At 48.9% G+C, this 109704-nt stretch overlaps 3 protein-coding genes across 15 annotated transcripts; 1 reads left to right on the forward strand and 2 right to left on the reverse strand.

Moving 5' to 3' along the window:
* Nucleotides 1-517: 517 nt before the first annotated feature.
* On the reverse strand, nt 518-4722 carry LOC109865901 (uncharacterized). The gene is made up of 5 exons (XM_020454401.2): nt 4563-4722; nt 2831-3362; nt 2045-2245; nt 1717-1846; nt 518-1623 (listed from the first exon to the last, which is right to left on the reverse strand). Exons 2-5 carry the CDS (start codon nt 3210-3212, stop codon nt 1131-1133), a joined length of 1206 nt encoding a protein of 401 aa, XP_020309990.1. The 5' UTR covers nt 3213-3362; nt 4563-4722; the 3' UTR covers nt 518-1130.
* Nucleotides 4723-12450: 7728 nt separating this feature from the next.
* LOC109865578 (neurotrypsin) lies at nt 12451-49287 on the forward strand. Its single transcript, XM_020453868.2, has 14 exons — nt 12451-13261; nt 15662-15704; nt 31690-31932; nt 32104-32242; nt 32371-32549; nt 32638-32785; nt 32892-33070; nt 33167-33308; nt 45028-45251; nt 45327-45468; nt 45656-45937; nt 46057-46179; nt 46342-46613; nt 46726-49287. The coding sequence occupies exons 1-14, from the start codon at nt 13190-13192 to the stop codon at nt 47061-47063; spliced, it is 2526 nt and encodes an 841-aa protein (XP_020309457.1). The 5' UTR covers nt 12451-13189; the 3' UTR covers nt 47064-49287.
* Nucleotides 49288-52532: 3245 nt separating this feature from the next.
* On the reverse strand, nt 52533-96723 carry LOC109865346 (calcium/calmodulin-dependent protein kinase type II subunit gamma). 13 transcript variants are annotated; one of them, XM_031799745.1, is made up of 23 exons: nt 96226-96719; nt 93863-93957; nt 81675-81734; nt 80656-80710; nt 80447-80512; nt 79175-79247; nt 74627-74729; nt 73434-73517; nt 73115-73209; nt 72643-72765; nt 71285-71368; nt 63249-63291; nt 61976-62035; nt 58603-58643; nt 58317-58400; nt 57589-57627; nt 57437-57482; nt 57197-57277; nt 55980-56129; nt 55737-55812; nt 55556-55650; nt 55236-55472; nt 52533-54841 (listed from the first exon to the last, which is right to left on the reverse strand). In XM_031799745.1, exons 1-22 carry the CDS (start codon nt 96291-96293, stop codon nt 55240-55242), a joined length of 1854 nt encoding a protein of 617 aa, XP_031655605.1. In that variant the 5' UTR covers nt 96294-96719; the 3' UTR covers nt 52533-54841; nt 55236-55239. The 13 variants fall into 13 exon arrangements, with proteins under 13 accessions (XP_031655605.1, XP_031655604.1, XP_031655607.1 ...); XM_031799744.1 differs by having other exon boundaries at nt 57197-57280; nt 96226-96714; XM_031799747.1 differs by lacking the exon at nt 57589-57627 and having other exon boundaries at nt 96226-96723.
* Nucleotides 96724-109704: the final 12981 nt, after the last annotated feature.

Consider the following 109704-nt stretch of genomic DNA (forward strand, 5'->3'; position numbering starts at 1 on the left):
TTTATTCAATTCCAGCCATTAATGAGCCCGTCCTTCTACAGCTCCTCCCACCAGGCTCCACTGACTTACATTGCAGGTTAGGAGAATGAGATTAAGGTTAGGAAAAAGGTTAGAGTTAGCTAAAATGCTACAGTTGTTAATAACTGTTATCCCAGACAACTAGATGGAGCAGTACTGGTAGCCACAACCGTACAATCCACCAGTATCATAACACCGGCTGGCCCGTATGTCAAGCACGTGCAGTTATGACTTAAGGTTCCAAGGTATCATGTGAAAAACATTTTTGCTCTCGTGATAAAACACAATGTACTTTATCTGCCTTCTCAAAGAAAATGAATTTGAAAAGATGCACCATGTTTCTGAATGATGCTGCCTTGTTGACCGATTACTATTCAATTTATCGCTTTTTCCCGGTCACGTCACAGGCCACCCCGGTTCAGCTTAGTCAAACTCCCTCAGTGAAACAGATCAGATGCTGTGCCATTGATTCTGTCAGAAATAAAGAACATCATGGAGGTGAATTAATAAAATGAAAGCTTTAATACAATATTTCAGCAATCCAGGTTTCAATATAAACATACAATCATTGACAAAGTACTGGCATGATGTGTTCCCTATGTTATAATCATGGAGATTGAGAGAGGGCTATAACTAGTCCACTCATGATATAAATAAACGGGGCTATCAAATACCAGATGAGTAGGTGGAATGAATGGATTGCCTTAACCCAAAGACCAGAATTAAGACTCATTTCTACATTGTAAGTTTTTCAATATAATCAGGTTATCTTTGGATTGACTTGAATTCCACTTGAACAAAGCTGCGTTCTTCACCTCTGTGCTAACTGACAACAAAAAAAACTAAATTCAATTGATTGAATTTATCAGTAGGCAAGAGCTGCAACATTCAAAAACAAAACTCTAAACCAGAATGCTGTGAGGTCACTGAATGCCTCCCTCTCAGTGTTTGGGGTTCTGTGGGCCAGAGCAGAGTTGCGTCTAAACATCACAACGTTCCACAATGTTCCACAACGTTACTAAGACAGTTCCGCTCCCAGCTTCCCCATGGGAAAATATTAAGCAAAGTCCGATTCCCGTGTTAAGCATTGTTGGTTGAACCGTTAAACATCTTCAGATCTGTCCTGTGGCATTGAGGCCGCTGGAGATGGTCTCGTAACCAACAGAGACGAGTGTGAGAACACTGCTCTCCACATCCTCCGGGTGACAATGCTCTTGATCCTGCTGCTGGGTTGTATCCATGGCAACACCAACCGGAGCTCCAGACTCCTGCAGCCGCATCTTCTTCCTGCCTCTGCCCCTCCCTTTGCCCTTCCCTGGCCCTTTCTCTTGACCTTTAACCCCACCCAGCGACCCGTGCAATTTGTCGTTGCCGTTGTCTCGGGGCTTGCGGTGGCGGCGGCGGATGCGTCTCATTGGAGGGCCGGTGTCGACGGGATCGGTTGCCGCAGCGCCAGACAGGATGCGAATTTGTTTGTCGATCACCATGGTAATCATGTCGAGGGCGGCGTCGAGCATCCCGAGGCCCAAGCCGTGAGTCACGTTGTCGAACGACGCACTGTTGACCGGGTCACGAAAACACTTCCTCATCGCCTCCAGGTGGCTCCTATCGCAGAATAAAGGTGTGTTAGGGTCGGTCTCACTGTACAGTATAGATCATAGTTAACTCGTGATTACACCGTGCTGTAACCACACTAACCTGGTTTCTATGACCTTGGACCAGTGTTGGACAGTGTTGGTCTCTGGAATAAGCTGCTTGGCCATGTTGCCAAAGTCTATGTAGTCATGGGCAAAGTCCTTCATGTCGTTACACAGGGCTTTGGTGTCACCTGGAAAACACAACAATCTATAAAGCACAAGAGATGCTCTCACTCTCTCACACACACACACACACACACACACACACACACACACACACACACACACACACACACACACACACACACACACACACACACACACACACACACACACACACACACACACACACACACACACACACACACACACACACACACACAGCTTACCCTCTGTGAGCTTGGAAAAGGAAGAAGACACAGAAGTAGTAGTACCAGGAGTAAGACCCAGTATATTTAGAGACTCCTGCAGGGTTTTCTTGCTGGCCGGGCCACGGCTGACTCTGGTGTAGGCTGCTAGTGAACGCAGAGACATCTTCTCTGGAGCCTCCAGACGACGCTTGATCTCGTCATAGGGTATCAGGTACTTGCCTAGGACCAGAGGAACAAGAGACAAATTGTGTTGAGTTTTCTACTTATTCCATACTAATATTTTCTTAACTGACTTGCCTAGTTAAATTAAGGTTCAATTGAAGAAGGGAAAAAAAGTACTACTCGAACACACCTGGTTGTACTAATCAGCTGATTCTCAGGACCATAATTAACTGAATCAGTTGTTAGGTGAAGGTTGGCCTCCACCTGGAGAGCTACTGGGTGTGCAGGGTTTTGCACCAGCACTGGTCTAACAACTGATTCAGTTAATTATGGTTCCTAAATAGGCAAGTCAGTTAAGAAAATATTCTTATTTACAATGACAGCCTACCCCGGACGACGCTGGGCCAATTGTGCACCCCCCTTGGGACTCCCAATTACAGCCATTTACAATGACAGCCTACCCCGGACGGGATACAGCCTGGATTCGAACCAGGGACTGTAGTGACGCCTCTTGCACTGAGATGCAGTGCCTTAGACCGCTGTGCCACTCGGGAGCCCAAGAACATCCTGCAGAAAGAGAGGTCTCCAGTAGGAGGGGCCACACCTGGCCTGATTCCCTCCGTCTCTGGCTGTGGTACTTACGGGCCTTGGAACTCTTCATGTTGGGGTCCAAGAGAGACGACACCTCTGCAAACGGAACATGGGGTACGTGGTTGTGGTTCGGAGAGGCAACCTGGGTTTGGGACATGTCCTCTGCTGGGATCTGAATCTGGGCTTGCATCTGGTTCACGTCCCCCATTTGCTGCTGGCCCTGACCCTGTCCATCCCCCAGCACCATGGAGGGGAGGTTGGATAACCCTTGTAACCCCGTCAGCCCCCCAACCATCATCTGCTGCGACCCCCCCTGTCCGACAGAGTTGGTCTGTTCTGAGGAGACTTGGAAGATGCCCATGACAGGTTTAACCACTCTGAACACCATGTTGCCCTGGGAGTCCACCCCCGCCAGGCTCTGATTTGATTCCATCTGCTCTGATGTCACTTCCTCTTCAATTCCTGGGTGACTGTTTTGGAGTGCGGAAGAGTTTCTCCTGAACCTTTCTATATTTGTTTGCAACGTCCGGGGTAGGATGAGAATGAGCTTACACACTGCTCTAAGGTCAGTTATGGGTAAAGTCTGTAGGACAGAAGAAAAACAGACATCAAACTTTAGTCTACAGAGTAATAGTCATCATTAATAAGCCATTACAATAATAAAAAATATCTGTGATTTCCTAATTAGATTCCCCAAGTACCTCACATCCAGACTTGGGTTGTTGCTTTTATGAATCTCTTATCTCATCGAGTGGCTATGCAGTCGATGCTTCAAAAATTTGAATTCTTAAACCCTTACGTTAGCCCGCCATTTTTTGTTTGCTGAAATCCATACATTTTAATAAAACGTTAATAAAATACAACGACCGATTGTTTCCTTGTTGATTTTCAATTGGCGAGTTACCCTCTTAGAGGAACGGCAATGAGAAAACAGTCGGTGGTTGTTTTTGAATAATGTTTTATTAAAAAGCATGGACTTCAGCAAACAAAGGCACGCAGATGAGAAACATAGGTACATAACAAGGGTTTGAGAATTTTCACTTTCGAAGTATCGACTGCATAGCGAGTCGGAGGTTCGTTTCTAAAACTCTAGTCTGTGCCCAACTCGTGAATCATCATGGAGTTGAGGTACTCGACTACCAATTAAATAAATAATTCCCACCAGTCGCAGATATTTATCCTCTTTCCCACCCTCTCCAATTCAGCAAAGTATATTACTTATATTTAAGATTCTATTCTGGTAAATAATGAATGTCTATAACATTTGTATGACATATTGTGGGCTCGTAATAAGAACGCTTTGTCGTCATACAAAAAACAACATTAGGAGTTTTGACGTCACATTCTAACTCGCCCTCTGTTGGTCACCCACGCGCACACCGGAGGCGCTCCGGGCCGGACGTCGCTAGCAAGCTAGGTATCTTCTATTTGGCAAGGACACCTGCTTCCTATGTAAATCCAACACAGTGCATTCATTAAAAGCATGTAGCTAGCTACTCAGATGATAGATTGGGCCCAATAAAGTTTGTTAGAAGTACACAGTAACTGCTACCGTTGCAATTTACCCGAACCACAGTCGCAATTCTGTTTAGTGAAAAGTAAACCGTTAATATTCGCTATTTTCGTCTAAACCTAAACATGGCTGGCTAGGCCTCAAAGGGGGAAGGTAGCGCATTTGATAAGGCCCAATCGAAATTATGATACAACACATTCAGAACTGGTTGCGAAACATTTTCGCGCTAACCTTCACTGCAGTGCAACTAGTGAGGGTTTTCCGACTCACCACTTTGCTGTTTGCGTTTTCCTAACGGCCAGCTGATCCTAGAACGGTGCGTGTGGAGACAGGAGACATTTTCCTTCTTCTCCAGATCTGCTTCGGCGGGTTGCAAATCAGCTCTAGATCTTCTTCTTCTTCTTTGATGAGGTTTAACGGAGGTTGGCATCCAATAAATGTTGCATTACCGCCACCTACTAGACTGGAGAATAACTCTCCCTTATACGTTGCTTGAAAAATACATTAATATGCAAATATCCTACCATCTAACACAACACTCACAAAAAATAAATAGATATACTGTACCAGTCAAAAGTTTGGACACACCTACTCATTCAAGGATTATTCTTTATATTTACTATGTTCTACATTGCAGAATAATAGTGAAGACATCAAAACTATGAAATAACACACATGGTTCCATGGCTGTCATCAAGGCATAGGATGGCTACTTTGACGAATCTCAAATATAAAATCTATTTTTATTTGACTAACAATGTTTTGGTTACTACATGATTCCATATGTGTTATTTCATAGTTTTGATGTCTTCACTATTATTCTACAATGTAGAAAATACTACAAATAAAGAAAAACCCTGTAATGATGGTGTGTCCAAACCTTTGACTGGTTCTGTATATTAGTGGGATTTTAATCAAACTTTAATTTAACTTTAATCCATAGTCCTTCGAAAGAAGTATTGTTCACATATTTTTTTAAACATTTGTATCTAAAAGCATAATAGATATAATTCATATTTTGGCATATTTATGACATTTTGGCAATACCCAGGCCTCCACAGTATTTCATCTGTAGGTGCTACAAAGCAGATATTGGTCTAATAAATATATCTGTAATATGAGTAGCATTTTTATTTCAATAACAATTTCCTTACATTAATTAATGATATATGTCAACAACCCTTCCTCCAAATTACCATTCTATGAATTAGATTTCCTGAAAATCCCCCAAATCATGGTATTTTTGTTGTTGTTGTCCTGGTTTTGTGTGGACTCACCCCATTTCATGTTGTGACGACCTGGGCTCATAGTACAGGGGTAGTGTGTTGCCCCATAATGGTACAGAACTTCCGGCTTAGTCAGAGGTTATGTATGACATTGACCTTAAAATGGGTGTGGCCACACTTTAATCTCCACTCACTCAAGCTTACACACATACACACACACACACACACACACACACACACTGTGGGGGCGGAGATGCCGGTGGAAGAGAGAGTTCCTGTAAACATCTCCTGACAGACACACACACTCTGCGGTGGATGATATCCCTCAACACCTTCCGTGCTGGCGGCAGGAGATGATAAACGATCTGTCGCTACACAGTGCTGCTGAAGACAAACACCCCCGCCTCGCTCTCTGTTTTCCTGTCTGTCTGTCTGTCTGTCTGTCTGTCTGTCTGTCTGTCTGTCTGTCTGTCTGTCTGTCTGTCTGTCTGTCTGTCTGTCTGTCTGTCTGTCTGTCTGTCTGTCTGTCTGTCTGTCTGTCTGTCTGTCTATCTGTCTGTCTGTCTGTCTGTCTGTCTGTCTGTCTGTCTGTCTGTCTGTCTGTCTGTCTGTCTGTCTGTCTGTCTGTCTGTCTGTCTGTCTGTCTGTCTGTCTGTCTGTCTGTCTGTCTGTCTGTCTGTCTTGTCTGTCTGTCTGTCTGTTCTGTCTGTCTGTCTGTCTGTCTGTCTGTCTGTCTGTCTGTCTGTCTGTCTGTCTGTCTGTCTGTCTGTCTGTCTGTCTGTCTGTCTGTCTGTCTGTCTGTCTGTCTGTCTGTCTGTCTCTGTACCGCCTAACTCTCTGTTCATCTCTGTACCTGTCTGTTTTCCTGTCTGACTCTCTATCTGTCTGTCTGTCTGTCCCTGTACCCCCTTGCTCACTTTCTCCCTCTCTCTAGCAGTACAGCATATTCACACATCCTTACAACCCACACAGGGAGGGTTAGTACTGTGTCTGTCTGGTTGCCTCAGAGGGAAGGGTGTTGAAAAGGAGAGACTCTGAGTTTCACTGATCCGTTACCATACCAACTGTCTTAGCTGTGGGAGCTGGCTCTTTTTAATGGGACGGTTTGGGGATGAGGAGCAGGGGGGGGGGGGGGGTAATGGGATTGGAACCTAAGCCTCTGGGTAGGATTGTGGAACACACACACACACACACACACACACACACTCTACAACGGCATCATGAAACCTCACGAAGGCTTCAGATGTGCGTGTGCTGTCATCACTCAGCCTGTGTTAAGTGAAGTTAAATCTTCTAAGCTCCACCTATTATGACCCAGTGAAGATATCCATCAGAATAGGACCGAAGCCTACTCATGGCCTGATTCCACATGTCTAACTCTAATGCTGCAGTCTAATTCTAAATTCTAATTCTAATGTATTCTATACGTGATTATCCCTGGTCACATCCTCCCCTGTCGAACAGTATGAGTGCTATTGTAGCTTCTCAAATTAGCAATAGGAACTGGAGAGAGCTCTGTCAACCACTCAGACATGTAGTAACCCTTGTGTTGCCATGACAACTGCACATTTGTAAAATCAGCACTGTACCATGTGACTCTTGTGTAGTAGGCGAGGTACTAGATGGGTATGGAACAACAGCAACAAAGAAACAGGGACAGGTTGTGTGTGTGAGTGTGCCCTGTTTTGCTGAGTAGCAACAAGGTTATAGGTAGGTGTGATTCAGCCCGATTCCAATCCCCTCACTAGCCTCCATCATAAGGAGAGTCAACAAGAGCCAAATGAAGGGTGCAAATTATCTGATTTGAACCATGCTTCTTCTTTGGCTGGAGGAGGTGAAGGAAAGGAGACAAAGAGAGTTGGATGAGAGAGAGAGATAAGATAATCATCTTCACATTGACTGGCTGGAGGAGATGAAGGAAAGGAGACAAGGAGAGTTGGATGAGAGAGAGATAAGATAATCATCTTCACATTGACAGGCTGGAGGAGGTGAAGGAAATGAGACAAGGAGAGTTGGATGAGAGATAAGATAATCATCTACACACTGCATTGGCTTCCAGCTCAGCACAGAGCTAACCAGAGAATCAGCAGTCGCCTGCTCAATACACACATACACTCACATAGGCAGAGCAGAGATCTGGGTTAGAGATAACAAACCTTTAACAATGAACACCAAACTTCAAAGACTTGTGAAGACAAAAACACATTTAGCTTTTAACTTCATGAGGGATCTTATGCCCTGAAGTCGGTAGATAAAACAAAGTCTGTAAAAAAAGACGAGTAGTTTTTCTCATTTCTCTACAATCCAAGAAAAATACGTTCCATAAAGAACGGAAAAGGGTTCTAATGCTTGCTTCATACCCCTTAAAGTTCTAGAACCCTTTTGTAGCGTTCTTTCATCAGAACCCTAGGGATTCTTCTTCACGGAACCAAAGGTAGCCCCAGTTATAACCCTGTATGGTGCAATTTATTAATTAAGGCTACTACTAATGAATAGTAATATTTCTAGCAAAGAATATATTAAAATTGGGACTGTCAAATGATTGAACTGTAATTGAGTTAATCACAGGATTTGCTACGATTAATCACAAATTCTGAAAGTAAGATTTTGCTTATATAAAAACGTGACACTAATATTGACATATTGATTTGGTCTAAAGTGACGGTTAGCAAAATCAGGTCAATTGAAAAAGCGCACTTTCTTTAACCTCAATGTCAACTTGTTTTTACATGGCGTTGTTTTCAGTGCGTTTTCAGTGTGTTTTCAGTGTGTTTTCAGTGCGTTTTCAGTGTGTTTTCAGTGTGATTTCAGTGTGTCTTCAGTGCGTTTTCAGTGTGTTTTCAGTGCGTTTTCAGTGTGTTTTCAGTGTGTTTTCAGTGCGTTTTCAGTGTGTTTTCAGTGAGTTTTCAGTGCGTTTTCAGTGTGTTTCCAGCGCGTTTTCAGTGCGTTTTCAGTGCGTTTTCAGTGTGTTTTCAGTGCATTTTCAGTGCATTTTCAGTGCGTTTTCAGTGTGTTTTGAACACTTTCAGACAATGTGATGAATCACGATTAACCAAAAATAGTGCACTAAAATCACAAACATACAATAAATAATTAAAGAATGGACAAAAGACTACCCACATAGTTTTTTAGATTGTATTGTCATCACAGTCACATTCAAACACAGATCAGGTAATGCTAACGCAATTTGGAAATATGCACTGGTGGCCAGGGAGGCATCTCTTTTTTCGAATGATGGCCCATGCCAATCTTGGTACAAATGCTAGCTGACTTCTTTATGGAACAGTAGGCCTGCAGTATGGGTTGTTGCCTGGCCTGAGAAGATAAACGGAGCAAAAACACGAGTTCATCTTCAGAAATAAACATGAGTTAATCGGCCAAAATTAAGACAAAATGCCATGCAGATACAGTTGAAGTCGGAAGTTTACATACACCATAGCCAAATACATTTAAACAAAAAATTCCACAATTCCTGACATTTAATCCTAGTAAAAATTCTATGTCTTGGGTCAATTAGGATCACCACTATATTTTAAGAATGTGAAATGTCAGAATAATAGTAGAGAAAATTATTTATTTCAGCTTTTATTTTTTTCATCACATTCCCAGTGGGTCAGAAGTTTACATAAACTCAATTAGTATTTGGTAGCATTGCCTTTAAACTGTTTAACTTAGGTCAAACATTTCAGGTAGCCCACAAGCTTCCCACAATAAGTTGGGTGAATATTGGCCCATTCCTCCTGACAGAGCTGGTGTAACTGAGTCAGGTTTTTAGGCCTCCTTGCTTGCACAGACTTTTTCAGTTCTGCCCAAACATTTTCTATAGGATTGAGGTCAGGGCTTAATGATGGCCACTCCAATATCTTGACTTTGTTTGTAAGTATGCTTGGGGTCATTGTCCTTTTGGAAGACACATTTGTGACCAAGCTGTAACTGATGTCTTGAGATGTTGCTTCAATATATCCACATAATTTTCCCTCATCATGATGCCATCTATTTTGTGAAGTGCACCAGTCCCTACTGCAGCAAAGCACCCCCACAACATGATGCTGCCACCCTTGTGCTTCACGGTTGGGATGGTGTTCTTTGCCTTGCAAGCCTACCCTTTTTCTTAAAAAAATAACTATGGTCATTATGGCCAAACAGTTCTATTTTTGCCAATGTAAATTGTCTAGTGGCGATTGTTATGAATTGTTCAGCAGTCTAATGGCTTGGGGGTAGAAGCTGTTGATCCTAGACTTGGTGCTCTGGTACCGATTGCCGTGTGGTAGCAGACAAAACAGTCTATAACTTGGGTGACTGGAGTCTCTGACAATTTTATGGGCTTTCTTCTGACACCGCCTATTATATAGGTCCTGGATGGCAGGAAGCTTGGCCCCAGTGATGTACTGGGCTGTTCGCTCTACCCTCTGTAGCGCCTTACGGTCAGATGCTGAGCAGTTGCCACACCAGGCGGTGATGCAACCGGCCAGGATGCTCTCGATGGTGCAGCTGTAGAACCTTTTGAGGATCTGGGGGCCCATGCCAAATATTTTCAGTCTCTCCCAAGCCCGTTGGGCAGTTGCAGCAATAAGACAAGATCGTAAATACCAATTGATATCACGAAATTGGGGGTAAAATTTCATTTTTTTAAATAGATAAAATATGAATGCATCATTAAAGTTACACTATCAGTATTACATTTTTCTTTAAGAAAATATTAAAGTTTAGATTGAATAAACTTCCCCGTTCTTGAAAGGAAATTTGCCTTGAAAACCATAAATCAATTATCAAGTTGAGATGAATAGGAACAGACAAAACATTATGTTAAAAGCAAAAGCAATTAAATGTTCTGTAAAACAGTTGAAAAACAACATTGAATGTCGTGACATCTGTCTATGTGATGTGAAAACTAAAATGTAGGTTCATATCGGATTAGAATTTGGCAAACTTATGTGTGCAGGTTTCTGACTTTGGTTTCAAAATGATTTCTGTGTTCTCAACAGACAGGTCATAAACGTTTCTAATAGTACGGGTAGTCAAGTGGGGCAGGGGTCTAAGGCGCTGCATCTCAGTTCTAGAGGTATCACTACAGTACTTGGTTTGAATCCAGGCTGCATCACATCCGGCTGTGATTGGGAGTCCCATAGGGTGGTGCACAATTGGCCCAGCATCGTCCAGGTTTGGCTGGTGTAGGCCATCATTGTAAATACGAATTTGTTCTTAACTGACTTGCCTGGTTAAATATAACATTCTAACCCAGCAAGGGTCATGCAACTGAAATGTGTTCAAATCTAGTAACAGGAAATAGAGACATTGCTGTGTCTTCAAACATGGACTAAATGGTTTGTGTAACCAGGTCACTGTTGTGTTTCTGAAAACAGAGCTGTGGAATGCAACAAACATGACAAAATCACATTCAAAGACATGCAATCAAATTTGGCAGTGAGATCCAAACCTCACTGACTGCTTTTGTAAATCAGATATCAATATGAATTCAATAACTTGTAAGTCCAATGTGCCAGGTTCAAGGTAACAGCAATTCATGATAGATATTCATATTTGCATTTTAGTAATTTAGCAGACACTCTTATCAAGTACAACTTTAAGGGTGAAGCAATTAGGGTTAAGTGCCTTGCTCAAGGGCGCATAGACAGAATTGTTTTGTCTGTTTGGGATTTGAACCAGCGACCTTTCGGTTACTGGCCCAATGCTCTTAACCACTAGGCTACCTAAAGAAGTTAGACAGTGACATCACAGGTGGGCGTGGTCAACAGGCCGATTTAACCATATGCACCGTTGCAACACAAAGCGATCCACATTCACATATTTGTCCAGCATTGTGTGTGACATCAAAGGGAGAACACTATGATTTCATGTGGACACCGCGCATGGATCTTATTTTGTATTATAATTTTTTTTAAACCTATAACTCTTTCTGTCTGTCTGCTCTTTTATGTTTATATAAGAATTGCTTGTCTTTACTACAAGGTACCTATACACCTTTCTTGTGAGTGTTCAATTAAACATATTTGATCAAGGCTACTGATCACATACTGTATGTTTGGTTCAGCTCTGTGAAGTCTTCAGCATCAAGCGTTCTCGTGGACCTGTAGCTAGGTCTGGGCTGGTAGGCCCGAATTCACTCATTTGAAGGGGTGTCAACATACTTTTTTGGCCTTGCTCCCGAGTGGCGCAGCGGTCTAAGGCACTGCATCTCAGTGCAAGAGGCGTCACTGCAGTTCTTGGTTCGAATCCAGGCAGCATCACATCTGGCCGTGATTGGGAGTCCCACAGGGCAGTGCACAATAGGCCCACCGTCGTCCGGGGTAGGCCGTCATAGTAAAGAATAATTTGTTCTTAACTGACTTGCCTAGTTAAATAAATAAAAACATGTGTATAACCTCTGATGTAACATGAAAGACCAAATAAAATGTATTTATTTTAGTTCAGTGATTTAAATAAACAAGAATATCAAAGTTATTTGTGACAGGACACTAGCGATATTCATAAAAACATTGAAATAAAACAATCCACTTTAAAAATAAAATAATGTGCAGATCCCCTGCAGAGCCTCTGTAGACCCCTAGGTGCCCGCGGACCTCTGATTAAATACCCTTGATTTAGTCACCTTCATTTTGGCCATCCTACAAAGGATGGACCATTGGTTTTCTTAGAGGATTATTTACACAATTAACAAATGGTCAAAATATGCTTTTGTAATTGGACATCCTATTAATTAATTGATTCATTCTACGAATATATATGCTCTATGGCATATCTATTGATATTCATTTCCGGAGGGGGCTCTGTGGCTTCATCATAGGCAACTTTAGCCGAAACTCCCACCCCCCCCAAAAAAAATGTACGCCAGAATTGCAAAAGTGATGTGCACCGCAGTGTTCGTCTGGTCAATACTCGGGTCAAAAGGCTGTCCTGATGGTAGTCTAGTCTTCCTTTGAACTGACAGCAGTACCAGTAGTAATGGACCTCACAGCAGTAGGGGTGAGATGTGTTGAGACACTCGAACGCTTTTTCATATTGTCCGCTGACGTCATGCAGTAATCAAGGCACGTATGGTGTCCGTAGCCCAGGTACGTCTCGTGGTCCTCGGTCGAGTGTTGTCCTGCGGGGAAGCGGTGGGAATCGCCGCGGCGACGTTGGCTTCAATCGCCTTATGCTTCACCTTCTTGCCTCCAGTGGCGGGGCAGAGAACGCGCAGGGGGTCCAGGTAAATGAGAAGCAGCAATAGGCACCGTATCCCCATGGTGTGGTTAACTTGTCAGTTTGAGAGTTGCCACATGTGGTGTGGCAATTAGATCAGGATCAGCTAACGGAACAATTAGATCTCAACCGAAAGTGGTGCTAGTCGCCTCCTCCACTCAAGGCGCGGAGGTGGTGTGGGTGTGTGTTTCTGTTCACTCGAAGGGGTGTGTGTTTTATTCCGACACCTCACATCATCAGAGAGAGAGAAGACAAAAGGAGAGGTTTTTGGTTGAAACGGGAGATGTTTCTGTCGTATCATTCATAAAACCAGTTTACCAGGCCTACACCTTCGCGCGCTCTATTGGCATCCTCTTTCGAGTCCGTGCGCGGTGGTGAATAGCGATCCACCTCGCGGTCAGTTTGTGACAGAGATGGGAGAGGTGTGCCATTTCTTTACCAGGCTGTGACACTGACACAGCGGCCAGGATGGATCCAAACACCCGGAAAATGATGCTTCTGATCGGCCTCAACTGCCTCTGGCTCCAAGTGCTTTCAGAGGTAAGCTACTACGATCAGTAGCCAATTTAGTGGCCCCTATGTGCTATAATTGCGTTCCTTTTCAAGGTGAGACCTTTTTTTTCTCACACTTTCATATCCCGTACGTAGACTATGTTTACTCTTGCGAATATCTTGGAAAAAGTCTATCTTGCAAAACAGATTTGATCTAAATTAAATTAACCTTGAGAAATACGGTCAAATAAAACAACAGTGTCCCTTTTCTTTTTGAAGGTGCGCCCCACATTTTGTCCACCGACATAACGGTCATTAGGCTAGGTGCTATAGGCTACGTGTTTATAATGGTTGGAATCACATACTTCATTATAATGGAACATTATTTACGTTTTGTTGCGTTTTTTCATTATCATTTCATTCAACAATACTTGGTTTTAGCCTATAGGTACCACAATGAGGTAGAGAGAGACTAATTGTGCTGGACGAAGCCGTTTGAATGTAGGTGCACGGATTAGATCGCCTTTATTATCAGTCAGGCATTAATAATATACATTATTGTTCCGCGTCAGTGTTTGCTCACAAGAGTCTGTTTTTATGTCTTTGTCTAATTGAGCGGATAAAGCGAGGTTGCACACACACACACACACACACACACACACACACACACACACACACACGCACGCGCACACACACACACACACACACACACACACACACACACACACACACACACACACACACACACACACACACACAGGCACGGTTCCCTCATGGCGGGGTGTCATAGGAACCAGCCCGTGCCTGTTTTCCCCTGGTGGCGCGTAGATGTACAGTTGCACCACGCGCTGTTTCCCGTTGTCGCAGCAATTCAATCACCCAGCCCTCCAGCAGAACATCAGCACCATCTGTATCTGCAATATGCATTATGTTGCATTGAGACACAATGTAGCCCTATTGCCTACAGGTTTAAGAGTGAATCATTTCTCAATAGGCCTACAACTGTTGCTCCGTATTCGAAGTTATCCTTTCAAACAGATAATCCCGAGTTGGTACTATATTACTGTCTCACGGATCCCTCAACAAGCATCTTTTAGTTAAGGAGATTGGAGGGGTGAGGTGAGGTGGGCTGTGGCTAGATGGTTTACAGCTATGGATTGAAGTGACTTTTCATAGTAGGTTAGTATAGTATTTTAGCTAAACCTAATCATTTTCCTAACCTTGACCTAATTCTCAGAGCCTGCTGCTTAAGTTCTCCTAACCTGCTACAAATAGTAACTTCTGTCTGTTGAGGTGTGTGTAGGCTAAGACTGGTTGTGGGAGGGTCAGGGGTCAGGGGGGAAGCCAGTGTGGTGTTAATGACACAGAACTGGTTTGGTGAATCATGTGAAGAGAAACCTTGCCTGAGACCTGAAGACTTAAGTTAGCTCCCAGAGCTATTGCTTAGGCTTTAGCTTAGCGGGCTCTGCTGACTGTCTTGTGGTGGATATCTGTGTGTGTCTGTACCTGTTCTGTGACCCTGTCCCTGTGTGCGGCTATGCAGACACCTGTGGTGTACAGAATTGAGGCCATCGGTTCCAATACCAACACAATTTTACCATTTAGAATGCATGCCCAGTACACTGATTCATTCTAAGTGGTATGTTAGTGTGAATATTGGAACAGATCGAGCCTCTCTCTGTCCAGATGTGTTGGTTTGGTCTCAGCTGTGGTAACATCTGATACGCTGCTGTAACAGTATGATAACTGTGAGATTGATATGAGTGGAGATATCATCAGCATGTTAGGTTTTCATCAGAAACCCCTGTTCACTGTGTAATATGATTAGCCAGGGCAATATCACAGGGAGGTGACGCTCGTGTGTGTGTGTGTGTGTGTGTGCCTGCCTGTGCTTGCATTCTAACTCCCTTGAGTGGAAATGAACTGTCGAAGTCAAGGTGAAGAGGATGAAATGTTCATAGATGTTATCTGAGTCCTCTTTTATCCAGTTTCTTCTCCTCTTCTTGTCTCTCCTCTCTCTCTGACCTGGTTTGTGTGACTATGAGAGGCTGTACTACACAGCATTCTGTCAGATACTATCTGAAACGTTCTCATACTTGCTTCTTGCTTCTTCATGACTCAGGTCTCTGTATTCTGCATGTCTGTGTGTCTGAAGTGTTTGTACTTGTGACAGGAAGGAATTTAACCTGCATCGTCTGCACATCACAAGACGAGCCCACTGAGCTAAAGCCTCTTAGACAAGGTCATTCATCATGCGAGGTTCATCAAACCACTTTGGTTAATTTTTTGACATTTGTCTTTTATTGGTGGTAAACCCAATTTTCCCTCTTGAGGGTCAAAATAGTATTTATTTGTTCTGTAACAGATATGATGTGAAATGTTGACAGTAGGTTGTGTTATCTGACGTTGTGTGATTCTGAAACTATGTCTGTGTTCCTCTCCTCTCAGGTGATAGCTGATGACAGTTATTTAAACGAGGTGCAAAACGCAGGTAGGCTAACAATCCCTTCATTTCTCTTCTTCCTATTCTCCCCTTTCCCTCTCCCTTCCCCCTTTCCCTCTCCCTTCCCCCTTTCCCTCTCCTATTCCCCTCCCCCTTCCCTCTCCCTTCCCCCTTTCCCTCTCCCTTCCCCCTTTCCCTCTCCCTTCCCCCTTTCCCTCTCCCGTTCCCCTTTCCCTCTCCCTTCCCCCTTTCCCTCTCCCTTCCCCCTTTCCCTCTCCCTTCCCCCTTTCCCTCTCCTATTCCCCTCCCCCTTTCCCTCTCCCTTCCCCCTCCCCCTTTCCCTCTCCCTTCCCCCTTTCCCTCTCCCTTCCCCCTTTCCCTCTCCCTTCCCCTTTCCCTCTCCCTTCCCCCTTTCCCTCTCCCTTCCCCCTTTCCCTCTCCTATTCCCCTCCCCCTTTCCCTCTCCTATTCCCCTCCCCCTTTCCCTCTCCCTTCCCCCTTTCCCTCTCCTATTCCCCTCCCCATCCCCCTTTCCCTCTCCTATTCCCCTCCCCCTTTCCCTCTCCCTTCCCCCTTTCCCTCTCCTATTCCCCTCCCCCTCCCCCTTTCCCTCTCCTATTCCCCTCCCCCTTTCCCTCTCCCTTCCCCCTTTCCCTCTCCTATTCCCCTCCCCCTTTCCCTCTCCTATTCCACCCCCCCCTTTCCCTCTCCTATTCCCATCCCCATTTCCCTCTCCTATTCCCCCCCTCCTATTCCCCTCCCCCTTTCCCTCTCCTATACCCCTTCCCCTCTCCCCTCTCCTATTCCCCCCCTCCTATTCCCCTCCCCCTTTCCCTCTCCCTTCCTCCTTTCCCTCTCCTATTACCATCCCCATTTCCCTCTCCTATTCCCCTCTCTTATTCCCCTCCACCTTCCCCCTCCCCGTTTTCTCTCCTATTCCCCTCCCCCTCCCCCTTTCCCTCTCCTATACCCCTTCCCCTCTCCCCTCTCCTATTCCCCTCCCCCTTCCCCCTCCCCCTTTCCTCTCCTATTCCCCTCCCCCTTTCCCTCTCCTATACCCCTTCCCCTTTCCCTCTCCTATTTCCCTTTCCCTCTCTCCTCTCCTATTCCCCTCCCCCTTTCCCTCCCCCCTTTCCCCTCCCCCTTTCCTCTCCTATTCCCCTCCCCTCCCCTTTCCCTCCCCTTCCCCCTCCCCCTTTCCTCTCCTATTCTCTCCCCTCTCCTATTCCCCTCCCCTCTCCTATTCCCCTCTCCCTTTCCCTTTCCCTCTCCTATTCCCCTCCCCTCTCCTATTCCCTCTCTCCTCTCCTATTCCCCTCCCCTTTCCCTCCCCCTTCCCCCTCCCCCTTTCCTCTCCTATTCCCCTCCCCTCTCCTATTCCCCTTTCCTCTCCTATTCCCCTCTCCCTTTCCTCTCCTATTCCCCTTTCCCTCTCCTATTCCCCTCCCCTCTCCTATTCCCCTCCCCTCTCCTATTCCCCTCTCCCTTTCCTCTCCTATTCCCCTTTCCCTCTCCTATTCCCCTCCCCTCTCCTATTCCCCTCCCCTCTCCTATTCCCCTCCCCTCTCCTATTCCCCTTTCCCTCTCCTATTCCCCTCCCCTCTCCTATTCCCCTCCCCTCTCCTATTCCCCTCCCCTCTCATATTCCCCTCTCCCTTTCCCTCTCTTATTTCCCCCCTTTCCCTCTCTTATTTCCTCCCCTTTCCCTCTCCTATTCCCTCCCCCTTTCCATCTCCCCATTTCTTTGTGCTCCATAAAATGTCCCACCCCTTCTTCCCCTACTCATATAGTCTCCCTTCCTACTCACTCATGTCCTTCTAGACTCTTTTTCCCTCCAACCCATTTCCTCCATCCATCTCCTATTCCCCTTTCCCTCTCCTATTCCCTTCCCCTCTCCTATTCCCCTCCCCTCTCCTATTCCCCTCCCCTCTCCTATTCCCCTTTCCCTCTCCTATTCCCCTCCCCTCCCCTCTCCCATTCCCCTCCCCTCTCCTATTCCCCTCCCCTCTCCTATTCCCCTCCCCTCTCCTATTCCCCTCTCCCTTTCCGACTAGTATTTCCCCCCTTTCCCTCTCTTATTTCCTCCCCTTCCCCCTCCCCTTTCCCTCTCCTATTCCCTCCCCCTTTCCATCTCCCCATTTCTTTGTGCTCCATAAAATGTCCCACCCCTTCTTCCCCTACTCATATAGTCTCCCTTCCTACTCACTCATGTCCTTCTAGACTCTTTTTCCCCTCCAACCCATTTCCTCCATCCATCTCTATTCCTTCTTTCTCTCTGTGGCTGGTGGTTGTGATAGGGGTGGGGTTCTCTCGCTCACTGCAAAGGCCAGCTGATTCATCATTTCTGGTCTCACTCCAAGTGTCAAAATCCACATAGCACACATACTGTATGCACACACACAAGCATCCAAATCCCTGCAGTGCTAATGATTCATTGAGACCTTTTGATGTTACCCGCGTCAAGGAAAATAAACCCCTCCCACTGTCCTCTGGCCAATCAAACAGAAGGGTCTTTAATTTTTTATTTTATTTACAACACACAACAAATCACTCTCAACCAACATCAAAACACACCGCATGTAAACACACAACAACATTTTCCTCCCTCATCCTGGTCTAAATCATAAAGGCATATTTCTCTCTATATATATAAAGACAGCAGAGTCTCTAACTGGGCAAGGGATGGTTCTGATTGGGTGAAATATGTGTGAGGATTTGTCTGGGATATGATGATGCAAAAGGCCCTCCTTAGTTTGATTAGCGTACGGTACATCAGTATGCTTTACTATGGTGTGTGTAGCTGATGGTGTAAACTTGAGTATCTCGTGTGTGTGTGCACCGCATGCATGTATGTTAGAGCACAGACCCCCCCCCCCCCCCCCCCCCATATGGTCTCAACTCTCTGTGTGTTAGAGCACAGACAACCCCCCCCCCCCCCATATGGTCTCAACTCTCTGTGTGTTAGAGCACAGACCCCCCCCCCCCCCCATATGGTCTCAACTCTCCGTGTGTTAGAGCACAGACACACACCAACCCCACCCCATATGGTCTCAACTCTCTGTGTGTTAGAGCACAGATACACACCAACCCCCCCATATGGTCTCAACTCTCTGTGTGTGTTTGTGAACCGTGTCAAATGCTCATTGAGAATGTGAAATGGATTATGGGAGCTGAGAGAATGATGATGGTTCCCATAGCGATGGAGGAGAGTGTGGTTGTCGTAGCAACGCAGTATTGTCGTCCTAGTGATCGGTGTTGGTATGTGTGTCTGCATGCGGTGATTGGCGCTTGGCGTTTACAAACTCATTCATGATGCAATGATCAGTTATTATTCCAATTAAATTCAAATAGGCATTATGGAATCTTGACAAAATCGAAACATTTATTAGGCCTACAGAATATAATGTAATTCTCTTATTATCAGTGCTGCAGGGAGAGATGGAGATGGAGGGATACAGGAAAGAAGAGGAGTCAGTTCCAAGCAGAGGGACTGGGGGATAAGAGATGGTGTGTATAGCAGACTAGAGAGTCAAAGTTTTTAGTCATTTAGCAGACACTCTTATCCAGAGCAACTAAGGGGCGGCAGGGTAGCCTAGTGGTTAGAGCGTTGGACTAGTAACCGAAAGGTTGCAAGTTCGAATCCCCGAGCAGACAAGGTACAAATCTGTCGTTCTGCCCCTGAACAGGCAGTTAACCCACTGTTCCTAGGCCTTCATTGAAAATAAGAATTAGTTCTTAACTGACTTGCCTAGTTAAATAAAGAATAAAAAAAAATAGGTGCCTTGCTCAAGGGCACGTCGATGATTTTTCATCTAGTCGGATCAACGTTTTGAACCCCAGATCCTTCCAATGGTACCGTCGTAATTATCACAGGGATTGAAGTACGGATAAAGTCTCTCAGTGAAGGTGTAGCCAGTAAAATAGTAGATATAAGACCTGGCCTCCACATTTATAGTTATATAGTAATATTTCAACCCAGTACATACACATTTACCTATAGACTATATACAGACACTTAGGTTGGAGTCATTAAATCTTGTTTTTCAACCGCTCCACAAATTTCTTGTTAACAAACTAGTTTGGCGAGTCGGTTAGGACATCTACTGTGTACATGACACAAGTAATGTTTCCAACAATTGTTTACAGACAGATTATTTCACTTATATTTCACTGTATCACAATTCCAGTGGGTCAGAAGTTTACATACACCAAGTTGACTGTGCCTTTAAACAGCTTGGAAAATTCCAGAAAATGATATCATGGTTTTAGAAGCTTCTGATAATTTGAGTCAATTGGAGGTGTACCTGTGGATGTATTTCAAGGCCTACCTTCAAACTTTGTGCCTCTTTGCTTGACATCATGGGAAAATCAAAAGAAATCAGCCAAGACCTCAGAAAAAGAAATGTAGACCTCCACAATCTGGTTCATCCTTGGGAGCAATTTCCAAACGCCTGAAGGTACCACGTTCATCTGTACAAACAATAGTATGTAAGTATAAACACCACGGGACCACGCAGCCGTCATACCGCTCAGGGAGGAGACGCGTTCTGTCTCCTAGAGATTAACGTACTTTGGTGCGAAAAGTGCAAATCAATCCCAGAACAACAGCAGAAGACCTTGTGAAGATGCTGGAGGAAACAGGTACAAAAGTATCTCTATCCACAGTAAAACGAGACATATATCGACATAACCTGAAACAAAAATAGAACTGTTTGGCCATAATGACCATCGTTATGTTTGGAGGAAAAAGGGGGAGGCTTGCAAGCCGAAGAACACCATCCCAACCGTGAAGAATGGGGGTGGCAGTATCATGTTGTGGGGGTGCTTTGCTGCAGGAGGGACGGGTGGCACTTCACAATAGATGGCTTCATTAGGAAGGAAAATGATGTGGAGATATTGAAGCTACATCTCAAGACATCAGTTAAAGCTTGGTCACAAATGGGTCTTCCAAATTGACAATGACCCCAAGCATACTTCCAAAGTTGTGGCAAAATGGCTTAAGGACAACAAAGTCAAGGTATTGGAGTTGGCTTCACAAAGCCCTGACCTCAATCCTATAGAACATTTGTGGGCAGAACTGAAAAAGCGTGTGCGAGCAAGGAGGCCTACAAACCTGACTCAGTTACACCAGCTCTGTCCGGATGAATGGGCCAAAGTTCACCAAACGTATTGTGGAAAGCTTGTGGAAGGCTACCCGAAACGTTTGGCCCAAGTTCAACAATTTAAAGGCTACCAAATACTAATTGAGTGTATGTAAACTTCTGACCCACTGGGAATGTAATGAAATAAATAAAAGCTGAAATAAATCATTCTCTCTACTATTAATCTGACATTTCACATTCTTAAAATAAAGTGGTGATCCTACCTGACCTAAAACAGGGAATTATTATATGTCAGGAATTGTGAAAAACTGAGTTTAAATGTATTTGGCTAAGGTGTATGTAAACTTCCGACTTCAACTGTACATAACACCATATTACTTTAGATATTATTTATTCTCGTCATTGCGGCATAGGATTACATGTCCATACTAATTTCAGATAATATCATGTGCTAAAGTACAACATACAACACAGTCTGTGTGATTGACAGGACAGATGACGAATGGGGCTAAGTTTGGACCAAGTTCATTATCACAGGTGTTGAAGTATGGATAGAGTTTCTCAGTGAAGGTGCAGCCAATGAAAGAGTAGATATGAGCCCTGGCCTCCACATTGTAGAAGGAGACCAAACCCCCCTCATAGTCCACAAACACCGCTACTTTATGCTTCTCCTCAACCACCTCAATGAACTCAGCCTGGCTTTTCTGAATGGAATCCATCAGATCACTGAATACTTGCAGGCTGTCCGCTATTTCTCTCTCTGCGTCTCTCTTGCTGAACTCTACTGAGTGTTTGACCTCCCGAACCTTCTCTAGTCGCTCCTGGATCATCTGCCGTATCTGTCGCTCCATCTTCCCCAGCTGAACCTTCCTCTCTCCACACTCTTCCTCTAGTGGGACGGCGTGGTGAGTCTTGTGGTCTGTCTCAATGCAGAACTGACACACACACGTCTGGTCGGTCCTACAGAACAGCTTCAGCAGTCTGTCATGCTTCTTACACATCCTGTCTTCCAGGTTCTCAATGGGGTCTATTAGACTCTCTGATGAGGCTGCAGGTGAGTCTCACAGAAAGAGGTCAGGTACTCCAGGCTGGACTTCCGGGCCTTGAGCCTTGTCCCAGTGCAGACGTCACAGGATCAAATCAAATCAAATGTATTTATATAGCCCTTCGTACATCAGCTGATATCTCAAAGTGCTGTACAGAAACCCAGCCTAAAACCCCAAACAGCAAGCAATGCAGGTGTAGAAGCACGGTGGCTAGGAAAAACTCCCTAGAAAGGCCAAAACCTAGGAAGAAACCTAGAGAGGAACCAGGCTATGTGGGGTGGCCAGTCCTCTTCTGGCTGTGCCGGGTGGAGATTATAACAGAACATGGCCAAGATGTTCAAATGTTCATAAATTACCAGCATGGTCGTATAATAATAAGGCAGAACAGTTGAAACTGGAGCAGCAGCACAGTCAGGTGGACTGGGGACAGCAAGGAGTCATCATGTCAGGTAGTCCTGGGGCATGGTCCTAGGGCTCAGGTCCTCAGAGAGAGAGAAAGAAAGAGAGAATTAGAGACACAGGACACTTCTCCAGCCTCGGCAGGGGACTCGTCTGTGTCTCTGATTTCGTCTGTGTCTCTGATTCTGATCATCTTAAAATGATCTCCAACATCTCTGAATGCTGTGTTGGTTTTTAGCTCTGGTCTTGTGTAGAATGTCCTCTTACACATTGGACACTGGCACAGGCCAGTTGTATCCCAGTATCCGCTGATACAGACCTTGCAGAAGTTGTGTCCACATGGAGTGGAGACAGGCTCTGTGAACACATCCAGACAGATAGAGCACTGGAACTGCTCTTCAGACAGGAGACGGCTAGAGGACGCCATTTCTGGAACACAATAAAACAACTATTAAAATACTTCCTGGAATGAGTCAGCATTTAGACCGTAAACTGGTGGGGGGGGGGGGTTTCTCACTCTCGCAGTGACCTCGGTATCCTGAATTGTAGTTGCGATCCTGCTGTCAAGGTTTTTCCATCTCCCTCTGTCTCTATTTCTCTTACTCACCTAAAAATCTTGTGTTTTCCTTTAATTTCTCGACAAACGTAGATTCTTAAGCTGCAATGTTATCTTTCTGAGGAACAGGATAATGGTTGTTTCTGTGTTGTTTCAGTTTCCTGTCTATATGTCACTTTCACTTCTGCAAAGTGACATCACTCAACGCCTTATCTGCTCTTTGCATAGCTTTGCTCTTAAAGGGACAGCGTTGATATTTCATATTGCCTGTCTGAAGTCTCTGCTGAGGGTTCAGGGTCTAGCATTCTGGGGGCCCTGCGTGACATTTGGTTGGGGGCGGGGCAAACTCCTGGCAAATTTTACAGTGGAAAGAAACATTTCCAGTTTATGTTGATTTCCTGAAATTCTACACATTTTTCCACGGGGCGAAGAGAAAATTGCAACACAATATAACACATTTCATAAAATTCTAGTCATTTTGCCATAGTAAGTTGAGAACCCGACTGAGTTTTCTAGACAGTCTACTGACGGAGGTCCGTTGGCATCGCGTTCCAAAAATTCAGCCGCACACGTAGAACTACGTAGAGAGGGATGCAAACCTACATAGAACTACGTAGAGAGGGATGCAAACCTACATAGAACTACGTAGAGAGGGATGCAAACCTACATAGAACTACGTAGAGAGGGATGCAAACCTACATAGAACTACGTAGAGAGGGATGCAAACCTACATAGAACTACGTAGAGAGGGATGCAAACAGATCTCCGCCGGCTCCGTTTGTATAGATTGTCTAGACCCCTTAAGCAACCGCTTATGTCGCTTATGCCTGCAACCGGCTCTGTCAGATTCTCAGTAACCCAGGTTAACGTGTCAATTGCTTTAATAAGCCATTGGCGTTTTTTGTGGAAAACAGTCCGAAAAATAAAACAGAATCTGTTACTGACAAGATTATGGTTTAGCTTCTAACATAATAGGCTGTTTTCCTGGATACAGATTAAGCCTAGTCTTGGACTAAGAATCACTTTCAATGGAGAGTCCACGTCTGTCTATTCCAGGGCTGTTTATTCCACGTCTGTCTATTCCAGGGCTGTTTATTCCACGTCTGTCTATTCCAGGGCTGTTTATTCAATGGCTTTTTATTCCATTTTTTAAAATTCCGGGGCTCTTTATTCCAGGACTCTTTAGTCCGGGGCTCTTTAGTCCGGGGCTCTTTAGTCCGGGGCTCTTTAGTCCGGAGCTCTTTATTCCAGGACTCTTTATTCCAGGACTCTTTAGTCCGGGGCTCTTTAGTCCGGGGCTCTTTAGTCCGGGGCTCTTTAGTCCGGAGCTCTTTATTCCAGGACTCTTTATTCCAGGACTCTTTAGTCCGGAGCTCTTTATTCCAGGACTCTTTATTCCAGGACTCTTTAGTCCGGGGCTATTTAGTCCGGAGCTCTTTATTCCAGGACTCTTTATTCCAGGACTCTTTAGTCCGGGGCTCTTTAGTCCGGGGCTCTTTAGTCCGGGGCTCTTTAGTCCGGAGCTCTTTAGTCCGGGGCTCTTTAATCCGGGGCTCTTTAGTCCGGGGCTCTTTAGTCCGGAGCTCTTTAGTCCGGAGCTCTTTAGTCCGGAGCTCTTTAATCCGGGGCTCTTTAGTCCGGGGCTCTTTAGTCCGGGGCTCTTTAGTCCGGGGCTCTTTAGTCCGGGGCTCTTTAGTCCGGGGCTCTTTAGTCCGGGGCTCTTTAGTCCGGGGCTAGGCTGCTTTTCCTTTGACTCCCCTCTCTCTTTCTCTCTTCCTCTTTCTCTCGCTTCCTCTCCCTCTTTTGCTCTCTTCATCTTCCTCTATCTTCCTCTTCCAGATTGGAATGAGGTATGAGGGGTACAGCCTCTGGGAAAGACTGTGTGTGTGTGTTTGGCATAGTTAGATGATGTTCAAGGAAAGCCAAGCTGTGTTTTTGTGAGAGATAACTATTGCAGCTCCTCTCTCTGTCCTGGCCATTAATCACAGGGTGTGTGTGTAGGCGTGTGCACGTGTAAGTGTGTCAGCCTGCATGTGTGTGTCTGGCAGAGTGTGTGCTGCATGAACTCTGTAGTCAGATTCAGCTCAGTGACAATAGAGTCTGATCCTGCTACTCTATGGAGCGTGTGCTACATCTCTCTCTCTCTCGCTCTCTACCCCCCTCTCTCTCTGCCTCTCTCTCTCTCTCTCTCTCGCTCTCTACCCCCCTCTCTCTGCCTCTCTCTCTCTCGCTCTCTACCCCCCTCTCTCTCTGCCTCTCTCTCTCTCGCTCTCTACCCCCTCTCTCTCTACCCCCTCTCTCTCTGCCTCTCTCTCTCTCGCTCTCTACCCCCCTCTCTCTCTGCCTCTTTCTCTCTGCCTCTCTCTCTCTCGCTCTCTACCCCTCTCTCTCTACCCCCCTCTCTCTCTACCCCCTCTCTCTCTGCCTCTCTCTGCCTCTCTCTCGCTCTCTACCCCCCTCTCTCTCTGCCTCTCTTTGCCTCTCTCTCTCGTTCTCTACCCCCATCTCTCTCTGGCTCTCTCTGCCTCTCTCTCGCTCTCTACCCCCCCCCCCCCCTCTGCCTCTCTCTCGCTCTCTACCCTTCTCTCTCTGCCTCTCTTTGCCTCTCTCTCTCGTTCTCTACCCCCATCTCTCTCTGGCTCTCTCTGGCTCTCTCTGGCTCTCTACCCCCCCCCCTCTCTGCCTCTCTCTCGCTCTCTACCCCCTCTCTCTCTGCCTCTCTCTGCCTCTCTCTCTCGTTCTCTACCCCCATCTCTCTCTGGCTCTCTCTGCCTCTCTCTCGCTCTCTACCCCCCCTCTCTTCCTCTCTCTCTCTCTCACTCTCTACCCCCTCTCTCTCTGCCTCTCTCTCTCTCGCTCTCTACCCCCCTCTCTCTCTGGCTCTCTCTGCCTCTCTCTCTCGTTCTCTACCCCCCCCCCCCCCTCTGCCTCTCTCTTCCTCTCTCTGCCTCTCTCTGCCTCGCTCTCTACCCCCCTCTCTCTCTGCCTCTCTCTCGCTCTCTACCCCTCTCTCTCTGCCTCTCTCTCTCTCGCACTCTACCCCCCTCTTTCTCTCTCTCTAACTTCCTCTCGCTCTCTCTCTCTCTCTCGCTCTCTACCCCCCTCTTTCTCTCTCTCTCTCTGCCTCTCTCTCTCTCTCGCTCTCTACCCCCCCTCTCTCTCTCTCTGCCTCTCTCTCGCTCTCTACCCCCCTCTCTCTCTCTGCCTCTCTCGCTCTCTACCCCCCTCTTTCTCTCTCTCTAACTTCCTCTCTCTGCCTCTCTCTCTCGCTCTCTACCCCCCTCTTTCTCTCTCTCTCTCTGCCTCTCTCTCTCTCGCTCTCTACCCCCCTCTCTCTCTCTGCCTCTCTCTCGCTCTCTACCCCCCTCTTTCTCTCTCTCTAACTTCCTCTCTCTGCCTCTCTCTCTCGCTCTCTACCCCCGTCTTTCTCTCTCTCTAACTTCCTCTCTCTCTCTCTCTCTCTCTCTCGCTCTCTACCCCCCTCTTTCTCTCTCTCTCTCTGCCTCTCTCTCTCTCTCTCTCTCTCTCGCTCTCTACCCCCTCTCTCTCTCTCTGCCTCTCTCTCGCTCTCTACCCCCCCCTCCTCTCTCTCTCTAACTTCCTCTCTCTGCCTCTCTCTCTCTACCCCCCTCTCTCTCTCTGCCTCTCTCTCGCTCTCTACCCCCCCCCCTCTGCCTCTCTCTCGCTCTCTACCCCTTCTCTCTCTGCCTCTCTTTGCCTCTCTCTCTCGTTCTCTACCCCCATCTCTCTCTGGCTCTCTGGCTCTCTCTGGCTCTCTACCCCCCCCCCTCTCTGCCTCTCTCTCGCTCTCTACCCCCTCTCTCTCTGCCTCTCTCTGCCTCTCTCTCTCGTTCTCTACCCCCATCTCTCTCTGGCTCTCTCTGCCTCTCTCTCGCTCTCTACCCCCCCCTCTCTTCCTCTCTCTCTCTCTCACTCTCTACCCCCTCTCTCTCTGCCTCTCTCTCTCTCGCTCTCTACCCCCCCTCTCTCTCTGGCTCTCTCTGCCTCTCTCTCTCGTTCTCTACCCCCCCCCCCCTCTGCCTCTCTCTTCCTCTCTCTGCCTCTCTCTGCCTCGCTCTCTACCCCCCCTCTCTCTCTGCCTCTCTCTCGCTCTCTACCCCCTCTCTCTCTGCCTCTCTCTCTCTCGCACTCTACCCCCCTCTTTCTCTCTCTCTAACTTCCTCTCGCTCTCTACCCCCCTCTTTCTCTCTCTCTCTCTGCCTCTCTCTCTCTCTCGCTCTCTACCCCCCTCTCTCTCTCTCTGCCTCTCTCTCGCTCTCTACCCCCCTCTCTCTCTCTCTGCCTCTCTCGCTCTCTACCCCCCTCTTTCTCTCTCTCTAACTTCCTCTCTCTGCCTCTCTCTCTCGCTCTCTACCCCCCTCTTTCTCTCTCTCTCTCTGCCTCTCTCTCTCTCGCTCTCTACCCCCCCCCTCTCTCTCTGCCTCTCTCTCGCTCTCTACCCCCTCTTCTCTCTCTCTAACTTCCTCTCTCTGCCTCTCTCTCTCGCTCTCTACCCCGTCTTTCTCTCTCTCTAACTTCCTCTCTCTCTCTCTCTCTCTCGCTCTCTACCCCCCTCTTTCTCCTCTCTCTCTGCCCTCTCCTCTTCTCTCTCTCTCTCTCGCTCTCTACCCCCCTCTCTCTCTCTCTGCCTCTCTCTCGCTCTCTACCCCCCTCTCTCTCTCTCTAACTTCCTCTCTCTGCCTCTCTCTCTCTACCCCCCTCTCTCTCTCTGCCTCTCTCTCGCTCTCTACCCCCCTCTTTCTCTCTCTCTAAACTTCCTCTCTCTGCCTCTCTCTCTCGCTCTCTCGCTCTCTACCCCCCTCTTTCTCGCTCTCTAACTTCCTCTCTCTCTCTCTCTCTATCGCTCTCTACCCCCCTCTTTCTCTCTCTCTCTGCCTCTCTCTCTCTCTCTCTCTCTCTCTCGCTCTCTACCCCCCCTCTCTCTCTCTCTGCCTCTCTCTCGCTCTCTACCCCCCTCTTTCCTCTCTCTCTAACTTCCTCTCTCTGCCTCTCTCTCTCGCTCTCTACCCCCCTCTTCTCTCTCTCTAACTTCCTCTCTCTCTCTCTCTCTCTCTCTCTCTCTCTCTCTCTCTCTCGCTCTCTACCCCCATCTTTCTCTCTCTCTCTCTGCCTCCTCTCTCTCTCTCTCGCTCTCTACCCCCCTCTCTCTCGCTCTCTACCCCCCTCTTTCTCTAACTTCCTCTCTCTCTCTCTCGCTCTCTACCCCTCTTCTCTCTCTCTCTCTCTCTGCCTCTCTCTCTCTCTCTCTTGCTTTCTACCCCCCTCTCTCTCTCTGCCTCTCTCTCGCTCTCTACCCCCCTCTTTCTCTCTCTCTAGCTTCCTCTCTCTACCTCTCTCTCTCGCTCTCTACCCCTCTCTTTCTCTCTCTCTAACTTCCTCTCTCTGCCTCTCTCTCTACCTCTCTCTACCCCTCTCTTTCTCTCTCTCTCAATTCAAGGGCATTATTTACATGAGAAACATACGTTAACATTGCCAAAGCAATAAACAAAAGTGAAATAAACAAAACAGTAAAGACATTTCAAATGTCACATTGTGTCTATAAATAGTGTTGTAACAATGTACAAATGGTTAAAGTACAAAAGGGACAATAAATAAACATCAATATGGGTTGTATTTACAATGGTGTTTGTTCTTCACTGGTTGCCCTTTTCTTGTGGCAACAGGTCACACATCTTGCTGCTGTGATACATTTGACAGGAGGTTAGGAAGTGCAGCTCAGTTTCCACCTCATTTTGTGGGCAGTGAGCACATAGCCTGTCTTCTCTTGAGAGCCAGGTCTGCCTACGTCGGCCTTTCTCAATAGCAAGGCTATGCTCACTGAGTCTCTACATAGTCAAAGCTTTCCTTAAATTTGGGTCAGTCACAGTGGTCAGGTATTCTGCCACTGTGTACCCTCTGTTTAGGGCCAAATAGAATTCTAGTTTGCTCTGTTTTTTTGTTAATTCTTTCCAATGTGTCAAGTAATTATCTTTGACTTTTCTCATGATTTGGTTGGGTTTAATTATGTTGCTGTCCTGGGGCTCAGTGGGGTCTGTTTGTGTTTGTGAACAGAGCCCCAGGACCAGCTTGCTTAGGGGACTCCTCTCCAGGTTAATCTCTCTGTAGGTGATGGCTTTGTTATGGAAGGTTTGGGAGTCACTTCCTTTATTTAGGTGGTTGTAGAATTGAACACTTATTTTCTGGATTTTGTACATGGTGAATTCTGCATACAGAGTCTCAATTTGGTGTTTGTCCCATTTGATGAATTCTTGGTTGGTGAGCGGACCCCAGACCTCACAACCATAAAAGGCAATGGGCTCTATTACTGATTCAAGTACTTTTTGCCAGATCTGAATTGGTATGTCAAATGTTCCTTTTGATGACATTGAAGGCCCTTTTTGCCTTGTCTCTCAGATCGTTCACAGCTTTGTGGAAGTTACCTGTGGCACTGATGTTTAGGCCGAGGTATGTATAGTTGTTTGTGTGCTCTAGGGCAACAGTGTCTAGATGGAATTTGTATTTGGGGTCCTGGTGACTGGGCCTTTTTTGGAAAACCATTATTTTGGTCTTACTGAGATATACTGTCAGGGCCCAGGTCTGACAGAATCTGTGCAGAAGATTAGGTGCTGCTGTAGGCCCTCCTTGGTTGGGGACAGAAGCACCAGATCATCAGCAAACAGACATTTGACTTCAGATTCTAGTAGGGTGAGGCCAGGTGCTGCAGACTGTTCTAGTGCCCTCACCAATTCATTGATATATATGTTGAAGAGGGTCGGGCTCAAGCTGTATCCCTGTCTCCCCCACAGCCCCGTGGAAAGAAATGTGTGTGAATTCTGCCAATTTTAACCAGGGGACTTGTTGTTTGTGTACATGGATTTTATAATGTTGTATGTTTTCCCCCAACACTGTTTTCAATCATTTTGCCGAGCAGACCCTCATGTCAAATTGAGTCAAGCTTTTTTTGAAATCAACAAAGCATGAGAAGACTGTGCCTTTATTTTGGTTTGTTTTGTTTGTCAATTAGGGTGTGCAGGCTGAATACGTCTGTCTGTCGTATGGTAATTTGGTAAAAAAGGCCATTTGACATTTGCTCAGTACTTTGTTTTCACTGAGGAAATGTACCAGTCTGCTGTTAATGATAATGCAGAGGATTTTCCCAAGGTTGCTGTTGATGACGCATATCCCACAGTAGTTATTGGGGTCACATCTGGGGGGGGGTCTCTCTTTCTAGGCTTCTCTTTCCATGCCTCTCTCTCTCTCTCTGACTCCCTCTCTCTCTCTCTCTCTGACTCTCTCTCTCGGCCCCTCTCTCTCTCTCTCTCTCCCTGCCTCTCTCTCTCTGACTCTCTCTCTCGGCCTCTCTCTCTCTCTCTCTCTCTCTCTCTCTCTCGGCCCCTCTCTCTCGGCCTATCCTCTCTCTTTCAGGCCTCTCTCTCTCGGGCCTCCCTCTTGGGCCTCTCGCTCTCTCGGGCCTCCCTCTTGGACCTCTCTCGGCCTCGCTCTTTCTCGGCCTCTGCCTCTATCTCGGCCTCTGTCTGACTCGCTCTCGCTCTCTGCCTTGCTCTCTCTCTCTCTCTCTCTCAGCCTCTCTCTCTCTCTCTCTCTCTCTCGGCCTCTATCTCGGCCTCTGTCTGACTCGCTCTCTGCCTTGCTCTCCCTCTCTCTTTGCCTCTCTCTCTCTGCCCCTCTCTCTCTTTCTCTCTGCCTGTCTCTCTCTCTCTCCCTTTCTCTCTCTCAGCCTCTCTCTCTTGGGCCTCTATCTCTGTCTCTCTTTCTCTGCCTCTGTCTCTCTATATCTCGGCCTCTCTTCTCAGCCTCTCTTTCTCTCTCTGCTCTCTCTTGGCCCCCCTGTCTCTCTTTCTCTGCCTCTCTCTCTCTCTCAGGCCTCTCTCTTTCTCGGCCTCTCTCAGCCCATCCCTCGCTCTCAATAACTCGCTTTCTCTCTTGGCCGCTCCCTCGCTCTGCCCCTCTCACAGGCCTCTTTCTCTCTCTCTCCGGCCTCTCTCTCTCCGGCCTCCCTCTCTCTCTCTGTCTTGCTCTCGCACTCTCTCTCTGCCTCTCTCTCTCTGCCTCACTTTCTCTGCCTCTCTCTTTGCATCTCTCTCTCGGCCTCTCTGCCTCACTCTCTCTCTGCCCCTCTCTCTCTCTTTCTCTGCCTCGTTCTCTCTCAGGCCTCTCTCTGCCTCGCTCTTGCTCCATCTCTCTGCCTCGCTCTTGCTCTCTCTCTCTGCCTCGCTCTCTCTGCCTCTCTCTCTCTCTTCCCCTCTTGCTGCCTTGCTGTGTGTGTGTGTGTGTGTTTGGTTCAGCATTATGTTTGCGTCAGCAGCAGTTTCATTTAGCCTTTGTTTGTTGTTTATGCCTCCTCCACTAATTCCACCTCTAAAGTACAGAGTGTACACTCCTAAGGGATTCTCAGACGACAGAGTGTACACTCCTAAGGGATTCTCAGACTACAGAGTGTACACTCCTCAGGTATTCTCAGACTACAGAGTGTACACTCCTTAGAGGGTGGCCTCCACCATTTTGAGTAAGGGTGGGAGTGGGAGGTAGTGTATTATAGACATCCCCTGCTGTGTCATTTGATAGTGTGTATTAATACGGAACAGTCTGGACATGAATATAGAGGAACCAAGGGGATTTTGAATAAGGACATTTTCACTCTTCTCCTGACTCTCCTCTCCATATCTCCTCTCCTCTCCATATCTCCTCTCCATATCTCCTCTCCTTATCTCCTCTCCTTATCGCCTCTCCATATCTCCTCTCCATATCTCCTCTCCTTATCGCCTCTCCATATCTCCTCTCCATATCCTCTCTTGCTATAAACCTCCCATCCCAACTGTCTCTCTTGTTCAGAGGGAGTCATAATTATGACAGTATCCTCTCTCTCTCTTGTCCCATCTCTCTCTCTCTGTCTCTCTCTCTCTGGTCAGCCCCTCTCTCCTGTTCGGAGGGTTTTACAGAGCTGGGTTTCTATAATGGCTCTGTGTCTCAGACGGACTCTGGCGCCCCCTGCCTGCGGTGGGCAGAGTTTCCAGACTACGTGCTGCAGTACCCTGGCCGAGGCCTTGGGGAGCACAGCTACTGCCGTAACCCTGACAGAGAGTCCAACCCCTGGTGCTTCTTCAGACAGACCTCTGGGGCCATCGGCTGGGCCTACTGCGACTGCCACCAGGGTAGGTTTATAGCAAAAATACTTTATGCCAGGGAGGCCGTGTAGTGATTCCACTGAGCCCGTCCTCCTATAGCTCCTCCCATCAGCCTCCCTTGCTGTACAGAGTATCTACTCTGTATTTTTTCCAGACTATTGATTGGCTGATGTACCTGTCCTTCTCACCCTCTCTTAGGTGCAGCTCGGCTGGTGGGCGGGACATCGTCAAGAAGTGGACGTGTGGAGGTGTACCTGAATGGCCAGTGGGGGGCGGTGTGTGACTCTCATTGGACAGACAGAGATGCCAGTGTGATCTGCAGACAGCTGGGGTTGGGGTAAGAGAGTTGTAGGAGTGTGTATGTTTGTGTGTGTGTGCCTCCTCATTGAGATCGGCATTGTAGCATCGCAGCATTTCCGTTTCAACTGTAAGACTGTGTGTGTGTGTGTGTGTGTGTGTCCTCAGTGAGATCGGCACTGCTTTGCAGCAGTCCAGGTTCGGCTCGGGCTCCGGCCTCTTCCATTACGAGCGGCTGAGTTGCCGTGGAGATGAGAGCTCCGTCAACCAATGCCAGAGCAGGACATTTGTTACCGGGGACTGTAGCCATGGAAATGAGGCGGGAGTTGTGTGTGCTCCACCAGAAGGTCAGTAGGAAGCTAGAGAGAAGGAAACACAGTGCGTACCTCGTGCCCCTACTCAGCATCCATATTGTGCTGTTGTATCCTCCCCCAGGCAGTGGTCTTCCTCTACGATTGGTTGGAGGAGAAGAATACTTTGAGGGGCGTGTGGAGGTGTTCCACAGTGGTAGGTGGGGCTCTGTCTGCGATGACCAATGGGACGACAGAGATGCAGAAGTGGTCTGTCGACAGCTGGGCTTTGGGTGAGTGTGTGTGTGTGTGTGTGTGTGAGAGAGAGAGACTATAGGAGTAAATATATTGAAGCTAGAGGAAGAGTCATTATTGTTGTTTTGACCCATGTGTGTTTAGGGGTGTGGCGAAGGCCTGGTCGTGGGCCCACTTCGGACAGAGCTCAGGTCCCATCCTATTGGACGCCGTGAGGTGTACAGGAAATGAAGTCTTCCTGGACCAGTGTCTTCATGGAGACTGGGAACAACACAACTGTGACCATATGGAAGACGCTGGGGTATCCTGCAGCCCCTACACAGGTACACACACATAATTCATCCACGCACACACACACATTCCAAAAACGGATATAACGTGCACACATATGATTTAACGTGTGTGTGTGTGTGTTCCAGACGGTGTGGTGCGGTTGGTAGGAGGAGACAGTCCATGGGAGGGTCGTGTTGAACTGTTCCACTCTGGGGACTGGGGTACGGTGTGTGACGACCACTGGACTCAACAACACACACAGGTGGTCTGTCGACAGCTCGGATACAGGTGTGTGTGTACTTTCCACTGCAGGCATGATATGGGCTGTTGTGGTGACCATATTACTCTATTATCCCTCCATCAGGTCCTATTGGCCTGGTACTCAGGGCTCTATTGTCCCTCCATCGGGTCCTAATGGTCTGGTACTCAGGGCTCTATTATCCCTCCATCAGGTCCTATTGGCCTGGTACTCAGGGCTCTATTATCCCTCCATCAGGTCCTAATGGCCTGGTACTCAGGGCTCTATTGTCTAACCTAACACAACGAAATGGACTGCGCTTTCTAAGGCGATGATTCATGGATTAATAGACTAATGATAAATGGACTTCAGGAAGAATAGCTGCTGCTTTCGCAACAGCTAATGGGGATCCAAATAAATACCAAATACGAAAAATTCTAAACACCCATAACACATTAGAGTTTATACCCATAGGCCTATATAGGAACACAAGCCCGAAAACAAAATCTGAATTCAAATAATTATTGTGCCGTTATGCAATACACATCCTACATGGCAGAAAACACGTTTTAGAAAATGTCTTTTGGTACAAAGTTGGTCTAGACTAATCTCCAACATGAATCCAATTCTAGTAATCGCCCTTCAGTGATGACTGTATTATTATACATACTGGATGGACAGGTTACGTTATGCTGTGCTCCAAACGTTCGATCTATGAGTCTGGGAGAGAACATATAGACCTAGGCCATGCTGTTGGTTCATTGATTGTGCATGACGGCCGAGCCTACAATTATAGTTAATTTGTATTTGATTTTTGAGTAGCCTAGTAAGGCATTTTGTATATATTCATATTGAATAGGCGGACACCTTTTTAGCTACAGAATATCTCACCACTGTCCGTTTCCATATGCTCCTTCACCCCTTTCTACAGCGCGCGGAGAGAGGGGTGTGTTTCGTTGTGAAAACACGCTACGATTGTGTATGTGTGGAAAGCGGCCTCCATTTGCTATTCCAGTGCATACGGATGACGTTATTTTTCCCCTGCCCCTGTTCCTGCCCCTGTTCCCTGCCCCTGTTCCTGTTCCCCTGTTCCTGCCCCTGTTCCTGGCCCTGTTCCCCTGCCCCTGTTCTGCCCTGTTCCTGCCCCTGTTCCCCTGCCCCTGTTCCTGCCCTGCCCCTGTTCCCCTGCCCTGTTCCTGCCCCTGTTCCCCTGCCCCTGTTCCTGCCCCTGTTCCTGCCCCTGTTCCCCTGCCCCTGTTCCCTGCCCCTGTTTCCTGCCCCTGTTCCCCTGCCCCTGTTCCTGCCCCTGTTCCCTGCCCCTGTTCCTGCCCCTGTTCCTGCCCCTGTTCCCTGTTCCCTGCCCCTGTTCCTGCCCTGTTCCCCTGCCCCTGTTCCCCTGCCCCTGTTCTTGCCCCTGTTCCCCTGCCCCTGTTCCTGCCCCTGTTCCCCTGCCCCTGTTCCTGCCCCTGTTCCTGCACCTGTTTCCCCTGCCCCTGTTCCCCTGCCCTTGTTCCTGCCCCTGTTCCCCTGCCCCTGTTCCTGCCCTGTTCCTGCCCTGTTCCTGCCCTGTTCCCCTGCCCCTGGTCCTGCCCCTGTTCCTGCCCTGTTCCTGCCCCTGTTCTGCCCCTGTTCCCTGCCCCTGTTCCCTGCCCTGTTCCTGCCCCTGTTCCCTGCCCCTGTTCCCTGCCCCTGTTCCCTGCCCCTGTTCCTCGCCCCTGTTCCTGCCCCTGTTCCCTGCCCCTGTTCCCCTGCCCCTGTTCCTGCCCCTGTTCCCTGCCCTGTTCCTGCCCCTGTTCCCCTGCCCCTGTTCCTGCCCCTGTTCCCCTGCCCTGTTCCTGCCCCTGTTCCCCTGCCCCTGTTCCCCTGCCCCTGTTCCCCTGCCCCTGTTCCTGCCCCTGTTCCCCTGCCCCTGTTCCTGCCCCTGTTCACTGCCCCTGTCCCCTGCCCCTGTTCCCTGCCCCTGTTCCTGCCCCTATTCCCCCCCCTGCCCCTGTTCCTGCCCCTGTTCCCCTGCCCCTGTTCCTGCCCCTGTTCCCCTGCCCCTGTTCCCTTCCCCTGCCCCTGTTCCTGCCCCTGTTCCTGCCCCTATTCCCCTGCCCCTGTTCCTGCCCCTGTTCCCCTGCCCCTGTTCCTGTTCCCCTGCCCCTGTTTCCTTCCCCTGCCCCTGTTTCCTGCCCCTGTTCCCCTGCCCCTGTTCCTGCCCCTGTTCCCCTGCCCCTGTTCCTGCCCCTGTTCCTGCCCCTGTTCCTCGGCCCTGTTCCCCTGCCCCTGTTCCTGCCCCTGTTCCCCTGCCCCTGTTCCTGCCCTGTCCCCTGCCCCAGTTCCCCTGCCCCTGTTCCTGCCCCTGTTCCCCTGCCCCTGTTCCTGCCCCTGTTCCACTGCCCCCTGTTCCCTGCCCCTGTTCCTGCCCCTGTTCCTGCCCCTGTTCCCCTGCCCCTGTTCCCCTGCCCTGTTCCTTCCCTGCCCCTGTTCCCCTGTCCCTGTTCCTGCCCCTGTTCCTGCCCCTGTTCCCCTGCCCCTGTTCCTGCCCCTGTTCCCCCTGCCCTGTTCCTGCCCCTGTTCCCCTTCCCTGTTCTGCCCCTGTTCACCTGCCCTGTTCCCCTGTTCCCCTGCCCCTGTTCCTGCCCCTATTCCCCTGCCCTGTTCCTGCCCCTGTTCCCCTGCCCCTGTTCCTGTCCCTGTTCCCCTGCCCCTGTTCTTCCCCTGCCCCTGTTCCTGCCCCTGTTCCCCTGCCCCTGTTCCTGCCCCTGTTCCCCTGCCCTGTTCCCCTGCCCTGTTCCCCTGCCCCTGTTCCCCTGCCCCTGTTCCTGCCCCTGTTCCCCTGCCCCTGTTCCCCTGCCCCTGTTTCTTGCCCCTGTTCCCCTGCCCCTGTTCACCTGCCCCTGTTCACCTGCCCCTGTTCCCCTGCCCCTGTTTCCTGCCCCTATTCCCCTGCCCCTGTTCCTGCCCCTGTTCCCCTGCCCTGTTCCTTCCCCTGCCCCTGTTCCTTCCCCTGCCCCTGTTCCTGCCCCTGTTCCCCGCTGCCCCTGTTCCTGCCCCTGTTCCTGTTCCCCTGCCCCTGTTCCCTCTGCCGCTGTTCCCCTGCCCCTGTTCCTTTCCCTGCCCTGTTCCCCTGCTCCTGCCCCTGTTCCCCTGCCCCTTTTCCCCTGCCCCTTTTCACCTGCCCCTGTTCACCTGCCCCTGTTCCTGCCCCTGTTCCACTGCCCCTGTTCCTGCCCCTGTTCCCTGCCCCTGTGTCCTTCCCCTGTTCCCCTGCCCTGTTCCCCTGCCCCTGTTCCCCTGCCCCTGTGTCCTGCCCCTGTTCCCTGCCCCTGTTCCGCCCTGTTCCCCTGCCCCTGTTCCCCTGCCCTGTTCCTGCCCCTGTTCCTGCCCCTGTTTCCCCTGTTCCCCTGTCCCCTGCCCCTGTTCCTGTTCCCCTGCCCCTGTTTCCTGCCCCTGTTCCCCTGCCCCTGTTCCCCTGTTCCTGCCCCTGTTCCTGCCCTGTTCCTGCCCCTGTTCCCCTGCCCCTGCCCCTGTTCCCCTGCCCCTATTCCTGCCCCTGTTCCCCTGCCCCTGTTCCCCTGCCCCTGTTCCCCTGCCCCTGTTCCTGCCCCTGTTCCCCCTGCCCCTGTTCCCCTGCCCCTGTTCCTGCCCCTGTTCCCCTGCCCCTGTTTCCTTCCCCTGCCCCTGTTCCTGCCCCTGTTCCCCTGCCCCTGTTCCCCTGCCCCTGTTCCTGCCCCTGTTCCTGCCCCTGTTCCCCTGCCCTGTTCCCCTGCCCCTGTTCCTTCCCCTGTTCCTGCCCCTGTTCCTGCCCCTGTTCCCCTGCCCCTGTTCCTGCCCCTGTTCCCCTGCCCCTGTTTCTGCCCCTGTTCCCCTGCCCCTGTTCCCCCTGCCCCTGTTCCTGCCCCTGTCCCAGCCCCTGTTCCCCTGCCCCTGTTCCTTCCCCTGCCCCTGTTCCTTCCCCTGCCCCCTGTTCCTGCCCCTGCCCCTGTTCCCCTGCCCCTGTTCCTGCCCCTGTTCGCCCTGCCCCCTGTTCCTGCCCCTGTTCCCCTGCCCCTGTTCCCTGCCCCTGTTCCCCTGCCCCTGTTCCTGCCCCTGTTCCCCTGCCCCTGTTCCGGCCCCTGTTCCCCTGCCCTGTTCCTGCCCCTGTTCCTGCCCCTGTTCCCCCTGCCCCTGTTCCTGCCCCTGTTCCCCTGCCCCTGCCCCTGTTCCCCTGCCCCTGTTCCTGCCCCTGTTCCCCTGCCCCTGTTCCCCTGCCCCTGTTTCCTGCCCCTGTTCCCTGCCCCCTGTTCCTTCCCTGCCCCTGTTCCCCTGACACTGTTCCTGCCCCTGTTCCTGCCCTGTTCCCTGCCCCTGTTCCTGCCCCTGTTCCCTGCCCCCCCTGCCCCTGTTCCCCTGCCCCCTGCCCCTGTTCCTGCCCCTGTTCCCCTGCCCTGTTCCCCTGCCCCTGTTCCTGCCCCTGTTCCCCGTTCCTGCCCTGTTCCCCTGCCCCTGTTCTGCCCCTGTTCCCCTGCCCTGTTCCTGCCCATGTTCCCCTGCCCCTGTTCCTGCCCCCTGTTCCCTGTTCCTGCCCCTGTTCCTGCCCCTGTTCCCTGCCCCTCTTCCTGCCCCTGTTCCCCTGCCCCTGTTCCTGCCCCTGTTCCCTGCCCCTGTCCTGCCCCTGTTCCTGCCCCTGTTCCCCTGCCCCTGCCCCTGTTCCCTCCGCCCTGTTCCTGCCCTGTTCCCCTGCCCTGTTCCTGCCCCTGTTCCCCTGCCCCTGTTCCTGCCCCTGTTCCTGCCCCTGTTCCTGCCCCTGTTCCCCTGCCCCTGTTCCTGCCCCTGTGTCCCCTGTTCCTGTCCCTGTTCCCTCTGCCCCTGTTTCCTGCCCCTGTTCCCCTGCCCCTGTTCCTGACCCTGTTCCCCCCTGCCCCTGTTCCCCTGCCCCTGTTCCCCTGCCCCTGTTTCCCCTGCCCCTGTTTCCTGCCCTGTTCCCCGCCCTGTTCCTGCCCCTGTTCCCCTGCCCCTGTTCCTGCCCCTGTTCCTGCCCCTGTTCCCTGCCCTGTTCCTGCCCCTGTTCCCCTGTTCCTGCCCCTGTTCCCCTGCCCCTGTTCCCCTGCCCCTGCTTCCTGCCCCTGTTCCCCTGCCCCTGTTCCTGCCCCTGTTCACCTGCCCCTGTTCCCCTGCCCTGTTCCTGCCCCTATTCCCCTGCCCCTGTTCCTGCCCCTGTTCCCCCTGCCCCTGTTCCCCTGACCCTGTTCTGCCCTGTTCCTGCCCCTGTTCCCCCTGGCCCCTGTTTCCTGCCCCTGTTCCCCTGCCCCTGTTCCTGCCCCTGTTCCCCTGCCCTGTTCCTGTTCCCCTGCCCCTGTTCCCCCTGCCCCTGTTCCCTGCCCCTGTTCCTGCCCCCTGTTCACCTGCCCCTGTTCCCCTGCCCCTGTTCCCCTGCCCCTGTTCCTGCCCCTATTCCCCTGCCCCTGTTCCTGCCCCTGTTCCCCCTGCCCCTGTTCCTTTCCCCTGCCCCTGTTCCTTCCCCTGCCCCTGTTCCTGCCCCTGTTCCCCTGCCCCTGTTTCCTGCCCCTGTTCCCCTGCCCCTGTTCCTGCCCCTGTTCCCCTGCCCCCCTGCCCCTGTTCCCCTGCCCCTGTTCCTGCCCCTGTTCCCCTGTTCCCCTGTTCCTGCCCCCTGTTCCTGTTCCTGCCCCCTGTTCCCCTGCCCCTGTTCCTGCCCCTGGTTCCCCCTGCCCCTGTTCCTGCCCTGTTCCCCTGTTCCTGCCCCTGTTCCTGCCCAATGTTCCCCTGCCCCTCTTCCTGCCCCTTTCCCCTGCCCCTGTTCCCCTGCCCCTGTTCCTGCCCCTGTTCCCCTGCCCCTGTTCCTGCCCCTGTTCACCTGCCCCTGTTCCCTTGCCCCTGTTCCTGCCCCTGTTCCTGCCCCTGTTCCCCTGCCCCTGTTCCCCTGCCCCTGTTCCTGCCCCTGTTCCCCTGCCCCTGTTCCTGCCCCTGTTCCCCTGCCCCTGTTTCCTGCCCCTGTTCCCCTGCCCTGTTCCTGCCCCTGTTCCCCTGCCCCTGTTCCTTCCCCTGCCCCTGTTCCCCTGCCCCTGTTCCCCTGCCGCTGTTCCCCTGCCCCTGTTCCTTCCCCTGCCCCTGTTCTGCCCCTGTTCCTGCCCCTGTTCCCCTGCCCCTGTTCACCTGCCCCTGTTCACCTGCCCCTGTTCCCCTGCCCCTGTTCCTGCCCCCTGTTCCCCTGCCCCTGTTCCTGCCCTGTTCCCCTGCCCCTGTTCCCCTGCCCCTGTTCCTGCCCCTGTTCCCCTGCCCCTGTTCCTGCCCCTGTTCCCCTGTTCCCCCTGCCCTGTTCCTGCCCCTGTTCCTGCCCCTGTTCCCCTTCCCCTGCCCCCTGTTCCTGTTCCCCTGCCCCTGTTCCTGCCCCTGTTCCCCTGTCTGCCCTGTTCCTGCCCCTGTTCCCTGCCCCTGTTCCCCTGCCCCTGTTCCCCCTGCCCCTGTTCCTGCCCTGTTCCCCTGCCCCTGTTTCCTGCCCCTGTTCCCCTGCCCCTGTTCCCTGCCCCTGTTCCCCTGCCCCTGTCCCCTGTTCCCCTGCCCCTGTTCCTGCCCCTGTTCCCCTGCCCCTGTTCCCCTGCCCCTGTTCCCTGCCCCTGTTCCTGCCCCTGTTCCCCTGCCCCTGTTCCCCTGCCCCTGTTTCCTGCCCCGGGTCCCCCTCCCCTGCCCCTGTTCTGCCCCTGTTCCCCTGCCCCTGTTCCTGCCCCTGTTCCTCCCCTGCCCCTGTTCCTGCCCCTGTTCCCCTGCCCCTGTTCCCCTGCCCCTGTTCCTGCCCCTGTTCCCCTGCCCCTGTTCCTGCCCCTGTTCCCCTGCCCCTGTTCCCCTGCCCCTGTTCCTGCCCCTGTTCCCCTGCCCCTGTTCCCCTGCCCCGTTCCTGCCCCTGTTCCCCTGTTCCCCTGTTCCCCTGCCCCTGTTCCTGCCCCTGTTTCCCCTGTTCCCTGCCCCTGTTCCCCTGCCCCTGTTCCTGCCCCTGTTTTCCCCTGCCCCTGTTCCCCCTGCCCCTGCCCAGTGTTCCCTGCCCCTGTTCCTGCCCCCCTGCCCCTTTCCCCTGCCCCTGTTCCCCTGCTCCTTCCCCTGTTCCTGCACCTGTTCCCCCTGCCCCTGTCCCCCTGCCCCTGTTCCTGCCCCTGTTCCCCTGCCCCTGTTCCTGCCCCTGTTCCCCCTGCCCCTGTTTCCTGCCCCTGTTCCTGCCCCTGTCCCTGCCCCTGTTCCTGCCCCTGTTCCCCTGCCCCTGTTCCTGCCACTGTTCCTGCCCCTGTTCCCCTGCCCCTGTTCCTGCCCCTGTTCCCGCCCCTGTTCCTGCCCCTGTTCCCCTGCCCCTGCCCCTGTTCCCCTGCCCCTGTTTCCTGCCCCTGGTTCCTGCCCCTGTTCCCCTGCCCCTGTTCCTGCCCCTGTACCCCTGCCCCTGTTCCTGCCCCTGTTCCCGCCCCTGTTCCTGCCCCTGTTCCCCTGCCCCTGTTCCTGCCCCTGTACCCCTGCCCCTGTTCCTGCCCCTGTTCCCCTGCCCTGTTCCCCTGGCCCCTGTTCCTGCCCCTGTTCCCCTGTTCCCCTGCCCCTGTTCCTGCCCCTGTTCCCCTGCCCCCGTTCCTGCCCCCTGTTCCTGCCCCTGTTCCCCTGCCCCTGTTCCTGCCCCTGTTCCTGCCCCTGTTCCCCTGCCCCTGTTCCTGCCCCTGTTCACCTGCCCCTGTTCCCTGCCCCTGTTCACCCTGCCCCTGTTTCCTGCCCCTGTTCCCCTGCCCCTGTTCCTTCCCCTGCCCCTGTTCCTTCCCCTGCCCCTGTTCCCTGCCCCTGCCCCTGTTCCCCTGCCCTGTTCCTGCCCCTGTTCCTGTTCCTTCCCCTGCCCCTTTCCCCTGCCCCTGCCCCTGTTCCTGCCCCTGTTCCCTGCTCACCTGTTCCTTCCCCTGCCCCTGTTCCTGCCCCTCTTCCCCTGCCCCTGTTCCTGCCCCTGTTCCACTGCCCCTGCCCCCTGTTCCCCTGCCCCTGTTCCTGCCACTGTTCCACTGCCCCTGTTCCTGCCCCTGTTCCCCCTGTTCCCCTGCCCCTGTTCCTGGCCCCTGTTCCTGCCCCTGTTCTTTTCCCTGTTCCCCTGCCCCTGTTCCCCTGCCCCTGCCCCTGTTCCGGCCCCTGTTTCCCCTTTCCTGCCCCCTGTTCCCCTGCCCCTGTTCCTTCCCCTGCCCCTGCCCCTGTTCCTTCCCCCCTGCCCCTGTTCCTGCCCCTGTTCCCCTGCTCCTGCCCCTGTTCCCTGCCCCTGTTCCTGCCCCTGTTCCCCTGCCCCTGCCCCTGTTCCTGCCCCTGTTCCCGCCCCTGTTCCTGCCCTGTTCCTGCCCCTTTCCCTGCCCCTGTTCCCCTGCCCCTGTTCCTGCCCCTGTTCCCCTGCCCCTGTTCCTGCCCCTGTTCCCCTGCCCCTGTTCCTGCCCTGTTCCTGCCCCTGTTCCTGCCCCTGTTCCCTGCCCCTGTTCTGCCCTGTTCCCCTGCCCCTGTTCCTGCCCCTGTTCCCTGCCCCTGCCCCTGTTCCTTCCCCTGCCCCTGCCCCTGTTCCTGCCCCTGCCCCTGTTCCCGCCCCTGTTCCTGCCCCTGTTCCCCTGCTCCTTCCCCTGTTCCTGCCCCTGTTCCCCGTTCCTGCCCCTGTTCCCCTGCCCCTGTGTCCTTCCCCTGCCCCTGTTCCTTCCCCTGCCCCTGTTCCGTGCCCCTAGCCCCTGTTCCCTGCCCTGTTCCTGCCCCTGTTCCTGTTCCTTCCCCTGCCCCTGTTCCCCTGCCCCTGTTCCTGTTCCTGCCCCTGTTCCTGCCCCTGTTCCTGCCCCTGTTCCCCTGCCCCTGTCCTGCCCCCGTTCCTGCCTCCCCTGTTCCCCTGCCCCTGCCCCTGTTCCCCTGCCCCTGTTCCTGCCCCTGTTCCCCTGCCCCTGTTCCTGCCCCTGTACCCCCTGCCCCTGTTCCCGCCCCCCCTGTTCCTGCACCTGTTTCCCCTGCCCTGTTCCTGCCCCTGTACCCCTGCCCCTGTTCCCCCTGCCCCTGTTCCTTCCCCTGCCCCTGTTCCTTCCCCTGCCCCTGTTCCTTCCTGCCCCTGCCCCTGTTCCCCTGTTCCTGCCCCTGTTCCTGTTCCTTCCCCTGCCCCTGTTCCCCTGCCCCTGTTCCTGCCCCCTGTTCCCCTGCCCCTGTTCCCCTGCCCCTGTTCCTTCCCCTGCCCCTGTTCCTTCCCCTGCCCCTGTTCCTGCCCCTGTTCCCCTGCCCCTGTTCCTGCCCTGTCCACTGCCCTGCCCCTGTTCCCCTGCCCCTGTTCCTGCCACTGTTCCCCTGCCCCTGTTCCTGCCCCTGTTCCCCTGTTCCTGCCCCTGTTCCCCTGCCCCTGTTCTTTTCCCTGTTCCCCTGCCCCTGTTCCCCTGCCCCTGTTCCTGCCCCTGTTCCCCTGTTCCTCTGCCCCTGTTCCCCTGCCCCTGTTCCTTCCCCTGCCCCTGTTCCTGCCCCTGCCCCCTGTTCCTGCCCCTGTTCCCCTGCTCCTTCCCCTGTTCCTGCCCCTGCCCCTGTTCCTGCCCCTGTTCCCCTGCCCCTGCCCCTGCCCCTGTTCCCCTGCCCCTGTTCCTGCCCCTGTTCCTGCCCCTGTTCCCCTGCCCCTGTTCCTGCCACTGTTCCTGCCCCTGTCCCCTGCCCCTGTTCCTGCCCCTGTTCCCCTGCCCCTGTTCCTGCCCCTGTTCCCCTGCCCCTGTTCCTGCCCCTGTTCCTGCCCCCTGTTCCTGCCCCTGTTTCCTGCCCCTGTACCCCTGCCCCTGTTCCCGCCCCTGTTCCTGCACCTGTTCCCCTGCCCCTGTTCCTCTGCCCCTGTTCCTGCCCCTGTACCCCTGCCCCTGTTCCTGCCCCTGTTCCTTCCCCTGCCCCTGTTCCTTCCCCTGCCCCTGTTCCTTCCCCTGCCCCTGCCCCTGCCCCTGTTCCCCTGCCCCTGTTCCTGCCCCTGTTCCTGTTCCTTCCCCTGCCCCTGTTCCCCTGGCCCCTGCCCCTGTTCCTGCCCCTGTTCCCCTGCCCCTGTTCCTTCCCCTGCCCCTGTTCCTTCCCCTGCCCTGTTCCTGCCCCTGTTCCCCTGCCCCTGTTCCTGCCCCTGTTCCACTGCCCCTGCTCCTGTTCCCCTGCCCCTGTTCCTGCCCCTGTTCCCCTGCCCCTGTTCCCCTGCCCCTGTTCCCCTGCCATTTGATAATGGGCCATTCTAAATCAAATCAAATTTGACATATTAGTAAAGACAAGATTAAATTGAGAATAGTGAAAATATGATAATTTGATGACAGAAGAGCGTGTGTAGCCTGGGGCAAGGAACAGAGCCCAATATTTTATTTTTTATTTATTTTATCTTTATTTAACTAGGAAAGTCAGTTAAGAACAAATTCTTATTTACAATGACGGCCTACCAAAAGGCCTCCTGCGGGATAAAAATAATAATATATATAAATAAATAAATATAGGACAAAACACACATCACAACAAGAGAGACAACACTACATAAAGAGAGACCTAAGACAACAACATAGCAAGGCAGCAACACATGACAACACAGCATGGTAGCAACACAACATAACAACAACATAACAACAACACAACATGGTAGCAACACAACATAACAACAACACAACATGGTAGCAACACAACATAACAACAACACAACATGGTAGCAACACAACATAACAACAACACAACATGGTAGCAACACAACATAACAACAACACAACATGGTAGCAACACAACATAACAACAACATAACAACAACACAACATGGTAGCAACACAACATAACAACAACACAACATGGTAGCATCACAACATAACAACAACACAACATGGTAGCAACACAACATAACAACAACACAACTACAACACAACATGGTAGCAGCACAACATAACAACAACACAACCTGGTAGCAACACAACATAACAACAACACAACATGGTAGCAGCACAACATAACAACAACACAACATGGTAGCAGCACAACATAACAACAACACAACATGGTAGCAGCACAAAACATGGTACAAGCATTGTTGAGCACAGACAACAGCACAAAGGGCAAGAATAGACTATAGTCACATCATGCAGCCCATATATGGTTTTGATTTCTACGTGTTCTAAGGTTTGTATCGTTAGTAAATCTAGCATATAGGACCTGTTTCAAATGTTCACTTTTACACTCAACGTAAACACTTCATATGTTCACTCTTAAGTTAAGTTCAATTCTTCTTACTATAGAATCATATAATATAAAATAATGCCACGGGACTTCTAAGCATATCTTGTCTGCTAAATTAACAAGCCCAGTGTCCCAGTGCCTATGGCATGGTGCATAGCCAGATAACATACAGTAGGTCAACTCCTATTCTGTTCCTCTGAAATACATTTTCTTCATGTCATAATGTTTCTTTAGACCTGAATAAAATAAATAAAAGGATTTATTATATATTAAATAGATTTATTCAACTTTTAAAAATGTAAATGTTCCAAAGGTCTGCATCATGCGCTGAGGCGCTTAACTGTCTATGTTAATTAAAGGTCATTTACCGGGAGACCGGCACTCTTGAGCATGACAATAACCGGTTGACTAAATTTTATGACCGCCACATGCACAGAATTACACTGGGAAGAGTCTTGTTGATGATTCCTGTAACCAGAAAACGCGCCCCACTGTTTAAATGTAGCCTCAGTAATATGACATCACCGTAAACAGTTTAGACATCAACAACCACCACATCGTGCCTTTTTAAGTTGATGTCATTTCATCTTCTACCTCTAGAGGGCATGCTGAGGTGGTGACTGACAGAACGTTCGGCGGGGGTTCTGGTATCATCCTGTTGGACGATGTGCGTTGTGAGGGGACGGAGTCGTCCCTGCTGGACTGTCGCCATGGCACCTGGGGCCGTAGCGACTGTTCCCATGGAGAGGACGTGGGCGTGCGATGCAGGGCCGGAGCTAAAGAGGAAGAGACCAATGAGGTGCCGGCTGTTGCACCTGCCACAGGTGAGGCCTACTCCGACAGCAATACGGCCAAGCGACCATCAGGCCTTTTCATTAGCTTGTATGTTTGTGTTGCAGGTCCTCTGTTGCGTCTGTTTGGGGGTGGTAGCCATAACGAAGGTCGTGTGGAAGTCTATCTCCATGGAGACTGGGGGAGTATCTGTGACTCAGGCTGGAACGATCTGAACGCTGCCGTGGTCTGCAGACAGCTGGGCCACAGGTGTGTGTGTGTGTGTGTGAGTGTGTGTGTGTGTGTGTGTGTGTGTTCACAGACCTTTGTGTTGAAGAGTAGCTTCATTCAATACAGCATTTGTAATAACTCTCTTTATCTCCGTCTTTCACTCTCCCACTCTTCCCCCTTTTCCTGTTCTCCTTTTCTCTCTCTCCTCCTCCTCCTCCCTCCTCAGTGGTCATGCGGTAGCAGCAGGTGGGTTCGGTCGGGGGAAGGGTCCTGTCCACCTGGACCAGGTGAGGTGTACCGGGAAGGAGGACTTCCTGGGGGAGTGTCCGTCTCTGGGCCGGGCCCGTGACGGCTGCAGATGGAGACAGGATGCAGGGGTGAGCTGTAACCACGCCCCCCGGGCAACAGAGGGCCAGGCCAGGCCAAGTGAGCTCACCTGTGGAGTGAGGAAGATTGTGGAGGAAGGGAACGAGAGGAAGAGTGGAGGAGAAGGAGAGAATGTACTCAGGTAAGAGAAGCTTTACATACAGCATAGAATATCACATGACTCATGAGAAGACACAAGTTAACGCGCACAAACACCACACACAGACACTCTACCCTCCTCTCCCTCCCCCTCTCCTCTAGGACATTGTGGCCATGGCAGGTGTCAGTGTGGTTGGGTTCTGAGGGGAAAGATGGCCATCCTATCTGTAGTGGTACTCTGATCTCTCCCTGCTGGGCCCTGGCCTCCGCTCACTGCTTCACCAGGTGAGACCTCTCCTTTTCCTTTCTCCTCTCCTTTTTTTAGTCATTCCTTGTTTCTACTTTCAGCGCTCACATCCTCTTTTCTGCCTTCATTTCTTTTATCCAATTTTATGTCCCCGTTTTCCAAACACTTACACCTGCTATCTCTCCCTCTCCCCCTCCCAGGTTTGGTATTGGCCCGTCTCAGTATGTGGTGCGCTTTGGGGGTTCTGACAGAATTCTGATCCCGGAGCGAGTGGTGGTCCATAGAAAGTTTAGAGCAGATCAGGGCCCTGGGGGTCATGACCTGGCCCTGCTGAGGCTGCCCAGCCCCAAGGATCACTGTTTGACCTTTGACCCCCACACCAACGCCGCCTGCCTCCCCACACCGGATGCTGCGGGGGGGAAGACCCCCTTGTCCTGCATTGCCGCGGTTACTGCTGGCTGGGACGGCCCAGGTATGCCTCACTTTCCACTACCTCTTAACTACAACCTCTTAGGATATATGGTTTAGTGCTGAGACGTTAGTAACTTATTCCTCCCTACTGTACATCCCCTCTTCCCCCTCAGACGCTGTGCTCCAGTCCTGGGTACCCCTCCTGACGTCATGGCAGTGTAAGAAGCGTTATGGCGATGGTTTCTCCTCCCACGGCACGCTGTGCGCCGGCAGCCCCCCAGACACACGCCGTCTCCACGGGAACAACGGTTGCCAGGGCAACTGGGGCGGTGGGCTGGTATGCCAGGGGGAGGGAGGGCGATGGGTGTTGACCGGGATCGTCTCCGGGGGTTACGGTTGCAGCGACCCCTCAACCCCGGCGCTCTACACACGGGTCAGCCGGTTCCGGGGCTGGATCGAGGAAGTCACACATACACACAGGAGCGGGACATACACACACACACAATCATGACCAGTTGAAACAAACACACTGACGGTCAATCCATACACACACACGACCAGCACAGCAATATACACACACACACAATCAGCATACAGACACTCACAATAAACACACACACACTCTTGTCTGATCCAGGACACGCCATTGGCTCACCGGCTGTGTCATGTGACTGTCAGAGGAAGAGGAGGAAGGATAGATGATGATGGAGGAAGAGGAGGACATGTTGGAAAAGGAGGGAGAGCAAGAGGAAAGATACAAGAGAAGAAGAATGAGAAGAGATCCACCTCTGCCCCCCTGACCATGTAGAATTGTGTGTGTGTGCATGTGTATTACACTAGCTATGGGGTGTGTGCATTCATGTATGTGTGTCATCTGTGTGTGTATCATATGTGTGTCTGGGAGGGGAGGTGCTGTAGTGATAATGTGTAGCTAGACGACATGCTTTTAGGTAGTCATTTCTCTGACAGTGGGGTTGAGTTTCTTGTGGTGCCCTATTTGAAGTCTGTCCAGAATGATCTGTTATTCCTTAGTGGTCATTCTTTTTTATATATAAGCGGTTGTTCAAAAGCTGTTCTCGAATATCTAATATCACGATCGTATTCCTGAAGATGCTATCTACCTTGGATGGGACTGTCACTTCTTTCAAATGCCAACTGGAGAAGCTCTTCTCTCTCGTTTCAAATAAACGGGACTTTCTTGGGGGGGGGGGGGGGGGGGCTCAAAACTGGACTCTTTATTTGGCGGCAGTTAGCCTTGAGGTTTAGGCCAGTAACCTGAGGGTTGTTGGTGTCAGTTCCCAGCTACCATCTGCCGTTGTGCCCTACAGTAAGACTCTACTGCTCCAGGGACTCTGCGCTGTGACATACACTGTGCCTCTCAACGGCATTGTGACATACACTGTACCTCTCAACGGCATTGTGACATACACTGTACCTCTCAACGGCATTTTGACATCACAAAAAACTAAAGGATATTCTATGCTACTCTATTTTTCTCTCTCCTGTCAAAGCCATGGAAAGCCAGGGGGTGGATCGTATTCATCTTTTTCTACTGATCTCCCCGAATGGCTCTAGTTGTTAACGTTGTGTGTAAATACTTCTGATTGTTTATGTGTTGCATTCATTAATGTCTGATTTCGATGTCCAAACAGTTAGACTTCCTGTAGCTGAATATTCCTCTCGTTTTTCTATGACCTCAGTAGTAGACGGTGTTGTCATATTCAGAGGCATCATTTATCATATGCTTGAGGGAGAAGTTGCCCCTAACCCGAGATCTAGGATCAGATTAGCCAACTCCAGATGATATGGCATCAAACATATGGAAACCATATGTTTAATGTATTTGATACCATTCCACTTATTCCGCTCTAGCCATTAGCACGAGCCCGTCCTCCCCAATTAAGGTGCCACCAACATCCTGTGGGGAGGATGCAAAAAGATCTGACCCAGGACCAGTGGTTAGGTGAAACTTCTACCAGCTTATACAGTATGGCCCTGATGTTTTTTTGTTTCTAACTGGCTCAATCAGGTGTGGAAGCATCTTGTATTCCATAACTGTTTCTCTCAAACAGGAAATGCTCCTATTCCCTTCTTTGTTGTTGTTGTTGATCCTCGAGACTCCCGTCTATCCAGTAACATGTGGTTTGTCATGTATAATCATTACATTAACCTCCTCCTTGCGACTTCATGTTTGAGTAAAACGGTTCAGTCATACTAAGGCCTCTATTCAATCCGTATCGCGGAAGTTCAGCGTAACAACGTGATTGACATTTAAAGGCAATGTTCCCACGTTAGTGGAGACGGCGTTCACGTCATGTCGTCTCAATGGGACCTTTGACCTTTACATTTCTACCGTAAGTCTTCAGCGATACAGATTGACTAGAGTCCTAAATCAATGTAAATATTTCCATAGCTGGCCACATTCCACCAAACCCACATTGCATACTGTACCCAGTGTGTGTTTAGTCAGGAAGCAGTAGTTTGCAAACACAGACACCGCATAAACAAAGCTTCTGTGGGTTTGATTGAATTCGAGACAGAGTTGACCATGTCTCTGTTTGAAGCTGTGAAGAGTCTTGACTCAGTAGAAATGTAAAACCGTCTTACAGACATCTGTGTGTTCCTCAGACTGGTCTGTCCTGAAACACAGTGAACTATTGAAGAGTATTGTGCTGGTCTCTATTGTCTGGTCTTTATAACATCAAAATAAATGTCTTTTTTTTGTCTGTTCTTTACAGAGGAGTATTACTGTAGAACAGCTGTTTGGTTACAGAGGAGTATTACTGTAGAACAACTGTTTGGTTACAGAGGAGTGTTACTGTAGAACAGCTGTTTGGTTACAGAGGAGTATTACTGTAGAACAACTGTTTGGTTACAGAGGAGTATTACTGTAGAACAGCTGTTTGGTTACAGAGGAGTATTACTGTAGAACAGCTGTTTGGTTACAGAGGAGTATTACTGTAGAACAGCTGTTTGGTGACGACAGTGAGCGTAGTTTCTAATGGCTACATCATCACAACCACTGGGGGGGGGGGGGGGGGGGCTGCACAGCTGGATGGAGTCCCACATAACTTACAGTCAAACCCCACAAAACTGAGGTGGATAAAGAGACCTGAATGTGCTACTTTAGTTCAATGCATTCATTGTAAATCCGTTTGGATAAGAACCTTGATAAGTTTGCTAAATGACTAAAATGTTGTGTGGTGTTTTGGCCTACATGTTGATTAAAAGGTGCAATAAGTAGAAATCGCTCTGCCATTTCCTGGTTGCAAAAATGTAAATAATTTGCCTAATTTTAGTTGACGTGACAAAACAGCCAAGTCTCAGTTGTAAATGAGAACTTGTTCTCAACTAGCCTACCTGGTTAAATAAAAGGTGAATATATATATTTTTTAAAGCACTCAGTGTAGAGAATCACTGTACCATCTAAACCACGGTGACACTTCCTTCAGCTGTTTGAAGCTGGTGTCCCGAACACCGAACTGAAAGTAGAAACAGAAAACACAACTTAAGAACGGGAAGCATAGAAATACATCAAAGATCACTAATCTGACAGAAAGAACAGGTTGTTTACTGAAGCTGATCTACAGCAGGAAGCTGATCTACAGCAGGAAGCTGATCTACAGCAGGAAGCTGATCTACAGCAGGAAGCTGATCTACAGCAGGAAGCTGATCTACAGCAGGAAGCTGATCTACAGCAGGAAGCTGATCTACAGCAGGAAGCTGATCTACAGCAGGAAGCTGTAATGCCACCGTGTGGCCTCAAATAAAGCTCAATAGTCTTTCGTTAAATTCCTCATCCTCTCCCTGGCTGTCTCTGTCTCAACCTATCAAAGGGAAGCGAGGAGGGTATTTGAAGACATTACAAGCGGCTTTTCCTCATTTCCCCTCTCCTCACCTCTGTCTCAAAACGTCAGAGGAAGGCTCAGTGCTCAATTCAATCCGTATTGCGGAATTTCCGAGCTTGAAATGTAAAAGGTCATTTCCGATTGCAGCATTTAAGGTGAATGCTGTCTCCACGAACAGGCGAACATTGCCTTTAAAATTCAGTCGTGCTCTAGTGCTGAAGTCACACAACACGGATTGAATCAAATCAAAATCAAATCAAATTTATTTATATAGCCCTTCGTACATCAGCTGATATCTCAAAGTGCTGTACAGAAACCCAGCCTAAAACCCCAAACAGCAAGCAATGCAGGTGTAGAAGCACGGTGGCTAGGAAAAACTCCCTAGAAAGGCCAATACCTAGGAAGAAACCTAGAGAGGAACCAGGCTATGTGGGGTGGCCAGTCCTCTTCTGGCTGTGCCGGGTGGAGATTATAACAGAACATGGCCAAGATGTTCAAATGTTCATAAATGACCAGCATGGTCGAATAATAATAAGGCAGAACAGTTGAAACTGGAGCAGCAGCACAGTCAGGTGGAAGTTGAAACTGGAGCAGCAGCATGGCCAGGTGGACTGGGGACAGCAAGGAGTCATCATGTCAGGTAGTCCTGGGGCATGGTCCTAGGAATCAAGCCCTTAAGTAACACGTTTGGAGAAGGATGGCGTCCCTCTGACATTTTAAAGAGGCAGAAGACGGGAGAGAAACAAGGAATCGAGGAAAGACGTGAGAATGAGGGTTTTTATTCCCGGTTCACGTCAACATGACGTCTGTAACCTTTGAGAAGACAAACGGGTAGAGAACAAGAGAGAGCGACAGCATGCTGGAAATGTGACAGTGGGTCACTGAATGTGTGTGTGAGTCAGTATTAGTGTGGGTGTGCGTGAGTAGGTATTAGTGTGGGTGTGCGTGAGTCAGTATTAGTGTGGGTGTGCGTGAGTCAGTATTAGTGTGGGTGTGCGTGAGTCAGTATTAGTGTGGGTGTGCGTGAGTCAGTATTAGTGTGGGTGTGCGTGAGTCAGTATTAGTGTGGGTGTGCGTGAGTCAGTATTAGTGTGGGTGTGCGTGAGTCAGTATTAGTGTGGGTGTGCGTGAGTCAGTATTAGTGTGGGTGTGCGTGAGTCAGTATTAGTGTGGGTGTGCGTGAATCAGTATTAGTGTGGGTGTGCGTGAGTCAGTATTAGTGTGGGTGTGCGTGAGTCAGTATTAGTGTGGGTGTGCGTGAGTCAGTATTAGTGTGGGTGTGCGTGAGTCAGTATTAGTGTGGGTGTGTGTGAGTCAGTATTAGTGTGGGTGTGAACATGTGTGGCTGTGGTGGATATTGTGTGTGTGCAGAAGCTGACCTGCAGCAGTGTCCTCATTAATCACAGAGAAGACCGGGACCAAGAGACTTGTCCTACATCTGACACACACACTCACGGGAGTACGCAGTCCTCCTTAAATAAGGTTACACACGGGAGTACGCAGTCCTCCTTAAATAAGGTTACACACGGGAGTACTCAGTCTGCCTTAAATAAGGTTACACACGGGAGTACTCAGTCCGCCTTAAATAAGGTTACACACGGGAGTACTCAGTCCACCTTAAATAAGGTTACACACGGGAGTACTCAGTCCACCTTAAATAAGGTTACACACGGGAGTACTCAGTCCACCTTAAATAAGGTTACACACGGGAGTACTCAGTCCGCCTTAAATAAGGTAACAATACTGCCCTAAATTAGGTGCAGAATATATAACACCGTCGTGTCACCTTAAATGAGAACACAACATGACTGGAAATCTTAAGAGACTTCTGAGGTAGACACACTATCAATAGATTCAGGTGAACAGTCACAGTAGCAGAGCAGGACCATGTTAATCAGACCACGCACTACAGTATCATTAGTAGGCTGGTGGGAGGTACTGTAGGAGGACAGGCTCATTTTTGACTCAGTTCCATGAATTCCATTCCAGACATTATGAGCCCATCCTCCTATAGCTCCTCCCACCAGCCTCCACTGGAAGTAGTATGTGGGACATGCATTGTAAGCGCTAGCAGGACATTGGAACAATGGTTAAACTGTTTGTTTTGGACATGAAAAGAGACAGAGACAAAAAGGTGCTGAAATATTTTTATTAAATACTTTCAAGATCCAAGTTGAATAACAAAGCTATGATAAAGGACCTACTAACATTGAGACAAACACGTGATCGTCCTCAATTCATGGTTTTATTTTACCGTACATAATGATCATGCAACAAAAACAAAAAAAAACTCCAGCGTCCAACGACTGCTTGGGAAAGAAAGCGCAGGCCGACAGGTTAACATCACAACGCAGGGAGAGTACTCACAATGAGCTTCATAACAAGCTAAGGCTCCGCAATCCTTTTTGTAATTAAATAGTTTTTATTTTTTTAATCTCATGTCACCTATTCAATATTCTGGATGGAGGCAGGTTTTTCATTTTTATTTCAAAAGATGCAAATATGATATTGTTAGCATATACCCTATCCTCTACCCTAGTTCAGGTAGGTGCATGGTGGAGATGCTTAACCTGAAAACATGCATACATCTCTCTCTGGTTTAATTCCACAGATAATTATGTGATCTCTGAACTCTCTACCGCTCTTCTGTCACCTGAATGGCCAATATAAGGACTGAAATACCACTGAGGGGGTGAAATTAAATGAATACATTGACTGTTCATTGTCTCCACGTTCACCCTCTATTCCCTTTTCCCTGTGTGTGTGTGTGTGTGTGTGTGTGTAACAGATTGATCTTGATTAAGTCCCTTCCTTCCCTGTGATATTATAACCAGCTAGTCTGATCAGTTAAAAAGTTGGTGTAACTTTAGTGTGTGTGTGTGTGTGTGTGTGTGTGTGTGTGTGTGTGTGTGTGTGTGTGTGTGTGTGTGTGTGTGTGTGTGTGTGTGTGTGAGATATAGATATATATATAGTATAGAGTGCAGAACTTTGCAAACAGTAAACAAAAACATTGTCAACAAAACCCAAACCAGGAGACAGAGACACACAGAGAGAAACAGACACCGCTCTACAAATGGGGAGAATGAAGGACACTGTTACTGATGGAGGGACTCCGCACGAAGAACGGATGACAACACACTACCAGGGTGTCACCATGGAGACGGTACTGCGGTGAAGATATGTTACAACGCCTGACACACCAGAGTGTGTAGGTGTGAGCAAGTGTGTTCACGATATGCATTTACACAGAACGTGTGAGACTGGAGGCTCAGGACGTGAGGATAGAGTAAGAATTTGGGCGGGAGGCGAGCGCCCTTGTTGATCGTCACACGGTGTCAACCACATGTAGACGTCAGAGGTCATGTCAAAATGGGGTCAGGAACATGGCCATGGGACTACGGCTGGTGTGTGTGACCAGATGATGTTGACCCCTTTGTCGTGCCTCTGAATGAGTCTCAGACTTATACACACACACACCAGCTAAAACACACAGAGGGTGGGAGTGTGAAATGGAGAGGGGTGAAGAAAGGGAGAGAGCGAGAGAAAACATGCTAAATGCAGACGCCTTTTCCCCAAAAGTCCCTCTCTCCCACTGCAGACAGATAAAACAGACAGGCCATACACACTGCAGCTTCACTTTTACAATAAAACCCCTTTTAAAACTCAGTCACTTACAATTAGTCTCAAACAGACTCAGACACAGTCCACAGAAACGCAACGTAAACACAAGGCTAAAAACACAACAGAAACAAAATCCCTCTCGAATGCACCCCCCTACCTTCCCTTCTCTCAACAAAAACTACACCAGCAGAAAACACAGAAACATGTAAAAAGCCTACAGTTGTACACTTTGGTGTTTCCTCACATCAAGTTATTCCATCCTTTCTGATCGAACAGACTGTCCTTCCGTTCAGAATTCTGCTAGGGAATTCTCCATTTACAAAACCCAACATCTCACCTCTTACAAATCACACACATTCTCCTCTCCTCTCATTCGACGTATATATAAATGCTTGGTAGGGTTGGGTGTTGTCTGATACTAGTCATATATTATCCTGTATACTTACAACTCATTGTCATATCTGGCATTACAAGTTCATTAACCCTTCATTCCTCCCCCCGCTCCTCTCATCATCTCAAAATGGCTGCCGTGGACGGGAGACAAAATGGCTGCCGGGTGGGAGGGGTCAGAGGTCAAAGGACAAGCCCTCCTATTGGGCGTCAGATGCATGCATCATTCCCACAGGGGCGGAGTCCACACTCGGCCGCCCCCCAGCGGATCAAAGGATAGACAGGATTGGTTGGTGTTGCAGAGAGGGTGCAGTCTTGCCCGGCCGGGCACCTGGCATGGGCCAATCCACAAAGAGGACACGCCGCCAAAACACACTAGCCGAAAACACGCCCCAAAAAAACTCACACTCCGACTGGAGTGTTTGTACACCTGAGGGAGATCGAAACAGAGAGAAAGAGAGAAAGAGAGAAAGAGAGAAAGAAAGAAAGAAAGAAAGAAAGAAAGAAAGAAAGAAAGAAAGAAAGAAAGAAAGAAAGAGAGAGAGAAAGAAAGAAAGAAAGAAAGAAAGAGAGAGAGAAAGAAAGAAAGAGAGAAAGAAAGAGAGAGAAAGAAAGAGAGAGAGAAAGAAGAGAAAGACAGAAAGTCCCCACAAGAATAAGAAACCAACAAAAATGTTACCAACAGGAGACATTGTTAGTCCCCACAAGGAAAAAGGGTATTTCTAGGGGTTTAGGTTCAGTAATATATACCAATGGGAATCAATTGTGTATCTCCACAAGGTTAGTTATACACACACACACAGTTTATTTGTGTGTGTACATACCAGATCACTGCAGGGGTGCGGCCGGAGCACCAGAGCAGTGGAAATGGACGTTGAGCCACTTGCTGTCGCGGCGATGCCACACCCTGGTCTCCTCCGATTGGCTGGAGCGGGGGCGGCCCTGGCCATCGACGAATTGTGTAAGGCGGATGTAGGCGATGCAGGCAGCCTCCTCTCCAATCAGATGAACATGGGGGTTCAGCAGGGTGGTGTGGACAGGCTTACTGTTCTTACTCAGCACTGTATCAACACAGAAAACATGTTTGGATCTCTGCTGAACTCCGTTGTATGTCCAGAAGTGTATGAAATAGCGAAAGACTCACAGTTTTCAAAGTAGAACTTGTGGAAGTCCATTCCCTCCACCAGGTTCCCCAGAGCTTCAGGCTCAAAGGAGGTCAGACCTGGATCACAGATCCTCCTGATGAGGGAGGAGAAGAGAGAGCGACAACATTAGGTTCATGTTAGTAACTAATCAGCCGTGTGAAACAACGTAGCTGTACTCACGTGTAGGCTTCAAAGTCTCCATTGTTTACAGCTTCAATCAGCTGTTCAGTTATCTTGATGATCTCCTGCTTACGGGCTTGAGAGCGGAGAGAGAGAGATGGAAGTTCAGCAATCTAGCTAAATAGGAACTACTTTACATCTTACCCGCCAGCATAGCTCTACTCTCTCTCTACCTCTTCTCTTTTTCTCTGACAGCTCCATACTAGTGTGTATATCTCTCTCTGTTTGTGTGTGTGTGCTTACTGTGCTGTGCTGTGGTACTGGCTGTTACAGGGACAGTGTGGCTCCCTAGTGGAGTGGTGGGCGGAGCAGACTGAGCGTGCTCCGACTCGGGGTTGGAGCCTTGATCAGAGCCGTTCCAAGCCATGCGCTTTACGTCATGCAGAGGAACGGCTGGAACACACAACGCATGGTCACTCGCATACACACACATGCAGTTAGACACATGCATACCACTCGTACACACAACATGAAGGAACAGTAATGATGGATGTTGGTTCATGAAAAAGACATTGAAACAGGGGGAGGGGGGGGGGGGGGGGGTTGGGGGCCCTGAGCAGCTCAGCTGACGGGGAAGGAATCTACTTCCTGTATCATGATTTTACACTACGTGTCCCTGCATTCCACATGAATGGAAACACACTTCTCTCTATGAAAACTGACGATACACATTAAGGATGGCTCTCCAATCAGCAATTTGAGAAGCAGAACAGAGGCCTGCCATTGGATCACAGCATGTAAGAGCACTGGCCAACAGGAGAGCAGCGTTTTGAGAGAAGGGGGAGGAAGAGAGAGGAGTAAAAGTAGAAGACGCCTGTCCTTCACCATCCTGTTCCAGAGATAGACACAGTGAAGATGGAGAAAAAGAGGGAGACTGAATCCTTAACCAGCCCCTCAGCCCAATCAACACTCTGAGGGGCCCTCTGTTGTCACGTGTTGCTGACTAAACTCAGAGGGTGACTTTCAGAGGAGAGAAAAATCTAACCCATCACCTTCGGGACACACACATTTAAATAATACAATTTACACCTTTTTTTATTCATTGTTTTACAATATCTAAACCTCAACAGTTTAACTTTTAATTTGGGAGCTATTTCATCAGTTACATGTGTCAAGTCTGGAAATAAGACAAAAACAGGTGAATATAATTAGGCCGACGTGACTATCAAAGGATCCAATTAGGATCCCCTACGTCATAGACAATCTGTACTCCCTCAGTACAGGGAGGGAGTACAAGGCACTTCTGCATTTGGTGGAGGCACTGGTTGGGGACTCAGCATGAACAAAGAGGATATGCTGGAGGCTTGGGGGGGGGGGGAAGAGGTTTAGACATACAGGTCGAAGTTTGCGTAGTGGAAAAGCAGAACAAACAAAGGTCAGATGTCAGGAAGTGTGGGGGTCATTGGGACGACCACAAAAGGCTGTGGTTGCTGTGAAAACACTTATGTGAAAACACTTACTGGCAGGCGAGTTGTCAGACGAGGTCAGAAGAGAGGGCATCTCGTCTGTAGCACTTCCCTGACTCATCATCACAACACTGTCTGCTAGATTAGAACACACACGGACAGACACACAAAATAATGCGCATGTACACACACACACGGGTGAGTCACACACAGCTAGCTATATAGCACAGGCAGGTCATCCTATCAGAAACAATATGTTAGACCACAAAGAGAGGAAGAGAGTCATTTTACTACCTTTCATATCCTCATCCTCATTTGTGTTGCTACTCTCTGTAGAACCCTGGAGAGAGAGAGATAGTGAGAGATAGTGATGAGAGAGATTAACGACACATAGTGTGAGTCTGACTCGTATGTTGTTAACCTAACTGCACACCCAACACCCTCACCTTGACCCCATCAGCAGCAACCACTGTATTTTGAGATTCCTGGGAGAAGGGGAGCATGGAGTTAAGTCTGGTCTCACACACACACACACACACACACACACACACACACACACACACAGAGCCTGGGGGTTAGGGTTGGAGATGATATTAAGATGGAGGAGGAAGGATTTAGAGGTCCATGAAGGGTCCAAAATGAAACACTCCAACACACACAAGACCACTAGGACCACTAGGAAGAGACGGGAGAACAGTATGGAGGGTAGGTTGCTAGGGAGGGATCATGGACTTTAAGTTGCTAGGAGGTTGGGGTCCCAGAAGAGGAGACCGTGATGAAGGGAACGGGGGAAGAGAGGAGGTTAGGGTGCTAGGAGAGGAGACGAGGCTGAGGGGAATTGAGGTGGTTAGGGTGCTAGGAGAGGAGACGAGGCTGAGGGGAATGGAGGTGGTTAGGGTGCTAGGAGAGGAGACGAGGCTGAGGGGAATGGAGGTGGTTAGGGTGCTAGGAGAGGAGACCGTGATGAAGGGAACGGGGGAAGAGAGGAGGTTAGGGTGCTAGGAGAGGAGACGAGGCTGAGAGGAATGGAGGTGGTTAGGGTGCTAGGAGAGGAGACCGTGATGAAGGGAACGGGGGAGGAGAGGAGGTTAGGGTGCTAGGAGAGGAGACGAGGCTGAGGGGAATGGAGGTGGTTAGGGTGCTAGGAGAGGAGAGAGTGGTTAAGGATCCGTACCATTTGTGCGGCGGCCATGCTGTTGTCCTTCATGGCATTGATGGCACTCACTATGCTGTTCTTACTGTTGTTGTTGGTCGTAGGCTGAGACACACAAATAACAAAACTCAACTGAAAAGAGTCAAATCTTAATTTCCCTCTTTACATATACAGCCTGTAATTCTCCACTAAATCAAGTAATCTCCTCACCACCCCTGTGAGCCAGAAGGGGTGTGTGTGTAGAGAGAGAGAGAGAGAGAGAGAGCGAGAGACAGCTAGCTATATGACATCAGATTGAACTCCTTACCTTAGCAGCATCCGCCTTCTTGTTAAGTAAACTTTTGCATGCTGTAAAAAGAGAGAGAGATAAAGCAACAGAAGAGCTGAAACATCTCTCCTACTCCCCACAGGATGTCCTACTCAACCTGGTCCCCACAGGATGTCCTACTCAACCTGGTCCCCACAGGATATCCTACTCAACCTGGTCCCCACAGGATATCCTACTCAACCTGGTCCCCACAGGATATCCTACTCAACCTGGTCCCCACAGGATATCCTACTCAACCTGGTCCCCACAGGATGTCCTACTCAACCTGGTCCCCACAGGATATCCTACTCAACCTGGTCCCCACAGGATGTCCTACTCAACCTGGTCCCCACAGGATGTCCCACTCAACCTGGTCCCCACAGGATGTCCCACTCAACCTGGTCCCCACAGGATGTCCCACTCAACCTGGTCCCCACAGGATGTCCCACTCAACCTGGTCCCCACAGGATGTCCCACTCAACCTGGTCCCCACAGGATGTCCCACTCAACCTACTCCCCACAGGATGTCCTACTCAACCTACTCCCCACAGGATGTCCTACTCAACCTGGTCCCCACAGGATGTCCTACTCAACCTGGTCCCCACAGGATGTCCTACTCAACCTGGTCCCCACAGGATGTCCTACTCAACCTGGTCCCCACAGGATGTCCTACTCAACCTGGTCCCCACAGGATGTCCTACTCAACCTGGTCCCCACAGGATGTCCTACTCAACCTGGTCCCCACAGGATGTCCTACTCAACCTGGTCCCCACAGGATGTCCTACTCAACCTACTCCCCACAGGATGTCCTACTCAACCTACTCCCCACAGGATGTCCTACTCAACCTGGTCCCCACAGGATGTCCTACTCAACCTGGTCCCCACAGGATGTCCTACTCAACCTGGTCCCCACAGGATGTCCTACTCAACCTGGTCCCCACAGGATGTCCTACTCAACCTGGTCCCCACAGGATGTCCTACTCAACCTGGTCCCCACAGGATGTCCTACTCAACCTGGTCCCCACAGGATGTCCTACTCAACCTGGTCCCCACAGGATGTCCTACTCAACCTGGTCCCCACAGGATGTCCTACTCAACCTGGTCCCCACAGGATGTCCTACTCAACCTGGTCCCCACAGGATGTCCTACTCAACCTGGTCCCCACAGGATGTCCCACTCAACCTGGTCCCCACAGGATGTCACATCAGTCAGCACCCTCCCCTTCATGTATTGAAAAGCATTGGATTGTTGTGAACATTGACTAAAGGGTATTTTCAACACTATTCATGACACCCAAGGCAGTCTATTCATTCTTCATCCACAAAAGGGGAGTGAACAAGTGTACACTTGAGAGCTGTAGCAGAGCCAAGTGGATGTTAATGTAAACCACTGATTTCCTTTAGGAGGCTCCAGTCAGACATCCATCCATCCTGCTGCTGTTTTTAATGTGTTACTGAAACACACACTATTCTGGGCTGCATGCATCGTCTTGGTGATGCTTACCTTCCATTAACAAGTGGGAGAGAGGAGGAACAAAAGAGACAGACATGTTTTAGGCAGCGGGCATCCTTTAGTTGTTGGCGGTGGTTTGTGCACTGCTGTGCGTGTGTTCTTACTGTGCTGTGGTACTGGCTGTTACAGGGACAGTGTGGCTCCCTAGTGGAGTGGCGGGCGGAGCAGACTGAGCGTGCTCCGACTCGGGGTTGGAGCCTTGATCAGAGCCGTTCCAAGCCATGCGCTTTACGTCATGCAGAGGAACGCCTGGATTAAACAAACGGACCAACCATGCAGCATCCACGTCATCTACAGTTCCCAAGGTGCATACCCACCATTCAACACACAGCAGAGCTGGGCCCTGACTGGATAACCATTCAGCCCTGCCACGTCTTCAACCCAGCTGCCCACCGAGCGGGCTAGCACGGAACCCGCTCAAACACCAACTTCTTCCAAATGATCGCGGTCGGACGTTATCGGTCGAGTTCCAGGTCAACTACATTACAGACTACGTTTCATTGCAGCAACCAATGGCTGCTAGCCACAACATGGCAGTGGGAGTCGGATTAACTGACATGTTAAACACCTGCGAGCAGGCAGGCAGGCCTCTGCAGTGTAGTTGTCCTGGAACGTGGCCACCACTAAGAACGTTCACCTTACAACAGTGGCTATTTTCAGGAAGACACGAAGGGAAGAGTAACTTTCAAATTGTCCAATCCCGTTTCTCCCAGTCCTTCCTCAAGTGTGCACTCAAACCAGTCCAATCCTTTCACATCTAGGAGGGGAAGTGAGTGAGTGCACACTTCAGGGAGAAGGGTAAACGGAGTATAGAGCATACAAGTTCCCATGCAGCAAGGTAACACAGCCACATTGTTCACACTTGACATCTTGTATTGACTGCAGCTCGCCACACTTTCCTGTGCTACAGTGTGACGATGTGATTGGGGAAGAGAATGCATCATAAGCAGAGAGCAAAGTCTGCCCCAGCCATACACAGCAGGGGGCAAGCAGTGACGTGGTGGCGGGGAGGCTTACTGGCAGGCGATTGGTCCACTCTCAGAGGAGAGCCCTGTGATTGAAGGGCTCTACCGTTCGCTTCTGTCAATCACCCTCATGCAGAACCCTAGAGCACCAATCGCACGCTCAGGGGAGACACTAACTCCTGCCCCTTGTTATCGCTTCAACACTACTATAACCCTACCTTCTAGAAACACCTACAGATATGAAAGGATTTGATAGGTGTAAATATTATGGTAGTAGCTCCACTATGATTGGCTGGATATAATTTTTTCCATATTGCTTAGACCTATCCATCCAACCCTTTCAGAAACCGTGTACCGTTTCCTAGTCCACATGGGATCGCCGACCTTAGTTCCCCCCCCCCCCCAGGTCAGACGATGGCAGCGTGCCTCTCCCGCTCCTGTCCATCCTCCAGTCAGTCAGTCGCCACAGATACACGCCCCCCCCACCAATCCCTCCCCCCTCAACCCCCTCATGGCCGTGACCACAGGACGAAGGTGGGGAGGGGGGTTGATATACTGATGAATTTGATGCTTTCTGATGATATGAGGCTGAGTGGTATTGTTGACAGACTATGTGTAGTTTCACATGCATTTAACCTGTGTGCATAGTATTAGCATCATCCTTAAAAACATCCATATCGTACTCTCGTGTGTGTGTGTGTGTGTGTGTGTGTGTGTGTGTGTGTGTGGGGCTAGCGTGAGCTGCATGCAGTGGAAAAAGGGGCTAGATAACCTGCTGACCCCTTCAAAAGTTAAAGAAACCATGGTGCTTCCTTTTAGTATGATGTGGGAGGGGCTTATACAGGAAGCCGGAAGTGTGTGTAGAGGAAATAAGAGGGCGTGTCTCTGTGACGTACCTTCCTGCGCCAGCGAGGCGGTGGAGGACACAGCAGCAGGGTTGGTATGCTGCCGGCCCACTATTGGACAGAAATATTCAAATTGGGAGGAGCTATGCAAATCTGGGCTGGCCTAACCCAATACAGTGACCAATCACAAATGACACCCTATTCTCCATATAGTAGCCAAAAGTAGTGCACTATACGAGGAGTAGGATGCCATCTAGGACGTAATACCCCCCTTCCTTTAGGGCCAGGTCTTAACCTCTAATTAGCTTGTAAAGGAGAGAGTCGAGCCTTATATAATGGCCCGTCCTCTGTCAAACCACACCTCCTAGTACTGACACACACTCCAGAGCCGACAAGGAGAGGGAGAAAAGTGTTAGACACACAGATGTAAACACATAGTACTGCTGGAAATATTACATTCTAGAATGGCACCTCCTCCTAACACCTCCTTGTACTGACACCTAATGGCACCTCCTCCTAGCACTGACACCTAATGGCACCTCCTCCTAGGACTGACACCTTATGGCACCTCCTCCTAGGACTGACACCTTATGGCACCTCCTCCTAGGACTGACACCTTATGGCACCTCCTCCTAGGACTGACACCTTATGGCACCTCCTCCTAGGACTGACACCTTATGGCACCTCCTCCTAGCACCTCCTAGTACTGACACCTTATGGCACCTCCTCCTAGCACCACCTAGTACTGACACCTTATGGCACCTCCTCCTAGCACCACCTAGTACTGACACCTTATGGCACCTCCTCCTAGCACCACCTAGTACTGACACCTTATGGCACCTCCTCCTAGCACCACCTAGTACTGACACCTTATGGCACCTCCTCCTAGCACCACCTAGTACTGACACCTTATGGCACCTCCTCCTAGCACCACCTAGTACTGACACCTTATGGCACCTCCTCCTAGCACCACCTAGTACTGACACCTCCTCCTAGCACCTAGTACTGACACCTTATGGCACCTCCTCCTAGCACCTAGTACTGACACCTTATGGCACCTCCTCCTAGCACCTAGTACTGACACCCTATGGCACCTCCTTTCACCTCCTCTTCTCCTTCAGAACTTGTGTTCTGAAAACGCACACACACACACACACACACACACACACACACACACACACACACACGTCTCCGAGCACTCACACACTCCTCCTCTCGGCCTAAAAACCTACATTAGGTAGACTCCAGGGAGGAGGGAGAGTAGAGCCCTCTGTCCTCCTCCCTCAGTCTGTAACTGGAGCGAGGGAGGAGGAGACACACCCACCTGAGAAGTTTCTGGACACCAGCATGGTGGTGAGGATCGCTCCCTAGGAGAGAGAGAGAGAAGGGATAATTAATGAAGAGATATGATCACATGAGGGGTGTGGTAGGGTAGGAGAAAGAGGATCCCTTAGTACATGTAATTCCAGACCCGTTGGTTTTATGTAGAAGGACTGAGAAGATCAGTTCTGGTGACTTCTTAAAAGGACATTCTACTCCAAAATATATGAAAATGAAATGATGCCGACACCATTTCTGGATTTCCACATCCAATGTGTCCAATAACATATTGGTAAAAATGTGGTCTAGAGGGGAGGAATATAGGGAGGAGGTGGTGGTCTAGAGGGGAGGAATATAGGGAGGAGGTGGTGGTGGTCTAGAGGGGAGATATACAGGGAGGAGGAGGTGGTGGTCTAGAGGGGAGGTATATAGGGAGGAGGAGGTGGTGGTCTAGAGGGGAGGTATATAGGGAGGAGGAGGTGGTGGTCTAGAGGGGAGGTATATAGGGAGGAGGAGGTGGTGGTCTAGAGGGGAGGTATATAGGGAGGAGGAGGTGGTGGTCTAGAGGGGAGGTATATAGGGAGGAGGAGGTGGTGGTCTAGAGGGGAGGTATATAGGGAGGAGGTGGTGGTCTAGAGGGGAGGTATTTATTTATTTTTTATTTATTTTACCTTTATTTAACCAGGTAGGCAAGTTGAGAACAAGTTCTCATTTACAATTGCGACCTGGCCAAGATAAAGCAAAGCAGTTCGACAGATAAAACGACACAGAGTTACACATGGAGTAAAAACAAACATACAGTCAATAATGCAGTATAAACAAGTCTATATACAATGTGAGCAAATGAGGTGAGAAGGGAGGTAAAGGCAAAAAAGGCCATGATGGCAAAGTAAATACAATATAGCAAGTAAAATACTGGAATGGTAGTTTTGCAATGGAAGAATGTGCAAAGTAGAAATAAAAAATAATGGGGTGCAAAGGAGCAAAATAAATAAATAAATAAAAATTAAATACAGTTGGGAAAGAGGTAGTTGTTTGGGCTAAATTATAGGTGGGCTATGTACAGGTGCAGTAATCTGTGAGCTGCTCTGACAGTTGGTGCTTAAAGCTAGTGAGGGAGATAAGTGTTTCCAGTTTCAGAGATTTTTGTAGTTCGTTCCAGTCATTGGCAGCAGAGAACTGGAAGGAGAGGCGGCCAAAGAAAGAATTGGTTTTGGGGGTGACTAGAGAGATATACCTGCTGGAGCGTGTGCTACAGGTGGGAGATGCTATGGTGACCAGCGAGCTGAGATAAGGGGGGACTTTACCTAGCAGGGTCTTGTAGATGACATGGAGCCAGTGGGTTTGGCGACGAGTATGAAGCGAGGGCCAGCCAACGAGAGCGTACAGGTCGCAATGGTGGGTAGTATATGGGGCTTTGGTGATAAAACGGATTGCACTGTGATAGACTGCATCCAATTTGCTGAGTAGGGTATTGGAGGCTATTTTGTAAATGACATCGCCAAAGTCGAGGATTGGTAGGATGGTCAGTTTTACAAGGGTATGTTTGGCAGCATGAGTGAAGGATGCTTTGTTGCGAAATAGGAAGCCAATTCTAGATTTAACTTTGGATTGGAGATGTTTGATATGGGTCTGGAAGGAGAGTTTACAGTCTAACCAGACACCTAAGTATTTGTAGTTGTCCACGTATTCTAAGTCAGAGCCGTCCAGAGTAGTGATGTTGGACAGGCGGGTAGGTGCAGGTAGCGATCGGTTGAAGAGCATGCATTTAGTTTTACTTGTATTTAAGAGCAATTGGAGGCCACGGAAGGAGAGTTGTATGGCATTGAAGCTTGCCTGGAGGGTTGTTAACACAGTGTCCAAAGAAGGGCCGGAAGTATACAGAATGGTGTCGTCTGCGTAGAGGTGGATCAGGGACTCACCAGCAGCAAGAGCGACCTCATTGATGTATACAGAGAAGAGAGTCGGTCCAAGAATTGAACCCTGTGGCACCCCCATAGAGACTGCCAGAGGTCCGGACAGCAGACCCTCCGATTTGACACACTGAACTCTATCAGAGAAGTAGTTGGTGAACCAGGCGAGGCAATCATTTGAGAAACCAAGGCTGTCGAGTCTGCCGATGAGGATATGGTGATTGACAGAGTCGAAAGCCTTGGCCAGATCAATGAATACGGCTGCACAGTAATGTTTCTTATCGATGGCGGTTAAGATATCGTTTAGGACCTTGAGCGTGGCTGAGGTGCACCCATGACCAGCTCTGAAACCGGATTGCATAGCAGAGAAGGTATGGTGAGATTCGAAATGGTCGGTAATCTGTTTGTTGACTTGGCTTTCGAAGACCTTAGAAAGGCACGGTAGGATAGATATAGGTCTGTAGCAGTTTGGGTCAAGAGTGTCCCCCCCTTTGAAGAGGGGGATGACCGCAGCTGCTTTCCAATCTTTGGGAATCTCAGATGACACGAAAGAGAGGTTGAACAGGCTAGTAATAGGGGTGGCAACAATTTCAGCAGATAATTTTAGAAAGAAAGGGTCCAGATTGTCTAGCCCGGCTGATTTGTAGGGGTCCAGATTTTGCAGCTCTTTCAGAACATCAGCTGAATGGATTTGGGAGAAGGAGAAATGGGGAAGGCTTGGGCGAGTTGCTGTTGGGGGTGCAGTGCTGTTGTCCGGGGTAGGAGTAGCCAGGTGGAAAGCATGGCCAGCCGTAGAAAAATGCTTATTGAAATTCTCAATTATGGTGGATTTATCAGTGGTGACAGTGTTTCCTATCTTCAGTGCAGTGGGCAGCTGGGAGGAGGTGTTCTTATTCTCCATGGACTTTACAGTGTCCCAGAACTTTTTTGAGTTAGTGTTGCAGGAAGCAAATTTCTGCTTGAAAAAGCTAGCCTTGGCTTTTCTAACTGCCTGTGTATAATGATTTCTAGCTTCCCTGAACAGCTGCATATCACGGGGGCTGTTCGATGCTAATGCAGAACGCCATAGGATGTTTTTGTGTTGGTTAAGGGCAGTCAGGTCTGGGGAGAACCAAGGGCTATATCTGTTCCTGGTTCTAAATTTCTTAAATGGGGCATGTTTATTTAAGATGGTTAGGAAGGCATTTAAAAAAAATATCCAGGCATCCTCTACTGACGGGATGAGATCAATATCCTTTCAGGATACCCCGGCCAGGTCGATTAGAAAGGCCTGCTCGCAGAAGTGTTTCAGGGAGCGTTTTACAATGATGAGTGGAGGTCGTTTGACCGCTGACCCATTACGGATGCAGGCAATGAGGCAGTGATCGCTGAGATCTTGGTTGAAGACAGCAGAGGTGTATTTAGAGGGGAAGTTGGTTAGGATGATATCTATGAGGGTGCCCGTGTTTAAGGTTTTGGGGAGGTACCTGGTAGGTTCATTGATTATTTGTGTGAGATTGAGGGCATCAAGTTTAAATTGTAGGATGGCTGGGGTGTTAAGCATGTTCCAGTTTAGGTCGCCTAGCAGCACGAACTCTGAAGATAGATGGGGGGCAATCAGTTCACATATGGTGTCCAGAGCACAGCTGGGGGCAGAGGGTGGTCTATAGCAGGCGGCAACGGTGAGAGACTTGTTTTTAGAGAGGTGGATTTTTAAAAGTAGAAGTTCAAATTGTTTGGGTACAGACCTGGATAGTAGGACAGAACTCTGCAGGCTATCTTTGCAGTAGATTGCAACACCGCCCCCTTTGGCAGTTCTATCTTGTCTGAAAATGTTGTAGTTTGGAATTAAAATGTCTGAGTTTTTGGTGGTCTTCCTAAGCCAGGATTCAGACACAGCTAGAACATCCGGGTTGGCAGAGTGTGCTAAAGCAGTGAATAGAACAAACTTAGGGAGGAGGCTTCTAATGTTAACATGCATGAAACCAAGGCTATTACGGTTACAGAAGTCGTCAAAAGAGAGCGCCTGGGGAATAGGAGTGGAGCTAGGCACTGCAGGGCCTGGATTCACCTCTACATCGCCAGAGGAACATAGGAGGAGTAGAATAAGGGTACGGCTAAAAGCTATGAGAATTGGTCGTCTAGAACGTCTGGAACATAGAGTAAAAGGAGGTTTATGGGGGCGATAAAATAGCATCAAGGTATAATGTACAGACAAATGTATGGTAGGATGTGAATACAGTGGAGGTAAACCTAGGTATTGAGTGATGAAGAGAGAGATATTGTCTCTAGAAACATCGTTGAAACCAGGAGATGTCATTGCATGTGTGGGTGGTGGAACTAATAGGTTGGATAAGGTATAGTGAGCAGGACTAGAGGCTCTACAGTGAAATAAGCCAATAAACACTAACCAGAACAGAAATGGACAAGACATATTGACATTAAGGAGAGGCATGCTTAGTCGAGTGATCAAAAGGGTCCGGTGAGTGGAGAGGTTGGTTGGTGATTTAGACAGCTAGCCAGGGCATCGGTAGCAAGCTAGCATAGGATGGAGGTCTGTTGTTAGCCACCTCCTGCGCTCCGTCAGTAGATTAGTGGGGTTCCGTGTGGTAGAGGGGATCAATCCAAATCACACAACAACAACAAAAATAAAAACAATAGATATAGTTATAGAGGCCCAAGAAGAAAACATAATAATAATAATAATAAAAATAAAAAAAAATATATATAAAAAAAAAAAAAATCCGATTGTCTATTCAGATAGCAGCCGGTAAGACAGCTAACGGTTAGCAGGCCGCAGATGGGCGTTCAGGTAACGTCGCGACGGAGGAGCCAGCCGGATAACTCCTTCGGGTAGATAACGTCGGCAGTCCAGTTGTGAAGGCCCGGTGGGGCTCCGCGAAGGCAGCAAACCGGGTCCGGATAGGCGACTGCAGCCCAGGTGCGATTGATGGAACTCAGGAGTGATTGACGGAGCTTGCTAGCTCCGGAACAATTGATGTTTGCTCCGGAATCGACGAAGGCCGATAGTCACACGGATAGCAGCTAGCTAGCTGTGAGATCCGGGCATGAATGTCCAGAGAGCAGTCGAAATCCAGGGACATGGAGAGAAAAATTGGTCCGGTATGCTCCGCTCCGAGCCGCGCTGCGCCGTACAGAACTGGCGATAGACTTTCGAGCCAAAGGATAGCCGATGACCACAAACCGTGGTTAGCTGAACACCAACGACTTGCCAGTAAAGGAGCCAACTAGCTTCTGAACTAGCTTCTGGATTAGCTTCTGGCTAGTTTCAGGCCAGCCTCCTGGAGTTTCTGGCTAGCTTCTTGGAGGATTACAGATCTGAGGTAAATAATACTTTTTTATAAATATACATTGGTGAGGCGGGTTGCAGGAGAGTGTTTTGAAGATGAGTTGATGGAAAATAAAAATAAAATGTATGTGAAAAAGTTGTAAATATATATATATACAGGACACGACAAGACGAGGACAAAAGACGTCTGAACTGCTATGCCACCTTGGATCGTGTGTATAGTGTATATCGTGTATATAGATCGTGTATATAAGGAGGAGGTGGTGGTGGTCTAGAGGGGAGGTATATAGGGAGGAGGTGGTGGTGGTCTAGAGAGGAGGTATACAGGGAGGAGGTGGTGGTGGTCTAGAGGGGAGGAATATAGGGAGGAGGAGGTGGTTTAAAGGGGAGGTATATAGGGAGGAGGAGGTGGTCTAGAGGGGAGGAATATAGGGAGGAGGAGGTGGTCTAGAGGGGAGGTATATAGGGAGGAGGAGGTGGTCTAGAGGGGAGGAATATAGGGAGGAGGAGGTGGTCTAGAGGGGAGGAATATAGGGAGGAGGAGGTGGTCTAAAGGGGAGGTATTTAGGGAGGTGGAGGTGGTGGTCTAGAGGGGAGGAATATAGGGAGGAGGAGGTGGTCTAGAGGGGAAGAATATAGGGAGGAGGTGGTGGTCTAGAGGGGAAGAATATAGGGAGGAGGTGGTGGTCTAGAGGGGAGGTATACAGGGAGGAGGTGGTGGTCTAGAGGGGAAGAATATAGGGAGGAGGTGGTGGTCTAGAGGGGAGGTATACAGGGAGGAGGAGGTGGTGGTCTAGAGGGGAGGAATATAGGGAGGAGGAGGTGGTCTAAAGGAGAGGTATATAGGGAGGAGGTGGTGGTGGTCTAGGGGGGAGGTATACAGGGAGGAGGAGGTGGTCTAGAGGGGAGGTATATAGGGAGGAGGAGGTGGTCTAGAGGGGAGGTATACAGGGAGGAGGAGGTGGTGGTCTAGAGGGGAGGAATATAGGGAGGAGGAGGTGGTCTAAAGGAGAGGTATATAGGGAGGAGGTGGTGGTGGTCTAGGGGGGAGGTATACAGGGAGGAGGAGGTGGTCTAGAGGGGAGGTATATAGGGAGGAGGAGGTGGTCTAGAGGGGAGGTATATAGGGAGGAGGAGGTGGTGGTCTAGAGGGGAGGTATATAGGGAGGAGGTGGTGGTCTAGAGGGGAGGTATATAGGGAGGAGGTGGTGGTGGTCTAGAGGGGAGGTATATAGGGAGGAGGTGGTGGTGGTCTAGAGGGGAGGTATATAGGGAGGAGGTGGTGGTGGTCTAGAGGGGAGGTATATAGGGAGGAGGTGGTGGTGGTCTAGAGGGAGGGTATATAGGGAGGAGGTGGTGGTGGTCTAGAGAGGAGGTATACAGGGAGGAGGTGGTGGTGGTCTAGAGGGGAGGTATATAGGGAGGAGGTGGTGGTCTAGGAGGGAGGTATATCGGGAGGAGGAGGTGGTCTAGAAGGGAGGTATATAGGGAGGAGTTGGTCTAGGAGGGAGGAGGTGGTCTAGGAGGGAGGTATATCGGGAGGAGGTGGTGGTCTAGGAGGGAGGTATATCGGGAGGAGGTGGTGGTCTAGGAGGGAGGTATGTGGGAGGAGGAGGTGGTCTAGGAGGGAGGTATATCGGGAGGAGGAGGTGGTCTAGGAGGGAGGTATGTGGGAGGAGGAGGTGGTCTAGGAGGGAGGTATATCGGGAGGAGGTGGTCTAGGAGGGAGGTATGTGGGAGGAGGAGGTGTAGGAGGGAGTTATATAGGGAGGAGGAGGTGGTCTAGAAGGGAGGTATATAGGGAGGAGTTGGTCTAGGAGGGAGGAGGTGGTCTAGGAGGGAGGTATATCGGGAGGAGGTGGTGGTCTAGGAGGGAGGTATATCGGGAGGAGGTGGTGGTCTAGGAGGGAGGTATGTGGGAGGAGGAGGTGGTCTAGGAGGGAGGTATATCGGGAGGAGGAGGTGGTCTAGGAGGGAGGTATGTGGGAGGAGGAGGTGGTCTAGGAGGGAGGTATATCGGGAGGAGGTGGTCTAGGAGGGAGGTATGTGGGAGGAGAAGGTGTAGGAGGGAGTTATATAGGGAGGAGGTGGTCTAGGAGGGAGGTATGTGGGAGGAGGAGGTGGTCTAGGAGGGAGGAGGAGGTGGTCTAGGAGGGAGGTATATCGGGAGGAAGTTGTGGTCTATGAGGGAGGTATGTGGGAGGAGGATGAGGTGTAGGAGGGAGTTATATAGGGAGGAGGTGGTCTAGGAGGGAGGTATGTGGGAGGAGGAGGTGGTCTAGGAAGGAGGAGGAGGTGGTCTAGGAGGGAGGAGGAGGTGGTCTAGGAGGGAGGTATATCGGGAGGAGGAGGTGGTCTAGGAGGGAGGTATATCGGGAGGAGGAGGTGGTCTAGGAGGGAGGTATATCGGGAGGAGGAGGTGGTCTAGGAGGGAGGAGGAGGAGGTGGTCTAGGAGGGAGGAGGAGGAGGTGGTCTAGGAGGGAGGAGGAGGAGGTGGTCTAGGAGGGAGGAGGAGGAGGTGGTCTAGGAGGGAGGAGGAGGAGGTCTAGGAGGGAGGAGGTCTAGGAGGGAGGAGGTCTAGGAGGGAGGAGGTCTAGGAGGGAGGAGGAGGTGGTCTAGGAGGGAGGTATATCGGGAGGAGGAGGTGGTCTAGGAGGGAGGTATATGGGAGGAGGAGGTGGTCTAGGAGGGAGGAGGAGGAGGTCTAGGAGGGAGGAGGAGGAGGTCTAGGAGGGAGGAGGTCTAGGAGGGAGGAGGTCTAGGAGGGAGGAGGAGGTGGTCGGGGAGGGAGGTATGTGGAGGAGGAGGTGGTCTAGGAGGTAGCAGCAGTAGTGTACCTTGAGTTTCCTCCGAGCGTTGAACTTGCGCAGACATTCCACTGTCTCCTGTCTGTGGATCATAGACGCCACGGTGGAACGTTGCTATAGGAGGGGACAGAGACGAGTATCAATCACTATACAAAACTGTATGTATGTATGTTTGTATGCATGTCCATGTCCGAATACCTGTACTTCATTTTTAAATAGTAGGCGGATTTTTTGTATGCAAAAATAGGTTTTATATATTAGGTGAAATGTCTCAAATTCAGTCTGCACTAAATGCCAGAATGTCATACTTATTTCAGCTTTACCTCTATACATTAAGAAAATATAAACGCTACAACTTCAAAGACTTTACTGAGTTGCAGTTCATATAAGGAAATCTGTCAATTTAAATAAATTCATTAGGCCCTAATATATAATGATTTCACATGACTGGGCAGGAGTGCAGCCTGGGTCCACTCACAGCCAGGCAGAGACAATCAAAATTTGTTTTATTACATACAGGAATACTCCTCATTAGATTATACATTCTCAGTATGGGGGAGTCTAGTATTAGATTATACATTCTCGGCACGGGGGAGTCTAGTCTTAGATTACACATTCTCAGTACGGGGGAGTCTAGTCTTAGATTACACATTCTCAGTACGGGGGAGTCTAGTATTAGATTACACATTCTCAGTATGGGGGAGTCTAGTCTTAGATTACACATTCTCAGTACGGGGGAGTCTAGTATTAGATTACACATTCTCAGTATGGGGGAGTCTAGTCTTAGATTACACATTCTCAGTACGGGGGAGTCTAGTCTTCGATTATACATTCTCGGCACGGGGGAGTCTAGTCTTAGATTATACATTCTCGGCACGGGGGAGCCTAGAATGTTGTACACCAGGGCCTCCTGGGTGGTGCAGTGGTCTAAGGCACTGCATCGCAGCGCTAGCTGTGCCACCAGAGACTCTGGGTTCAGCCCAGGCTCTGTCGCAGCCGGGCCGCGCGCAGTGAACGCTGACCAGGTCGCTAGGTGTACGGTGTTTCCTCCGACACATTGGTGCGGCTGGCTTCCGGGTTGGATGCGCGCTGTGTTAAGAAGCAGTGCGGCTTGGTTGGGTTGTGTTTCGGAGGACGCATGGCTCTTGACCTTCGTCTCTCCCGAGCCCGTACGGGAGTTGTAGCGATGAGACTAGATAGTAGTTACTAACAATTGGATAGCACGAAATTGGGGAGAAAAGTAAAAAATGTAAAATATATATATAAAAATAATGTTGTACACACTATGTCGTTTTAGTAAGTAGTAGGCAAGACAGGTTTTGGACGCGGTCACCGTGTGTGTGTGTGTGTGTGTGTGTGTGTGTGTGTGTGTGTGTGTGTGTGCTTACGCAGATCCATGGATGTTTGAGAGCCTGATCAGCAGTGATTCTCTTGGAAGGATTAATAGTCAACATCTGATTAATAAGGTTCTTAGCCTCTGGAGTAACAGTGTCCCACTCTGGAGAGGGAAACTGGGGGGGGGGGGGACAGGAAGAGAGACAGAAAAAACACCATGATCTGCATAACAAACAGATTTCTTCACGTTTCACATCATGTAAACAATCAGTCTTCCTACAATTCAGAATGTTAACGTGTGTTTGAATGTCTCAGTAGCCTTCTTCATTAACTATATAACCTGAATACTAGAGAGGACACACACACACACACACACACACACACACACACACACCTGCAATGCGTCAGGAGGCTGATAGGATCAATAGCTGGGGTGCAGCTCTCAATCTGACACTATTAAAAATTCACCAGTTGTCCAGCCAACCCCTGCACAGTACCCAAACACAGATACACACACAAACTCACATCATAGGCCCCAGCCTTGATCTGCTGGTAGAGTTTGTGTTGGTCTTCATCCCAGAATGGAGGATAGCCCACCAACAAGATATACAGAATAACACCTAGAGAGAAGGAGAGAGAGAGAGAGAGAGAGACAGAGAGACAGAGAGAGACCAAGAGAAAGGCAGAGAGTGGTTAGGTTTTCTGGAAACCCTGGTTTAAGATGTATGACCTCTGCACCATGGCCTCTCTTAAGCAATGGGATGGTGACACACATTACCCAGTAGTCACTAGATGATCATTTAGATTTGTTCTCAGTCTACAGTTAAAGAGGTTAAAGGTTTACCACAGGCCCATATGTCCACAGGCTTGCCGTAGGCGTCCTTCCTCAGGACCTCAGGGGACAGGTAGCCAGGGGTGCCTGCGAAACCTGCCCGACAGATAAAACAAAATGGTTTCACTTACATTGTCCTGGAAAGAACATTCACTTTGTCTGCAGCAAAGTGGTGAAATCTGTCTGGTACCACCAGAGAGAAGAGTGGTCTGGTACCACCAGAGAGAAGAGTGGTCTGGTACCACCAGAGAGAAGAGTGGTCTGGTACCACCAGAGAGGAGAGTGGTCTGGTACCACCAGAGAGGAGAGTGGTCTGGTACCACCAGAGAGAAGAGTGGTCTGGTACCACCAGAGAGAAGAGTGGTCTGGTACCACCAGAGAGAAGAGTGGTCTGGTACCACCAGAGAGAAGAGTGGTCTGGTACCACCAGAGAGAAGAGTGGTCTGGTACCACCAGAGAGAAGAGTGGTCTGGTACCACCAGACAGAAGGGTGGTCTGGTATCACCACACAGATGGTTTGTGTTTTGGTTCATCAGGCTTGTTTCCTAACACTACACTACAAGCTTAAGTAACCCATATCTCATTTACTGCAATACTGTCTGAGCCAGTACATATGCTTGCTACCTACACAAATGACTCATCACACAAAATACATTTGCAAGACAAGCCACCAGTCTGTTTAAGAAACTCAATATAATCCAACGCATCTCCAAATCCCTCCCAGACAGCCTACCTAAACCTGTTGATGGGTTCTTCCTGGTTAACTCCCAAATCCACCCATTCAACCAGACACTGATAGCCTTCAGCCTCCCTGCTGCTGCATTTCCCAGTCAATTCTCTGTTCGATACGGAGGTTCCATACTCTGGAACTCCGGTCTTCACATTGACGAAACACAATCATCCCTCAATGACTAGGGGGTCAGTCTGATGACCCAAACTACCCACTCGTCCCCTCCATGTAGCCTGGCTCTCACACATAATCAAACATGGTTCATGTTTACTGTGTAATGTCATGTAAAAATAAAATTAAAAAAGGGCGCTTGTTTAGCAGATTTAACCAACTTTGTTTTCTACTTAAATACATTTTTGTGGATTTTTCGGGGCTTCCAACCCAACCTGCACACCGTTTCGGATTTCGCTTCGTTTTCTTTGGTGCAAATAAATAAAACCTAAACACGTTGGATGAAGGGTGTGTGTGGTCTTACCGAACCATGCCTGTTGGTCCCCCTGCACCTCGATGGCCAGGCCAAAGTCTGCCAACTTCACCGCAGCTCCCTTCATCTTACTGGCCAGGAGCAGGTTCTCAGGCTGGGGGGGTAGAAACAGAGAGTGTACAGGGGGGGGGTATGGGTAGAAACAGAGAGAGTGTACAGGGGGGGTAGAAACACAGAGAGTGTACAGGGGGGGTAGAAACAGAGAGAGTGTACAGGGGGGGTAGAAACAGAGAGAGTGTACAGGGGGGGTAGAAACAGAGAGAGTGTACAGGGGGGGTAGAAACAGAGAGAGTGTACAGGGGGGTAGAAACAGAGAGAGTGTAGAGGGGGGTAGAAACAGAGAGAGTGTAGAGGGGGGTAGAAACAGAGAGAGTGTACAGGGGAAGTAGAAACAGAGAGAGTGTACAGGGGAAGTAGAAACAGAGAGTGTGTACAGGGGAGGTAGAAACAGAGAGTGTGTACAGGGGAGGTAGAAACAGAGAGAGTGTAGAGGGGAAGTAGAAACAGAGAGTGTGTACAGGGGAGGTAGAAAACAGAGAGAGTGTAGAGGGGAAGTAGAAACAGAGAGAGTGTACAGGGGAGGTAGAAACAGAGAGTGTGTACAGGGGAGGTAGAAACAGAGAGAGTGTACAGGGGAGGTAGAAACAGAGAGTGTGTACAGGGGGGTAGAAACAGAGAGTGTGTAGAGGGGGGTAGAAACAGAGAGAGTGTAGAGGGGGGTAGAAACAGAGAGAGTGTACAGGGGAAGTAGAAACAGAGAGAGTGTACAGGGGAAGTAGAAACAGAGAGTGTGTACAGGGGAGGTAGAAACAGAGAGTGTGTACAGGGGAGGTAGAAACAGAGAGAGTGTAGAGGGGAAGTTAGAAACAGAGAGTGTGTACAGGGAGGTAGAACAGAGAGAGTGTAGAGGGGAAGTAGAAACAGAGAGAGTGTACAGGGAGGTAGAAACAGAGAGTGTGTACAGGGGAGGTAGAAACAGAGAGAGTGTACAGGGGAGGTAGAAACAGAGAGTGTGTACAGGGGGTAGAAACAGAGAGTGTACAGGGGAAGTAGAAACATAGTGTACAGGGGGGGTAGAAACAGAGAGTGTACAGGGGAAGTAGAAACAGAGAGAGTGTACAGGGGAAGTAGAAACAGAGAGTGTACAGGGGGGGTAGAAACAGAGAGAGTGTACAGGGGGGGTAGAAACAGAGTGTACAGGGGGGGTAGAAACAGAGAGAGTGTACAGGGGGGGTAGAAACAGAGTGTACAGGGGGGGTAGAAACAGAGAGCGGGACAGAGATGCATTTGTCAATGTGTAATTCCTTTTGTTCTTCTGTTCCGTTCTGCCAAGGCAACATTTACACATGTAAATCAAAGATTATTATTACATTCAGTTGGGAGAGAAAAAAGGGGGGGGGGGGGTAAGGAGACATGAAGGAGGAAGAGAAGGAGCGTAAGAGGAAGATGAGTAAAGATCTCTCATATAATTAAAATCATGCATTCTACTGTACTAGGTACTCAATTAGCATTTCTAAACTGGGTGGTTCGAGCCCTTAATGATGATTGACTGCTACGATATATCAGACTGTATACCACGGCTTTGACAAAACGTTTATCCAATTACGTTGGTAACCAGTTTATAATAGCAATAAGGCACCTCGGGGAGTTTGTGAAATAAGGCCAATATACCACGGCTACAGGCTGTATCCAGGCAGTCCTCGTGGTGTCGTGCATAAGAACAGCCCTTATATGGCTAATATACCATGGCTATCACACCTCCTCTGGCCGTATTGCTTAAGTACATATATGATTGGATGTATTTACTCACTGGATCATGTGACGTATGTAATTAACCTTCGAATACAAGCCTGGCGTGTGCACTGGCCTTAACACTGATGATGGTTTGATATCAAAACGTATGCAATTTAATTTTCCCCTTTCATTTTATGCACAATGCACTTTTTGGGCATCATAATGGCCCAATAAATCTGTATTTTTTGCATTTAAGCATGTGTTTTTGGATTTGTCCACATTCGACAGTGTACGGGTCTCCATCTCTCCTACGACTCTCTCTGCGGCCATATATGGACATAGGGTTGTAGTCATGGAAACCACTTGGGAGTCATTTAAACAGCCCTGCAGACTGCATGCTAAGTGTACTGCGTGTATGCGCTCGTTTGTGTGTGTGTGTGTGTGTGTGTGTGTGTGTAAAGGACTGCAGTAAAAGCCTACTCAGGATAAAAGGCAACAAAACAAATCAGACAGACAGCAAACAAGAGGGAATACAGCTGTCCTCAGACACCAGGGATGTGCATGGTTATTACAATATTCAAAATAAGCCTATTTTAAAACACTGAAAAGGCTTTTTCTAAATTCAATTATCCATTATTATATTATATTATAACATTGTTACATACAAGGACACACCATGACATTTCAAATGATTCATTTAATAAAACTAACTTTTCAAATGTATTTTTTTAATGACATATGCCCACACAAAAAGCCTGGTAGCCATCAGGTAGCCTTCACGTGTGTAGCTTGTTGTTTATGTTGGCCAATCAAAGTGGCAAAGAGGCTCAATGTGGAGCAAGTGGACTGAGAGTTCAATGCAATGCAAGATGGAATTAAAAAGTTAGCGAAATGAAATGGAGTATTCTACAGTGAGCAACAAACAGGTAGGCTGTTTTATCTGAAAGGGTTGAGGAGGAAGTGCAGCATGTGGCCTCAATAAACCTGGCTAGCTATAGCTGGCTAGCTTCTCTAGACTACTGCAGTCAAGACAGGCACTATTATATGGGAGGGAGAATAGTCGGCGAGCTGTAGGGGAGTCGTAGTGGAGTCGGCGAGCTGTAGGGGAGTCGGCGAGCTGTAGGGGAGTCGTAGTGGAGTCGGCGAGCTGTAGGGGAGTCGGCGAGCTGTAGGGGAGTCGTAGTGAAGTCGGCGAGCTGTAGGGGAGTCGTAGTGAAGTCGGCAAGCTGTAGGGGAGTCGGCGAGCTGTAGGGGAGTCGGCGAGCTGTAGGGGAGTCGGCGAGCTGTAGGGGAGTCGTAGTGAAGTCGGCAAGCTGTAGGGGAGTCGTAGTGAAGTCGGCAAGCTGTAGGGGAGTCGGCGAGCTGTAGGGGAGTCGTAGTGAAGTCGGCGAGCTGTAGGGGAGTCGGCGAGCTGTAGGGGAGTCGTAGTGAAGTCGGCAAGCTGTAGGGGAGTCGGCGAGCTGTAGGGGAGTCGTAGTGAAGTCGGCGAGCTGTAGGGTAGTCGTAGTGGAGTCGGCGAGCTGTAGGGGAGTCGGCGAGCTGTAGGGGAGTCGGCGAGTCGTAGTGGAGTCGGCGAGCTGTAGGGGAGTCGTAGTGGAGTCGGCGAGCTGTAGGGGAGTCGTAGTGGAGTCGGCGAGCTGTAGGGGAGTCGTAGTGGAGTCGGCGAGCTGTAGGGGAGTCGGCGAGTCGCAGTGGAGTCGGCGAGCTGTAGGGGAGTCGTAGTGGAGTCGGCGAGCTGTAGTGGAGTCGGCGAGCTGTAGGGGAGTCGTAGTGGAGTCAGCGAGCTGTAGGGGAGTCGTAGTGGAGTCGGCGAGCTTTAGGGGAGTCGGCGAGCTCTAGGGGAGTCGGCGAGCTCTAGGGGAGTCGGCGAGCTCTAGGGGAGTCGGCGAGCTCTAGGGGAGTCGGCGAGCTCTAGGGGAGTCGGCGAGCTCTAGGGGAGTCGGCGAGCTCTAGGGGAGTCGGCGAGCTCTAGGGGAGTCGGCGAGCTCTAGGGGAGTCGGCGAGCTCTAGGGGAGTCGGCGAGCTCTAGGGGAGTCGGCGAGCTCTAGGGGAGTCGGCTACTGAGTCTCCCTCTCTCCCTCCGTCCGTCTTCTCGCGCCGCAGCAATAAAGCCCCAGCCTCACTCACGTGCACAGTAGTGCTCTCAGGTAAATGTTACCATGCATTTAGAATATCTTGATCTCCGGAAAGAAAGAAAACCATTTCATAGTGAAATGATTTCAAACCAGATACATGCTCAGACTATGTCAAAGCGATTCACTTCTGTGTTCAATCTATTCCGGGTCACATGAACAAAGAGACATCCAGTGATGTGTCTTCATGGTGTTTCGTTGGAAGACCCATCTGATAAGAATCCATTATGTTTATCCCAACCAATCAGCCGCGAGGAGCCAGGCTGCAGTGATGTCACGGGGGTTGTCATGGTAACCACAGGGTTAATCTCTCCTTCCCCTCGTCTTGGACACCTTCACTTTGAGTCAGGACTGTGTGTGGTCCGTGACTAGGAGTCCTTGTTTCCTTGCCATTGGGGAGAGTAGACCATAAGTTTGCCCTCTCACTGCTTACGTGCAGATGACACTAACACACACAACAACCCCCCCCCCGGTCAAGGACAGACATGTGGTGTGTGTGTGAGTGAGAAAAAAGATGAGGGCTAGAGAGGGGGAAACAGAGGGAGGGGACAAGTGAAACAAGGGATAGTGGGAGGGATGGAACTACAAGAGCAGTGCGTTGCCATGGCCACGAGCAAAGGTGTGTGTGGTAGTCATAGCAACAGGCGGCCAAACACACACGCTCACCACTCACCTTGAGGTCCCTGTGGACGATGTCATGCTGGTGGATATGCTGAACACTCTCCAAGATCTGGTTAATACACTGACTGGAGAGGAGAGGAGATCAGGTTAATACACTGACTGGAGAGGAGAGGAGATCTGGTTAATACACTGACTGGAGAGGAGAGGAGATCTGGTTAATACACTGACTGGAGAGGAGAGGAGATCAGGTTAATACACTGACTGGAGAGGAGAGGAGATCTGGTTAATACACTGACTGGAGAGGAGAGGAGATCAGGTTAATACACTGACTGGAGAGGAGAGGAGATCAGGTTAATACACTGACTGGAGAGGAGAAGAGATCAGGTTAATACACTGACTGGAGAGGAGAGGAGATCAGGTTAATACACTGACTGGAGAGGAGAGGAGATCAGGTTAATACACTGACTGGAGAGGAGAGGAGATCAGGTTAATACACTGACTGGAGAGGAGAGGAGATCAGGTTAATACACTGACTGGAGAGGAGAGGAGATCAGGTTAATACACTGACTGGAGAGGAGAGGAGATCAGGTTAATACACTGACTGGAGAGGAGAAGAGATCAGGTTAATACACTGACTGGAGAGGAGAGGAGATCAGGTTAATACACTGACTGGAGAGGAGAGGAGATCAGGTTAATACACTGACTGGAGAGGAGAGGAGATCAGGTTAATACACTGACTGGAGAGGAGAGGAGATCAGGTTAATACACTGACTGGAGAGGAGAGGAGATCAGGTTAATACACTGACTGGAGAGGAGAGGAGATCAGGTTAATACACTGACTGGAGAGGAGAGGAGATCAGGTTAATACACTGACTGGAGAGGAGAGGAGATCAGGTTAATAAACTGACTGGAGAGGAGAGGAGATCAGGTTAATACACTGACTGGAGAGGAGAGGAGATCAGGTTAATACACTGACTGGAGAGGAGAGGAGATCAGGTTAATACACTGACTGGAGAGGAGAAAAGAGGAGAAAATCAATGATCCAGTCATCACTAAATGTGTATGTTTGTACTGAAAGCTCAACAGGTTACTACAATAGTGGTTCTCAGCCTTAGTTGTCACTGTTACATGCTTGGATTACCCCTGAAGTACCCCCTAATGAGCATTTGATCAATAGGTCCATGTTCCTTTGAGACTTCCCAGGTACCCCATGTGGATAGGCCAGTTAGCAAAGATAAGAAATCATGCCACTCTCCCACAGTTTTGACCTGCGCTGTGCTACGCAGCTGTGTAACCATGGTAACAGTAAGTAGGGAGGGCCCACCTGGCGTCGGCCTCGCTGTAGTACTCCCTAGCAACGATGTCTTCAAACAATTCTCCTCCTGTCACCCTGAGAGACAGAGACCGAGCGACAGAGGAGAGACCGAGAGGGAGAAAGGAAGGAGGACCAGATTGTTATCATACATAAAGAAACCTCTTTCATGGAGGCACATGCACAAGCCAGGAAGGTCGGTGTGTGTGTGTTATACTCACAGGTCAAAGACAAGGTAGTGAAAGCCTTCCTCTGAGATACTGTCATGTAGCCTCACTAGAGAGAAAGAGAGGGTGGAGAAGAGGGAGAGAAAGGGAATTATGAGATTTAACAGTGGAATACGTCATGTCTACTTAGTTTGACATTCTAGATCTGACTTAATGTATAGTTTTGTTTAAGGGTTTAGGGTTGGAGGTTAAAGGTTATGTAAAAAGGTACATTTGTGTGTAATAAGTAGCAGGTCCTCCCTGCAGCAAGTACAGTATGAGTGTTCATCTCTCCCCGTCCAAGGTTTATATATGACGCTCAGACAAATGAGAAGGAGAGAGAAAGAGAGACGGAATGAGAAGGAGCGAGAGAGGCAGAATGAGAAGGAGAGAGAAAGAGAGACAGAATGAGAAGGAGCGAGAGAGGCAGAATGAGAAGGAGAGAGAAAGAGAGACGGAATGAGAAGGTGCGAGAGAGGCAGAATGAGAAGGAGAGCGAAAGAGAGACGGAATGAGAAGGAGCGAGAGAGGCAGAATGAGCAGGAGAGAGAAAGAGAGACGGAATGAGAAGGAGCGAGAGAGGCAGAATGAGAAGGAGAGAGAAAGAGAGACGGAATGAGAAGGTGCGAGAGAGGCAGAATGAGAAGGAGAGAGAAAGAGCCGGAATGAGAAGGAGAGGCAGAATGAGAAAGATAGACAGAATAGAGAAACTATAAAAAGGAGAGAAAGACAAGGAGGGAGGGGCAGAGCAATCTGGGACACTGAAGAGAGAGCCAGAAAGAAGGGAGAGGGAAGGAGGGATAGATGATAGAGGGATGCAACTGAAAGAGACAGTACAAAGTTGTCATTGACTCATCAGTATGGCCTCATCTCTTCCTCCATCCTCCTGGTCATTTATTTTTTTAAACAACAACTTTGATTTGAACAGAAAATAAGCATTATTGAAGCCCCATTCATTCAGGTTTTATTGTCCTCAATTAGATGACTTTTCATGAACCTGAAATTGAAAATAAAACTAGTAGAAACAGACCTACCTATGTTTGAGTGTTTGAGCAGGCGGCAGATACGTGCCTCTCGTTCCAGCTTCTGGTGATCTGAGGAGAGGAAAACTCCGTTAGAACCGGCCAATGAGATCTTATTCAGTTAGAACCGGCCAATGAGAGCTTATTCAGTTAGAAAACAGGCTAATGAAAGGTTTATAACAAGGTGAACACACACACAGGGTGAGACAGCTCCACACACACACACACACAGGGTGAGACAGCTCCACACACACACACACACACAGGGTGAGACAGCTCCACACACACACACACACACACACACACACAGGGTGACAGCTCCACACACACACACACACACAGGGTGAGACAGCTCCACACACACAGGGTGAGACAGCTCCACACACACACACACACAGGGTGAGACAGCTCCACACACACACACACAGGGTGAGACAGCTCCACACACACGGTGAGACAGCTCCACACACACACAGGGCGAGACAGCTCCACACACACGGTGAGACAACTCCACACACTCACACAGGGTGAGACAGCTCCACACACTCACACAGGGTGAGACAGCTCCACACACTCACACAAGGTGAGACAGCTCCACACACACACAGGGTGAGACAGCTCCACACACACACAGGGTGAGACAGCTCCACACACACACACACACACACACACACAGGGTGAGACAGCTCCACACACACACACACACACAGGGTGAGACAGCTCCACACACACACACAGGGTGAGACAGCTCCACACACACACACACACACGGTGAGACAGCTCCACACACACACACACGGTGAGACAGCTCCACACACACACACACACACACACGGTGAGACAGCTCCACACACACACACACACACGGTGAGACAGCTCCACACACACACACACACAGGGTGAGACAGCTCCACACACACACAGGGTGAGACAGCTCCACACACAGGGTGAGAGAGCTCCACACATACACACACACACAGGGTGAGACAGCTCCACACACACACACACACACACACACAGGGTGAGACAGCTCCACACACACACGGTGAGACAGCTCCACACACACACACACACACGGTGAGACAGCTCCACACACACGGTGAGACAGCTCCACACACACACACACACACACACACACGGTGAGACAGCTCCACACACACGGTGAGACAGCTCCACACACACACACACGGTGAGACAGCTCCACAGACAGCTCCACACACACGGTGAGACAGCTCCACACACACGGTGAGACAGCTCCACACACACGGTGAGACAGCTCCACACACACACACACACGGTGAGACAGCTCCACACACACACACACGGTGAGACAGCTCCACACACACGGTGAGACAGCTCCACACACACGGTGAGACAGCTCCACACACACGGTGAGACAGCTCCACACACACGGTGAGACAGCTCCACACACACGGTGAGACAGCTCCACACACACGGTGAGACAGCTCCACACACACGGTGAGACAGCTCCACACACACAGTGAGACAGCTCCACACACACAGTGAGACAGCTCCACACACACAGTGGGACAGCTCCACACACACAGTGAGACAGCTCCACACACACAGTGAGACAGCTCCACACACAGTGAGACAGCTCCACACACACAGTGAGACAGCTCCACACACACAGTGAGACAGCTCCACACACGGTGAGACAGCTCTTCACACACACACACACACACACACACACACAGCTCCACACACACAGGGTGAGACAGCTCCACACACACACACACACACAGTGAGACAGCTCCACACACACACAGGGTGAGACAGCTCCACACACACACAGGGTGAGACAGCTCCACACACACACAGGGTGAGACAGCTCCACACACACACAGGGTGAGACAGCTCCACACACACACAGGGTGAGACAGCTCCACACACACACAGGGTGAGACAGCTCCACACACACACAGGGTGAGACAGCTCCACACACACACAGGGTGAGACAGCTCCACACACACACAGGGTGAGACAGCTCCACACACACACAGGGTGAGACAGCTCCACACACACACAGGGTGAGACAGCTCCACACACACACACGCACACAGGGGGAGACAGCTCCACACACACACACACACACAGGGTGAGACGGCTCCACACACACACACACACACACACCACAGGGTGAGACAGCTCCACACACACACACAGGGTGAGACAGCTCCACACACACACACAGGGTGAGACAGCTCCACACACACACACACACACACACAGGGTGAGACAGCTCCACACACACACACACAGGGTGAGACAAGGTGTGTATACTGTGTGTGTGGATGTTGCTCGCAGCCCCAGCTGTGGAACATTGCTGTGCCAGCACTTTTGCCTAGCAGGGGACACATGATGAAATTGGAACACACACACACACCTGACTACCACCTCAAACAATCTTACATAATTCTGACACACAACCCCCCCCACACTCCTCCCCCTGCCGTCATCACCGTTAACAACAGATGTGAGAGGTCAGAGGTAATCCGGGGTGACCCTGGCTGGGAGTCAGACTGTTTGTGTGACTGTGTTGACACGTATTATTCTAATGAAATATCAACTGCAGCAGGGCTCCAAAACAGAGACCGCACATTTATTTACATTCATTTAAATCAGAGTATTGCAGTTTGATTTCACAGACCCTTTTGCCGAATGTTTTTCACTAAACACTCATTTCAAAACACATTGCAGCACATCCCATTTAATATCGCAACACTGAATATCTTCAACTCTAATAACAACAACAACTGGCAATTTCATTATCAGACACCCTGGCTAACCAACACGTATTAGACCCACGCACAGACACAGACTAACACACACAACTGGCTTTCTCATCACCGTATCACTTCAGTCCAATACATGCACTACTCCTACACTGCTGCTAAACAGCCTCACCTCCTAACACACACACCTCCTCAACAAATAATCCTTTCTAGCCCTCCATCTCCCCCTTCATCCACCCCTCCTCTGATCCCCTTCTCCCCCAATCACTTCTGTCTCCTTCCATTCCTCCCCTCCCTTAATCCATCCCCTTCTCCCCCGCATCACTTCGGTCTCCTTCCATCCCTCTCCCCCTTCATCCATCCCCTTCTCCCTCCTCTGATCCCCCCCCCCCCCCATCAGTTCGGTCTCCTTCCATCCCTCTCCCCCTTCATTCATCCCTCCTCTGATCCCCTTCTCTCCCCCATCACTTCTGCCTCCCATTTCTCTCCTCTTCAACCTTTCCCTCTTTCCTACCACCTCGCTCTCCCTCCCTCTTCCATCTTTCCTACTACCCCTCTCCCGCCCCCCTTTCTTCTCCCCATGTAGGCTCTAGATTCTCTCGCTCCTTCGCTCTCCTGCAGGGACAAACTACAGCAACCCTAGTCTCATTTCACTACTGACGCAGCAGAGAGATAAAGGGAGAGAGAAACCGAGAGGATTACATGAAAATGTCCATATGCAGAAAGAGGATCACAACTCCCCATTGCGTGCGTGTGTGTGTGTGTGTGTGTGCACGTGTGTGTGTGTGTGTGTGTGTGCACGTGCGTGTGTACGTGTGTGTGTGTGTACGTGCGTGTGTACGTGTGTGTGTGTGTGTGTACGTGCGTGTGTACGTGCGTGTGTACGTGTGTGTGTGTACGTGTGTGTGTGTGTGTGTGTGTGTGCGCACGCGTGCGTGAAGGTAGCATGGTTTACTGCAACTATTGCTGATTCATTCAATTATTTGTTGACGTGTACCTGACGGTCCAGCTGCTCCACCAGGCCTGTTGGCATAATAGAGATTGGCAAGAATAAATTCTTGCACTTTGCCTAAAGTTCAGATTTAAATTACTGTAAAATCTTGTACTGTGACCACAATTGGGACTCAGCCTTAAAAAAGGGATTTGAGCTAATAACCCTTTGCTCGTTAGACTGCAGCTACACCACCAGATCTATGAGCGGGAAAGAGAAATGGCCACAGACTTGTGGAAATGTCACAGGTGAAATCATGTGTTTCTTCTCATAAGGGTAGTAGATGGTGCAGAGATTGCTGCTGGGTAATTAATTACTGGCACTTCCTACTGTCCTGTAATTGGCCATCTGCTCCACAGCCATGTTGCACCAGGGGGAGAAGGAGAGATACGCGACACACACACACACAAAAACTCTAGCCCCCCTCAGTTTATGACTGTGTTTAGCGCCGCTTTCAGATACTTATTACCCATGGGGCAGTGCACTAGCTCACACAGGCCCAATGGTGCTAATAACAACACTCAAATCCTACTAGGCACACTGCCACCACACACACACAGTGTGTACTGTATGAGTACTCCTCTAATGCTCCTCCTCTCTCTAAATCGCCTCGCTCTTCATCCTCCTCCTACTCCCTGAACACTCTCCTCCTCTCCCTCTCTCGACACAGATCACTGCAAGGCTGTCGGAGCCCCTCCCATCTTGGCCCACACACACACTTTAATGCTGTACTGTGCAACTCTTAATAATTGACTGTTACCACAAAAAGCTTCTAGATATTGCTGAAACTTCCTTCTTCTTCTTCAGAATACCAAATACCAGCCCAGTGATACCCATTATCACAACACACACACCCCAAAGGGGCTAACAGGGGGGTGTGTGAGATACTGTGGGGTCTTGGCCCCTGCTGAGATACATTTAGTCTAACTGGATTAGCCTCTGACCAATCTCCTAGCTACTGACGGTGGGAGGGAGAGAGGGAACAGGCATAGAGCATAGAGCCAAGACTGCTCAAAGAAGAACAGAAGAGAAGAGAAAAAGAGGGAGGGAGAGCGAGCGAGAGAATGCGTGTTGACTGCAGAGGAGGGCAGCTCTGAGCTGAGATGCAGCACACAGTCCCCAGACACACCGTGTGGCAGAGGCCTGCATGCTGAGAACAGTCACGGCCCTGTAGACCTACAACAGCCCACAGTGGAGCTTGGCTTTCTGGGTAAACAGTTACCACATCACCAACTACCACCCCCTCCACACACACACAGAACACAGAAATAAATCTGGAGTATGCATCAAATCATTATTATTCTAAATAACTTCCAGAAGAAAAAAACACAAGTTGGTACTGGTCTACAGCACCAGAATATTTAACAAAATGTTCAAATACAAAATAACATTTGTCGTCACACTACTTATGGTCAACTCAAGACATCCCATCAGCTGCACCCCTGGATAGCCCTACCCAGGCCAGTGACGTTCAAGCCCTGCCCTACCCAGGCCAGTGACGTTCAAGCCCTGCCCTACCCAGGCCAGTGACGTTCAAGCCCTGCCCTACCCAGGCCAGTGACGTTCAAGCCCTGCCCTACCCAGGCCAGTGACGTTCAAGCCCTGCCCTACCCAGGCCAGTGACGTTCAAGCCCTGCCCTACCCAGGCCAGTGACATTCAAGCCCTGCCCTACCCAGGCCAGTGACGTTCAAGCCCTGCCCTACCCAGGCCAGTGACGTTCAAGCCCTGGCCTACCCAGGCCAGTGACGTTCAAGCCCTGCCCTACCCAGGCCAGTGACGTTCAAGCCCTGCCCTATTTAATTCTACCAACATAGATTTCATATTGCAACGAATAACATGTTAAATCTATCGTTTACGCGCAGTTTCTGAATACAGACACGAGGCGCTGTCTATTCAGTACCACTGCACAGTGGGAGCTTGGTCTTATCATTAGGCTACGTCGGATGAGCAGAGGCACTGTTCATTCCCCGAGACCTCCAGCCGGCTGCTTCAGTTTAAAGTCGGCCTTGTTATGACTGCACAGCAATGCAGGACATGTTTTACTTGTACAGTATTCCAGGTTGAAAAAGGCTTCTGAAGTTAGTCATTTCCACTTCGACATTTCAACCCCTACAAAAATGGCCATTATATAATCCACATTTATTTTCCTGATGTAGCAAACTGGCTCAATTTAAGATCATGTAAACAGTTGAAGTCGGGAAGTTTACATACACTTAAGATGGAGTCATTAAAACTCGTTTTTTAACCAATCCACAAATTTCTTGTTAACAAACTTTTGGCAAGTCGTTTAGGACATCTACTTTGTGCAAGATAAGTAATTATTTCAACAAATTGTTTACAGACAGATTATCTCACTGCATCACAATTCCAGTGGGTCAGAAGTTTACAAACATGAAATTTACTGTGCCTTTAAACAGCTTGGAAAATTCCAAAAAATTATATCATGGCTTTAGAAGCTTCTGATATGCTGATTGACATCATTTGAGTCAATTGGAGGTGTACCTGTGGATGTATTTCAAGGCCTACCTTGTGCCTCTGGGAATGGGAAAATCTAAAGAAATCAGCCAAGAACTCAGAAAAACAATTGTAGACCTCCACATGTCTAGTTCATCCTTGGGAGCAATTTCCAAACGCCTGAAGGTACCACGTTCATCTGTACAAACAATAGTACGCAAGTATAAACACCATGGGACCACGCAGCCGTCATACCATTCAGGAAGGAGACGCGTTCTCCAAGAGATGAACATACCTTGTTGCGAAATGTCCTCTGGTCTGATGAAACAAAAATAGAACTGTTTGGCTATAATGACCATCGTTATGCTTGGAGGAAAAAGAGGGACGCTTGCAAGCCGAAGAACACCATCCCAACCGTGAAGCACGGGGGTAGCAGCATCATGTTGTGGGGGTACTTTGCTGCAGGAGGGACAGGTGCATTTCACAAAATAGATGGCATCATGAGGATAGAAAATGATGTGGCTATATTGAAGCAACATCTCAAGACATCAGTCAGGAAGTTAAAGCTTGGTTGCAAATAGGTCTTCCAAATGTACAATGACCCCAAGCATACTTCCAAAATTGTGGTAAAATGGCTTAAGGACAACAAAGTCAAGGTATTGGAGTGGTCATCACAAAGCCCTGACCTCAATACTATAGAAAATGTGTGTGCAGAGCTGAAAAAGCGTGTGAGAGCAAGGAGGCCTAAAAACCTGACTCAGTTACACCAGCTCCGTCAGGAGGAATGGGCCAAACTTCACCCATCTTATTGTGGGAAGCTTGTGGAAGGCTACCCAAAACGTTTGACCCAAGTTCAACAATTTAAAGGCAATGCTACCAAATACTAATTGAGTGTATGTAAACTTCTGACCCACTGGGAATATGATGAAAGGAATAAAAGCTGAAATAAATCACTCTCTACTATTATTCTGAGATTTCACATTCTTAAAATAAAGTGGTGATCCTAACTGACCTAAAACGGAATTTTTACTAGTATTAAATGTCAGGAATTGGGAAAAACTGAGTTTAAATGCATTTGGCCAAGGTGTATGTAAACTTCCCACTTCAAATGTATGTTATATATCCACTTCTGACCCACTGGAATTGTGATACAGTGAATTATAAAGTTAAATAATCTGTCTGTAAACAATTGTTTGAAAAATTACTTGTGTCATGCAAAGTAGATGTCCTAACAGACTTGCCAAAACTATAGTTTGTTAACAAATAATTTGTGGAGTGGTTGAAAAATGAGTTTTAATGACTCCAACCTAAGTGTATTTAAACTTCCGACTTCAACTGTATGCATGTATGTATGTATGTATATTATATATATATTTTTGTCAATCAGTATATGATTTGTGAACAATATTCCTTTCATGCATTAGACTCATCAAAAGAGAATTCTGTTGTGCTGATTGGCTTATTCCCATATATATTTTTTCAATTCGTTAGTTAATATGAACAATTCGTTACAACCTCTGACAATATTACATATACATCTTTGTTTATTATCATAATGTATGAATTTACTGATTTAATATTAATTGTTAATTCCTTAGAATAAATTGAGACAATTTTACTTTAATCACTGCTCTTTATTACGGGCGACAATTCTAGTACTCATCACTGCATTCTCTACCGGAAAGTTGGTTGGCCCTCTGTGATGTCATCACTGCATTCTCTACCGGAAAGTTGGTTGGCCCTCTGTGATGTCATCTCTGCATTCTCTACCGGAAAGTTGGTTGGCCCTCTGTGATGTCATCACTGCATTCTCTACCAGAAAGTTGGTTGGCCCTCTGTGATGTCATCACTGCATTCTCTACCGAAAAGTTGGTTGGCCCTCTGTGATGTCATCACTGCATTCTCTACCGAAAAGTTGGTTGGCCCTCTGTGATGTCATCACTGCATTCTCTACCAGAAAGTTGGTTGGCCCTCTGTGATGTCATCACTGCATTCTCTACCGAAAAGTTGGTTGGCCCTCTGTGATGTCATCACTGCATTCTCTACCGAAAAGTTGGTTGGCCCTCTGTGATGTCATCACTGCATTCTCTACCGAAAAGTTGGTTGGCCCTCTGTGATGTCACGTAGGTTGATACATTGCTATGTTTAATATATAAAGCCCTTTTACAAAACGTCCCACTGTACCAAACATCATTACTAAACTTTAGACATACGAGTTACCACACCCGGTCTCAAGGATGGTTAACTCTGGAAATTCCTTTGGTCTCAGTTAGGGAAATCAGCTTTTAGTTCTTGCACCATGTTTGTAGAACGATCTTCAAAATGTTCTTGAAAATGTGATGTTGTTGCCTCTTGTGAAATTCAAAAAGCTGATCGAGGACCTGATGTAATAGATACCTAGTCCGTAATACAGCTGAACGCATTCAACTTAAATGTGTCTTCGGCATTTAAGTTATATCGACAAAAAAACATGTTTAAACCCTTTTTAAAGAACCGTTACTGATAGGGTTAAAACGTAACAAATAAAATACAAAGTGAGCATGTGCAACTGGTATTCAAACATGTTGCCAGTAATGTTAGGCTAATGTCTACAGCACTGTTCAGAACCAGCACACTGAGCACAGGTTAAATAGCCAAACATATTACTAACTAGTTGGGACTCACGGCCCCAAACACATGTTCAGTACGCTATTCAGAACAAGCACAATTAGATCAAATGTAGGTTATTGACTATTTGGAGAGGCCTCAACCTAAGCAGTAGGCTCAAAAATCCAGTTCCCTTTAGAAGTAACTCCTCTGCCTGCCACTCCAGTCCAAATTTCACCCACAGAACTTAGGCAACAATAACAGGACTCCTCAAGTTAAGACAAGTTTAACTATATGGTCATAACATAACACTCCAAATGAATAGGAGTTGAGAAGCACTCGGAAGCAAAGTAGTTTAACCACCGGCTTCGCCCAATCCTGGTTTGTCCATATAATCAGTGTCGAAAAATAAATAAGACTGCAACTACTGCATCTTGTTATCTCACGCATCCCATTCAGTCCCAGAAGATTCTTCAGTCTTCACGCAGAATCTGCCCACGGGAGATAACCTGGTGGGGGGGGGGGGGTCCGTGCCTACTGGGTGGCAACCTGTCTCATCACAGGAAGACCAGCCCCCCCCCCCCCACCTCATAAGGGGGGGCTGAGAAAGTCCAATGAGAAACCAGTACATTGGGGCTCTCAATCTTTTCACAGAGTTCAGTGTATACTCCCTTGGAGTACAGGGTGAGGTACACAGTGCTGAATCTTGTTTTCACCCCCCCCCCCCCCCCCCCCCCCAGCCTCGTAAGGGGGGGCTGAGAAAGTCCAATGAGAAACCAGTACATTGGGGCTCTCAATCTTTTCACAGAGTTCAGTGTATACTCCCTTGGAGTACAGGGTGAGGTACACAGTGCTGAATCTTGTTTTCACCCCCCCCCCCCCCCCCCCCCCAGCCTCGTAAGGGGGGGCTGAGAAAGTCCAATGAGAAACCAGTACATTGGGGCTCTCAATCTTTTCACAGAGTTCAGTGTATACTCCCTTGGAGTACAGGGTGAGGTACACAGTGCTGAATCTTGTTTTCACCCCCCCCCCCAGCCTCGTAAGGGGGGGCTGAGAAAGTCCAATGAGAAACCAGTACATTGGGGCTCTCAATCTTTTCACAGAGTTCAGTGTATACTCCCTTGGAGTACAGGGTGAGGTACACAGTGCTGAATCTTGTTTTCACCCATGTCTCAGTCTTTGGCCATGTCTAGACTTGACAGTTCATGCAGATGTATTAATCAGATCATAGAGGTCAGATCATGGAATTCTGAACATGCGTATACACCTAAGTATATTTAAAATGTCTTTACCGTGTCCACAGTGTGTCTGGATTCCTGGTGGAATAGGCTAAATATGATAACACAATTGATGGTAGTAGCTAACTACTGTAGCTAACTATCCAGCTAACCTCTGTAGCTAGCTAGCTAACAAGCAACGATGAAGAGATTGCAAACATGTTAGCATAACTCTAGCCAAACAAACAAAACCAGTTTTCTAAATATTAGCTAGCATTTATAAGGCCAGCAAACACGTTCCTCACACGCTAGGAACGTATTTCCTCCAACGTTATAATGAAAAGGTGCCTCTCGGTCCCAAAACACACATTTTCCAGAGACTTGTGGGAGGAGTGCTGATGACGTCGCCCACTGTATGCGCTTTCGGTATCCTGATTGCATCCAGACTGAGGAGAAATCCGCACACAATGCATCCCTGACCACCTTCTGAAGTGGTCAGACAGATCTGAACACAATCACACCAAAGAGACACTTTAATGTGTCTAGACCTGTCTTTATAATGCGATCTTCGTATTCTGACAGCAGAAGTCACATGTATGTGTCAAGTGTAGACACAACCTTTGACAACTGGGCTGCAAGGTCGATTGCTTTACAAATCTTACCAATGATTTGGCTGCAAGCAAAGCTTCTGCCACCCCTGGAACCGCATCTTGCAGCTCAGCAGTGTCAAGTGCGTATTTTAGCATGGTGTTGTACAAGTGAACCTGGAAGTCAAGCCGTCTGTAGGGTGCAGCGATCATATTCGATCCCTGGTCCTTCACCCAGACAACTTTTCAGCACAGCTGGATGGAAACAAAGCACAGCTGTCTTGGCATCTTCTGGGCAGAACATTGCTGTAGCTGGCACTCGGCTTTTCAGCTAAAACTCGAGGGTAATGTCGGGCAGGTTATTGCCATATTGTTTACCTTACGGTAATCGTCAGTCCACATATCTGTGATCATCCCCAAGTCATTTATATCAGCTATTGCATTGTTGATATCGCTGACCACTTGAATCCTCTTTATGAGTGCCGTTTTGTGGCATCTCCGTGATGTGGTTGTGGGGTCTGGGAGCACAGTGTCAGAGATGCATCCATGACTAGCCACACATTTATTAGCTCTTTAGATATATCAACAAACACCGTGCCTTGAACTGTGTGGAAGGACATAATATCTTTGCAACAGAAAGCAACACACTTGTGATTTCTGATTGACTTTGGGCGGTAAATGTTTTGGGGCGAGAGAGAAACGATGTCATGCTCAGTTGCTGACTGGTACCTGCTCCCGTTGTGAGGCGGTCGCTGCATCCTCGTGTCAATGTGGCGCTGGAAAGAGGTGCTGGTTCGCTTGCTGCCGTACTTCAAAATCGCAAGGCAGGCTCGACACTTCAAATGTCCAGTGGGCAACTAGATTTCCACATGCCAGCCTTTTCCACTTCATTTGGGATTTTTACAAGCTCTACTTTGGAGTTGTGTGTTTCACTTCCTCCGTATCCATTGCGAGTGCAACTAGCTAGCTAGCAAGCATCATCAACCACCACCACACACACACTATTTTTTTTTTTGTCATTTTTGAGCCCAGCCCATACCCTCGTTATTAATTAAAGAAAAGGCCCTACCCGATGTATAATGTTGAGGACCGGCGTGCTTGGAAAGCAGAGCTCTACACATCTGACGTAGGGGCTGGGTGATGTATCGCTAATACTGGTATAGATTTTTTACCATCTATAACAATATTTTGATACAAATCAAATGTTATTTGTCACATGCTTCTTAAACAACAGATGTAGACTAACAGTGAAATACTTACAGGCTCTTCCCAACAATGCTAAATAAAATGAAGTGCTTCAAAATGGACTACTTTAGTGTCAGTTTTGTCCTAGTTTAGGTGAGTATAACACCATCACAACGGATCACAAAATTAATTTGTTGTCATTCAAGGATTATGTACAAAACAGATTGACAACTTTCATTATTCAGAAACACAAAATACAGTCAAATAATGATTAGATATTTTGGCCATATCACCAAAGCCCTAATTTGACATGTGACACACAGGTCTGTACAACAGATCATAGCAGTGCTTCCGCTATATGCATTTAGCAGTGGCGCACCGCTTTCCCTCTGTGTGTGTGTGGGTGTGTGTGTGTTACTGTACCTCTGGCGGAGAGTTTCTTGGTGTTGATGATTTTGGCGGCGAACTCCTGACCTGATGACTTCTTCACACATCTTCGCACCACTGAAAACGCTCCCCTGGAAACAAGGAAAGCAACGGTCAGTTCTGGGTTGTGGGATTTTTTTGTTGCAACAAACACGCAGGGCAACACACACTGGCACACACACACGTTGGCCACACCGTCAACACTGATGCATAGCATGGAGTCATACACCTGAAACGATGACAGTCTGACGTAATTAAGGACACCCAGATTACAGAGCTCCTCTTCTCAAATACAAGTCCACAGGACCGCTGGTTATCTTCCTTCCCCTCGTAAATCAATGAATCACTAAGCAGACCTTGTAGAGAAAACCAGTCGTACCGGAGACCAGGATTAGATTTGCTGTAGTATAGCCTTTAGGCTAGCTACCACTGTATGTACAATACAGCTGGGATGACCAACCCTCTCCTACGGCTATTGGCGGAGCATGCTTTTGGACTAGCCCTGCTCGATCACACAGCGAATCAAAGCCTTAGATTTAACAGGTGTGTTAGAGCAGAGCTGAAACTAGGCTAAACCCTGCAGGCGTGAGCCAGTAGCCCTCCAGGAGGGGTGGCCACACCTAAACTAGAGGACAGAGAGTTAAACTCCTCTCCTAGCTCACTGGCACTAGCCCACTGCTACAGTAACTGCGTAGATCTGTTGGTATGGCATGATGATTGCAACACCAGGAATGTGGGTTTGATTCCTGCTGGGGCCACCCATAAGAAAATGTTTAAACGCAGCACTGTAAGTGTCTCCTAAATGGCATGTTATATAAACAGTCTACAAAACATTAGGAACACCTTTCATAATATTGACTTGCACCCAAAACAGCCTCAATTGTTCGGGCCATGGACTCTACAAGGTGTCAAAAGCGTTCCACAGGGATGCTGGCCCATGTTGACTCCAATGCCTCCCACAGTTGTGTCAAGTTGGCTGGATTTCCTTTGGGTAGTGGGCCATTCTTGATACACACAGGAAACTGTTGAGCGTGAAAAACCCAGCAGCGTTGCAGTTCTTGACACTTAAACCAGTGTGCCTGGCAACTACCACCATACCCCGTTCAAAAGGCACTTAAATATTTTGTCTTGCCAATTCACCCTCAACGGCACACATACACAATCCATGTCTCAAAGCTTAAAAATCTTTAACATGTCTCCTCCGCTTCATCTACACCGATTTAACAGGCGACATCAATAAGGCATCATAGCTTTCACCTGGTCAGCCTGTCATGAGAGCAGGTGTTCCTAATGTTTTGTGAACTCAGTGTATATTAATAAAATAGTATTTGCCTTTCCCTGTAACTGCTGAGTTACTGGTTCAAGAACCACTGATTGTTCCCCCTATATCACTACACCCTTGTTGTTGATCATGACAAGAGTAGACTACATGTCAGAGAAATATCTCTGTTGTACATAACATTACTACCTGAAATGTCCACAACGTTGTGCCCTAAAGAACGCACCCCAGGTGTGTGCACTTTGATCAACCAATCAGTGGATCAATAAAATGCCATTGAGATAAGAGAAGCCCTAGACACATCGACTATACCCAGGGTCTGGGGCTAACGGAATAATAACACAAGACATCCATCTACAGAGTCCAGAGAGGATCGTGCCTCCGACAGATGCCCGTAATAATACAACGGCCCGGTTCTCTCAGGGGGGGGGGGGAACAAACCATCGAAATTCCGAGAAACAGCATCACCCCTGCACTTTTAAGCCACAGCGGCATAGTCTGTGCTGAGAGGCTTATAACGCTACATATGGCATCTATGAACGGCTGCTGCGTGAAAGCGGGTGGCGTTTTACATAATGTGCAAACATAATTCTGCTTTGGGAAGGAGGCGGTGTGGGCTATAACTATCGTCTACGTCCGACAACTGCAGTAGAGACAAATCGCCTAATATTGTACAAGCAGACAGTTAAACTAGCTAGCCTGCATGCTAACATTCAGCGCTGTCAAGCAGGCTGCCAACGTGCCATGCCAGCAAATGTCAGAGTGCTTTCGCTCAAACGCTTCCTGCCTGACTAATTCAGCAGACGGAAAGACAAGGCGTTGACACACTAGTAGACATTGCTAGCTGTGCTATCGCATTTTACAGACAGGGTGCAGGAAATAAATACGCTGTAAACTCTGTCCCTAGAACCTACGACACGCAATATAGCTGCATTTAGTCAACAACCAGATGAAGACAATATGATCAGGCTATCCCAGATAGCTGGCTGGCTAAAGAAGGAGCGAGTCGCGTACGGGGTGGGGGAGAAGAAGGAAAGGCAGAGCAGTAGCAAAAGGCTAGCTAATGACGACAGTCGCTTACTTCCCGAGCTCCTCGTAGAGTTGGTATTCGTCTGTAAAGCGGGTGGAGGTAACGATAGTAGTAGCCATGGCTGAGAGTGGGCTCCAAGCCTCGGTCAGGTTCACGGCAGGCTGGGTCGCTCTCTGGGTCTAGGGGAGGATTGTTAACCTCCGATACTAGCAACGGCACTGACAGGCTGGGACAGAGAGACTGGAGGGGTTGGCGGAGGCGGAGAGAGACCGGGGAAGAGCAGAGAGAACCACGCGAGACTTGAGCAGGATTTTTGAGCAGTCATGTCATCAGCGCGGGGTAGCAGTATTATTCGGTGTGAATCAGCGATCCGCGAGCTGTAGCGGAAAACAACTTTTGTACTGATTCTGTTTGAAGACTTTAAAAAAAACCTTGCTCACTTGTGTTGAATTCGTCATTGGTATGACCGAGAAAAGTTGATATGTGACAACAACGTGGCCTAAAGGAACACTGCCCATTGACCACCGTCAAAACGTCGAAGTTCATGGATGTTGACATTTGGTCCGTCCACTCTGGCCTTGATTTCAACATCCACAGATGTACTTTGTTTTGTCCAGACCAAATCTGAACCATTCATAGATGTCTATGTTTCAAAAGTTAAGACAGTATAGCAGAGTTCAGCACAGTAATGTAGAGTATTAGTGTATTGCAGTATAATATACTGTACTGTACTATACTCTGCTGAACTAAACTGTAATCTACTGTAATACGCGGTCCAAATTTATGAGACATTGACGTCGAGACAGACCAAATTTGGTCTTGTTTGAGGGTGGAGCTAATTATAATAATACCCAGCATGCGTTGCAAATGTTCCTATTTACATTTGGGGTTTATAGCAGACACGCCTTTACAGAGCAACTTACAGTCAGTATATGAAACCAAGGTAGATAAACAACCACATATCACAATCATAGCAATAACAGCTGTAACCGTTACTGTGAATTCTATTGTCGTTGCAAGTTTTCTGTTGCTTTTTTCTGTAGGTCTGGAAACTTCAATTATGGTCACTGTCTGTTCCAAAGGGTTTGAAAAAGCTAACATACAATGTATTACGAAGGTATTCATACACTTGCACCTTTTCCACATTTTGTTACATTACAGCCTCATTCTAAAATGCATACAATTATTTTTTCCCCTCATTAATCTACACATTATACCTCATAATGACAAAGCGAAAACAGGTTTTAGAAGCTTTTGCAAATGTATAAAAAAATGTATACCATAAGTATTTAGACACTTTGCTATGAGCCTTGAAATTGAGCTCAGGTGCATTCTGTTTCCATTGATCATCCTTGAAATGTTCCTACAACTTAATTGGAGTCCACCTGTGGTAAATTCAATTGATTGGACATAATTTGGAAAGGCACACACCTGTCTATAAGGTCCCACAGTTGACAGTGCAAAAACCAAGCCATGAGGAATAAGGAATTGTGTGGAGGCACAGATCTGGGAAGGGTACCAAAAATGTCTGCAGCATTGAAGGTCCCCAAGAACAATGGCCTTCATCATTCTTAAATGGAAGACGTTTAGAACCACAGACTCTTCATAGAGGTGGTCTCCCGGCATAAACTGAGCAATCGGGGGGAGAAGGGCCTTGGTAAGGGAGGTGACCAAGAACCCAATGGTCACTCTGACAGAGATCCAAAGTTCCTCTGTGGAGATGAGAGAACCTTCCAGAAGGACAACCATCTCTGCAGCACTCCACCAATGGTAGAGTGGCCAGACGGAAGCCTCTCCTCAGTAAAAGGCATATGACAGCCCGCTTGGAGTTTTCCAAAAGCCACCTAAATGACTCTCAGACCAGGAGAAACAAGGTTCTCTGGTCTGATGAAACCAAGATTGAAGTCTTTGGCCTGAATGCCAAGAGTCATGTCTGGAGGAAACCAGTCACCACTCATCTGGCCAATACCATTCCTACGGTGAAGCATGGTGTTGGCAGCATCATGCTGTGGGGATGTTGTTCGGGGACTGGGAGACTAGTCTGAATCGATGGAAAGATGAAGCGTGCAAAGTACAGCGAGATCCTTGATGAAAACCTGCTCCAGAGTGCTCAGGACTTCAGACTGGGGCAAAGGTTCACCTTCCAACAGGACAACGACCCTAAGCACACAGCCAAGACAACGCAGGAGTGGCTTCGGGGCCAAGTCTCTGAATGTCCTTGAGTGGCTCAGCCAGACTTCAACCTGATCGAACAGCTCTAGAGAGACCTGAAAATAGCTGTGCAGTGATGTTCCCCATCCAACCTGACAGAGCTTGAGGAGATCAGCAGAGAAGAATGGGAGAAACTCTCCCAAATACAGGTGTGCCAAGCTTGTAGTGTCATGCTCAAGGCTGTAATCTCTGACCAAGGTAGATCAACAAAGTACTGAGTATAAGGCCTGAATAGTTATGTAAATGTGATATCAGTTTATTTTTAATACATTTTCAAAAATGTCACCTGTTTTTGCTTTGTCATTATGGGGTATTGTGTGTAGATTGAAGAGGGGGAAAAAACAATTACATCTATTTTAGAATAAGGCTGTAACAAAATGTGGAACAGGTTCATGGGTCTGAACACTTTCCGAAGGCTCTGTAAGTGAATGTGACAGGAGGAATAATACATATTCCATACTGCAATCTTAATTTTTCTTTATTTTCCTATTTCAATAAAAAATGTTTTATTTGATCATGCTTTCTTCATTGATATGAATATATAAGTGAATGCATATACGGATAGAAATTTGGCTGTAGAAATAATGTTGTCTTTATAACTTCCGTGAAATACGTATTTTCAACCTCTGTAAATGACGTCTTTTCAATATCCAGAAAATACATATTTTCGACTTTCATTCAAAACCCAAAATGAACCTAATTTCAACATAATTTTGTTCACTGGGTGGCCATTATCTACAACCCTCAAACTCAACTCTGGACCTGGAAGCCAGTTCCACTGCGTTTCTCCATTGTTCCCCAGGTGTGTGCCATTAAATATGAGGTAGAACAGAAAACCAGCAGGATCTGGACCTCATAAGGTAAGAACTGAACACTCCTGGCCTGTAAGTCTTCACCTGTCCAATCCAGGAGCCCCCCCCCCCCCCCCCAAAAAGAGATGACATTATTCTCATCTATTCTGTTGATCATCCATGCAAGGGATGAAGCAAAGCCTTTCTTGCACATTGACTCACCGTCATGTAGGGTTGGTCCAGCAGTAGGCTTGGCTTGAAAGCAAAACAGCAGAGGCAGCAAGTTATGTGATTTTTGGACAATTTGATTCCGGTCCTACAGATCGGGATAAGGATTTGGTCATCTAATCTGACCTTTAATCAGGATCAAATTTCATTTGTGTGTTTTTCGAAAGTCAAAGGTAGTGATTATGAAGATGGTTTTTGTGATGAAAATGTGGATTATCTTTATCCCACTGGAAGGATGGATTCAGGGCGGATTTAGAAAAGTGAAACCAAGAAATGTCAATGCAACTAAAGTCAATCTGACAACCAAAGGTTTATGTTTCATTGATCCTAGCTATGTGGTCAGTTGTTACATTGCGACGTGTCAATTAAATGCTTCTACTTAATTATAAGTGATATGCAGGCTAAATTTTTTTCTCTTTAATTAATGTATAGTTTCCTTATCTTTGTTCCCCTATGACAGTGTAGAAGTAGGAACACAACCTATCCAGTAGATAGCTGTGTAGGCCAGTTCAAAGCATCTGGATCAGAATGATCCTATCCGCTTATTTTTCACAGACAAACAGCTAAATAACAACCAGATCGATCGGATCCTGGATAGCAAAAAAGACGATTACAGAATCCAGATGATTCTGATCCAGATTAAAAGTTTTGTAAAAAAAAAACGGGCCCAGGTTTATTTGACAAAAACATGTGGAGTTCCATGCCATAGTCATTTTACAGTGCAGGACAAAAATAAAGCTAACATGACACAAACTTAAAGAAAATACAAAACTAGACTTCAACCTCGGTTTCTATGCGGTCACAATTTATTAGGATATTCCCATATAGATGATCTACAGACTGTCATACTATCAACAAAAGGTCAGGCCATGAGAACTATTCCAGCAGTACAGAATTCCCTGATTGGTTATCTCCCTCTACCCACCTCTATGGTCACGTGATGACAGATGGCACCCATGGCAGGAGTACTCTATGGTCAGGTATTTATTAAACGGGCAGATTTCCAATCTGAGTCCTTACAACTAAGAAGAAGAAGAAGCCAGCCAGCCACTACTGAAGCTCTGGCTGTTTGCAGGTTCATTTCTGGCGTGAACGGTGGAACACTAGAACCGGACCTAAGTGTCTGAGTGGTTGGTGATGAGCTGAGACGCGGTAAGATGGTGGACAAGGAAAAAGGAAGAAAGTGGAACATATTCTGAATAAATAGGGAGTGGGAGATTGCACAATACTTCTGGATGATCTGGTGAAGGAGAAGATGATTATAAAGGGGAAAAGTGGGAAATGGTTTGAGTGACTATGAAAACTTGAGATATCTGTGGCATTGTGTTGTGTGACAAAACTGCACATTTTAGTGTGGTCTTATATTGTCCCTAGCACAAGGTGCACCTGTGGAATGAGTGTCTTGCCACACCTGTCAGGTGGAGGAATTATCTTGGCAAAGGATAATTGCTCACTAACATGGATGTAAACATATGTGGACAAAATTTGAGAGAAACAAGCTTTTTGTGCATTATGGGACATTTCTGGGATATTTTTTCAGCTCATGAAACATGGGACCAATGTTGCATCTATATTTTTGTTCAGTATACTTCCCGCAGCTATGGCTTTGAGACAACATTTTTGGTGTGTCACCTTGCGAGTTTCCATTAGCTGAGGAAGTGTCATATTTCAGGGAAACGCACAAAGAACCCCGGTGGGAATCTGTTAAAACAGCGCTCTGTATCTTTGTATTTGTAAAATCATTTTGGGGTGATATGAAAGTAGTTTCTGAGGTTTCCAAACACATTTTGCATGCAACGATTATTGACAGTGTCAGGATTCGGGACAGTTGTAGGTGTACACATTGGCCTCGCTGTGGTCAATGGTTCTAATGAGATCCCGATGGCAGCACGGTCTTAGAATTCCTCTCCTCATTCACACAAACGCACACACACTAACACGCGCACACACATTTAACCTGCGATCAATATATATATAAATCAATGTGTCTGCTCTGACAGGCGACCGCTCTAGCCCAGTGAATCAGAATGAGAGCGAGAGTGTGAGAGACGTTATCGTTATCAGAGACATTATCCATACTATTAATGCTGAAGCTGAGTGGTGCTAAGAGATGATGTCACAGGGACCCAGAGTGGTTTGCTAAATGTTTAATGTAGCAGACCATCAGGTGTGTGTATGTCAGAGTGCTTCCTGAGTAGCATTGCTCTCTCAGCAGTCTCAATGGAGAGACCATAAACGCCAAAGAGTCATTCAAAGTAGAGATGACACAGTCCAGTTTAATGGAGAGCTTCAATTGAGGAATACAGAGAAAGAAGGAAAGGGGTCAGAGAGAGAGAAGCTGACAGACCCAGTTTACCTCAGAAACTCATACAAGTTGTACACTTATCATGTAGTGATGCGGCCAACACAGAGGTAGGTGTGTAGCACTGCGATATGACAGTTTCCTCCCCCTCCTTCAACTACTTGCCGACCCTGCCCTCGCCTCCTCTTCCTCCTCCTACAATGTTTATGTAATAGTAACTCCTTTACCTCACCCCCCCTACACACTCTGCGAGAAGGACAAAAGGAAGAGAGAGAGAAAAGAGACGAGGAAAGAGATTTCACTTGGGTTCAGCAGAGAGGGGGAGAATGTCATACCGGTGGAGTTTGTTTGGAATGGCCCCGGGTGGGTGGAGATTTCACTTAAGGGCCAATGGAATGGTCTAAAATGAGCAAACTCCACCCACCCGGGGCACCGGGCCATGCAAAACTAACTCTAACACTGTTTTACTTAAAGGGCAAGCTGTAGTTGAAACAACAACAAAGAGGCCACATCGCCAACTGTTTTAGTACACAGCTATGGGGATGGAGAAATGTTACCACTCTCAAATTCATAGACAGAGCTATGGTTGCAAGGACTGACCATCCATGAGATCAAAACTATAGTTTAAACCCTACAGTGTTTGTTTACAATTACATTGTTTACAAACACAAGAGTAAAAAAATATATATTTCGGGGTGATGGGGTACGACAGTTGAACTAAGCTCATAAGGCATTCATAAGTTACATTGTTCAACAATCAATGTTAATTTATGTACAAAAATGTATGTAGAAACTGCAGGTTACCCCTTTAATGCCACTGTCATGTTTTCATCACATCAATAATGCATCAGATGAGGTTATTAGACTGTGTGTGTGTGTGTGTGTGTGTGTCTCAATGTGTCATATTGAGTTGTCTTGCTTTAGGATAGGCTTTTGTCACTGTGGATCTTGTTCTCAATCACAGCCAAATAAAAGGGCTGGGGCTGGAGGATGCTGGACTGGGGCTGGAGGATGCTGGACTGGGGCTGGAGAATGCTGGGCTGGAGGATGCTGGACTGGGGCTGGAGGATGCTGGGCTGGAGGATGCTGGACTGGGGCTGGAGGATGCTGGGCTGGGGCTGGAGGATGCTGGGCTGGGGCTGGAGGATGCTGGGCTGGGGCTGGAGGATGCTGGGCTGGTGGATGCTGGACTGGGGCTGGAGGATACTGGGCTGGGGCTGGAGGATGCTGGACTGGTGGATGCTGGGCTGGGGCTGGAGGATGCTGGACTGGGGCTGGAGGTCGCTGGGCTGGGGCTGGAGGATGCTGGACTGGGGCTGGAGGATGCTGGGCTGGTTCTTTCCTCTCTCTTTCTCTTCCTGGCTTACCCCACTCTCTCTCTCTCTCTCTCTCTCCCTCCATCCATAGCTTACTCCACTTTCCTCCTCTCTCTCCATAGCTTACCCCACTTTCCTCCTCTCTCTCCATAGCTTACCCCACTTTCCTCCTCTCTCTCCCTAGTTTACCCCACTTTCACCCCCTCTCTCTCTCTCCCTCCCCCTAGCTTACCCCACTCTCGCTCTCTCTCTCTCTCTCTCTCTCTCTCTCTCTCCCTCTCTCCATAGCTTACTCCACTTTCCTCCTCTCTCTCCATAGCTTACCCCACTTTCCTCCTCTCTCTCCATAGCTTACTCCACTTTCCTCCTCTCTCTCCATAGCTTACTCCGCTTTCCTCCTCTCTCTCCATAGCTTACCCCACTTTCCTCATCCTCTCTCCCTCCCTAGTTTACCCCACTTTCCTCCTCTCTCTCTCTCTCTCTCTCTCTCACTAGTTTACCCAACTTTCCTCCTCTCTCTCTCTCTCTCTCTCTCTCTCTCTCTCTCTCTCTATCTCTCTCTCTCACTAGCTTACCCCACTTTCATCCTCTCTCTCTCTCCCTCCCCCTAGCTTACCCCACTTTCATCCTCTCTCTCTCTCTCACTAGCTTACCCCACTTTCCTCCTCTCGTTCTCTCCCCTAGCTTACCCCACTTTCCTCCTCTCGTTCTCTCTCACTAGCTTACCCCACTTTCATCCTCTCTCTCTCTCTCTCTCACTAGCTTACCCCACTTTCCTCCTCTCGTTCTCTCCCCTAGTTTACCCCACTTTCCTCCTCTCGATTCTCTCTCCCTCCTCCTTCTTTTTTCCTAGGACATGGTGATCAATCAGCCTAGGGGCTCAGGGAGTGCAGTACCCCAACACAGGCGTGCACTCACAACATAGAGGGGAATAGGACTGTGTGTGTGTGTGTGTGTGCGTGCAGTGACAGTTCATTACTGTGTGTCTAAGTCTATGCTACTATCTATAGTCCACACTCTGCTCTAAATACTGTGACCTACTACCTGCCCACATCCTGGTTGTGTGTGAGAGAGCATTCAAGAGTCTTTACCACCCTCTAGTGAGGAATGCTGTGTAAAGGCATACAGTATGGAGAGCTAAGGAGGGAGGTTGGACTATGTGTGGGATAGATGAAAGCAAGCTGCATGACTGCGTGTGCGGTGTATATGTGTATATGTGTGTGGTGTATATGTGTGTGGTGTATATGTGTGTGGTGTATATGTGTGAGGTGTATATGTGTGTGGTGTATATGTGTGTATATGTGTGTGGTGTATATGTGTGAGGTGTATATGTGTATATGTGTGAGGTGTATATGTATGTGTATATATGTGTGTGGTGTATATGTGTGTATATGTATGTGTATATGTGTGAGGTGTATATGTGTGTATATGTGTGAGGTGTATATGTGTGTATATGCGTGAGGTGTATATGTGTGTATATGTGTGTGGTGTATATGTGTGTATATGTGTGAGGTGTATATGTGTGTATATGTGTGTGGTGTATATGTGTGAGGTGTATATGTGTGAGGTGTATATGTATGTGTGTATATGTGTGTGGTGTATATGTATGTGTCTATATGTGTGTGGTGTATATGTGTGAGGTGTATATGTGTGTATATGTGTGAGGTGTATATGTGTGTATATGTGTGAGGTGTATATGTGTGTATATGTGTGTGGTGTATATGTGTGTATATGTGTGAGGTGTATATGTGTGTATATGTGTGTGGTGTATATGTGTGTGGTGTATATGTGTGTATATGTGTGAGGTGTATATGTGTGTGGTGTATATGTGTGTGGTGTATATGTGTGTGGTGTATATGTGTGTGGTGTATATGTATGTGTGTATATGTGTGTGGTGTATATGTGTGTGGTGTATATGTGTGTATATGTGTGTGGTGTATATGTGTGTATATGTGTGAGGTGTATATGTGTGTGGTGTATATGTGTGAGGTGTATATGTGTGTATATGTGTGAGGTGTATATGTGTGAGGTGTATATGTGTGTATATGTGTGTATATGTGTGTGGTGTATATGTGTGTATATGTGTGAGGTGTATATGTGTGTATATGTGTGTGGTGTATATGTGTGTGGTGTATATGTGTGTGGTGTATATGTGTGTGGTGTATATGTGTGTATATGTGTGAGGTGTATATGTGTGTATATGTGTGTGGTGTATATGTGTGTGGTGTATATGTGTGTGGTGTATATGTGTGTATATGTGTGAGGTGTATATGTGTGTATATGTGTGTGGTGTATATGTGTGTGGTGTATATGTGTGTGGTGTATATGTGTGTGGTGTATATGTGTGTGGTTAATATGCTACTTATGTGATGTTAGCAGAACATGGCAGTGACGAGTCACGTTTTCTTACAAAACATATTTACAGCCAATACCTTTGTTTGACAGTAAAAAACTAAAAAACAAGACGGCTAATCCTTGAGGGCTTTACTCAGTCAAAACAGGTTCAGGTTTCTGGTATAAGTCAATAATATTCTAAAATAATTTGAATATGCTTCTCTTTTTGGTTTCGTTCTCTAAACATTGCTGTGTTTGGTGGAGCCTCAGCTTGTATCCTTGACATTCCTACAGAAGGGTCTGAGTGTGTCTCCATCTGAATAAAAGTGTATTAGTTATCCCCCCGTAATCGTCATCACTTCATTTAAAATACAACATATGTACAAATCTTTGTGACGTGGCTCTAATCCTCTTATCTGTTAATTAGCAATGTGTTATCAGATATTGGGGCGATTCCATACAAGAATGGCCCAAAGATATTTAAGGACTGAAATCCATAGAAACTATGTGTGGCATACTATTGAACACTGTTTAGAAAAATAACTGAATGAAGTTGGGAAATTTGTGACATTTTGGCCTTCCTAGGCCTTCTTTAGGACTCTACAAGTCGTCTGTCGATGCCGCTACAAACAGTCGTGTTGTCATTTGAAACCTAGTGTTTAGATTAAGAATACAACATCTGTACATTCATTTATGGACAATTGAATATATAAAAGTGAATATCTTAAGTACCCTATGATTTGATTTGTTCTTGGACAACATACAATCAGAACAATCTACTCTACAGTGTCTGAGTGGCTGTGGGTTTCCTCTCCTCCCTTGTACTTGATGAATGAATTAAGATCAGTAATTCGTAAGAAACTCGCCATACCTAGTTTTCTAGGGTTTCATTGAAAGGAAAAAACTCAAATGTATAGACACTAGGCCCTCCACCCTGCTCTACAAGTACAGAACATGTCCTGAGTGGGCTCCCTGATACTTTTGGAAATGTTGAATAAGCCCATTGTTCGACTTCCTGTCCGATTTTAGATGTGCAGGCGTGGCAGTGCATCATCCAATGGTTGTATGCAACGTCATCGACTGCAGGCAGGTATCAGATTGTTATATCATATAATGGTATTAGTTGATACTGTATGTGAAATACCTATTCAGGATTGTTATATCATATAATGGTATTAGTTGATACTGTATGTTAAATACCTATCCAGGCGTTGTAAGATCTGACATGTCTGCGGTGTAGTCGGACAGGATCTCAACCATTGTCTCATTGCAGGAGGAACTCGAGGCAGCCCTGAGGCCCTTACAGGTGAAACAAAGTATTTCGCTGAATGTACACAGGCAGCCCAATTTTGATCTTTTGCCAATTATTGTTAAAAGAGATGATCTGATTGTTCAAAGGGTGATACAGAAGGAGAGGGTGATACAGGAGGAGAGGGGAATAGAGGAGGGGAGGGTGATACAGGAGGAGAGGGGAATAGAGGAGGGGAGGGTGATACAGGAGGAGAGGGGAATAGAGGAGGGGAGGGTGATACAGGAGTAGAGGGGAATAGAGGAGGGGAGGGTGATACAGGAGGAGAGGGGGATCGAGGAGGAGAGGGGGATAGAGGAGAGGGGAATAGAGGAGGGGAGGGTGATACAGGAGGAGAGGGGAATAGAGGAGGGGAGGGTGATACAGGAGGAGAGGGGAATAGAGGAGGGGAGGGTGATACAGGAGGAGAGGGGAATAGAGGAGTAGAGGGTGATACAGGAGGAGAGGGTGATACAGGAGGAGAGGGGAATAGAGGAGGGGAGGGTGATACAGGAGGAGAGGGGAATAGAGGGGGGAGGGTGATACAGGAGGAGAGGGGGATAGAGGAGGGGAGGGTATTACATGGGGGAGAGGGGAATAGAGGAGGGGAGGGCGATACAGGAGGAGAGGGGAATAGAGGAGGGGAGGGTATTACAGGAGGAGAGGGGGATAGAGGAGGGGAGGGTGATACAGGAGGAGAGGGGAATAGAGGAGGAGAGGGTGATACAGGAGGAGAGGGGGATAGAGGAGGGGAGGGTGATACAGGAGGAGAGGGGCATAGAGGAGGGGAGGGTGATACAGGAGGAGAGGGGGATAGAGTAGGGGAGGGTGATACAGGAGGAGAGGGGGATAGAGGAGGGGAGGGTGATACAGGAGGAAAGGGGGATAGAGGAGGGGGGGTGATACAGCAGGAGAGGGGAATAGAGGAGGGGAGGATGATACAGGAGGAGAGGGGGATAGAGGAGGGGAGGGGAGGGTGATACAGGAGGAGAGGGGGATAGAGGAGGGGAGGATGATACAGGAGGAGAGGGGGGATAGGGGAGGGGAGGATGATACAGGAGGAGAGGGAATAGAGGAGGGGAGGGTGATACAGGAGGAGAGGGGAATAGAGGAGGGGAGGGTGATACAGGAGGAGAGGGGAATAGAGGAGGGGAGGGTGATACAGGAGGAGAGGGGAATAGAGGAGGGGAGGGTGATACAGGAGGAGAGGGTGATACAGGAGGAGAGGGGAATAGAGGAGGGGAGGGTGATACAGGAGGAGAGGAGAATAGAGGAGGGGAGGGTGATACAGGAGGAGAGGGGGATAGAGGAGGGGAGGGTATTACATGGGGGAGAGGGGAATAGAGGAGGGGAGGGCGATACAGGAGGAGAGGGGAATAGAGGAGGGGAGGGTTTTACAGGAGGAGAGGGGGATAGAGGAGGGGAGGGTGATACAGGAGGAGAGGGGAATAGAGGAGGAGAGGGTGATACAGGAGGAGAGGGGGATAGAGGAGGGGAGGGTGATACAGGAGGAGAGGGGCATAGAGGAGGGGAGGGTGATACAGGAGGAGAGGGGGATAGAGTAGGGGAGGGTGATACAGCAGGAGAGGGGAATAGAGGAGGGGAGGATGATACAGGAGGAGAGGGGGATAGAGGAGGGGAGGGAGGGTGATACAGGAGGAGAGGGGATAGAGGAGAGGGGAATAGAGGAGGAGAGGGTGATACAGGAGGAGAGGGGGGATAGAGGAGGGGAGGATGATACAGGAGGAGAGGGGGATAGAGGAGGGGAGGGGAGGGTGATACAGGAGGAGAGGGGGATAGAGGAGGGAGGATGATACAGGAGGAGAGGGGGATAGAGGAGGGGAGGGTGATACAGAAGGAGAGGGGGATAGAGGAGGAGAGGGGGATAGAGGAGGAGAGGGGGATAGAGGAGGGGAGGGTGATACAGAAGGAGAGGGTGACACAGGAGGAGAGGGGAATAGAGGAGGAGAGGGTGATACAGGAGGAGAGGGAATAGAGGAGGGGAGGGTATTACAGGAGAAGAGGGGAATAGAGGAGGAGAGGGTGATACAGGAGGAGAGGGGAATAGAGGAGGGGAGGGTGATACAGGAGGAGACGGGAATAGAGGAGGAGAGGGTGATACAGGAGGAGAGGGGGATAGAGGAGAGGGGAATAGAGGAGGAGAGGGTGATACAGGAGGAGAGCGGAATAGAGGAGGGAGGGTGATACAGGAGGAGAGGGGAATAGAGGAGGGGAGGGGTGATACAGGAGGAAGAGGGGAATAGAGGAGGAGGGAGGGTGATACAGGAGAGAGGGGGATAGAGGAGGGAGGGTGATACAGGAGGAGAGGGGGATAGAGGAGGGGAGGATGATACAGGAGGAGAGGGAATAGAGGAGGGGAGGATGATACAGGAGGAGAGTGGGATAGAGGAGGGGAGGATGATACAGGAGGAGAGTGGGGATAGAGGAGGGGAGGATGATACAGGAGGAGAGGGGGATAGAGGAGGGGAGGATGATACAGGAGGAGAGGGAATAGAGGAGGGGAGGGTGATACAGGAGGAGAGGGATAGAGGAGGAGAGGGGGATAGAGGGGAGGGTGATACAGGAGGAGGGGGGATAGAGGAGGAGAGGGGGATAGAGGAGAGGGGAATAGAGGAGAGGGGAATAGAGGAGGAGAGGGGTGTATAAGGAGGAGGAGAGGGGGATAGAGGAGGGGAGGATGATACAGGAGGAGAGGGGGATAGAGGAGGGGAGGGGAGGGTGATACAGGAGGAGATGCGGATAGAGGAGGGGAGGATGATACAGGAGGAGAGGGGGATAGAGGAGGGGAGGATGATACAGGAGTAGAGGGAATAGAGGAGGGGAGGGTGGTGATACAGGAGGAGAGGGGAATAGAGGAGGGGAGGGTGATACAGGAGGAGAGGGAATATAGAGGGGGCGGGTGATACAGGAGGAGAGGGAATAGAGGAGGGGTGTGGTTGATACAGGAGGAGAGGGGAAATAGAGGAGGGGAGGGGGTGATACAGGAGGAGAGGGGGATAGAGGAGGGGAGGGTGATACAGAGGAGAGGGGAATAGAGGA

This window comes from Oncorhynchus kisutch, linkage group LG20, assembly GCF_002021735.2.
Source record: "Oncorhynchus kisutch isolate 150728-3 linkage group LG20, Okis_V2, whole genome shotgun sequence".
In the NCBI taxonomy this organism is placed as follows: Eukaryota; Metazoa; Chordata; class Actinopteri; order Salmoniformes; family Salmonidae; genus Oncorhynchus; species Oncorhynchus kisutch.

Excerpts from the sequence above, each read along its gene's own strand:
- LOC109865901 (XM_020454401.2), bottom strand. The coding sequence starts at position 3,212 with ATGGAATCAAATCAGAGCCTGGCGGGGGTGGACTCCCAGGGCAACATG. Across the intron at positions 2,246-2,830 it reads CATGAAGAGTTCCAAGGCCC|GCAAGTACCTGATACCCTAT; the intron begins GTAAGTACCACA and ends CTCTGGTCCTAG. Across the intron at positions 1,624-1,716 it reads TCCAAGGTCATAGAAACCAG|GAGCCACCTGGAGGCGATGA; the intron begins GTTAGTGTGGTT and ends ATTCTGCGATAG.
- LOC109865578 (XM_020453868.2), top strand. The coding sequence starts at position 13,190 with ATGGATCCAAACACCCGGAAAATGATGCTTCTGATCGGCCTCAACTGC. Across the intron at positions 15,705-31,689 it reads AAACGAGGTGCAAAACGCAG|CCCCTCTCTCCTGTTCGGAG; the intron begins GTAGGCTAACAA and ends CTCTCTGGTCAG. Across the intron at positions 45,469-45,655 it reads TGCAGACAGCTGGGCCACAG|TGGTCATGCGGTAGCAGCAG; the intron begins GTGTGTGTGTGT and ends CTCCCTCCTCAG.
- LOC109865346 (XM_031799744.1), bottom strand. The coding sequence starts at position 96,293 with ATGGCTACTACTATCGTTACCTCCACCCGCTTTACAGACGAATACCAA. Across the intron at positions 80,513-80,655 it reads CACTACCTTGTCTTTGACCT|GGTGACAGGAGGAGAATTGT; the intron begins GTGAGTATAACA and ends TCTGTCTCTCAG. Across the intron at positions 58,644-61,975 it reads CGCCTCGCTGGCGCAGGAAG|CATGCAAAAGTTTACTTAAC; the intron begins GTACGTCACAGA and ends CTCTTTTTACAG.